Source organism: Oncorhynchus clarkii, chromosome 17 (assembly GCF_045791955.1).
Source record: "Oncorhynchus clarkii lewisi isolate Uvic-CL-2024 chromosome 17, UVic_Ocla_1.0, whole genome shotgun sequence".
NCBI classification, from domain to species: domain Eukaryota; kingdom Metazoa; phylum Chordata; class Actinopteri; order Salmoniformes; family Salmonidae; genus Oncorhynchus; species Oncorhynchus clarkii.
This window is the reverse complement of record NC_092163.1, coordinates 26,242,729-26,357,455: the sequence shown is the minus strand read 5'-3', so window position 1 is coordinate 26,357,455 and position 114,727 is coordinate 26,242,729. Positions and strand designations below refer to the sequence as shown.

Below are 114,727 nucleotides of genomic sequence, written 5' to 3'. Positions count from 1 at the left end.
CATTCTTGGGGTTAGACTCACAGAGAGAGAACTGCTCATTTAAGTAGCTAACTTTGGCCTTCCGGATAGCTTGAGTATTTCTCATTTTTCTGAAAGAGAGCCAGTCAGATTGAGTATGCGTGTGCCGAGCCTGTCGCCAAATGAAATTCTTGAGGTGGAGTAACTCTGCAAGAACACGGTTGAACCAGGGCCTGAACCTGTTTTTAATTCCCATTTTCTTTATGGGGGCGTGTTTGTTAACAATACCTCTGAAAATATATTTTTTTAAATAAGGTTCTTCGACAGAGGGGATCAAGCTGATTCTATACCATTTTACAGAGGCCAGTTCATGAAGGAAGGCTTGCTCATTAAAGTTTTTTAGCAAGCATGGTAATACTCTGAGAAAGATTTAGGGAGTCCCATTGCTTTAGGACTTGGTCAGGTGGTTTAAGCATGTCCCAGTTTAGGTCACCTAGCAGGACAAATTCAGACTTAGTGTAAGGGGCGAGGAGAGCGCTTAGAGCAGGTAGGGTACAGGCCGGTGCTGATGGAGGACGATAGCACCCAGCAACAGAACTATTTGAAAGTGTATTGCTTAAAACCAGCAAATCAAATTGTTTGGGGACAGACTTGGTGGAGATAACCGAGCACTGAAGGTGATCCTTGGTAAAGATTGCCACTCCCCCACCTTTGGAAGATCTGTCTTGCCGAAAAAGGTTATAACCATAAAGGTTAACGTCAGTATTCAAAACACTCTTCCTTAATCACGTCTCAGTAATGAGCAACACATCTGGATTGGAGCTGTGAATCCACACTTTCAGTTGATCCATTTTAGGTAATACGCTTTTAGTGTTAACGTGCAGAAAACCCAGGCTTTTACGAGAGCACAAATCAGTGAAGCAGATATCAGAGCACAAGTCAGAATGGGGGCTAGCAACAGTAGATGGGCCAGGGTGTACATGCACATGTCCAGCTATAATCAACAGTAATACAATCAGGGCACAGCAGAGGACAGAGAGAGCTCTGCAGTGCTGATTTATGACATCTGAATGTGCTTCAGATGGCAACAAGATCAAATTGGACAGCAATTTCATCAGGTAACATGAATACAAAGCCGGCGAGAGGTGGTTAGAATGGAATGGGAGGCCAAAATCTGTGTAACCAATAGAGTTAGAGTCCCGAGTGTGGGAACAAACAGTCTGTCCCACGTTTGGGTATAGAAAGTACGTTGTCAACAAAGCATGCAGGAGTCATGAGGCAAATAGCAAAATACACAAGAAAAAAAAAATGACTTGGGGCTAGCCATTGTAAATTCAGAGTCACTCGCCCCAACAGTGCCTGTGTGCTGGAGGCGAGTGAAAGGGGGTGGTGGGGGTACCTGTACCAGACAGGGGGAGATGACCAGGGCAGACGGTGAACAGATCGCCAGGTGGAATCCAAGCAGCAGTGCAGCAGGCAACAGGAGTAGGTGTCACACCCACTTGGGAGAAGCTTTAATTTCTGGAGGCAGAATTCTTGTATAAAATGCCAGTCTCTGAACAGCAGGAGGGGGCTTCAAGGCCTCGATTTGGGTGGGGTAGCCTGCCATTTGTTGGGCTCAAAGGCTTCGACACCTCTCGCTTCACACGCTAATTGAAGTTGTATCTCTTTGTCCTAGCAAGCTTGGTAGCCTTAGCATTCAGTCCTTATGAAGTAAAATATATCATTGTAATGTATTTTTCTTCTTGGCCTGTAGCAGGTGGTAGTCGGACAGAAAGCTAGCTGGTGCAGATGGGAGCAGGATGAAGAATTCGGTGCAGATCTCAACTGTGAACCATGACAGTGAAGACTAACATTAGAGCTGGTTATTACTGTGAAAAGTATGGAATTAGCTAGGGAAACTGACAGATCAATAACATTATATTAACATAGTTACTAATACAACTCACATTGCACTGAAAAAAACATTAGAATATCAATCTTCAATCCTTTGGTCGATGGTTTCATCATTTGTTTCATTGTTTGATTGAGGCAAAAGTAATAGCTTATGTAAGCCAACTTTTGGCCAGCTCTCTCTAACGGTACATCAACTGGAAAAACGTGACAAAACATGTCCATACAAACAACTGCTGTTAGTAATAATATCTCATATCGCAATCTGACAGATAAGAGGCTAGAGCTGACCTGGCTGTGGTAGTTACTCACTAGTGTAGCTTATTCATTCACCGCAGTCGAGAGGGGATGAAACGTTAGCTAACATTACATGTCAGTTACAATACTAGCTCAGCACAGCAAATAAACACTAATATATATTTTTCACCTGTTAAGGTAAACAGCAGTTACCTTGCCAGCTACATCAGTCAAGTAAAGAGTAGCCAGTTTCTGTTCCTTTCACAACTCGGTGAAAGAGCACAACGCGTACACTGAACTACGCTCAACTCGCCCATGCTGGTCGAGCCAGTCTTCCAGAAGCTTTGTCTTCACACAGCCTGTCAGCCTGCCCTGAGGTGTCCTCATTGTCCTAAATTCAGTTGGATAAACACTCCAAACAGCCTACTTGACTGCTCGGAGGCACCTGCATGGTCCTAAAACACACCAACCCCAGTGAAAGTTGCGTCCCTGACTATGCTCATAGGAAACAATATCCCAGACAAGCCCCCAATTTGTTACACTCCCAAACAAGAAAGCAAAAATGTTTGTGCTCAAAAAGAAGGGTGAACTAACAAAGAGTCACTAACAACCAAAACAAAAAAGGTGGGGTTTCTTTTCAAAGACACTTGAAGGGGGTTTTCACTGAAAGTGGACTAGCAGCAAGAAACTGGGTCTGTAAAAGACACCCACCATGAATGCCCACTAAATTTGCCCCAGAAAAGGCAAACCAAAATAAAAACCCTCACCAACTTATAATATGCAATAAAAAAGTAAGTGGAGCAAACCAAAGAGGAAAAGATAAACGGCTATGTTTTTCACAAACTCAATGCGGAACCACTAAACTGCAGTCAAGCTCTTCCAATATCTCTCATTCCCACTGGAGCAATGGGCCAGCTGCTCTTAAATATCACCTGTGCCAGCATAGGTGAAACTAATGACTGACTAACGATGCGATAGGTGCAACACATCCTGACAAATGAGGAAGATTCCAATCACGGCAAGCCACACCCAAACAGAACCAACCTCGAAATGTAAAACTATAACAAGTTGCACGCGACCTGATCGTAACGTCCGTGGAAAATTTGGTTTCACTTTGGATATCCCATTGGGATTAGTTAGGGACCGTGTGTAAATTACACAATGTACATGGGACAATATGTTAAAATTTCAATAGCTCCAAATTTAAATGACTTAACCTCAAACCAGCTATAAATGGTAGAAATTCAATTACAAATTTTAAAAAATTCAATGAGAAAACTAAAAAGTGTGCAACGTGAAAATATTGTCTCTTTTACATTGTGTAATTTATTGACGGTTCCTCGCTAGCACCGGAGATAGGCTATCCTAAGTCTAACCAATTTTGCAAAGTTGAAGCTAATTGGCTAAATCATTTGGCTAACTCTTTCCACCTGCAAACACATGCGAGACACCCACATCAAGCCAAACCCCGAAACCAACTCATGTTTGAATGCCGCTAGCATTTTTTAATGAACAAAATCTAAAATTAGGCCAAATCAAGAAGTACTGTCACCCTTTAAGGCTAGAGCAGGGGTTAAGGTTAGTGTTAGGGTTTAGGGTAGGGACATACCAAGGATCCCGGATATTACTAGTCGTTGTAGAATTATGAGCTCCGGGTTTCCAACTTGAAAGTACCAGAATCAACCAATAAGAAGCGCTACACAAATAACTTAAGTTCATTTTAACTCGGAGGCTCCGAGTTTCAAATACTGCCCAAATGTTATGACAGCCAAGTTTATCTTCAGAATATGCAAATTATAGTAATAGTCCGTCGGATAGCAGAACAGGTGTTTTTATGTCAATAGTTTTGTTATATTTCAGTCTTCTGTGATGTATATAAAGTGTAATATTGGGATGCAAACTGAAAATTGCCGATCAAAATTGAATACATTTCAACTCTATATCTGGTACAGGTGCCTTATTTTTTTAAGCCTATACCTATGTGTGTGAGGTACTTTGTTTCAAAGTAGATTTGTTTTTCTTCTTGGCTTCTTGGCTGGCTGTGGGTGGGAGTCAGACAGAAAGACAGCTGGTGCAGGCGGCAGCAGGATGAAGAAACCGATCAGTGCAGATCTCTACTGTGCACCATAAAAGTGAAGCCTGTAACATCAGAGCTGTTTATTACTGTGCCTGTGTGAAAAGCATGGAATTAGCTAGGGAAACTGACAGATCAATAACATTATATTGACATAGTTAGTAATACAACTCACATTGCACTGAAAAAACATCAGAATATACATCTTAAATTGTTTGGCCGATAGTTTCATCATTTGATTCAGCTCTAGTTTGATTGAGGCAAAAGTAATAACCCACGGGAGTAAAAGGTTAATAGCTAGGTTTCCATTTAATTTGCTAGATTTTCATGCAACTATTCAAAACCGGGTTTGACTTTGGATAGCCCATCACCCTTAGTTAGGGACCGTCAATAAATGGTACATTTTCCCACTAGATATGTGTTTGACTTGTTGCAGATAAAAGGCTGTGCATGATTAGATTAGATTAGATTCAACTTTATTGTCATTGAACAAGTACAAGTACAGTACAACGAAACACAGTTAGCATCTGACCAGAAGTGCAAATAAAAGAGTGCAAAAAATGTACAAGTGAAACAGTTAAGTACAGTGCAAGTTATTAAGTGGGATGTATAAGTGTGCAATGACGTCAAATGGCAAGTACAAATGGCAAGTCTAAATGTGCAATGAAGGCAATTTAAAGTGCAAGGAGGTATGCACCCGAAATGCAGGGATAGCAGTAATTAGGTTACCGAGGTAGACATGTACATGTACAACTGAATTATGTCCTTAATCAGACTTTGCAAAGCAATGTCAAAGTCCAGTAGTACCGTGAATATGGCATAGAGAGTAGTGCCACAATGCCCCCGATAGGTAGTACTAAATGGTGGGCGGGTGGATATGGCAAGTGCCGTGTCACAGAGTTCAGCAGGGTTACAGTAGCTGGAAATAAACTGTTCTTGAGCCTGCTAGTGTGGGAATGTATAGACCTGTATCGCCTGCCTGATGGTAGGAGGGCAAACAGTTTGTGGCATGGATGTGAAGGGTCCCTGATGATGCCGCGTGCCCTACGCAGACACCGCTTGTGATGAAAGTCGCAAGCGGTGAGTTCTACGATGGAGTTCACGATGGCAGGGAGCTGGGTACCAGTGATGTGCTGGGAGGTTTTCACCACCCGTTGCAGGGCCTTCCGTTCGGCCATGGAGCATCCGCCAAACCACACTGTGGTTCGGTTAGTCAGAATGCTTTCGACCGTGCAGCGGTAAAAGTTCACCAGGATCTTGGGAGATAGGCAGAGGTTGAGGGGTTGAGGGTCCAGGAGAGGTCCTCGGAGATTTAGACACCCAGGAATTTGAAGCTGGGCACATGCTCCACCTAAGTGCCATCAATGAGAACTGGGGCGTGGCTGTAGCTTTCAGACGTCCTGTAATCCACAATGAGCTCCTTGGTTTTCTTTGCATTGAGGGCCAGGTTGTTGTCAGCGCACCATGCAGCCATGTGCTTGACCTCCTCCCTGTAGGATGACTCGTCATTGCCACTGATCAGGCCTACCACCGTGGTGTCGTCTGCGAACTTGAAGATCATGTACCGTGTACATGAACGCAGTCGTGGGTGAAGAGGGAGTACAGGAGGGGACTCAGCACGCAGCCCTGTGGCACACCGTTGTTCAGGTTCAGGGTTGAGGAGGTGAAGTTGTCTAACCTGACAGACTGCGGTCTGCTGGTTAGGAAGTCCAAAGTCCAGTTACAGAGAGAGGGGCTGATCCCTAGGTCACCTTGGCCAGCTGCCCAGTACATGCTCTGAGCACACGACCGGGGACGCCATCAGGACCAGCAGCCTTGCGTGCATTCACTCTGCTCAGTGCAGACAACACATCTGCGATGGATAGTCTGAGGGGGAGGTCGTCTGGGGGGAGCTCAGCTTTGATGGCTGGATCTTTGTTGTCCCTGTCAAAGCGAGCATAGAACCTGTTTAACTCGTCGGTGATGGAGACGTCGCTGGCTGTGGGGGTAGTTTTTTTTGGCCTGTAGTCTGTGATGGCTTGGATGCCCTGCCACATGCGTTGAGGGTCGGAGTTGTTTTTGAAGTGCTCCTCAATCCGCAGTTTGTGGTCATGTTCAGCCATCTTGATTCCCTTTTTTAGGTTGGCCATGGATGATCTGTAGGCTTCTGCATTGCAGGATCTGAAAGCAGCATCGCGTGCCTTTAGCAGTAGTCGAACCTCTCTGTTCATCCAAGGCTTCTGGCTGGGGAAGGTCTTTATTCGTTTATGGCTGGTGACATTGTTGATGCAGATGTAGTCCAGAATGGAAGAAGCATATGTTTCAATGTCCGTATGGGAGTCAAAGGGTGGTCTGAGTGGCAAACAATCTCCAGTCTGTGTGTTGAAACTGGTGCTGTAGTAATGAGTCTGACCCCTCTGACCACACTTTGACTGTCCTCTGATACTGATGGTTTCACGCGTTTAATGAGGGGTAAATACTTGGGGAGTAGGAACAGTGAAAGGTGATCAGACTGTCCCCTGTGGGGGAGGGGAATGGCTTTGTAAGCCTCAGGAATGTTTGTATACACGTGGTCTAGTGTATTGTCTCCTCTAGTGGGACAGGAGTGAGTAAACTAAGAACTAAGTAAATTACTGCTAATTCGCTAAATCTGGGTAGACGCCAAGTCTTGCGTTGTACACGCCTGTACACGCGTTGTACACGCGTCGCCATTTGAGTATGTAGTGCACATAAAAATAACTTTTGTCATAAAATTCCAATGGGTTTCCATTGCATTTTCAACCCTACTGATGGATTTGTCACATGGATTTTGTTTAATATGTTGCGTCATATATAGAATGTGCACACTCTGGTCTTGGCATGTACGCTCTAGCCAACATCTCATAGATACAGTGCAGGTAGGCTACATACAGTACATGATTAAATATTATGGACAAAAGAGCAAGATTATTTTTATCTGTTAAATGGCAACCATGCATCGATCATCATGTCACCAGAGTAAGACCCTCTGTACTTATTGGAAAGGAGCTCATCACCATGCACTTTCACCACCCTGTGAAGTTCATCATAATTTATTTAATCTGTAGCCTAATAAACTGCATGCATTTCTTAGTCGTATTGGGAGGACCAAACAACATACCAAACAACTCTTGTGAGAATGCTATTCATCGACTACAGCTCAGCGTTCAACACCATAGTACCCTCAAAGCTCATCACTAAGCTAAAGATCCTGGGACGAAACACCTCCCTCTGCAACTGGATCCTGGACTTACTGACGGGCCGCCCCCAGGTGGTGAGGGTAGGTAGCAACACATCTGCCACGCTGATCCTCAACACTGGAGCTCCCGCACATTGGCTAACCGGGCTATCTGCATTGTGTCCCACCCACCACCCTCCAACCTCTCTTTTACACTACTGCTACTCTCTGTTCATCATATATGCATAGTCACTTTAACCATATCTACATACTACCTCAATCAGCCTGACTAACCGGTGTCTGTATGTAGCCTCACTACTTTTATAGCCTCGCTACTGTATATAGCCTGTCTTTTTACTGTTGTTTTATTTCTTTACCTACCTATTGTTCACCTAATACCTTTCTTGCACTATTGGTTAGAGCCTGTAAGTAAGCATTTCACTGTAAGGTCTACACCTGTTGTATTCAGCGCACGTGACAAATAAACTTTGATTTGATTTGATTCCGTGACTCCAAGTTGACTTCGAGATGATTATTATATAAATATTTGCGCATAAAGGAGTTTCCGCCACCATTTCGCACATCATACATTTTATTGAAACAAAAAGATACCACCTTGACTAGTGGATTTTATTTTGTCGACATTTGGAAAGTTTTACCGACAAATGTCATGTTTCCATCAGGCCTGTCATGACATTCATTAACCCGAGATGGACTTTACTAGCATAAAAAGTCTGGATGGAAACGTGGTTATTGTAAAAATTGTAATATGTTAATTAATAAGGGTCACAAATGTAAATGACAAAATAAGGTATCACCAACTTTATTATAGTTCATCAGACTTTATATTCCAGCAACAGCAGCCAGTTATCCTTTTATTAAAGGTGAGATACTGTTGAGTTATGCACACAGAGTCGCTGTATGCAATGAATCTAAGTTAAATGAATGGCCAACAGTGTGTGTGTATGTACTGTGTAAGCATGGTGGCCTGGTGGACTCATCTTAGACAAAGAGAATAAAAACAGAAGTTGGCACGGTGTCAAGGTTACTTAATACATGGCGACAACCAACCAAGTCAAGCACCTGCATGAAAGGAATGTGTCCTAGCAGAACCCTACTGAAGCTGAGCAGTCTTATCCCAAATAACACTGCTATAGGGAAACCAGGCACGAGTTGCCTACAGATGTAGGATCTTAAATTGAGCCAGTTTGCTACAGCAGGAAAATGATCCTGCAGCAACAAGAACTGTGAAGTATTATGTGGATTATAATGAATGGACATTTTTGTAGGGTTTGTTACATTTACTCATTAGAGTAAATCAAGTCTGACATTTTTAAGTGGAAATTACAAACTTTAGAAGCCTTTTTAAACCTTAAATACACGACAAGTTTGCATTTCCTGCTAAGCAGGAAAATTCCTGCAACAACAGGATGACCAAATTAAGATATATGCTGCTAGAAGGGTAAGTGTGTCTGGCAATACATTCAGTGCTGTGTCAGCATTTGATGCCTCTACATTACATGCCAACGTTCACATCATAATCCAATAACAAAATCAAATAAACACTTTGCATATAATTTGCATTAAAACAGTTCTGTCACATTGCTCTGTATCTCACTGCAAACAAACTATGGCACCCTGTAGTGGAGTCATCTTGTTACTAAATGTAGTCCCCTAAAGTGACAACAGAATTGAGTGATTCTCAGAAATAAACATTCAGTAGCTAGGAAATGAAACCTAAAAGAGACCGGAACCCACTCTTAAAGCAGTTTAAACGTATGTATCGTAACCTTATTAATTTACTGACGTATACGGCAAACTGAATACTGAACTTTATTGAACTGAAGCCTAAATGCGACTGTGCTCCATTTTATACAGTCACTTGATTGACGTTTCATGCTTGATTGAAGATGGCTGCACAAACTGACAATGGGTGTGACTATATATGATGAATGACCAGGTTATAGTGTTTGCCTATAGAGTGTGCTGAATATTGTATATTATCAGATACCCCTTTTTACACATGGTCCAAGCAAGGGCAACACTTGAATCAATTTAGCTTGGCTCTGCTCCCCTGTTATACAGTACCTTATGCAATAGATGGAGGGATTGTGTAAAGACCTCAAGCTCATTTTTCAAGAGAAAGACATTTTGGCAATATGTGTAACAGGTTTGCTCACAGTACAGATGCAGCATAATCATGACTTCCTATGAGAATTAAGCGTAACTATTGAACTATGTTTTTGGATCGATAAGGGAAATTCATCATTATGATCTATCAGTAGCTTCTTAGGTCTGACACACACAGAGGGCCCGACTTACCAAGCATTTGCACAAGTGCAACATTTTACTGATTATTTTTCCAGACAGAACCAAACACAACGACTTAAATGTAAAATTAAATGTAAAATAAAGGTAAGAGAAGGAGTAGGTTTCCTAAGATAAAGAAGAAATGTTTCAAATGTTTTCATTTTGTTCCCTTGTATGAACTCACAGGTGCAGTCTTAAGAAAGGTGCAAATGTTTAGTAAATCTGACCCTTGACCTTGGGCCTTCAGCTCTACCCGTGTTCAATATCAATATTATTTAAAATAAATAAATTGAGAGATGAGAAACAATCGGTGTAAATTGTTGTTGAATTATTAGCTTGTGAAACCAGTGTATATTGAACAATGCAAGAGACTTTCAGACATCGAGATTTAAAAAAGTAGCATATCTTTCCAACCAAAACCAGACGAGAATCTCTTGACAAAACCGTAGAAAATATCTTCAACCAGAGAGGTCAGCTTGGAGTTCCTTGTTTCTACGGACCTCATCGGCATGGATTTCCTGTGATAGAACAAACTGAAAGTTAGAAAAAAATTGCAATACGATACCGCAGTATAAGTTCATGTAGATATTCCCACTGTTCCCTGTATGTTGTAGCCTCTTACACATAAATTGACTTTGCTTTGTGTTATGATTAGCGGACACAGTTTATCTCTGCTTGTCATGTCATTCAATTGAGAGATAGCCTAGATATATGAGCATAGATAGCTAGAACCATAACCTCCTAGAATTGTTCTTCAGAAGGACAAGACATGGTCCAAGACCTTCCTCTATTCTTCATGTTTCAACCTCAACTGCCATCCAACAAGAGTGAAGAAATCTGATTGTTTCTGCGCTTAGCAATGCTAAATTGTTGGCTTGCCAAGGATGTTACAGAATGGTATCTACTTACAGACTGCCATTCAGGCTAATAAATTAATTATATTGCGTTTCATCCTGTTGTCACACAGGCCAGGTCATCCTCACTCTTCCAGTAGGTATTCACAATGCATATGTCTACGGCCTTGGTCCTCCTTGTTTTAACCATTACAGTAGCCCCCTAAAACCAAAGAGCACCTCCAACCCTGCCTTTGATACTCTACTCGCTACTCGGTACCCACATAATGCTCCACGTCTTTCATTTCTCTAGACTAGGCCATAGCTTCAAATGACAGTCAGTGGGCGATTTACCTTCTCACGGAGCCTCTGCTTGAGCGCATTCAGGTGGGCCTCGCGGTTCTCTTTGTTGACCTCCATCTTGTAGTTGAGTTTCTCCTCTGCCATCTTGCTGAAGTTGTTGTTCTCCTCCAGGGCCTTGTGGAGCACCTCTCGCTCATGCTCCCGCTTCTCAGCCAGCTGCTTCAGGAGCAGGGCCTCCTGAGACTGCAGAGAGAGAAGAGTGAGAGAGATGGTAAAGAGGGATAAACAGAGAGAGGGGAGTGTGGAAGAGGAATAGATGGTGCGAAAGATTGGGGAGAGTGAGAGGAAGCATGATTAGAATTGAGGGGTGAAAAATATATTGCAGACCCATTCTCTGTCATGCTCTCTGTTTACCTTCCTCCTCTCCTCCGCAGCCTCTAGCCTCTTCTGGAGCTCCTCCAGAGAGAGGTCCTTCTTAGGGGGAGAGAACAGCGGCTGGGGCCTGTCAGGAGAGAGGTCAGCGGGGGCCTTCAGGATGACCTCGAAGGCCTGGCCGGATGCCCGCTTGTTTAGGGACTTCACCTCCATGTCTGTGGAGGACAACAGGTATTAGGGCAGTAAGGTTGTGCAGACAGACAGACAGACAGACAGACAGACAGACAGACAGACAGACAGACAGACAGACAGACAGACAGACAGACAGACAGACAGACACAGACAGACAGACAGACAGAGGTAGGATAGACAGACAGACAGAAAGTGTGGCGGAAGAATCAGAATTAGTTAGGTAACATAGATAATTAAGATGTCTTATCTGCATAATATGCTTATGTGATTGAACAGTTGAACTTTTGTAATTAGAATGTATCTCTTCAGACTCTGGTGTTAACAATTGCACTTCCTCCCTCAGCTGGGGCTCAGTCACCTGGGGCCCAGAAATGGAAGAAGTCAGGCTTCTCTATCACATGTCCCTGTTGCTATACATAATATCAGAAAGAGAAGAGGACAGAAGGATACATTGTCTTCATATGTGGATATGTATCTTTACCTATTACAAACCATGTAAAGGGATGGCGTGATTAATAGGGAACCAATTACTTGTCTCCACAATGTCTGTGCCCAGTCACTCCCTCTTTTGGCCTTGGGGGAGATAAGGTCTGAGACAAGATGTGTGCGGTAGTGTCTGGAACCATTGTATGTCATCTCTGATGTTGCACCTATCTTGGGATAGTGTATGACCTAGAGGCTCACTACCCCCAAGAAGGGGTTTTACTTGGGATGGGAGTATCTGGAGTTGACAATTGATTTATGCCATAGAATGAGTTGGTGTTTCAGTGTTATGAAGTACCAGGGACGAGATCAGAGCCTCGTCTTAGGGGCCAAACTCTGAACAATCGGAACTGTCTTCATAGCAAATGCTATCTGGCTGCGGGATACTCCTTTCTCATATATCAACTTTCACCTGGTGACCGATTCCATACATTTGTTGTTTGACTGAGAGGGCGTATCTTTGCCTCCAAAATATATTTGTATTCTTCGTATGTCAGAGCTACTCGACACAACACTTGGGAGTGTTGAGCTGACCAGCCTCATTATTATAGAAGCAATTACTCCATGCTTTCCTTTTGACCTTGTCTGTCCTCAATATTGATTCGAATTTCTACAACAAAAGACAGACAGACAGACAGAGGTAGGATGGACATACAGACAAAGACGGACAGAGATGGGTAGGATGGACAGACAGAAAGATTGATAGACAGACAGAAAGGGGGATGTTAGAGAGAGAGAGAGAGAGAGAGAGAGAGAGAGAGAGAGAGAGAGAGAGAGAGAGAGAGAGAGAGAGAGAGAGAGAGAGAGAGAGAGAGAGAGAGAGAGAGAGAGAGAGAGAGAGAGAGAGAGAAAAAGCAAAGGTGGATGGATAGACAAACCATAGAATTACTTTCGGAGCATAATTATATGATCTCTATGGGACACAGGCAAACGCATAGAGCTCTTCATCACTAACCTCCATATTGGTAGAGGCTGTTGGGATGTGGTTGTGAGTGGAAGCAGGAGCAGATCAGAGACAGCATGGACATCTCTTTGATCTTGTCCGAGTAGGCTGGAAAAGAGTGAGAGGAAAAGACAGAGTGAGAAGAGATATCCACCGTTATCCTTGAATCCACTTTTAAATTGGCATCTGGTATTTATTGTGAATGATACAGCCAATTTGTATTCGCTAAACAGAGCTGATATCATCATATGATTAGATAATGTATGCACGAAAAGGTCTAATTTGAAAAGGTTGAATTCAGGTTGTATTGTATATTGCTCATAACAAATGACTGTATGACAGGACGAATGGCATGAATATTTTGGGGGGTTTAATCACGTCACCAGTAACATTGAGAGAATGATCAATTATTCATATGTAGACATTTATATCTCTGGTTTTCACTTCACCCACTAGGACTGTGCAGTGTGTGTGTATGTGGTGGGTTACATGTCCATACTGTAGCTTATCCACGGGCACTGTACACACCGTACAGTGTGTTGCAGATAAGTGTGTGTCCAAGAGTGTGTGTGTGTATGTGTTAGGGTTCAATATGACGGCATGGCCGGATTAAGCGCAGGGGTTTACCGGGGGTGAAGCCCCTGGGGCCAGGCCCATGGTGGGCCGCAGAGGCAGGAAAAAAAACAAAAAAAAGTTTTTATATACAGTATATATTAATATATGTACATACATATATATTATTCTTCAATGTAGAAAATAGTCAAAAGTTTGGACACACCTACTCATTCAAGGGTTTTTCTTTATTTAGACTATTTCCTACATTGAAGAATAGTGAAGACATCAAAACTATGAAATAACACATATGGAATCATGTAGTAACCAAAAAAGGGTTAAACAAATGTGTTTTGACAAGGTAGGGGTGGTATACAGAAGATAGCCCTATTTGGTAAAAGACCAAGTCCATATTATAGCAGGAACAGTTCAAATAAACCAAGAGAAACGACAGTCCATCATTACTTTAAGATGGAACATTTCAATAACTTTCTTTCTTGTGCAGCCGCAAAAAACGTCAAGCACTGTGGTGAAGCTGGCTCTCATGAGGAACGTCACAGGAAAAGAAGACCCAGAGTTACCTCTGCTGCAGAGGATAAGTTCTTTAGAGTTAAATACACCTCAGATTTCAACCCAAATAAAAGCTTTACAGGGTTCAAGTAACAGACACATCTCAACATCAACTGTTCAGAGGACACTGCTGTGAATCAGGCCTTCATGGTCGAATTTCTGCAAAGGAACCACTACTAAAGGACACCAATAAGAAGAAGAGACTTGCTTGGGCCAAGAACCATGAGAAATGGACATTAGACTGGTGGAAATCTGCCCTTTGGTCTGATTAGTCCAAATTTGAGATTTTTGTTTCCAACCGCCATGCCTTTGTGAGACGCAGGTGAACGGGTGATCTCCTCATGTGCGTGTGGTTACCACCGTGAAGCATGGAGGAACATCAGTGCCCAACCACACTATTGCTCTTGAGGCTGAATGGAAGCAAATCCCGCAGCAATTTCCCAACATCTAGTTATAGCAACAAAGGGGTGACCAACTCCATATTAATGCCCATAATTTTGGAATGAGATGTTTGACGACCAGGTGTCCACATACTTTTGGTCATGTAGTGTAGCAGTAGCGGAGATTGGATGGCGCCGCGGTTGATCAAATTCCGACAAAACTAACTAGTCAAGCCTGCACACTCACTTGTGTTGTTGTAACATCATGGAACAATGTTGCAAATGTCTATTTCCAAGAGCGCATTTGTGGACACAAGGTATCAGCCGTTTTGTTAACAGTGATTAGCTGCAGTTTGTATTATGGGCCTGTGCCAGTGTCACAATGCTAGTTTGGAGATTTGTGAATGTGAGATGGAGATTTCCTTGCGTGTAGCCTACACATGCTAGTCAGCAATGCAATTTATAGAAGTGATGTTTTGTATTGGGGACTTTATGTTCAGTAGGCTAAATATGGTAGGGTTGGCGTTGTGATGACTGGTCTAATGTATGAATGAAGCCAGAGAGTTGATATGTCCGGCTCATGCAGCAATTCACACGTCCATATTTTTATTTTTGCATTAGTGTGGCATAAACATTTTATAATATTGGTCCACAGGATCCGTCATTATTATTCTCAGGAAACAGGAAGGAGCTTGGTCGGGAAGTCCCGGAATACCGGTCACCGGTATTGAACCCTAGCTGACGGTTGAGTAAAAACGGAACTGGTTAATACTGAAAAAAAGATTTTCAACTAAGCCAACAATGAACATAGTGGAAGTTGTTCCTGTTCCAGTTTTAGCCAACTGCCTTTTGTTTCTATGCAAATCATGTTTGGGCAGAAATGAAGGAGTTGTCCGAGGCAGAAACAGGCACAATGGCTAGAAGTTGGATGACATTAAAGTTACAATTGCATGCGGCAAACTTCCTTCCTCTTGACTCCTCGCTGTGCTTTGGCTCATGTAATATTTACGTAGCGTCAGTGATAATGATTTGACACGTCACAGAGCTACAACTTTCATGTTCGGTTGGATTGTGCACTGTGAACCAACACTTGTGAGGAGACAGCTCACAAAAAAATGCTGCGGCAGGGCCTGCACGGCAACACACGTGCCAGTAGCAAGGATGGCTTCAACACGACTGACTTGGCTGAGTTCATCAAGTTCATTCCTCTCTTTAGCAGCATCTTTCAGTGTCACAAGATCTTTGTCAACAGGGGTTTGATCTCCTTCCTAGAAATGACGTTCTGTGTCCTTATAAAATAAAGAGAGATCTTCACTGACGTGTAACGAGGGTCCGTGTGCTGAAACGCCTATGTCGATATTCCATCAAAAAATCAGCCGTTTCCAGCTACAATAGTCATTTACATTCATTAACAGTGCCTACACTGAATTTCTGATCAATTTGATGTTATTTTAATGGACGAAAAATGTGATTTTCTTTCAAAAACAAGGACATTTCTAAGTGACCCTAAACTTTTGAACGGTAGTGTATATACAGTGCCTTGCGAAAGTATTCGGCCCCCTTGAACTTTGCGACCTTTTGCCACATTTCAGGCTTCAAACATAAAGATATAAAACTGTATTTTTTTGTGAAGAATCAACAACAAGTGGGACACAATCATGAAGTGGAACGACATTTATTGGATATTTCAAACTTTTTTAACAAATCAAAAACTGAAAAATGGGGCGTGCAAAATTATTCAGCCCCTTTACTTTCAGTGCAGCAAACTCTCTCCAGAAGTTCAGTGAGGATCTCTGAATGATCCAATGTTGACCTAAATGACTAATGATGATAAATACAATCCACCTGTGTGTAATCAAGTCTCCGTATAAATGCACCTGCACTGTGATAGTCTCAGAGGTCCGTCAAAAGCGCAGAGAGCATCATGAAGAACAAGGAACACACCAGGCAGGTCCGAGATACTGTTGTGAAGAAGTTTAAAGCCGGATTTGGATACAAAAAGATTTCCCAAGCTTTAAACATCCCAAGGAGCACTGTGCAAGCGATAATATTGAAATGGAAGGAGTATCAGACCACTGCAAATCTACCAAGACCTGGCCGTCCCTCTAAACTTTCAGCTCATACAAGGAGAAGACTGATCAGAGATGCAGCCAAGAGGCCCATGATCACTCTGGATGAACTGCAGAGATCTACAGCTGAGGTGGGAGACTCTGTCCATAGGACAACAATCTTGCACAAATCTGGCCTTTATGGAAGAGTGGCAAGAAGAAAGCCATTTCTTAAAGATATCCATAAAAAGTGTTGTTTAAAGTTTGCCACAAGCCACCTGGGAGACACACCAAACATGTGGAAGAAGGTGCTCTGGTCAGATGAAACCAAAATTGAGCTTTTTGGCAACAATGCAAAATGTTATGTTTGGCGTAAAAGCAACACAGCTCATCACCCTGAACACACCATCCCCACTGTCAAACATGGTGGTGGCAGCATCATGGTTTGGGCCTGCTTTTCTTCAGCAGGGACAGGGAAGATGGTTAAAATTGATGGGAAGATGGATGGAGCCAAATACAGGACCATTCTGGAAGAAAACCTGATGGAGTCTGCAAAAGACCTGAGACTGGGACGGAGATTTGTCTTCCAACAAGACAATGATCCAAAACATAAAGCAAAATCTACAATGGAATGGTTCAAAAATAAACATATCCAGGTGTTAGAATGGCCAAGTCAAAGTCCAGACCTGAATCCAATCGAGAATCTGTGGAAAGAACTGAAAACTGCTGTTCACAAATGCTCTCCATCCAACCTCACTGAGCTCGAGCTGTTTTGCAAGGAGGAATGGGAAAAAATGTCAGTCTCTCGATGTGCAAAACTGATAGAGACATACGCCAAGCGACTTACAGCTGTAATCGCAGCAAAAGGTGGCGCTACAAAGTATTAACTTAAGGGGGCTGAATAATTTTGCACGCCCAATTTTTCAGTTTTTGATTTGTTAAAAAAGTTTGAAATATCCAATAAATGTCGTTCCACTTCATGATTGTGTCCCACTTGTTGTTGATTCTTCACAAAAAAATACAGTTTTATATCTTTATGTTTGAAGCCTGAAATGTGGCAAAAGGTCGCAAAGTTCAAAGGGGCCGAATACTTTCGCAAGGCACTGTACTTGATTTAGTTCTGTAGTGATTTTTATGAAATTGCTTCTTTCAATTATTGACAAACGTGCACCTGTTAAGAAACTGACTGTTAAAACAGTTAAGGCTCCATGGATTGATGTGGAATTTAAAAACTCTATGGTTGAAAGAGATGGGGGGGGTGATCTTTGGAGTACTTTAAATGAAATGATAGGCCGAAAGGCAAATTCAACGCCATCTTTCATCGAATCAGATGGCTTATTCATCACAAAAACATTTGATGTTGCTAATTATTTGAATGATTACTTAATCAGCAAAGTGGGCAAACTTAGGCAGGAAATCAAATCAAATCAAAAGTGTCACATGCACCGAATACAACAGATGTAGACCTTACAGTGAAATGCTTACTTACAAGCCCTTAACCAACAATGCAGTTGTAAGAAAATACATGTAGGTCAAAGAGCAGATGCCATACCAGGCAGTGATGTAACCTGTCAGGATGCTCTCGATGGTGCAGCTGTAAAGTCTTTTGAGGATCTGAGGACCCATGCCAAATCTCTTCAGTCTCCTGAGGGGTAATAGGTTTTGTCGTGCCCTCTTTACGACTGTCTTGGTGTGCTTGGGCCATGTTAGTTTGTTGGTGATGTGGACGACAAGGAACTTGAAGCTCTCAACCTGCTCCACGGCAGCCCCGTCGAAGGAAATTGGGGTGTGCTCGGTCCTCCTTTTCCTGTAGTCCACAATCATCTCCTTTGTCTTGATCACGTTAAGGGAGCGGTTGTTGTCCTTGCACCACACGGTCAGGTTTCGGACCTCCTGTTACGCGGGGCGGTGCAGGTGAACCCAAATGGAGACTCAGACGAGGAGACAAGGATAGCTAACCAATGTATTTATTGAAAAGCGGGAGAGGAGATGGGGTGTAGTCCAGGGGGATCTCGGGCGGGTAGTATGGAATCCGGACTAAGGCTGAGGCTGGGGGCAAGAAGATTAGGAACCGGGTAAGCAGGTCTGGAGCGGAATCCAATGAAGTAGTGTGTTAGGATTTGGGTACACTGATCCAAGATCTGGAAATATCTACCCACAGCATGTTCATAAATTCTCCCAGACACTCAAGGTAATTTAATAGATACCAGTGTAATCAGACAATCGCAAACACAGGCACGGTTTCCCTGGCGACACAGTTTGTGGGTCAGACTGAGTGTAGACCCAACCCTTCCCTTCTCTCCACCCACTGCAGCAGGGCTACTCAGTTGAGCAGCTCAGGGACGGAAGGTTTGTTTATTTGTGTGTGTGTTTGCATGTGAGTGCACACTATGTAAAATAATGGCCTGGTGGGCCGATTTTAGACAAAGATTATACATTTAGAAGTTGTCACGATGTCAAAGCGACAACCAACTTAGTCAAGCACCACAATGAAGGGATTGTGTCCTAACGTGCACGCTCTGTGTGTAGTGAAATTAATGGCCTACAGTGTTTGTGTGTGTCTGTGGGTGTCAGTGAGTGTGCTTGCATGTGTGCATGGAGTGGGAGAGACAGAGAGAGGGTGAGAGCTGGTGTGTGTCTGTGTGAGTCGATTGCTCCTAGAAACTGTGTGTTGCCAAGGTGATATCGCTGTCTGCTTGGCAGAGAATGAGTCTTCTATCAGCTAGAGCCAGGGAGCCATGTCTGAAACAGCAGTCATAACCAGAACACCCTGCGGCTATGTTCTACAGTGGAAAGAAAAAGTATGTGAACCCTTTGCAATTACCTGGATTTCTGCATAAATTAGTCAGACTAATGATCTGCTCTTCATCTTAAATCACAACAATAAATGAACACAGTGTGCTTAAACTAAAAACACAAATATTGTATTTTTCTTGTCTATATTGAATACATCACTTAAACATTCCCAGTGTAGGTTGGAAAAAGTATGTGAACCCCAAGGCTAATGCCTTTTCCAAAAGCTAATTGGAGTCAGGAGTCAGCTAACATGGAGTCCAAATCATGGTGGTAAGTCTCCTCCTTATCTCTAAACATTGCATCCTTCTTGCTAAGCAGGGAACTAAGTGATATGAGCCTTCAACGGTCTCTCCCCTTATCCGTACTGTCACATGCAATTGTTTTCCCTGCACTCAGCACATTCCAAGCTTAGTTGTCTTGCTACAGAGAACCATTAACTTCTCACTCCTTTATATAGTATTAGTCTGATCTATAATCTCTTTAATATCTCAATGTTCAAAGTTTACCCCAAATGCAACAAGACAAGATTAGAGATGTTGGTTAGAGCGGCCCTGTCCTATAAAAACACACACAAAATTTGAGTTTAGTATTCACAAGAAGCATTGCCTGATGTGAACCATGCCTTGAACGAAAGAGATATCAGAAGACCTAAGATGAATAATTATTGACTTGCTTTAAGCTGGAAAGGGTTACAAAAGTATCTCTAAAAGTCTTGATGTTCATCAGTCCACAGTAAGACAAATTGTCTATAAATGGAGAAATTTCAGCACTGTTGTTACTCTCCCTAGGAGTGGCCATCCTGCAAAGATGACTGCAAGTGCACAGTGCAGAATGCTCAATGAGGTTAAGAAGAATCCTAGAGTGTCAGCTAAAGACTTACATAAATCTCTGGAACATGCTAACATCTCTGTTGACGAGTCCACGATATGTTAAACACTAAACAAGAATGGTGTTCATGGGAGGACACCACGGAAGAAGCCACTGCTGCCCAAAAAGCACCTAGATGTTCCACAGCGCTTCCGGCAAAATATTCTGTGGACAGATTAAACTACAGTTGAGTTGTTTGGAAGGAGCACACAACACTGTGTGTGGAGAAAAAAAGGCACAGTACACCAACATCAAAAACTTTTCCCAACTGTAAAGTATGGTGGAAGGAGCATCATGGTTTGGGGCTGCTTTGCTGCCTCAGGGTCTGGACAGCTTGCTATTATTGACGGAAAAATGAATTTCCAAGTTTATCAAGACATTTTGCAGGAGAATGTAAGGCTATCTGTCTGCCAATTGAAGCTCAACAGAAGTTAGGGGATGCAACAGGACAATGACCCAAATCAACAACAGAATGGTTTCAACAGAAGAAAATACGCCTTCTGGAGTGGCCCAGTCAGAGTCCTGACCTCAACCTGATTTAAAATGCTGTGGAATGACCTCGAGAGAGGTTCACACCAGACATCTTAAGAATATTGAAGAACTGAAACAGTTTAGCAAAGATGAATCAAATCAAAGTACAGTGCCTTGCGAAAGTATTCGGCCCCCTTGAACTTTGCGACCTTTTGCCACATTTCAGGCTTCAAACATAAAGATATAAAACTGTATTTTTTTGTGAAGAATCAACAACAAGTGGGACACAATCATGAAGTGGAACAACATTTATTGGATATTTCAAACTTTTTTAACAAATCAAAAACTGAAAAATTGGGCGTGCAAAATTATTCAGCCCCCTTAAGTTAATACTTTGTAGCGCCACCTTTTGCTGCGATTACAGCTGTAAGTCGCTTGGGGTATGTCTCTATCAGTTTTGCACATCGAGAGACTGACATTTTTTTCCCATTCCTCCTTGCAAAACAGCTCGAGCTCAGTGAGGTTGGATGGAGAGCATTTGTGAACAGCAGTTTTCAGTTCTTTCCACAGATTCTCGATTGGATTCAGGTCTGGACTTTGACTTGGCCATTCTAACACCTGGATATGTTTATTTTTGAACCATTCCATTGTAGATTTTGCTTTATGTTTTGGATCATTGTCTTGTTGGAAGACAAATCTCCGTCCCAGTCTCAGGTCTTTTGCAGACTCCATCAGGTTTTCTTCCAGAATGGTCCTGTATTTGGCTCCATCCATCTACCCATCAATTTTAACCATCTTCCCTGTCCCTGCTGAAGAAAAGCAGGCCCAAACCATGATGCTGCCACCACCATGTTTGACAGTGGGCATGTTGTGTTCAGGGTGATGAGCTGTGTTGCTTTTACGCCAAACATAACGTTTTGCATTGTTGCCAAAAAGTTCAATTTTGGTTTCATCTGACCAGAGCACCTTCTTCCACGTTTGGTGTGTCTCCCAGGTGGCTTGTGGCAAACTTTAAACAACACTTTTTATGGATATCTTTAAGAAATGGCTTTCTTCTTGCCACTCTTCCATAAACGACTGATTGTTGTCCTATGGACAGAGTCTCCCACATCAGCTGTAGATCTCTGCAGTTCATCCAGAGTGATCATGGGCCTCTTGGCTGCATCTCTGATCAGTCTTCTCCTTGTATGAGCTGAAAGTTTAGAGGGACGGCCAGGTCTTGGTAGATTTGCAGTGGTCTGATACTCCTTCCATTTCAATATTATCGCTTGCACAGTGCTCCTTGGGATGTTTAAAGCTTGGGAAATCTTTTTGTATCCAAATCCGGCTTTAAACTTCTTCACGACAGTATCTCAGACCTGCCTGGTGTGTTCCTTGTTCTTCATGATGCTCTCTGCGCTTTTAACGGACCTCTGAGACTATCACAGTGCAGGTGCATTTATACGGAGACTTGATTACACACAGGTGGATTGTATTTATCATCATTAGTCATTTACGTCAACATTGGATCATTCAGAGATCCTCACTGAACTTCTGGAGAGAGTTTGCTGCACTGAAAGTAAAGGGGCTGAATAATTTTGCACGCCCCATTTTTCAGTTTTTGATTTGTTAAAAAAGTTTGAAATATCCAATAAATGTCGTTCCACTTCATGATTGTGTCCCACTTGTTGTTGATTCTTCACAAAAAAATACAGTTTTATATCTTTATGTTTGAAGCCTGAAATGTGGCAAAAGGTCGCAAAGTTCAAGGGGGCCGAATACTTTCGCAAGGCACTGTATATTTGTCACGTGCGCCAAATACAACAGGTGTAGGTAGACCTTAGAGTGAAATGCTTACTTACAGACTCTAACCAACAGTGCAAAAAAGGTATTAGGTGAGCAAAAGGTAAGTAAAGAAATTAAAACAACAGTAAAAAGACAGTGAAAAATAACAGTAGCGAGACTTTATACAGGCACCGGTTAGTCGGGCTGATTGAGGTAGTATGTACATGTAGATATGTTTAAAGTGACTGCACATATGATAAACAGAGAGTAGCAGTAGCGTAAAAGAGGGGTTGGTGGGTGGTAGGTGGCGGGACACAATGCAGATAGCCCGGTTAGCCAATGTGCGTGCTGGGGCACTGGTTGGTCGGGCCAAATTAAGTAGTATGTACATGAATGTATAGTTAAAGTGACTATGCATATTTGATAAACAGAGAGTAGCAGCAGCGTAAAAGAGGGGTTGGCTGGGGAGGCACACAATGCAAATAGTCCAGGTAGCCATTTGATTACCTGTTCAGGAGTCTTATGGCTTGGGGGTAAAAACTGTTGAGAAGCCTTTTATTCCTAGACTTGGCACTCCGGTACCGCTTGCCATGCGGTAGTTGAGAGAACAGTCTTTGACTGGGGTGGCTGGGGTCTTTGACAATTTTTAGGGCCTTCCTCTGACACGTCCTGGTGTAAAGGTTCTGACATTTAATCCTAGTAAAAATTCCCTGTTTTAGATCAGTTAGGATCAGCACTTTATTTTAAGAATGTGAAATGTCAGAATAACAGTAGAGAGAATGATTTATTTCAGCTTTGATTTCTTTCATCACATTCCCAGTGGGTCAGAAGTGTACATACACTCAATTAGTATTTGGTAGTATTGCCGTTAAATTGTTTAACTTCGGTCAAATGTTTTGGGTAGCATTTCACAAGCTTCCCACAATAAGTTGGGTGAATTTTGGCCCATTCGTCTTGACAGAGCTGGTGTAACTGAGTCAGGTTTGTAGGCCTCCTTGCTTGCACACGCTTTTTTAGTTCTGCCAACACATTTTCTATAGGATTGAGCTCAGGGCTTTGTGATGGCCACTCCAATACCTTGACTCTATTGTCCTTAAGCCATGTTTCCACAACTTTGGAAGTATGCATGGGGTCATTGTCCATTTGGAAGACCCATTTGCAACCAAGCTTTAACTTCCTGACTGATGTCTTGATATGTTGCTTCAATATATCCACAGACATTTCCTGCCTCATGATGCCATCTATTTTGTGAAGTGCACCAATCTCTCCTGCAGCAAAGCACCCCCACGACATGATGCTGCCACCCCCGTGCTTCAAGGATGGGATGGTGTTCTTCGTCTGGCAAGCCTCACGATGGTCATTATGGCCAAACAGTTTTATTTTTGTTTCATCAGACCAGAGGACATTTCTCCAAAAAGTACGATCTTTGTCCCCATGTGCAGTTGCAAACCGTAGTCTGGCTTTTTTATGGCAGATTTGGAGCAGTGGCTTCTTCCTTGCTGAGCGGCCTTTCAGGTTATGTTTATATAGGACTAGTTTTACTGTGGATATACATACTTTTGTACCTGTTTCCTCCAGCATCTTCACAAGGTCCTTTGCTATTGTTCTGGGATTGATTTGCACTTTTCGCACCAAAGTATGTTCATATATAGGAGACAGAACAGCTTCTAAAGCCATCATTTTCTGGAATTTTCCAAGCTGTTTAAAGTCACATTCAAGTTAATGTTTGTAAACTTCTGACCCACTGGAATTGTGATACAGTTAATTCTTTGTGAAATAATCTGTCTGTAAACAATTGTTGGAAAAATTACTTGTGTCATGCACAAAGTAGATGTTCTAACCGACATGCCAAAACTATAGTTTTTTAATAAAAGATTTGTGGGGTGGTTGAAAAACTAGTTTTAATGACTCCAACCTAAGTGTATGTAAACTTCTGACTTCAACTGTATATATACAGGGGGTACTGGTTAGTCAATGTAATTGAGGTAATATGTACCTGTACATGTAGGTAGAATTATTAAAGTTACTATGCATAGATAATAACAGACAGTAGCAGCAGCGTAGAAGAGGAAGTGGGGCAATGCAAATAGTCTGGGTAGCCATTTGACTAGATGTTCAGGAGCCTGTTTAGCTGTTTTAGAAGCCTCTTGGACCTAGACTTGGCGCTCTGGCACCGCTTGCCATGTGGTAGCAGAGAGAACAGTCTATGACTAGGGTGGCTGGAGTCTTTGACCATTTTTAGGGCCTTACTCTGACAATGGCTGTTATAGAGGTCCTGGATGGCAGGAAGCTTGGCTCCGGTGAAGTACTGGGCTGAATGCACCACCCTCTGTAGTGCCTTGCAGTCGGAGGCCGAGCAGTTGCCATACCAGGCAGTGATGCAACCAGTCAGGATGCTCTTGATGGTGCAGCTGTAGAACCTTTTGAGGATCTGATGACCCATGCCAAATCTCTTCAGTCTCCTGAGGGGGAATTGGTTTTGTCTTGCCCTCTTCATGACTGTCTTGGTGTGCTTGGACCATGTTAGCTTGTTGGTGATGTGGACGACAAGGAAATTGAAGCTCTCAACCTGCTCCACTGCAGCCCCGCCGATGAGAATTGGGGCGTGCTCATTCCTCCTTTTCCTGTAGTCCACAATCATCTCCTTTGTCTTGATTACGTTGAGGGAGAGGTTGTTGTCCTTGCACCACACGGTCAGGTCTCTGACCTCCTGTTACACGGGTGGTGAAGGTGAACCCAAATGCAGACTCAGACGAGGAGACAAGAATAGGTAACCAATGTATTTATTGAAAAGCGGAAGAGGGGTGCAGTCTAGGGGAATCTCGGGCGGGTAGTATGGAATCCGGATTTAGGCTGAGATTGGGGTTAAGGAGATTAGGAACTGGGTAAGCAGGTCTGGAGCGGAATCCAATGAAGCAGTAGAGCGGGATCCAGGGCAGAGAAGCAGGACTGAGGACACGAGGGACTGGAGACAGGTACCAGAGTTAGAGCAGACGGGACTGTAGCAGAGAGAAAAAGCAGCGTGAGTCTTGGGAAAACAGGCACAACAGGATAACTACATTTTTGCAGGAACAAACAGCTAGAAATGCAGACTGACTGAGTAGAGGCTGCAATCTGGCAGCGTGGAAGTGGCAGGGCTGAGTATTTGTAGGGTTCTTGATTATGGAACAGGTTCCAGCTGGTGGGAATCTGCTCTGCTTCCAGCACACCTTTCTCCACTCACACAATCACATACACACACAGAGAGAGAAGGAGAGAGAGAGAGCACTGGGGGAGTGGTGGCAGGTTAGGGTGGTCCAGGATGAGAAGTGGAGGGCGTGGCAGGAGCAGATGTAACACCTCTTCCCTATAGGTTGTCTCGTCGTTGTTGGTGAACCTCCTCCCTATAGGCTGTCTCGTCGTTGTTGGTGATCATGCTTAGCACTGTTGTGTCATCTGCAAGTCGTGCCTGGCCGTGCAGTCATGAGTGCACAGGGAGTACAGGAGCGGACTGAGAACGCACCCCTGAGGGGCCCCCATGTTGAGGATCAGTGTGGCGGATGTGTTGTTACCTACCCTTACCACCTGGGGGCGCCCTGTCAGGAAGTCCAGGATCCAGTTGCAGAGGGAGGTGTTTAGTCCCAGGGTCCTTAGCTTAGTGATGAGCTTTGAGGGCACTGTGTTGAATGCTGAGTTGTAGTCAATGAATAGCATTCTCACATAGGTGTTCCTTTTTTCCAGGTGTGAAAGGGCAGTGTGGAGTGCAATAGAGATTGCATCATATGTGGGTCTGTTGGGGCGGTATGCAAATTGGAGTGGGTCTAGGGCTTCAGGGATAATGGTGTTGATATGAGCCATGACCAGCCTTTCAAAGCACTTCATGGCTACAGACGTGAGTGCTACGGGTCGGTAGTCATTTAGGCAGGTTACCTTAGTGTTCTTGGGCACAGGGACTATGGTGGTCTGCTTGAAACATGTTGGTATTACAGACTCAGACAGGGAGAAGTTGAAAATGTGCTCAGAGTACACGTCCTGGTTATCAGTCCTGTTGTTTAAAGGTCTTATTCACATCGGCTGAGGAGAGCGTGATCACACAGTTGTCCGGAACAGCTGATGCATGCATGTTTCAGTGTTACTTGCCTCTAAGCGAACATATACGTTATTTAGCTTGTCTGGTAGGCTCGTGTCACTAGGCAGCTCTCGGCTGTGCTTCCCTTTGTAGTCTGTAATAGTTTGCAAGCCATGCCACATCCAACGAGCGTCGGAGCCAGTGTAGTTCGATTCGATCTTAGTCCCGTATTGACGCTTTGCCTGTTTGATGGTTCGTCAGAGGGCATAGCGGGATTTCTTATAAGCTTCCGGATTAGAGTCCCATTCCTTGAAAGCTGCAGCTCACTCTTTAGCTCAATGCGGATGTTGCCGATAATCCATGGCTTCTGGTTGGGGTATGTACGTACGGTCACTGTGGGGACGACATCATCAATGCACTTATTGATGAAGCCAATGACTGATGTGGTGTATTCCTCAATCTCATCGGAAGAATCACGGAACATATTCCAATCTATGCTAGCAAAACAGTCCTGTAGTTTAGCATCTGCTTCATCTGACCACTTTTTTATTGACTGGTGCTTCCTGCTTTAATTTTTGCTTGTAAGTAGAATATAATTATGGTCAGATTTGCCAAATGGAGGGCGAGGGAGAGCTTTGTATGTGTCTCTGTGTGTGTGTGGAGTAAAGGTGGCCAAGAGTTTTTTTCTCTCTGGTTGCACATTTAACATGCTGATTGAAATTTGGTTAGACGGATTTAAGCTTCCCTGCATTAAAGTCCCCGGCCACTAGGAGCGCCGCCTCTGGGTAAGCGTTTTCCTGTTTGCTTATGGCGGAATACAGCTCATTGAGTGCGGTCGTAGTGCCAGCATCAGTCTGTGGTGGTATGTAGACAGCTACGAAAAATACAGATGAAATCAGTCTAGGTAGATAGTGTGGTCTACAGCTTATCATGAGTTCCTCTACCTCAGGCGAGCAAAACCTCGAGACTTCCTTAGATATCATGCACCAGCTGTTGCTTACAAATATACAGAGATTTTCACCCCTTGTCTTACCAGAAGCTGCTGTTCTATCATGCCGTTAGAGTGTATGTTATTCATGTCGTCATTCAGCCACGACTCGGTGAAACACAAGATATTACATGATACCATGCCAACAAATGCCAACAATTACCAGTGAGCCATTGTACTCATGCATAAAAACAAATAATGACAGAAAAGCATTGTAGGTTTGACATTTGTAAGGAAAAACTATTGTTATCGATCAATAATGACAAACCTCCTGGCATTGACAACTTAAATGGAAAGCTACTAAGGATGGTAGCTGATTCTACAGCCACTCCTATCTGCATATCTTTAATCTGAGCCTAGAGGGAAGTCTTTCTCCTCAGGCCTGGAGGGGAGCCAAAGTCATTCCACTACCCAAGAGTGGTAAAGTGGCCTTTACTGGTTCTAACAGCAGAGCTTTTAGCTTGCTGCCAGCTCTTAGCAAACCGTTGGGAAAAAATGTGTTTGACCAAATACCATGCAATTTCTCTGTAAACAAATTATCAATAGACTTTCAACATTCTTATAGAGAAGGGCACACATGTACTGCACTGACACAAATGACTGATGATTGGTTGAAAGAAATTGATAATAAGAAGATTGTGGGAGCTGTAATGATAGATTTCAGTGCAGCCTTTGATATTATTGACCATAACATGCTGTTGAGAACGTATGTGCTATGGCTTTTCAACCTCTGCCATATCGTGGATTCAGAGCTATCTATCTAATAGAACTGAGAGGATTTTCTTTATTGGAAAATTCTCTAATGTCAAACATGTTAAGTCTGGTGTACCGCACTTAAAAATAAATGTACCATGGGGTTAGATAAAAGATCACTGATGTAGAGGGGGTTTAAGATTGGATTAGCTCATCCCTACTGAAGATCAGCTCTTCAGAGAGATCTACAGTTCACTTCCACAAAAGAAAGGATTGACTGACAGGATAATCTTATGTATGCTACTGATTCTTTACACATTATTTTGACACTGCAGTAACTGTAGAGTTTGTTACGGCGCTTAGCTTTTGATATGACACAACAGGCTGATAATCTACAGCACCATAGCACGTTGAATACTTATTCCATGCTGCATATATACTCAAACAGTAATACCTGCGCTAAGAACAGTTATTCTTTGATGGAAAAGATGTGAAATGAGTATGGATGTTCATCACAAACTGCCTTTTAGCTGGCTGCGTGGCTGATGATGCTGACATGATCCTATAGCTGTCGGTGATCTCTGAACGGTTCTAGAATCAAATAAGCAGGCCTAAAGGGTGGAGCTGTTATACTGTCCTGTATCATATTTTATTCAGTCATATTGTGATACAATATATTGTATAGAATGTATCAAATACTGTAATGTATCATAGGTTTGTCAGAGGTTTAAACCCTTGGTGATTAATATGGAATAAACTGTATGGGACCTATAGCTTCCCGCATTGCAAGTCCAATGAGCCCAAGCCCTTTTTATTGCTTCAGGTCTGCATCATCAAGCAGCCATTTTATCAGCAGTCACACCTTGGTTGTGTCACAAAATGCACCCTATTCCCTATATCGTGCACTTCTTGCGACTAGATCCCTATGGGCCCTGGTCAAAGATCGTTCATTATATAGGGAATAATGTGCCATTTAAGATCGCAGCTCTTGGCACAACTGAGGAAAATCCCTGAGATCTCCAATCAGCAATGGAAATGATCTGATCCCATGAAATAATCCAGTTCTTTAGGAACATGATACACAGCATGGTTGGTCATTTTAGACGGACATAACAAATGCAACCCTCAGATGGTACATATGACCTTTATAAGCATTCAAATGAAACAAATGTGATTCCTAGATTCCTCTTCCATTCATAAATGGACAAATTTGATGTGGCCAGACATTAGGTCAAATAAATGATGCTCTCAGAGATCTATTTTACATGGAAAATAAACCACCTATATGAGCAACACATCTCAGTTCATACCAAAACGCTCCCCACCCAGCAACGCATCTTCAATAACATCTCGATATTCTGTCTAAAATCATACAACAGAAGGATTTCATCTGATAAATACATGTCCACCCCCATTTTATAACAGATAGTTGCTAACAAAATGTTGGATGTTTTACCTGATACGGTGCTGGCCATGGTTGCTGGAGGTGGAGGCGAGAGTAGGATGCTGCCGGATGGAGGAGAGGCAAGAATGTGAGAGAGGAGGAGGAGAGAGATGGCTCTGTGTGTATATCTGTCTCCAAGTGGTGCAATGCACAAGCCTCTCTGCGGTGTTGCGTGGACAATGACCAGCCGGCTCGACTCGATAGGGGCTGCTGCAACCTGCCAGAGACAAGGAGAGGGGGAGGGGTGGAGGGGAGAGAGAGGCCTATTCACTCTCACACACACACACACACACACACACACACACACACACACACACACACACACACACACACACACACACACACACACACACACACACACACACACACACACACACACACACACACACCTCTCTCTCTTTCACACACACAGGCAGGCACACATACTACAGTACCCCTCGCTAAAGCACTAAATAGGTAGCTTTGATATGTTTTATTCTTCAAATGTAACATTATGTAGAACATCTTAGGATCTGATGTGCATCCTCAAAAGAGGATGTGCTAGTAATAGCCTAAACACGTCATAATGCTCAGCGCTGTAAACCAAGCCTCCTCCATGAGCATCCCTTTCTCTGGCTCTCTCACCCCCTGTGAGATTTCAATCGCTTCTCACACCAGCACTTATCTGTCCATCAAACATGTAAACAACTAGCTTACCTGTGCAATAGCAAGCTGCTCTATCCACATTAATTGGTGGAGCTAATTTATGAGCTAAATGTAAAATCCATGTTGATTTCACAAGATAAAAATGTATGAAAGGAACTATATGAACCGTTACTATTTTGGGGTTCGAACCAGTTCAGAACTTTATTATGCAGGAATGGAAGTAAATAAATAGGAGTTTGGATAATAACGATTGGAAAATAATTTTGGTTCCAACCCCTGGTTGTCTCTGCATTCAATAGTTCAATTTCTACATCTACAGTTCCCTGCCACCTTTAATATAACACCTGTGTTATTTAATTGTTGATTTCATTTTCTGTCCATTTTCTATCTAAAAGCGCCTTTTTCAAATTTGGTTCAGAGAGGACTGTACTTACTCCCTTTGTATGATATGCCACAACAGAAGAGAAAATGGAGAGGGGGAGGGCTTAGGTCAATGCTACAAACCCGAGTGGAGAGTCAACCCGACGCGACCCATCCTCATCCTTGGCAACTCCAACATCACCCAACTAGAAATGGTTCGGTCTAGACAGATCCAAACAGAGGCCTATCCCAGCGGTGGCCATTGCCATGTCGCCTGTGTCCTCGGCTGCCTGTTGCCGGACAGTTGCCCCCAGGTGACCAAGGTCATCCTGTCGTTCAGCCTCAAAAATCGTTCAGCCTCAAAGGACCCCTCTCCCCTGATGATGGTATCTTCTCCCTGACACACGTCATGCTGACAGTAAGAGGGTCTGGTCAGGGTAGGGCCTAGAGGTTAGAGGTTATCTGGACGTTAAGAATTTGACATGACTCAGAGATGGCCTCCATCATTCTTAAGTGGAAGAAGTTTGGAACCACCACATCTTTTCCTAGAGCTGGCTGCCCGGCCAAACTGAGCAATCAGGGGAGAAGGGCCTTGGTCAGTGAGACGACCAAGAACCCGATGGTCACTTTGACAGAGCTCCAGAGTTCCTCTGTGGAGATTAGAGAACTTTCCAGAGTGGCCAGACGGAAGCCAATCCTCAGTAAATGGCACATGACAGCACACTTGGAGTTTGCCAAAAGGTACCTAAAGGACTCTCAGAACATGAGAAGCAAGATTCTCTGATCTGATGAAACCAAAATTGAACTCTTTGTCCTCAATACTAAGCATCACTTCTGGAGGAAACCTGGCACCATCCCTACAGTGAAGTATGGTGGTGACAGCATATGTGGGGGGAGGTTTTTCAGGAGCAGGGACTGGGAGACTAGTCAGGGTCGAGGGAAAGATGAACGGAGCAAAGTATAGTGAGATTATTGATGCAAACCTGCTCGAAAATGCTCAGGACCTCAGACTGGGTGAAGGTTCACAATCCAACAAGACAACCTAAAAATAACTGTGCAGCAACGCTCCACATCCAATCTGACAGACCTTGAGAGGATCTGCAGAAAATACTGGGAGAAACTCACCAAAAACAGGTGGCCCAAGCTTGTAGCGTCATACCCAAGAAGACTCAAGGCTGTAATTGCTACCAAAGGTTCTTCAACAAGTACTGAGTAAAGGGGCTGAATACTTATGTAAATGTGATATTTTTATTTTATAAATTAGCAAACATTTCTAAAAAACAGTTTTTGCCATGTCATTATGGGGTATTGTCTGTAGATGGATGAGGGGAATAAATTCATTTTAGAATTAAAATGTTTGTTTTTCAAATTGTAAAATAACAAAATGTGTGAAAAGTCAAGGGGTCTGAATACTTTACGAATGCACTGCATAAGGATGTGCCAGCAGACTCTTGGAACATCTTCATCTGCAGTGTTGTGGAATATTCTAATCAAGTGAGAGCGACTTTGTCATTTCTTCAAATAATCATCTTTATTTAATATCAATTAATTATTGCAATAATGATGCTAGTCAACCCAACAGACGAGTAACCTAACCTTTACCGAATGCAGAGTTCTTTATATACAGTGGGGCAAAAAAGTACTTAGTCAGCCACCAATTGTGCAAGTTCTCCCACTTAAAAAGATGAGAGAGGCCTGTAATTTTCATCATAGGTACAAGGTTCAACTATAACAGACAAAATGAGGGGAAAAAATCCATAAAATCACATTGTAGGATTTTTAATGAATTTATTTGCAAATTATGGTGGAAAATAAGTATTTGGTCACCTACAAACAAGCAAGATTTCTGGCTCTCACAAACCTGTAACTTCTTCTTTAAGAGGCTCCTCTGTCCTCCACTCGTTACCTGTATTAATGGCACCTGTTTGAACTTGTTATCAGTATAAAAGACACCTGTCCACAACCTCAAACAGTCACACTCCAAACTCCACTATTGCCAAGACCAAAGAGCTGCCAAAGGACACCAGAAACAAAATTGTTGACCTGCACCAGGCTGGGAAGACTGAATCTGCAATAGGTAAGCAGCTTGGTTTGAAGAAATCAACTGTGTGAGCAATTATTAGGAAATGGAAGACATACAAGACCACTGATAATCTCCCTCAATCTGGGGCTCCACGCAAGATCTCACCCCGTGGGATCAAAATGATCACAAGAACGGTGAGCAAAAATCCCAGAACCACACCTAGTGAATGACCTGCAGAGAGCTGGGACCAAAGTAACAAAGCCTACCATCAGTAACACACTACGCCGCCAGGGACTCAAATCCTGCAGTGCCAGACGTGTCCCCCTGCTTCAGCCAGTACATGTCCAGGCCCGTCTGAAGTTTGCTAGAGAGAATTTGGATGATCCAGAAGAAGATTGGGAGAATGTCATATGGTCAGATGAAACCAAAATATAACTTTTTGGTAAAAACTCAACTCGTCGTCTTGGAGGATAAAGAATGCTGATTTGCATCCAAAGAACACCATACCTACTGTGAAGCATGGGGGTGGAAACATCATGCTTTGGGGCTGTTTTTCTGCAAAAGGACCAGGACGACTGATCCGTGTAAAGGAAAGAATGAATGGGGCCATGTATCGTGAGATTTTGAGTGTAAACCTCCTTCCATCAGCAAGGGCATTGAATATGAAACGTGGCTGGGTCTTTCAGCATGACAATGATCCGAAACACACCGCCCAGGCAACGAAGGAGTGGCTTCGTAAGAAGCATTTCAAGGTCCTGGAGTGGCCTAGCCAGTCTCCAGATCCCAACACCATAGAAAATCTTTGGAGGGAGTTGAAAGTCCGTGTTGCCCAGCAACAGCCCCAAAACATCGCTGCTCTAGAGGAGATCTGCATGGAGGAATGGGCCAAAATACCAGCAACAGTGTGTGAAAATTTTGTGAAGACTTACAGAAAACGTTTGACCTCTGTCATTGCCAACAAAGGGTATATAACAAAGTATTGAGATAAACTTTTGTTATTGACCAAATCCTTATTTTCCACCATAATTTGCAAATAAATTCATTAGAAATACTACAATGTGATATTCTGGATTTTTTTTCTCTCATTTTGTCTGTCATAGTTGAAGTGTACCTATGATGAAAATTACAGGCCTCTCTCATCTTTTTAAGTGGGAGAACTTGCACAATTGGTGGCTGACTAAATACTTTTTTGCCCCACTGTTGGTGACACTAAGAATGCTTTGTTATGGCTGGTTCTACCCCTCCCTTCCAGACCAGGGGGCATCATAAGCTATTCTGGGTTCATCCGGTCATTATCTGCTCGGGGTTGTTGTCTTAACCCCACCTTAGCTTAGTTTCCCAGATGTCATGATGATTTAGAGACAATAAAGTATTGTTCTAAACTCTTCCAGGCTTCCAGCTCAGCACCCACTGCAGCAACTTGCCCAAGCAAACCCTGACTATTCTACCGATCCTTGACTTTGGTGATGTCATATACAAAATAGCCTCCAACACTCTACTCAGCAAACTGGATGTAGTCTATCACATTGCCATCCGTTTTGTCACCAAAGCCCCATATACTACCCACCACTGCGACCTGTATGCTCTCGTTGGCTGGCCCTCACTACATATTCGAGTCAAACCCACTGGCCCCGGGTCAACTATAAGTCTTTGCTAGGTAAAGCTCTGCCTTATCTCAACTCACTGGTCACCACAGCAACACCCACCCGTAGCACGCGCTCTAGCATGTATATTCACTGGTCATCCCCAAAGCCAACACTTCCTTTGGCCGCCTTTCCTTCCAGTTATCTGCTGCCAATGACTGGAACGAATTGCAAAAATCACTGAAGCTGGAGTCTTATATCTCCCTCACTAAATGTAAGCATCGCCTGTTAGAGCAGCTTGCCGATCTTTGCACCTGTACACAGCCCATCTGTAAATAGCCCACCCAACTACCTCATCCCCATATTGTTATTTATCCTCTTGCTCTTTTGCACCCCAGTATCTCTACTTACACATCATCATCTACACATCTATCACTCCAATGTTGATGCTAAATTGTGATTATTTTGCCTCTATGGCCTATTTATTGCCTTAACTCACTACTCTTCTACATTTGCACACACTGTACATACTGTAGATGTTTGTTTATGTGTAACTCTGTTGTTGTTTTTGTCGCAATGCTTTGCTTTATCTTGGCTAGGTCGCAGTTGTAAATGAGAACTTGTTCTCAACTAGCCTACCTGGTTAAATAAAAGCTAAATAAAAATTACTAATTTTAAAACGTCTATCTCGGTTACACCCACCACATCTTGTCTATGTAATGCAGTCTTTAACTGATTTGTCAGCTCAAGCCATCTCTAGTGACTATATGCCCAGATTAGCTGCAGGGAAGTAGAGTGGAGACCATAAAAACACAGCATTAGCAGAACAGAAATATTTTACTATTACTTAAGTATTAATTGATAACTATTAATATCAAACAAATCAGGTAAATACATCACTTTTCTCTCACAGCAGACAGTCTTTTGCAGCTCTCCATGTATGAGGACAGATATCACAAAGAAACAGGCTTCATTATATGTCAGAGGAATTCAATTCCTATATGTTTATTACCCAATTCAATTAATACACTCAGCCCATTTCTAAGGATTTGTAAGATACTTATTTGCATAAAATGGGCGGAGACCAGTCTCAAAATCAAGCAATAGCGTTTATTCTCGAGAGTACATAACATGATACAATTTACAACAGGTTATAAACTGAAAATGACGTCATTAGGTTTCAAACTGTCCCGTCCCTCCTCCACTCCGGTACAATGGCAGTATAGTTCACAATCCTTCCTACATCGTCCCTCACCGGTTTAGATAATTTACGATAATTTATACATCTATACAGTAACATAATAGTATTCTGATTAGTCAGTCCTGATTGAAATTTATACATAGTCATTATTGATCAAAAATCCCTTAACATTATATTACAATTAGACAACCCTGACTATTATCTCTCTGTCTGTCTTCATAGTTTTACTCTCTAGGGACTAGAACTGGAGAATCTTTTCATAGTTTCCTCCCACAACCTGCTCTAACTTGTACTTATCTACACTACATGACCAAAAGTATCTGGACACCTGTCCGTCAAACACCTCATTCCAAAATCATGGGCATTAATATGGAGTTGGTCTCCATATCTGCTATAACAACCTTTACTCTTCTGTTTCTTTTATCTGTACGACTCGTATGAACGTCACATTTCACTACTGCTAATTTACTGGGTAATAGACACACTTCTAATAATGCTTCTACCTCTATGTCCATTGTGATTGGTGTTGTCGTAGCGGAATCAGAATTCTTTAGGTAACATTTATAAATCAAATGTTTCATTCATTTTATTGCATGCTTATGTGAGATATTTGTCATTAGAATGTCTTCTTTTGGATAATACTGTTGGCCGTTTGCAGTTATCTGTTCTCTGTCAGGGTTCAGTTACTTGGGCCACAGAAAGGGGAGAGGTCAAGCTTGTCTTCACATGTAAACATATATTTTAAACCATGTGAAGGGATGATTGAGGGGGAACCAATTATCTCTTGGCTCCACAATGTCTGTGGCCCAGTCACTGTCTCGCTGTGATCTTCTCCAGGAGGGGGTGCATTTGATATATGCTAGTGGATGAGGTTTTGTTTTTGGTCCTGTGTGGTACCAAGAGCGAGATAAGAGCTTCGTTTAGGAGACCAAACTGAACGATAATTTATAGCTAAATACTGTCTGGTGATGGGATACTCCTGTCTCAAGAAAAATCTTTATTTTTATAATGTTCTTAAGATTTGTTATTTGTCATGTCGACTAGGGGGGTGGATCTTTGCTATAAAGGATCTCAGTTGCCATTATGTTGACACTCTCAGAGAATTAATTTATAGACACTGAATTGATCTGAGAGTCACAGGGTTGTGATGGAGCTCATAATAATTAAAGATGGACTTTATGATAACTCTGACTTGTGTGGTGGTTTGCTCTCATGATTTGGTAAATACAGGAAATTTCCACTACAGTGTTCCTGTCACCTTTAACATGCCCTGTTGTGACCACAATGTACCACCCCAAATGCATAACGAGATTCTGTGTATGTGGTCACACTCTCCCCTTCTTACAACCTACAAGCCTCTGCCAAAGCATATAACTCTGCCTCCTGGGCTGACACAGAAGCTGGCAGCTAGCCAGCCTACACTACTCCCCCGTCGTCACACACAGAATATCCCGTCACCCTCTTCCCTTTTGTGGTCATGTAACTAGAGCAGTCTGTGTACAATACTTGCCAGTTTCCAATTCTGTCTCTTGCTAAACAGGCAGCAGCTTTGGAGTAATATGGTCTGGGTTACATACGTGCGATTCTCCCTTCCCAGGCAACAGCATTAACGGCGCAGGATTCAGACTTTCCCCATTTAACGTTAACTCCCATTTTGTCATCTCGCACTAGTAATACGTTGTGCTTTCGTGCTGTTAACGATGGTTGCTACAGCGTGTGGAACATACAGATCTGCTGTACTTTTTGACCAACTGTGATCGAAGCAGTGCTATGCAAAACCATTTCTATCGCTCGTACTGCCCTCAGACACAGCAGCATTCCTCTCTCATATCGCTCTTTTTCCTCTTTAAGAGAAGGATATAATGATGTGACCTGTTTCACTTTGTAGCCTGGGGCGAACGGTGGAGGAGTGGCATGTACTCCTCCACAGGTACTTTAATACTGTTGAAGCTCAACCATGAGTTGTTTTATTTACTTTTGTCTATCCTCAAGCACTCCCTCTAATTCCTGGTTTCACGTTTGACTCTTTTCTAATGCATTAGCCAATGTCTGCTTCTGTTCATCTAAGCACGCCCTTCGGATATGCCTAGTTTTTTTTATTATGGTTAGGATACCTGAGTATTGTGGTCTGTACCGTTCTTTGATTTCAGTGTTCCAGCTAGCTGATGATTTTCCACTTAGCTATAGTATGTACATTTGGCTAGCTAGCAGCTCATTAGCCTACACACAGTGGCCTGCTGTAGCTAGCTAGTAATACATTGTTTAAAAAAATATATGTTTAAATGTATTTTACTTACTTGAATAGGTTCACGCCCACGAACACGAAGCGGCCAATCTCAAAAAAGTACTGTATGTTAAATGTGATATCATCGAGGCTTTAGACCAGCAATTCTCAACTGCGACCAAATTTGGGTCCTGGGATGTTTTGAATGGGTCGTGGGTTTTTGAGTTAAAAAAAATAAATTTTGTAGATTTTATTTTAGGGGGGACAAACCTGTTAGAAAGTGTGTAGAAATAATAATGAAGCTATTAAAAGCTATTGTCATTTAATCTGAGCAATTTTTTCTTAAATCACAGTATGTTTAATATTTAGCTACTGTATTAGCCGTGCTATTTAGCAGATTTTGTTGTCCCAGACCAGTGAGCTTATTAATATTCTTCATCAAGAATATGGTCAAATTGTTATTATTGACAATGATAACGGTGGGAATCGTGTTCCCTTGTCATATAATTGCTATATGTATGATCAATATAGCATTAAAAACAGTTTTCCAGATTGCATTTTGACCCCCCAAAAAAAATTAGGATTTGAATATTGGGTCGCGACTGAGACAACCTGGTTCAATTTGGGTCCCCAAGGTAAAAACCAGTTGAGAACCACTGCTTTTAGACTGGAGTAACTCCATGATGTCGACGCCCAGAATGACAGAAACAAAACTTAACTCAACAGCAAATGAAATGATCCTCCAGCGATGGGAGGGATTATTGTCTCAAACATCCACAATGAGATACAACTGAAGAAAAAACTGGACTTTTAATTGAGTGGGTAATGTCTGTGGTGTACCGCCTGTTAAAAACTCCTCCTGAAGCTATTGTGGTAAGTTCATATTTTCAAAATGAGTTAATTTACAATGTGTAGCCTACACATGAACATGTTGATATAATAAAACTGTGAATGGGAAGTGTCAGAGGCTCCTGCTACTTCCCCCTCCTAGCTCAAACCAGGAATTACTTAATGGTGCATTGTTTTGTAATGACAACAAATTGACTAATTGTTGCCTGGTGAAAAGTCAGCCAAGTAAGTAGATTAAACAGGCAAAGAAAATGTTTTGATCTTAAATTACATAACAGTAACTTCAGAAATTACTGTTAAAAAAGCACATTATTGGTATTTTGTTGGGACTTAGAGTGACGTGATGGGAAAGTAATTTAACACAGTCTTTTTTTGGTAACAATTTACTTTGATTATATATCCAAAATACATTCATTATATATCTATAAGCATTTCATGAATGTGTTCTAACAGTTCCAAAACGCATTATTAAAGGTTAATTAAATATATCCATAGCATTGTGCCTTCATATAATGCTATGCAAGAGCTCTTTAGATATCTTAATAGATGCATCGTTACCATGAAGGCATCATGTCACCAATATACCGAGGTAACGTGTGTTTTGTAATAGATATTCGGGAGGTAAAATGTGTTTCATATTGGATGTTCAGTGGATATTCGGTTTTCTCTTATCAATAACTATTGAACCAAGCATGCCATAACTATGACCAAGCATGCCATAACTATGAATATGGTATATTCTGAATTGGGGGGTGGATGGAGAGTAATCCACACCATCTAATAAGTAGATGATCCTGATGAAGGCTGTTGTAGCCGTAACAGTGTTTTTTAAATTATTGCCATGTATAAGCCATAAAACAATGAAGGTTTTTGAAATGTTCCACTATATGAGAATGCCTTGATTACTTCTGGAAGGTTGTTTGCACAAAGGCATTGTTTACTATCCAGCATCAACTTATTTTTGTTCAATATTTCGTCACCTGATCAAAGAGTACCATATGGATTAACCATAAACCAAAGAGCCGCTCCTCTCCTGTGGCTCTCTCTGAATCAGGGGAGGATGGAATTTTTTTTTGTAGCTTTATTTATTTGTTGAACTTTCCCCCCAAAATGTTCCATCTTTCAATCTTCAATAAACTCTTACACAAAGTGTGCCATGACTATGAATATGTAATATAATATGTATATCCAGATATTATTGAAGATGTGTTGATGGGTGGGGGGTATTTTGCTATGAACTGAGATGTATTGCACATATAGGTGGTTTATTTTGTATAAAACAATTTTACATGTACAATAGATCTCCAGAGCATATTTTGTTCTGCCTAATGTCTGGCAACATCAAATTTGACCATTTATGAATGGATGAGGATCTAGGTATCGCATTTGTTTAATTTTGAATGCTTATAAAAGGTCATATGTAGAAACTGAGTGTTGCATTTTTTATGTCCGTCTAAAATGACCAACCATGCTGTGTATCATGTTCCGAAAGAACTGGATTACTTCAGAGGATCAGATCGTTTCCATTGCTGATTGGAGATCTCAGGAATTTTCCTCAGTCATGCCAAGAGCTGGGTCTCAATTGACACCTCATTCCTTATATAATGCACTGCGTTAGACCAGGGCCCATAGGGCTCTAGTAGCAAGAAGTGCACAATAAAGGGAACAGGGTTCATTTTGTGAGACAGCCAAGGTGTGACTGATGATCAAATGGCCGCTTGATGATGCAGATCTGAAGCAAAATAAAAGGAAGCTCACATTGGGCTTGCAATGCAGGAAGCTATAGGCCCCATATAGTTTATTCTATAGGAATCACCGGGGGAGTAAACCTCTGACAAAACTATGATACAATATACAGTGGGGCAAAAAAGTATTTAGTCAGCTACCAATTGTGCAAGTTCTCCCACTTAAAAAGATGAGAGAGGCCTGTAATTTTCATCATAGGTACACTTCAATTATGACAGACAAAATGAGAAAAAGTTTTTTTAATGAATTTATTTGCAAATTATGGTGGAAAATAAGTATTTGGTCAATAACAAAAGTTTATCTCAATACTTTGTTATATACCCTTTGTTGGCAATGACAGAGGTCAAATGTTTTCTGTTCGTCTTCACAAGGTTTTCACACACTGTTGCTGGTATTTTGGCCCATTCCTCCGTGCAGATCTCCTCTAGAGCAGTGATGTTTTGGGGCTGTTAATGGGCAACACAGACTTTCAACTCCCTCCAAAGATTTTCTATGGAGTTGAGATCTGGAGACTGGCTAGGCCACTCCAGGACCTTGAAATGCTTCTTACGAAGCCACTCCTTCGTTGCCCGGGCGGTGTGTTTGGGATCATTGTCATGCTGAAAGACCCAGCCACGTTTCATCTTCAATGCCCTTGCTGATGGAAGGAGTTTTCACTCAAAATCTCACGATACATGGCCCCATTCATTCTTTCCTTTACACGGATCAGTCGTCCTGGTCCTAATGCAGAAAAACAGCCACCAAGCATGATGTTTCCGGATTGACTGACCTTTGTGTTTTAAAGTAGTGATGGACTGTCATTTCTCTTTGCTTATTTGAGCTGTTCTTGCCATAATATGGACTCCTCAACTGGCAGCGTAATTAAAACACCAGTCTCAATGTCAACAGTGAAGAGGCGATTCCGAGATGAGTTCCTCTTTCCAGTGTTTGGGATATAAAGAAGGATGTTATCTAACTAAATGACACTACATGTTATAGCTGGGACCCTTTGGATGACATATCAGAGGTAGATTTTCAAAAATAAACAAATATTTAATCGCTATTTGTGAAATTATGAAACCTGTATAAATCGGACAGTGCAGTTAGGTTAACAAGAATTGAAGCTTTCAAGCGATATAAGACACTTGTATGTACCTAAATGTTTAATAGCCATCATTTTTAGGATTATTTATTTGAATTGCGCGCCCTCCAGTTTCAGTGGGACGCCTAGCCCTAATTAACTGCAACTGCTTTTGGGATTGTCATGGCACACTTTGTGTAAAGGCTATTGAAGATTTAAAGTTGGAAGATCATTTTTTTATTGAAATGTTAACAACAAAATAAGTAATGGATTTTTCTCTACCCTCCCCTGATTCAGAATATATAATTTCCATAGACATGATACATTTTGTATAAGAGCTATTGAAAATTAAAAGCCCCCCCAAAACAAAAAACTAAATTTAAACAACAAAAAAGCATTGCATTTTTCTCCAACCACCCCTGAGTCAGAATATACCATCTTCATAGTCTTGACTTGCTTGGTTTGGTTCAATAGCTATTGACGAGAAAAAACCTAATAACCCCTGAATTTCCAATATATATATTTTTTTACCTCAGTCACCATTATGGCTGTTCTCAAAAGTGTGCTTCTGCCATACCAGTGTTGGGGCTCTATTCAATCCATATCGCGGAAGTTCAGCTTTACACCATGATTGAAATTTCAAGGCTATGTTCCCATTTTAGCAGAGACTGCATTCACGGTAAACACTGCATATGTCGGCTCAATCTGACATTACCTTTAGATTTCAATTGCTGAATCTGAAACTCTGACATTTTACAGATTGAGTAGAGCCCCTAGTGAATATGCCAGTATAGCCCACACCACATTTGAATAACGTGTAATTCATTAAAATGTGTAATGAATGCGTTATGGGATATGTAGTGCTTTTGGAAGGTATTCAGACCCCTTCCCTTTTCCACATTTTGTTACATTACAGCCTCATTCTAAAATGTATTAAATTATTTTTTTCCCTCGTCAATCTACACACAATACCCCATAATGACAAAGTGAAAACAAGTTTTAGATGGGAGAACCTTCCAGAAGGACAACCATCTCTGCAGCACCCCACCTATCAGGCCTTTATGATAGAGTGGCCAGACGGAAGACACTCCACAGTGAAAGGCACGAAAGCCTGCTTGGAGTTTGCCAAAAGGCACCTAAAGGACTCCCAGACCATGAGAAACAAGATTCTCTGGTCTGATGACATCAAGATTGAACTCTTTTTCCTGACTACCAAGCGTCACATCTGGAGGAAACCTGGCACCATCCCTATGGTGAAGCATGGTGGTGACAGCATCATGCCGTAGGGATGTTTTTCACCGGAAGGGACTGGAAGACTAGTCAGGATCGAGAGAAAGATGAACGGAGCAAAGTACAGAGAGATCCTTGATGAAAACCTGCTCCAGAGCACTCAGGACCTCAGACTGGGGTGATGGTCCACCTTCCAACAGGACAACGACCCTAAGCACACAGCCAAGACAATACAGGAGTGGCTTCGGGACAAGTCTCTGAATGTCCTTTAGTGGCCCAGCCAGAGCCCGGACTTGAACCTGACCTAACATCTCTGGAAAGATCTCAAAATAGCTGTGTCATGACGGTCCCCTTCCAACCTGAACCAAATCCAACCCAATTGCAGGTGTGCCAAGCTTGTAACATCATACTCAAGAAGACTTGAGGCTGTAATCGCTGCCAAAGGTGCTTCAACAGAGTACTAAGTAAAGGGTCAGAATAAAAAAAAAATGGGTATTGGTGTAGATTAATAATTGAAAAAAATAGAAAAAAAATAATCAATTTTAGAATAAGGCTGTAATGTAGCAAAATGTGGAAAAAGTCAAGGGGTCTGAAAACTTTCCGAATGCACTGTATAGTCAATGTAAATTGTTACCCTTTTTTCTTTAAGTCATGACATCAATGTGTTATGTTTTAAATCCTAAAACAATCTTGCTCCAGTCCAGTGTTGGCTATAATGGTGAATGTACATGTGCAGCACATATTTACATGGTATTTTCATCTCCTCTAGACTCAAGTCAAAGAAGGCCACATTTTATACATAATTCTATGAAGATTCAACAATGCCAGGCAAAGGGACAAATAGGTCCAAACTGGCTGAGCTCTTAGTGGCATACAACTTTAAAGTTGTGTGTTCTGCATGCTCTGTCAAAGAGAACGAAATCACATACAGCCTAAAAGCAGTCGAACACCAATGCAGCAGAGAACTTCTATTGGCTAAAGGCAAAGGTACTAGCAAATGGAGGCCTGTTTCCTGCCGCCCTAAATTTACAAACCCCAGCCAGTATAATGTGTGTTGGTACTTTGTGGAAGGGTCTGGGTGTTCAAAGCACAGGAACCGCTGCACCTTCGCAAGGAGCCTTGAGGAGGCTACCATGTGGAACTTTTTAAAGCACCAGAAGATAGATCACAGCACGTTAATTAGACTGATAACTCAGTCAGAGAGAATCGCTGTCCAACAGCAAAACCCAGCCGAAAAAATTATCACTGAGTTCTCAGGGGAATTTCAAGAGCTCTGTCAAGACTGCTTCTGTGGCACTCCAACAAAAATTACAGGTAAACGGTGGAACAACACTTGCTCAGCGGATACAGCCCATGTCTGGAGCCCAGTCGTGGTTCATCACCTGGCAGAAAATCAGGGGAAGGAAGTCTACAATCAGATCAGGCCTCTTCCTCCAGTCTTCCCTTTCCAGTACTGCAACTATTTCATGCAAGGTATGCCCTGTTGGCACGGCCTCAGCCAGTGCCAATTATTGCACAGCGAGGTGGAATTGGCTGTATGGCGAGCAGAGGCACATGGGGAGTGGAGTCGCCAGGAACTCTTGCAGCTCTCCCAGGAAAGGCAATGGCAGAGGCAACAGTCGGCTCAAGACGTAGTGCCCGCCCCTAACCTGCAGTCGGCGATCTACTGCAAGGCTTGCTTCATAGCCCTCTCTTCGCAGGAGAGCTTTTTCAAACATTGTGCCTCCTTGGGGCACTCCCAGATGATTTCTGGGGACACAACCACGGAGTGGAAACATCGTCCCCCACCTCACAGCCACAAAGCAGAGTTTTGGTTTTGCGACAGGTAAACATGTTTTTGTAAACAAGGAGAGACACCTATGTCTGCGAACACTGCAAAGCCTAAAAGTGCAATCTGTATGAGAGATGCATATGTAAACAGCCCTTACTGTCTATAAGTGATCAATAAGACAATTTCTTTAAAAAAAAAACATGGGGTATACATTTCATTTGTTTAATAACCAAAAGCAGCAAGACATTTTTACAGATTGTGCCTCTAGCGTCTCATTATAGTTTGCACTGCCATTTCGTCTCAGGCCTGACACATGTGAATATGGCACCAACTGCGTGAAAGCTCACTCTGTGGAGGAGCTTGAAGAGTGGCTAATGCGAGCCGAAGAGGACAAGGTGATGAGGCGCAACATAAAGGCTCAAGGCCTCATGTCCTACAGGGAACATCTCTTAGAGGAGTACAGACAGAGCAGCAATGAAGTGCAAATTGTAAGTCATCATAGTTCAGATGAGCAGCACATTCAATCAAATCTGCATTTGAGTAAACCAAGTGAGGCTAATAATAATAAAAGAACAAAGCAGTAGTGTCATTAAAAAATAACATTTTTCAGGAACTACTGCACATAATGATTTTAGCAGTGCGGGTTTCTAAACTCTGAATAGTTACTATTAAACAGATAACTGGTCAAATAGCCAATACTTTACTTAAAGCCAACTGGTATAATGCATTTTATATGATTGTAATACATCGTAAGACATTGTCCTCCTGTGCAATGATTGCTTAGATATTCTACTTGCTACTACTGTACATACAGTGTTATCCAACTTGGTTTACTATAACATTTTAATTGTCCCCAAGCAACAAACTAACTATGACTTCATTTGACAGATTTCAGAACAAGTTGATGACGTGAGTGTCACTTTTGATGGGAATTTGTGTGTGGAGTGTGTGGAGACTGATGCCGAATTAAAATGGAACTTCCAGATCAAAACAGAGGTAACAGCTAGCTAGTGTACTAAGTAGTGTACTCTATATGGCTAAATAACCCATTGGTTTACTTTACCTGTAAGCAGTGTCATAACACTCCTGTGACGATCTGAAGGATCAGGTTACAGTGGGTCCGCTCTACAGCGTGCTCTCTCTGGTAGATGGGGGAGAGCGGGAAGTCTGCTGTTATGACGGTCATAAAATATGCTGCCTCTATGCTCTGTAGTGTTCGGGATTGGACTGTAAATTGTGGAACACAGAGAGACAATTGGACAATCAAAAGTTTGAATAATTAAACAATATTTCTATTTTTGAGAATGTGGGAATGGTCCATGGGTATTTAAAGAACAATCCTGTCAAAGTTGTTTAATTTGGGGCGGCAAGTGACCTAGTGGTTAGAGCGTTGGGCCAGTAACCAAAAGGTTGCTAGATTGAATCCCCAAGCTGACAAGGTTAACATCTGTCATTCTTCCCCTGAACAAGGCAGTTAACCCATTGTTCCTAGGCTGTCATTGTAAATAAGAATTTGTTCTTAACAGACTTGCATAGTTAAATACAAAATGTGGTGACCTTATGAAAGACAGGAGACCCACATTACTGTATCTCTGGTTGTGTACACCTTCAAATTATGGGGTTTAGATCTGATAGTTGTGTAAAATATATGATTAAATATTTAATTATTTGTGAAAAGATTAAATGTGATGTTAGTCTTCTAAATAAGATTATGGATTTTCATATAATGTTTAACTAGTCAGTGGCCACACCCCCGTGAGCCCAGACATCACATTAGGCTTCATAGAACCGCCTCTTCTTCCACAGAGTATAATACCCACTTCCTACAAAATGTACATTAAGTCAGAGAACGTCGAGACAGAGTCCCCACGTTGGAATGGCTACAGTTCTATAGGCCATCAGACCAGAAAATATGGAGCTGACGCTACATGTTAAAATGGTTAAGAACTTCAACTCTATAGGCCCAGGAGACAAGACCGTCGATCACTACAGAATAAGAGCAAATCCTAGACGTAGAATTACTAGTCTGCAGTTGGAAATAATGTAAATCTAGTACGAGAATACCTACAACTGCTGAAGCATCTATCCTATGCAATGACCATCTGTACGCCTGACGTATCCATTACAACATACACTATACAGAGCCACTGAGAATGTGACAACTACGAAAGACATTGTGACTTCTGGGGAAGTTAACCAGAGACTCTCTGATGAACTGACTCTCCAAGAGATGGACCGGCGATTTCAACAGAGAAGACAACAACGACATACGGGCGTAAACATATACTGTACATTGCAACTATTTTCGAATGAGCGGCCGTTCATGTGTACAGGATTAGCATTTCAATTGATATAATTAGCAACTGTGTGTAATGAATCCATTTAGTCTTTCTCACTTTTTATCTGTCCTCACCCCTTTCCATTGTTTACCAAGCCATCATACCTTGCAATGAACTGAGGCCCAAGATTCGAGACAATATCCTGGGGAAGTTTGTGTGGTCAAAAGACATGGGTAATCATGAGGTCTCCATCGCTGAAGACAACTTGGGTAAGGCAATGAAATGGGCTGCCTTGGAGAACCGATCAACGACCACCAGGATAGTGGTAAGCCCTTGGGATGGAGGTAACCCTGTGATAGAATCTGCGGACAGGTGGGACCAGGGCCGGCAGATGTTGGAGCAACCCAGGAGGTCGCTGCCGTGAGGACTTGCTTTGAGCACAGGTGGAATCTCACATCCTCAATCATGTTAGGCCACCAGAATTTCCACCTCAGGAACTCCAGTGTCCGATTAACCCCAGGATGCCCAGTTAATTTAAAGGAGTGTCCACATTGTGAACATTTATGAACATTTGAACATCTTGGCCATGTTCTGTTATAATCTCCACCCGGCACAGCCAGAAGAGGACTGGCCATCCCACATATGCTCTCTCTAATTCTCTCTTTCTTTCTCTCTCTCGGAGGACCTGAGCCCTAGGACCATGCCCCAGGAATACCTGACATGATGACTCCTTGCTGTCCCCAGTCCACCTGACTGTGCTGCTGCTCCAGTTTCAACTGTTCTGCCTTATTATTATTTGACCATGCTGGTCATTTATGAACATTTGAACATCTTGACCATGTTCTGTTATAATCTCCACCCGGCACAGCCAGAAGAGGACTGGCCACCCCACATAGCCTGGTTCCTCTCTAGGTTTCTTCCTAGGTTTTGGCCTTTCTAGGGAGTTTTTCCTAGCCACCGTGCTTCTACACCTGCATTGCTTGCTGTTTGGGGTTTTAGGCTGGGTTTCTGTACAGCACTTTGAGATATCAGCTGATGTACGAAGGGCTATATAAATAAATTTGATTTGAAATTTGATTTGATTGTAGTACTCGGGAACGAGCTGAACGCAGAACGTAAAGTCTGTTGGTGGGTCCCCTGCTGGGGTCAGGTTCTCAGGTCTGGGCTTGTCGAACTGTGTTCTCAATACTCCATATCACAGGAGCCACAATGCTGGAGCTGCGGATGATGGGCTCGGAGTACCTCTCCTTGTTAAAGACATCATGTTGGCGGGACAGGGCATCTGATTTCTGATTCTTGGATCCGGGTGATAGGCTAGTGTGAAAATGAACCTGTTAAAAACAGAGCCCACCTAGCCTGGCATGCTTTCAAACTCTTGGCTTCTTGCAGTTCGTGCAGTTTCTTATCCTCCTCGTTCTGCTGTGAAAGGACTGCCCCTGCTCTGGTGTCCAAGGCGTCTACCTCTACCACAAAGGGACAAGTAGGATCAGGATGAACAAGGATGGGTCCAGAGGTGAAATGTCCCTTGAACTCCGTGAATGCCCTGTCAGCCTCGGGAGTCCAGCAAAAACGGGTCTGGGACTTGCGGGTTAGGACCCTGAGAGGCGCTACCACTGCACCAAAGTTGCGTATAAAACGGCTATAAAAATTGGCAAACCTGAGGAACTGCTGGACCTGCTTGAGTGAGGTGGGGTGGGGCCGGTCGGCAACCGCCTCAACCTTTATGGGTCCATTTGGAAGCCTGTGGTAGAGATAATGTTACCCAGAAAGGAAACTTTGGATACGTGGAACTCACACTTCTCTATCTTGACATATAGTTGGCTCTGCAGGAGGTGTCTCAGGAGTTGGCAGATGTGCAGAATGTGTTCCGGAATGGTTTTGGAGAAGATCAGCATGTCATGGAGGTAAATGAAGACAAACCGATTCAACATATCAGTGTCATCTGGGGAATTAGAGGGCAGAATGAAACCTGCCTCCAGCGACTCCCGGATGTAATAGTCCAAGCCTGCTGCTTCAGGGGCCGAGAGGGAGTACAGACGGCCCCGGGGAGGTGTGGAGCTGTTGGAGTTCTATGGCACAGTCGTATGGACGATGGGGTGGCGGCTTGCCTCGCCGGGGTCAAAGTATTCGGGAGGGAGAGCGGAAAAGTCTTGGTCTTCAGTGGATGCAGGAGGACACGGCAAGGCTCTGGGTGGGCGTCTTAGACATTAAGTCTGGCAGTCTTTACCCCAGTCTAGTAGGTGTCCCATAGACCAGGAGAATAGTAGGTTATGTAGCACTAGTCAGGGGTACACTAGGATAAGGGGGTTCTCGGGAGCAGCGATCAAAATAAAACTAAGTCTCTGAGTGGTTCACCTCAACCTGCGAAAGGGCTTGGTCTGATATTCCACCTGACTGGTGCCAATGACCGGAGCCAATTCTACCTGACCAGAGCCACCTGACCGGAGCCAATCTGCAGAGGGATGGGACACTTCACGCAGGGGATTTGTAACTCTTTGGGGAAGTCCTGATCAATTCAATTATATGCGGCCCCGTAGTCCACGAAGGCTTGAATCTGGTGCTGACAGTTGTCCTAGTGGAGGGTTACGGGTAATGACAGACAGTGACTGGGTAGCAGGGAGGTAACTGCACAGCTCGTCAGGGTCTCCCCTTATCCTGGCAAGCCCTGGCATTTCCTTCAGTTCTGGGCATGTAGCACGGAGATGGCCGAGACCTCTCCAGTCCCATCTTTATGGGCTCCTCAATGCTGAGTTCGGGGGTATTGGGGTGCTCAGGAAACCAGGATACTGGAGTGGTGTCAACATCAAAAAAAATTCTCGGCGGCAGTTGTCCATCCTAATTGCCAGCGTTATCAGGGACTCGAGGTCCTCACACAGTTCCCGAGAGGCCAGTTCATCCTTGATGGAGTTAGACAAATCCTGGTGGAAAGTGGTTTTGTCTCATTCGGATTCGCATTTATCGTCAAGTGATTGAGCATTACACCTAGGCCTGTACTCTGGAGCGGGATCGAATTGGAGGTGGAGGGACCGTCATGGTCTTCGGGCGGTGTGTCACATCATCATCGGACTGAGCTTGATGTCATTGCAAGCAATCTCAACGCTGTGCGTTACAGGGAAGACATCCTCTTCCCTCATGTGGTACCCCCCATGTGGTACCCTCATCCTGACATGACCCTCCAGCATGACAATGCCACCAACCATACTGCTCGTTCTGTGCGTGATTTCCTGCAAGACAGGAATGTCAGTGTTCTGCCATGGCCAGCAAAGAGCCAAGATCTCAATCCCATTGAGCACGTCTGGGACCTGTTGGATCGGAGGGTGAGGGCTAGGACTATTCCCCCCAGACTACTCCCCCCAGAAATGGAACTTGCAGGTGCCTTGATGGAAGAGTGGGGTAACATCTCACAGCAAGAACTGGCAAATCTGGTGCAGTCCATGAGGAGGAGATGCACTGCAGTACTTAATGCAGCTGGTGGTCACACCAGATACTGACTGTTACTTTTGATTTTGACCCCCTTCCCCCCGGTTGTTCATGGACACATCATTAAATTCTGTTAGTCACATGTCTGTGGAACTTGTTAAGTTTTTTATGCCTCAGTTGTTGAATCTTGTTATGTTCATACAAATAATTACACGTTTAGTTTTCTGAAAATAAACGCAGTTGACAGTGAGAGGAGTGAGTTTAAATACAAATAGGCCTAACCTTCTGGTAGATGGAAAGCCTATGCCTACCTGGAAGAAGGATATCATGATTATTTGCATCACTCCAGTGGCCATTTGTTTAGCAAATTCCGTCTCGTGTGCAACAAACACCGCTAGCCAAACAACTGTGCTAGATGCCTGTGCACATCAATTAAAGTCAGGTCAAGCTTTACGGTGAAAGTACCCTAAAAAAATCCACATTTCTTAGATTTTTCCTAGACCTCAAAAGTGGTCTCCTGATGTGGTTTAAGCATTCTTAAGAACTTAGAACATCCAATTTTGTTGTTTTTCTATTACAAAAGTGTGACTTTAGGAGCATATTGGAAAATTGGAAAAATCTGAAACCTGTGCATATCTGAGTTGACAGACTCATTTATCTGTTTCAATAGTAGGCCTATTATTGGCCTACTTTCACCGTAAGCTTGACCTGACTGTGAAAGACCAATATGGGATTTATCATTTTAGGTCATTAAGAGTGTATGTCCCGGTTTCTCACAAATTGTTTTTCACACAGGGAGCCTTTCCTTCAGTGGGACAGGCCGTTTGGTAAATTTTGGGCAAAATTTGAGTATTCCCACTTCTCCAGGCACTATTACACCACTCAATGTGGTTGTTTGAGCGAGAAAGACACAGAGGAGAATCAGTAAAAAAGCACATCCCCTTCAAAATAGCCTTTTGAGTTAGGTGTCAGCCAGAGTAGTGATTGGTTACACTGCCTACTATACCAATTTCTCTGTATAATATAAGCCATAACTTTCAGAGATCCCGCTCTGGAACTTTGGCACGTACAGTATTATATGTTTAAAGGTACAATATGTAAGAATTTTTCATTCAATTCATCGGTCCTTGTCACGGATGGACTAATGCAGCATACGACCACACCGGGTTCCACTCCTATCAGATAAAAACAAGAAGAAGCTAAAAAACATTGCCTGGTCCAACGAATCCCGGTTCCTGTTGCGTCAAACAGAGTCATGATTTGTTGCAAGCAGCAAGAGTCCAGGGCCCCATCCTGCCTGGTGCCAATGGTACAGACGGGTGGCGTAATGATGTGGGGAATGTTTTCCTTGGCACATGTTAGATCCCTTGATACCAATTGAGCAATGTTTCCATGCCCCTAAGAATTCAGGATATTCTGCACACTCCTTCAAAACCTGAGACGTTTGTGGCATTGTGTTGTGTGCCACAACTACACATTTTAGAGTGGCCTTTTATTGTCCCTGGGGGCGGCCCGTCAGGAAGTCCAGGATCCAGTTGCAGAGGGAAGTGTATAGTCACAGGGTCTATGTGATGAGCTTTGTGGGTACTATGGTGTTGAACTCTGAACTGTAGTCAATGAACAGCATTCTCACATAGGTGTTCCTTTTGTCCAGGTGGGAAAGGGCAGTGAGGACACAGATACAGCTCAAGATCAAATTCTATTGTAGAAATACGTTTGTCACTGCTATCAATTCTGCTTCACGAGAGTCCTAACATTCACCTCTGTGACCATCTGATGGCAGAGTCAGGATTTGGTGTAAGCAGCACGAGTCCATGGCCCCATCCTCCCTGGTGTCAATGGTACAGGCTGGTAATGCTGGTCTAATGGCGGGGGAATATTTCCTGGTCCCTTTATTTAACTAGGCAAGTCAGTTAAGAACAAATTCTTATCTTCAATGACGGCCTATGAACAGTGGGTTAACTGCCTTGTTCAGGGGCAGAACGACAGATTTTTACCTTGTCAGCTCGGGGATTCAATCTTGCAACCTTTCGTTTACTAGCCCAACGCTAACTAATAATAATAATGAGGTCCCCCTGGGCACAAATGTCAATGAAATCCGAGATTTCATTGACATTACGTGGAAACAACGTTGATTCAACCAGTATGTGCCCAGTGGGGTGGCTCCAGCTAAGTGTACATTTTGCTGTTTGTGAAGTCTCCACTTTCATTGTTTATTTAATGTCATTGGTCACCTGTGCATTTTGCCTGTGTCTTCACAGAGACTACTTGCACATGTAGCATTACTGAAACAGGAACCTGGAGCCTCTTTCTCCCTGGATGAAAACAGTCCTGAGCCCTGCACTTACACCACTGGTGAACAGTTATGTAACTCAGACATGACCTATGACATCACTGTGTCCTTCAAATCCAACAACCCGGGTCTTTATGAACAGTGGTTGGTGTTTGACTTCGACATGAGGCCAGTCCTCCTACAGAAACTCAAAGTTAAAGTCAGACAGCAGCCATCCCCTAACCTCGAGGAGCCGCCTGAGGATTTTGGGCGCCCATTCCAGAATCTGGAACACTGGCATCGGGGGAACAGGGTCATCGTCCCATGCATGGACAAGACAGAAGTACAGGAAGAGCTTCTGAAGGAGTACAAGCCCCCTCAGATTAGCTTGCAGTATAAACCACTTGATGACAGCAACACGGCCATGAATCACCAGAACTACAAAAAGAAAATGCACAGCTTCCTGTACACAGAGGAGCAGGCAGAAGATCAGATAGTTTCAAGGTAATAACATCATTATTTCCATGGCTTTGTTTTTTAACTAATCATCTCCAACACTATTATAAATACATGTAAATTAAACTACCTGTAAAGTCCAGTTCACATCTAACAGCAGAGACAATGCTAGATGGTTTTAATGCAGTTTTCTGAAGCTCTAGTTAGTAACCGTAAGGTGCTCAAATTTCTCTCAACCAGAGTTTCCGTTAGGAACATGTGTGGTGCTGGACATTTGACCGACAACATTTTAATTGACCAGACATTTGAGAGATTTACCAGACCCATGCATTGGGTGCGTAACCTGATTAGGGTGTCCACCCACGGTGCTCAGAATGACAGCAATCACATTTAGAATTTATATTAACCGAACATGCAAGTCGAGGATAGACCGATGTGCGGCTCTTCTTACCGAATTCTGATGTGCACTTTGAACATGTTAGAATGGCTGTCCACGTTTACTTTTTTCTCAGCCAACAAGATGAGTAACGCACAGCCAAATCACTAGCCTGTGTCAATCTACTATAGTAGAAAAGTTTAGGCTACTTATTCTATTGGTCAGCTTGTCAAGAAAGAAATGGCCTATTCCAAACAGACTTGGACTGTCCCACAAATTCATACAACCAGTAGGCCTAGGCTACAAAAAACAACAACTTTAAAAACAATGAGTGATGCAACAGATCAGAAGATTTAGCTTAAAAGGTTGATAGACGGTTATTTCTTCACATTCTAAGCGCAGCAATGCACACAAGGCAATAGGCTAGGTGCGAATGTTTGCACCATAATGCAATTATGGGGAAAATAGTTGTCAGAAGGGCTCTGCACACAATCTGTTAGAACTGTTGAGAGACTAAATCTAATTGGCTACTTTGATGTAAGGTGAGACATACCTCATAATATGTACATTGAACAAAAATATAAACAAAATGCAGCAGTTTCAAATATTTTACTGAGTTACAGTTCATGTAAGGAAATCAGTCGATTGAAATAAATAAATTAAGCCCCAAGCTATGGATTTCATATGACTGGGAATACAGATGTGCATCTGTTGCTCACAGATACCTTTCAAAAAAGTTGTGGTGTGGATCAGAAAACCATTCAGTATCTGGTGTGACCGACCACCATTTATTTAACCAGATAAGTTAACTGAGAACACATTGTAATTTACAGCAACGACCTGGGGAATAGCTACAGAGGGATGAATGAGCCAATTGTAAGCTGGGGATGATTAGGTGACTGTATGAGGGCATGATTGAGAATTTAGCCAGGACACCAGGGTGTTAACACCCCTAAGATAAGTGCCATGGGATCTTCAGTGACCACAGATAGTCAGTACACCCATTTAACGTCCCAGTAGAAAGACAGCACCCTACACAGAGCAATGTCCCCAGTCATTTCCCTGGGGTATTGGGATATTCTTTTTTGGGAACAGAGGAAAGGGTGTCTCCTACTGGCCATCCAACACCACTTCCAACAGCATCGGAGTATGCAGGTCATAATATAACTGGGACATTTTCAGGAACTGTGTACAGATCCTTGCAACATGGGTTCCTGCATTATCATGCTGGAACATGATGTGATAGCGGCAGATGAATGGCATGACAATGGGCCTCAGGATCTCAAATTACCATCGATAAAATGCAATTGTGTTCATTGTCCGTAGTTTATGCCTGACAATACCATACCAATCCCCCACCGCCACCATTTGGCACTCTGTTTACAATGTTGACATCAGCAAACCAATCTGCCCGGTACAGTTGAAACCGGGATTCATCCATGGAGAGCACACTTCTGCAACATGCCAGTGGCCATCAAAGGTGAGCATTTGCCCACTGAAGTTGGTTTACGACACTGAACTGCAGTCAGGTCAAGACCCTGGTGAGGACAACCAGCACGCAGATGAGCTTCCCGAGATGGTTTCTGATAGTTTTAACATTCAATTTTCTGGCAGCCGCTCTGGTGGACATTCCTGCAGTCAGCATACCAATTGTATGCTCCCGTAAAACTTGAGAAATCTGTTGCATTGTATTGTTTAACAAAACTGCACATTTTAGAGTATTGTCCACGGCACAAGGTGCACCTGTGTAATGATCATGCTGTTTAATCAGCTTCTTGATATGCCACACCCGTCAGGTGGATGGATTATCTTGGCAAAAAAGACATGCTCACTAACAGGAGCATAAACAAATTTGTGCACAATATTTGAGAGAAATAAGCTATTTGTGCATATGGAAAATTTCTAGGATCTTTCATTTCAGCTCATGAAACATGGGATCAGCTCTTTACATGTTGCGTTTATATTTTTGTTCAATATATTACAGCGTTCAGGTTCCAAACAATAAAGTAGGATATATGTTTTCAAAATGAGTACTGCCTTCAGCTCATTGCAAAGTAGTATGTGACGTGCTGATGAAGCATGCCTTCCATTGCTGTTTGATGCTGCGTTCAAAACAACTGGGAATTCGCAAATCTCGACTTCCGACTTCAGTGCATTCAAGGCAACTGGGAAAAAAAACTCTCTCTGACTGGGAAAAATCTATTTGAACGGTCTTCCAACTCGGGAATTCTGGCTTCTTTCTAATGCTCCGACATGAAGATCACTGACGTTATGATTTGACCTCGTATTTTTCCAAGTTCCCAGTGTCAAGCACCATACAAAGCTGCAGTAGCGGCTCTTGCACTATCTGACAGATTTTCCACTCAAAGGCTCTGCATACGCGTGTGAGAAGTAAGATCCAAAATGAACATAAGCTACTGTACACACGGCAATTACATTTTTTCCATTAAATTATGCTAATTAACCTACAGACCGATAAGCATGACCAGTCAAATGTATTTCCATCGACTGGTATTTCCATCAATGAATAGGCTAAAAAGCATGACTTCGCAATGTCGTTTTTTAGTCTCCTCCTAATTTTATTTATCGGCTTTTACATAAAAAAAAAATCAAAATCTGGTTATTACCGGCTAACGGAAACCCTGCTCTCAACTCAGAGTATGCCCTGTCTCCGGTGAGCAAGTGGCTGCTTGTGTTACATGATACTCGCTTGCTACAAAAAGTAGCAAATTTGTTTCAAAGTTTTATCATGTCATTCATTGTAAGTGTCAATGTTACTGTGGAAACAGTCTTGTATTTTTGATCTGTCTAGTTTTATCTCGTCTCTCCTAATGTTAGATGTGAACACGACTTAAGTCTCTTCATTGCCTTTCGGGTTTTAGACTCAATGTTCGAGGGACCATCACCTTGTCTGTGACCCTAGACGACCCTCAGTTCGGAATGAAGATGGCTCCTCTGGGGGAACTATTCTGTGCCGTCTCAGTCCCTTATACTCTAACCCCAGACAGCCCAGAGGGTTGGGTGCTTAGGCGAAGCGTCCAGTCAGCTCTCATAGCACCAGTATCTTTAGATAATCAAAGTCATAAGGTCTACGAAGCCATCATCCTCCGAGATGCCACAAGTGAGAATAAAATGCACTTGCAGCTGTCTAAAAGATGCTGCTCTGATCTGAAGCTCCAAAGAAATGAAACATATGAAATGGAGGTCCAGTTCCACCTGAATCGTCTGAAGTTCTGCGAGATGCACAAAGCCATAGATTTCCTTCCAGACACAGAGAGAGTGTTGCCAGACTTCAGGAACTGCATTGTCCCTGTTAATGAAATTGAATTTCCCAAAGTCAATGCAAAGCAGCATGCAGCCATTGATTTCATCGTAGGGGACTCAGATGGAAGAAGTGTGGCACCACTCCTCATTTATGGACCGTTTGGAACTGGGAAAACCTTCACGCTTGCTGCAGCAGCCAAAGAGCTGGTACGGCAGCCACACACCAGAGTACTGATCTGCACCCTCACCAACAGGTAATGACTCCAGTGTTCTATATAGATTCCCTTACATTGAGTTGAATTTTATAGAACTTGACTACAGTGCATTCGGAAAGTATTCAGACCCCTTTACCTTTTCCACATTTTGTTACGTTACAGCCTTATTCTAAAATGGATTAAATAGTTTTTCCACTCATCAATCTACGCACAATTCCCCATAATAAACAAAGCAAAAATAATATTTTTTTCATATTTAAAAAAAATAATAAAATAATGAAATAGCACAATGAGATAAGTATTCAGACCCTTACTCAGTACTTTGTTGAAGCATCTTTGGCAGCGATTACAGCCTCAAGACTTCTTGGGTATGACGCTACAAGCTTGGCACTACAAGCTTGTGGATTTTCTCCCATTCTTCTCTGCATATCCTCTGAAGCTCTGTCAGGTTGGATGGGGAGTGTTGCTTCACAGCTTTTGTTAGGTCTCTCCAGAGATGTTCGATCGGGTTCAGGTCCGGGCTCTGGCTGGGCCACTCAAGGACATTCAGAGATTGGTCCCGAAGCCACTCCTGCGTTGTCTTGGCTGTATGCTTAGGGTCATTGTCCTGTTGGAAGGTGAACCTTCCTCCCAGTCTGAGGTCCTGAGCACTCTGGTGCAGGTTTTCATCAAGGATCCCTATGTACTTTGCTTCATCTTTCCCTCGATCCTGACGAGTCTCAGTACCTTCCGCTGAAAAACATCCCCACAGCATGATGCTGTCACGACCATGGTGCCTGGATGGTGCCTGGTTTCCTCCAGACGTGACATTCAGGCCAAAGAGTTAGCATTCAGGCCAAAGTTCAATTTTTGTTTCATCAGACCAGAGAATCTTGCTTCTCATGGTCTGAGAGTCCTTTAGGTGCCTTTTTGGCAAACTCCAAGCGGGATGTCATGTGCCTTTTACTGAGGAGTGGCTTCCGTCTGGCCACTCTACCATAAAGGCCTGATTGGTGGAGTGCTGCACAGATGGTTGTCCTTCTGGAACGTTCTCCCATCTCCACAGAGGAACTCTGGAGCTCTGTCAAAGCGACCATCAGACTCTTGGCCACCTCACTGACCAAGGCCCTTCTCCCCTGATTGCTCAGTTTGGCCAGACAGCCAGCTCTAGGAAGAATCTTGATGGTTCCAATCTTCTTCCATTTAAGAATGATGGATGGCATTGTGTTCATGGGGACATTCAATGCTGCAGAAAGTTTTTGGTACCCTTCCCCAGATCTGTGACTCAACACAATCCTGTCTCGGAGCTCTTCTTCAATTCCTTCGACCTCATGGCTTGGTATTTGCTCTGACATGCACTGTCAACTGTACCAGTACCAGTCAAATGTTTGGACACACCTACACATCCAAGGCTTTTCTTTATTTGTACTATTTTCTACATTGTAGAATAACAGTGAAGACATCAAAACTATGAAATAACACGTAGAATGATGTAGTAACCAAAAAAGTGTTAAACAAATTAAAATATATTTTAGATTCTTCAAAATAGCCACCCTTTGCCTTGATGACAGCTTTGCACACTCTTGGCATTCTCTCAACCAGCTTCACGTGAAATGCTTTTCCAACAGTCTTGAAGGAGTTCCCACATATGCTGACCACTTCTTGGCTGCTTGTCCTTCCCTCTCCGGTCCAACTCATCCCAAACCATCTCAATTGAGTTGAGGTCGAGTGATTGTGGAGGCCAGATCATCTGATGCAGCACTCTATCACTCTTCTTCTTGGTCAAATATCCCTTAAATAGCCTGGAGGTGTGTTGGGTCATTGTCCTGATGAAAAACAAATGATAGTCCTACTTAGTGTATACCAGATGAGATGGCGTATCACTGCAGAACGCTGTGGTAGCCATGCTGGTTAAGTGTGCCTTGAATTCTAAGTAAATCACTGAGAGTGTCACCAGCAAAGAACCCCCACAACATCACACCTCCTCCATGCTTCATGGGGGAACCACACATGCAGAGATCATCCGTTCACCTACTCTGCGTCTCACAAAGACATGGCGGTTGGAACCAAAAATCATACATTTTGGACTCATCAGACCAAAGGACAGATTTCCACCGGTCTAATGTCCATTGCTCATGTTTCTTGGCCAAAGCAAGTCTCTTCTTCTAATTGGTGTCCTTTAGTAGTGGTTTCTTTGCAGCAATTCGACCATGAAGGCTTGATTCACACAGTGTTCTCTGAACAGTTGATGTTGAGATGTGTCTGTTACTTGAACTCTGTGAACCATTTATTTAGGCTGTCATTTCTGAGGCTGGTAACTCTAATGAACCTATCTCCTGCAGCAGAGGTAAGTCTGGGTCTTCCTTTCCTGTGATGGTCCTAATGAAAGCCAGTTTCATCATAGAGCTTGATGGTTTTTGCAACTGCAATTCATGTCTTAAAGTAATGATGGACTGCAATTTATCTTTGCTTATTTGAGCTGTTCTTTCCATAATATGGACTTGGTCTTTTACCACAAATTAACTTTAGCAAGAAAAAATTCAAAAAATTAACTTTCAGCAAGGCACACCTGTTCATTGAAATGCATTCCGGGTAACTACCACTTGAAGCTGGTTGAGATAATGCCAAGTGTGCGCAAAGTTGTCATCAAGTCAAAAGGTGGCTACTTTGAAGAATCTCAAATAGAAAATACATTTTGATTTGTTTAACACTTGTTTGCGTACTACATGATTCTGTGTTATTTCGTAGTTTTGATGTCTTCACTATTATTCTACAATGAAGAAAATGGAAAAATAATGAAAAACCCTGGAATGAGTAGGTGGGTCTAAACTTTTGACTTGTTCTGTAGATATGTGTGTGCCTTTCCAAATCATGTCCACTCAATTGAAATTACCACAGGTGGACTCCAACCAAGTTGTAGAAACATCTCAAGGATGATCAATGGAAATAGGATGCACCTGAGCTCAATTTCGAGTCTCATAGCAAAGCGTCTGAATACTTATGTAAATAAGGTATTTCTGGGTTTTTTGTACTTAGAAAATGTGCAGAAACATGTTCAAACCTGTTTTCGCTTTGTCTTTATATTATTTCCATAATAAGCTATTGATTGATGATAGAAATAATTATTTCATCAATGTTAGAATAGTGGCTGTAACGCAACAAAATGTGGAAAAGGGGTCTGAATACTTTCCGAATGCGCTGTGTCTGTTCAGTCATACATTATGCAATTAGTTGACATGCAGTCAATTCAGGAAGTTATTTTAATGTAAAATTCAAGTTAAAAAACATTTCAAATAAATAGCTCAGTTTATTGAGAAGTCATTGAAAATCTATGTATTTTTAATCATTATTCAAGTTTACAGTACTTCTTCAATTTGAATTGACCCCAGCCCTGAGTTGACAGGCAAGCATTGTTACATAATAGTGCTTAAAACTGTTAATAACATATGTGAGATTTTTGTAAACATTAGATTTGCAACAAAATACTTTTATTTGACCTTTGTGTAATGATTAAGATAGCACAGTTAGGTCATAGGGCTATCATGAGTTTGCTCATCAATCATTTGAATTGTGTAAGTCTCATATGGGTTTGACAGTTATACATTAACATTTATAAGTATTATGCCATGTATTAATCCCAATGTTAATACACAGATTTGAATCCAAATGTTAACACACACACACACTTGTAGTTGCAATGTACCTGCTTTTTAATTACTGGTGCAACATACATTTCATGAAAAAGTAGGGAGACCAGTTTTCCATTCGGGTTTTAAGGACAGTCACATTTTAGTGGAACTGTTAAATGGTAAGCATAGTTAACCCCTCTCTTTCTGTGGTCAGCTCTGCAGATTTGTATATCAAAGACCATTTCCATCCATACGTCAACTCTGGACACCCTGAGATGAAGCCACTGAGAATAAAAGCAAATAAACAAGGGGTTCTAGTAAGTTCTACGGATGAGATCACACAGAAGTACTGCCTTCTATCCAAAGACGGTCAGTTTTTTCTACCTCCTACCAAATCTGCTTTGGATCACCACAGAATAGTCATAACAACTACTGCAATGGCAAGACACTTCAATGACCTAAAGCTTTCCGATGGCTACTTCACCCACATCCTGATTGACGAAGCCTCCCAGATGCTCGAATGTGAAGCCCTAATGCCCCTTGGTCTGGCAGGGCCAGTAACTCGGGTGGTTCTAGCTGGAGATCACATGCAGATGGGACCAAAACTATTTTCAACGGACGATGACCAACACTCCAATCACTCTTTGCTGAACCGCCTGTTCCACTTCTATCAAGGCTGTGAAAGTAGTACAGCTTTGAAAAGCAGAATATTTTTTCACGAGAACTATCGCAACACAAAAGAGATAGTAGAATTTGTGTCCACTCACTTCTACGTTGGCAAGTCGGATGCCATCAAGGCTGTTGGTAATGTTCCAGCTCATCCGAACAGCCACCCTTTGAGGTTTCACCATGTCAGAGGAGAATCCCACTTGGACACAGCATCCATGTCATGGTTTAATCTTGACGAGGTTGAATGCGTGGTTGAAATAGTGCAAAATCTGCTCAGAGATTGGCCAATCGCATGGGGGAATCATGATCAAAGCTCAATCTGTGTTCTCTCTGAACGATGCCAGGTGAAACCGTTGTTCCTCATTACATTTTTTAATCAATTACCATGCACAGTTTAATAATTCTAATGCATTTGTTGAGAAAATGAGGAAAAACCTCTCAAGTCAATGTTGTGTTATGTCCATAACTTTTTTGGTTGACATTATTTATGTATTCATAGGTTTCAATGATCAGGAAAGAGCTTCAGAAAAGATTCCTTGGCCGAGTGACTGTGGAGAATATATCAAATGTTCAAGGTATTTATCATGAAAACAACTCAAAGATTTGGTCTGGAATTTATTCCGATCGCGCTTTGTGAACTATGCAGCTTTTAAAGGCAATGTTCTTGCATTCGAGGAGACTTCGTTCACAGTAGCTGCATATGTCGACTCAATCAGAAATTAACACATGATTTGTTAACATAATACATTTTTTTGTAATATTTTAGTTGACTTCATTTATTTTATGTTAACCATATAACACTTTCATTATTTCTTGACAGGCAAACAGTTCAGAGCAATAGTAATGACTGCCGTTCAAACCCGTGACAGCCTTCACGCTCCTGACTCATATTGTGTGGAGTTTTTCAACGATGCTCGCATGCTGAACACAGCCATGACTAGGGCTCAATCCCAGGTTGTTGTGGTTGGAGATGCTGCTGCGCTTTGCTACTTTGGGAAGTGCTCAAGAATCTGGAGAAGCTACATTCACCATTGTATTAGCAAGGGAAGTGCTGAACCGAAACACCTTACCAATGACTTCATTGATGGCGATATCAAGGAAATCTCAAGATTCCAAAGGACAGAATACCTGGATGAGGGCAGCACTCAGTCAGTTATTTTCGATACAGAGAACAACATTGATGCTATTCTCCAAGAACTACAAGAGGAGCAAAACAGGGAACACTACACACTACTGGAACGAAAGAGACTATACAATAGTGCCAAAGTTGAAAGAGATGCCTTGTTGCAGTTGTTGAGAGAGCAGCCCAATGTGTACAAGCGAGGTGAATTGGTCATGGAGAAACATAATGCAGGTTATATCATTCCATTTGACAACCCAACTAACCACATTATCATCAAAGGAAGAGGTAACCTCGGCAAGTCCTTCTGTGGTGATGAAGTGGTGGCCGAAGTAGTTCCTTGTGAGGGTATTCCACAAGGAAAAGTGTTAGGCACCATCAAGGCAGCTGAATCCCATCGTGTGTTTGCTTGTACCCTTGAAGTTGAAGATTACCATAAACCCAAAACGAAGACTGAATATCAATTCCTCAGAAAAATTATGGTACCACTCAACACAAACACCACCAAAATATGTACCTTGGTCAGCAAGAAGAGCCACAATTTAATTCCAATATGGAAGCACAATGATGGAGAATGGGAGATTGTCAGATATCAACAACTTGATGAAGAAATCAAATGCAATCATGTATTTATGGTGGAAGTGTTTTGCTGGAAAACGAAAACAGAAAACAAAGGAAACTATGCCTATCCGTTGGGGAAGGTGATAGACATTCTTTCCATAGGATCATCTTTGGAGGAGGGCTTAAGGATTTTGGATGCAGAATTTAATGTTCAACCGTTGCCTCCCAGCCATGTTTTAGCTGAACCATGTTCCTGGAAAGACACCCAAAATAGTAACAGAAAGGACCTCCAAAAGTTTATTACTTTCACTGTTGACCAAAATAAATCCCTAGACTTGGATGATGCAATCAGTGTCATTGACATGGAAAGCCATTATGAGGTTGGAGTCCACATAGCAGATGTGGCAAGTTTCGTGAATCTTGGCGGTTCGTTGGATGATGCTGCACAAAAACATGGTGCAACATTTTACAGCCCTAGAGAAGAACCAGTTTACATGTTCCCAAAATCAGTTAGCATCTACCACTTCAGTCTTCTGCCTGGTATAGATCGAAAGGTAGTTTCGTTAATGGTAAAAGTGGACAAGGCAACTCACAAAATCACTGAAAAGAAATTCCAGCTTTCGCAAATCAAGTCCGATAGAAAGTTGTCTTATGACGAGGCAGAGGACATCATCAGTAAGCGGTCAGGAAAAGAGGCCAAGTTTGATACTTTAGAAGACTGTGTTTCTGTGGCATATCGTTTTGCCAAAGTCCAAAGGAAGGCCAGGCTTGGCAAGGATTGGAGCTATAGACAATTGGACGATCACCAGAAGCCAGGGAAGAGGAGATCCAGTCAGATGATTGAGGAGCTTAGTGTACTGTTCAACCATTCTGTGTCTGAATTTTTGATCAATGCAAATGAAACCATGTTCTGCACTCCACTCCGATGTCAAGTAAGCCCTGACCCTGAAATGTTAGAAGACTTGAAAGAGCAATACAAAGACATCATACCACTGTCCTTACACCTGAGGCACAACCTTGACCATGACATTCAACTTGACCAGGAGGCCATGGAGAGCAAAAGCTTCTACGCGCTAACATCAATATGGAATGAGATCCTGTCAGCTGCCAAGAAAGAGGAAGTTGACACTGACACAATGATTGATCTGATTGGTACAGATGACATCTACCCCCAGCTCCTTCCAGTGATATATGAGTTTAGGAAGTGTCTTGACGAAGCCTACGTCATCCGTTCCAATTCATCCCAGGAAAAGGTTGGGCACTATTCCTTAAAACTTGAGTCATATACACAAGCATCCTCGCCCATACGTCGCTACATGGATATTATCCTGCAAAGGCTTTTGCATTCAGTCCTGAGCGGCACTCCGGTCCAATATTCTCCACAAGAGATTGACATTCTGTGTCAGAAGATTGAAGACAGCTACAAGAAGGCCAATGAGTATGAAAAGAAGGCTGCGATGATATCTTTCGCCATCAACATGAAGAAACAAAATTTTCTGAAGTTAGCATTTGTTGTTGGTGTAGCAGCAGGAGACAGTTTCAAGCTGTCCTTTCCGTTCGACAGGCACTCTTTTCCAGAGGGTTTGCCTGTTAGGTACAGAGATTTGCAACCGAAGGATCAACCCCTGTACGATTCAAATGAGAACCAAATTACTCTGACATGGAGAAGACGAGTGTACTCAATTGACACTGCCAAAATTCACCAAGAGCTAAAAAAGGTGCAAAATTCAGCTGCCTGCATCAAGCTCCCACAAAAGACTTGGCAAGCCATTGTTAATGCAATGGGCCATGAAAAATGGAACATAGCAAGGTCTCTCATACTGGATGCCACAACAAAGCAAACAGAAAATGTAAAGAGTCTCTCAAAACATGCCAAGGTGGATTTGCTTGAAGCTGGGAATGACTCCCATAGAACTGCACATGGACAAGCTGAAAAAATTGAAATGGAGCACTATGTTGATCTTACCCTACATTTGAAGCCGGGAGACACACTTCAAGTCCAAATGACATCTGAAGGAAAAAAAGGTTATTGGACACCTACTGTTCAGTTGGTGTGCATCAAACCAATATTTGAGTTGTGTGTAAACCATGCCCACAGTCCTATCACATGCTTTTCCAAACATGCAGACTGTCCATCCAAGAGTGAATATAGCAGCGCAAGAGAGTATGTGAAGATCTGGCGACCACTTTGCGAGATGGAGTCTGCAGACAATGCTGTGGATGAAAGTGACAGCATAATAATTGAGGACCTGAAGCTGAACTTGAAGCAAGGGAAAAACAGACTGAAAGGAAGTTTCGAACTTCCACTCAAATACATTAAAGAATGGGCCATTGAATGCAACCTTAGCAAGTGCTTTCTGTGCATCCGAAAAAGGGGATTGAAACTGACTTCAATCCCTGACCAATCAGAGGAAGTAGTCGACCCTAAGAATTACACATGGGTGGCACATGGTGTTACAACCAACTTTGAAGAACCAAAAAACAACCAAAATCAAGCCAGAAAAGTGCACTTCTACATCAACCACTTGCCAATGGATACCATTCCAGAGTGTGTCTACCAGAGAAAGACAACATACACGGTTGAGATAATCCCAAAGCTTCTGACGGACGTGCAAGTATTAAATTAATATGCAAAAAAAGAGATTGAACAATTGTCATTGAACAAATGTATTACCGTAACACTTTATTTTACAATTCCAGTACTTATTTAAGTCTCATTTAAGTCTTCAAAATGGTGCTTCAAATGTAACTACCATTTTTAGTAAATACCTGGTAATTGCTGCAGTCAAATATAAAGTACTACTCACATTTTAAAATAAGATGTATTTTTAAGTGCACTCTTTAAAATAAGATAATTATGTAAAAAAAATCTACTATTTTTATTGGATGGAGATAATGTTCCCATAATTAATTCAGTATACATAATGAATGGTTGTTAACATTTCTACTGTCTAGACGTAAAGAAATGGCTGTGAACAACATTGTGTCTGCAAATGAGCTTGTTCAGAAAATAGCCCTAGGACAACACATTCCAAAAGGAGGTAAAGTAACCCCATTTTACATCTGTGGGAATTTACAACAACCTTGTTTTTAATTAAGCTATACGCTTGAAAGTATTGTTTTGTGGTCTTGCTTGGGATTGTAGCTTCGCAATCTGTTGTACCACCACGGTACCAACTCATGAGGGAAAAGGCACCAGAGGGTCTCCCAGAGCTGAATAAGAGTCAAATTGATGCAGTGGAGAAAGCTCTGAATAACAACTTCACAATCATACAAGGGCCACCTGGTAAGTTAAGAAATACAGTAGTACTACCAGAATACCTGAAGCTGTTTTATTGCCCATTGCTGTGTTTACTGGAGTAAAAAATACACACCTGTTTCATAGGGACTGGAAAGACTGTTTTAGGAGTTTACATTGTGTACTGGTTCCTTGTGATGAACTCCAAAAACCCCAGGATATTTGAAAATCCGAAGGACAAGGACAAGAAAGAAGTTATTCTCTGCTGTGGTCCTTCCAATAAGTCTGTCGATGTGGTTGCTGGCAAGTTACTTCATACTTGAATTGAAATTGTCTCCACAAAATAATGTATAACACAACCACAGCTTAAACATGATCCAAGTTCTGTAGGGAACTTTCTAGGTAACATTCTATTCATTCTGAACATTCTGTAGAGTGCCTGGTGAAGTTTGGAGACAAGTTGAAGCCCCTCAGGGTGTACAGCCGACAACTGGAGATGGCGGAGTACCCTTACCCAGGGAGTGTCCTTCAGCTCTCTCCCAGGTCACTTCGCCATGAGCGGTCCAAGGCAGAACTCCGGTATAAAATATACACACATCACTCTGCAGTTGTGGCCACTTTTTCAGGGAATCTCTGTCTTGTCTTTGATAATCTGATCGTAGGGCTGGCTTTATCATGTCTGACCAGTGTCTCAGCATGTTTTTGTTAGATGGTTCACATTACACAAACTCAACATATCACAGTATTTTACCATATCTGTACCATTTGTAGAGATATTACCTTGCATCATCGCATACGGGAAGAACAAAATCCACATTCCACAGAAATAAAAGAGTTTGACCACAGAATAAAGCTAGCAATAGAATCAAAGGGAGAGGAGTTGACAGCAGAAGAAGTTGAGGAGTAAGTATAGAATTTTCCTGTAATGCAATTTTGATTAAAACATATATATAAACCCACATCTGACTGATGTACATATATAAGTGCGTACATTTTTTGTTTTTCTTCTAGCTACAAATGTCTTCTGAATAAAGCTCGTGTGCATGAGCTGCAGAGGCACGATGTCATTCTGTGCACCTGTACAGCAGCCTCTTCTCCTAACCTCACTAAAACAGTCAGTGCACGCCAGATTCTTATTGATGAATGTGCCATGGCAACAGAACCTCAGGCCCTCATCCCATTGGTCAGCAACAAACCAGAAAAGGTGTGTTGAAATCCATGTATTCATTTACTTTTTGTTATAGAATGATATTTCCATGTATGATGGTTTAAAATCCTTAAGAGTCAATTGATGCACCCATGTGTCAATCTAATAAATAACAAAAAAATCCCCATCAAAATCTGTAAATTTAAGCTAGTGATATCTGAAACTGTCACATCAGCACCAGGAGACATCCCTAAAAGCATGCCCCACGGGACTCTGAAGTTGGTAGCACTGATGTGCCAACTTCTGTCTGTAGTGTCCGAACCGTTTTGGCTACAAATTAATATAAACCAACTGTGGAAGGGGAGACTCTCCATTTTGCTTTACGACCCCTACAAGTGTCAAGGGACTCATCTGTAGGTAACAAATGTAAATGAATGGAAGTATGGAGGTAGTTCTGAGATTTAAATTAGTTTTGTATGTTTGTGATGCTGCCTATTTATGTATTGAATAACCCTTTTGGTTGCAGGTATAACCCTTTTGGGTTCCATGTGCAACCATTTGCACAGAGGGTTCTACATGGAACCCAAACGGGTCCTACTTGGAACCAAAAAGGGTTCTCCTATGGGGACTGCCGAAGAAGCCTTTTTTGGAACCTTTTTTTTCTAAAAGTGTAGTGTTATGAAATGACATTTTAAGAATGTGTTACTGTGAGCATTTCCGTAAAAAATATGTAGATATTTTTTTTTGCATTGGGTTTGGGCATATAAAGACTGCATTGACACAGAATCTGTTAAACTAAACCTTAACAGCAACCCTGTTTTCTCAACTGCATCCCAAGCAGAGGAGGCTGGTGGGAGGAGCTATAGTATGATGGGGTCATTGTAATGTCTGGAATGGATCAGATGGAACGGTATCAAACACATGAAATATGGAAAGCACATGTTTGACTGTATTACATTTATTCCATTCCAGCCATCCTATATGTTTATTAAAGGTCATCACCACATTTGCAAGTGATGCAGATTGATGGCTAAATAACCTCTTTTCACTTCCTAGATTGTGTTGCTCGGTGACCACAAACAGCTACGTCCCATCGTTAAGAATGAACTTCTGAGGAAGTTGGGGATGTCAAAGTCTCTGTTTGAGCGTTACTTTGAGTACCGGTCCCAGACAGTGATGCTGGATACCCAGTACAGAATGGTAAGAGGTCCAGAAATGTTTGGGCTATGAATTTATCACAGCCTAATTCACATCATATAATCTAATTCGACAAATGTTTATAAAACTGTGCCTTTGACTGCACAGATATGTTTTAAGATGCATGTTGATTAATATCAGCATGCGCTGACCAACTGGCAAGTGTCTTCACTGACATGTTCAACCTGTCCCTGACCGAGTCTGTAATACCAACATGTTTCAAGCAGACCACCATAGTCCCTGTGCCCAAGAACACTAAGGCAACCTGCCTAAATGACTGGCTCACAAACACCATTATCCCAGAAACACTAGACCCACTCCAATTTGCATACTTCCCCAACAGATCCACAGATGATGCCATCTCTATTGCACTCCACACTGCCCTTTCCCACCTGGACAAAAGTAACACATACGTGAGAATGCTATTTGTTGACTACAGCTCAGTGTTCAACACCATAGTGCCCTCAAAGCTCAACAATAATCTAAGGACCCTGGGACTAAACTCTGCAACTGGATCCTGGACTTCCTGAAGGGCCGCCCCAGAGTGGTAAGAGTAGGTAACAACACATCCGCCACGCTGATCCTCAACACAGCGGCCCCTCAGGGGTGCGTGCTCAGTCCCCTCCTGTACTCCTTGTTCACCCATGACTGCATGGCCAGGCACGACTCCCACACCATCATTCAGTTTGCCAATGACACAACGGTAGTAGGCCTGACCACCGAAAACGATGAGACAGCCTATAGGGAGGAGGTCAGAGACCTGGCCGCGTGGTGACAGGATAACAACCTCTCCCTCAACGTGATCAAGACAAAGGAGATGATTATGGACTACAGGAAATAGAGGACCGAGCACGCCCCCATTCTCATCGACGGGGCTGTAGTGGAGCAGGTTGAGAGCTTCAAGCTTTTGGTGTGCACATCACCAACAAACTATCATGGTCCAAACACACCAAGATCGTCATGAAGCAGGCACGACAAAGCCTATTCCCCCTCAGGAGGCTGAAAAGAATTGGCATGGGTCCTCAGATCCTCAAAAGTTCTACAGCTGCACCATCAATAGCATCTGGTTGAATCACTGCCTGGTTTGGCAACTGCTCGGCCTCCAACTACAGAGGGTAGTGCGTATGGCCCAGTACATCACTGGGGCCAAGCTTAATTCCATCCAAGACCTCTATACCAGGCGGTGTCAGAGGAAGGCCCTAAAAATTGTCAGACTCCAGTTACCCTAGTCATAGACTATTCTCTCTGCTAACGCACGGAAGCGGTACCGGAGCGCCAAGTGTAGGTCAAAAAGGCTTCTTAACAGCTTCTACTCCCAAGCCATAAGAATCCTGATCAGCTAATCAAATGGCTACCTAGACTATTTACATTGCCCCCACCCCCTCATTTTACGCTGCTGCCCCTCTCTGTTTATTATCTATTCATTGTCACTTTAACACTTTACCTACATGTACATATTACCTCAATTACCTCAACTAACCTGTACCCCCGCACATTTACTCTGTACCGGTACCCCTGTATATAGCCTCGCTAATGTTACTTTACTGCTGCTCTTTAATTAAATATTTTTAAATGTACTTATCTATTTTTTACTTAACACTTAATTTTCTTAAAACTGCATTATTGGTTAAGGGCTTGTAATTAAGCTTTTCACTGTCAGGTCTACACCTGTTGTATTCAGCACATGTGACATCCAATGACAAAGTACATAGTATTATCCATTGTTTAACTTTTTGTAGCATGAAGATATATGCAAGTTCCCATCGGAGGAATATTATGGAGGAAAACTGAAGACTGAAGTGAATCACTCAAGCAGTGTCCTTCAGGCTGACAGCCAACAGAAGCACATTGTTTTCGGGAACGTCATTGGAGAGGAGGTCAGCCTGGTTGTGAGCACAGAAAAGGGAACTGAAAACTCCAAAGCGAATAGGGCGGAGAGAGAGGTAGTGGTAAGGAACCCTTTTTGTTTTGTCTCAAAACATAACTCACACTTCAACACATACGGCTCAAATCTTGCCACTCTACTGGTATAGTCAGGTGAGTCACTTTTCTAAAAGGATGAGGGTATGATTTATGGTTTTCTTTTTGCTCATCACAGATCCGTCTCGTCAAAGCACTGGTAACAGAATCCCAAATAAAACAACAGAATATTGCAATTCTATCACCCTACAACGCCCAGGTGTCTGAATTTAAGAAAGAACTTCATGAACACAAAATGGACAAAATCACTGTCACCACCATCACAAAAAGTCAAGGTGACAATTTTCTCGTTCATACTTTCCCCTCTGTTCTATCTTGGATGTGATGCTATGGTTGTCCCCCGTTGTCCTTTTGTCAACTTTAATCTGATCTCCAATGCAGGATGTGAATGGCGCTACGTCATTCTCTCCACTGTGCGCTCATTACTCAGCAAGGACATCGAGATCGAGCCGGACAGGGCCTGGAGGTCTAAACATGTGGGCTTTGTTGGCGACCCCAACCAGATCAATGTGGGCATCACCAGGGCCAAAGAGGGACTGTGCATTATCGGTGAGCAAGACTTTTCATCCAGGGCTTAGTGTTAAGATCATTAGAGTAAGCCTAATCTAAACTAGTGGCATTTTAAAATGTAATTTCTTCCTTTCTTAAAAGGTAACCAAGAGTTGTTGAGCCGCAGTGGCGCTTGGCGACAGCTCCTCAAACATTATAGAGCAAGGAACTTTGTCACAGAAGCTGACAAGATCTCTGTGCGCAAAGCATCCTGTAAGCACGGTCTACATTGAAAGACATGGTCTCGGCCGCGGATCAGTGCACTATGAATAGCAAAATTAAAATTAGTTTTCAGAGACAAATGTATTATGTGCTTATAATTTCTATATTTCAATGTTGAATATTATTATAATCTGCACTCACTGTCTTTTAAAAACAAAATTTTTTTACCCCTTTTTCATGGTATCCAATTGTTGTAGTATCTTGTCTCATTGCTACAACTCCCGTACGGGCTCGGGAGAGACGAAGGCTGAATGTCATGCGTCCTCCGATACACAACCCAACCAGCCTTACTGCTTCTTAACACAGCACACATCCAACCCGGAAGCCAGCCACACCAATGTGTCAGACCTGGCAACCTTGGCTAGCGCGCACTGCGCCCGGCCCGCCACAGGAGTCACTGGTGCGCGATGAGACAAGGATATCCCTACCGACCAATCCCTCCCTAACCCGGACGACGCTAGGCCAATTGTGCGTCGCCCCATGGACCTCCCGGTCGTGGCCGGTTACGACAGAGCCTGGGCGCGAACCCAGGGACTCTGATGGCACAGCTGGCGCTGCAGTACAGCTCCCTTAACCACTGCGCCACCCGGGAGGCCCTCACTGTCATTTTTAAGTGACCTTTAAATTATCTGTCAATTGTATTAGTGTGTATATTTTGTATTGCTAACTATACTGTTTGTTAATATATACACTGTATACATACAGTTGAAGTCAGAAGTTTACATACACCTACATACAACATTTAAAAACTCAGCTTTTCACAATTTCTGAAATGTAACCATAATAAAAATTCCCTGTCTTAGGGTAGTTAGGATCACCACTTTATTTTAAGAATGTGAAATGTCAGAATAATAGTAGAGACAATGATTTATTTCAGCTTTTATTTCATTCATTTATTCCCAGTGGTTCAGAAGTTTACAGGCACTCAATTAGTATTTGGTAGCATTGCCTTTAAATTGTTTAACTTGGGTCAAATGTTCCTGGTAGCCTTCCACAAGCTTCCCACAATAAGTTGGGTGAATTTTGGCCCATTCCTCCTGACAGAGCTGGTGTAACTGAGTCAGGTTTGTAGGCCTTCTTGCTCGCACACGCTTCTTCAGTTCTGCCCACAAATTGTCTATAGGATTGAAGTCGGGACTTTGTGATGGCCACTCCAATACCTTGACATTGTTGTCCTTAAGCCATTTTGCCACAACTTTGGAAGTATGCTTGGGGTCATTGTTCATTTGGAAGACCCATTTGCAACCAAACTTTAACTTCCTGACTGATGTCTTGAGATGTTTCTTCAATATATCCACATCATTTTCTTTCCTCATGAAGCCATCTATTTTGTGAAGTGCACCAGTCCCTCCTGCAGCAAAGCACCCCCATAACATGATGCTGCCACCCCCGTGCTGCCATCTCCCCCTTTTTCCTCCAAACATAACAATGGTCATTATTTTTGTTTCATCAGACCAGAGGACATTTCTCCAAAAAGTATGATCTTTGCCCCCCATGTGCAGTTTCAAACCGTAGTCTAGCTTTTTTATGGCGATTTAGGAGCAGTGCTAACTTCCTTGCTGAGCAGCCTTTCAGGTTATGTCGATATAGGACTCGTTTTACTGTGGATATAGATACTTTGTACCTGTTTCCTCCAGGATCTTCACAAGGTCCTTTGCTGTTGTTCTGGGATTGATTTGCACTTTCCGCACCAAAAGTACGTTCATCTCTAGGAGACAGAATGCATATGACGGCTGTGTGGTCCCATGTTGTTTATACTTGCGTACTATTGTTTGTACAGATGAACGTGATACCTTCAGGCATTTGGAAATTACTCCCAAGGATGAACCAGACTTGTGGAGGTCTACATTTTTTTTCTGAGGTCTTGGCTGATTTCTTTTGATTTTCCCATGATGTCAAGCAAAGAGGTAGTGAGTTTGAAGGTAGGCCTTGAAAAACATCCACAGGTACACCTCCAATTGACTCAAATGATGGCAATTAGCCTTTCAGAAGCTTCTGAAGCCATGACATCGTTTTATGGAATTTCCCAAGCTGTAAAAGGCACAGTCAACTTAGTGTATGTTAGCTTCTGACCCACTGGAATTGTGATAATTGAATTATAAGTGAAATAATCTGTTTGTAAACAATTGTTGGAAAAATTACTTGTGTCGTGCACAAAGTAGGTGTCGTAACCGACTTGCCAAAACTGTAGTTTGTCATGGTTGAAAAATGAGTTTTAACGACTCCAACCTAAGTGTGTTAACTTCCGACTTCAACTGTATATGCTACCCCGACTTTCTCTGTTAACTATTTCAATCATGTTAAATACACTACATGCTCGTCGAACATCTCATTCCAAGATCATGGGCGTTAATGTGGAGTTGGTCCCCACATTGCTGCTATAACAGCAATGAGACTTGCTTCCATTCAGCCACAAGCATTAATGAGGTCGGGCACTGATGTTGGGCGATTAGGCCTGGCTCGCGGTCGGCGTTCCAATTCATCCCGAAGGTGTTTGATGGGTTGAGGTCTGGGCTCTGAGCAGGCCAGTCAAGTTCTTCCACACCGATCTCGGCAAACCATTCCTATATGGACCTCGATCTGTGCATGGGAGCATTGTCATGCTGAAACAGGAAAGGGCCTTTCCCAAACTTTTGCCACAAAGTCGGAAGCACAGAATCGTCTAGAATGTCATTGCCCCAGACCATAATTCCCCCTCCACCAAACTTTAAAGTTGCAGTATGCATTGAGGCATATAGTGTTCCCCTGGCATCAGCTAAACCCAGATTCGTCCATCGGACTGCCAGATGGTGAAGCGTGATCCATCACTCCAGAGAACACTCCAGAGTCCAATGGTGGCGAGCTTTGCACCACTCCAGCCAACTCTTGGGATTGCGCATGGTGATCTTAGTCTTGTGTACGGCTCCTCGGCCATGGAAAACATTTCATGAAGCTTACGACGAACAGTTATTGTGCTGACGTTGGTTCCAGAGGCAGTTGGGAACTCAGTAATGAGTATAGCAACTGAGGACAGATGAGTTTTTACACGCTACGCAGTTCAGCAGCCCTGTTCTGTGAGTTTCTGTGGCCTACCACTTGGTGGCTGAGCCTTTGTTGCTCCTAGACAGTTGCACTTCACAATAACAGCACTTACAGTTGACTGGGGAAGCTCTAGAAGGGCAGAAATTTGATGAACTGACTTATTGGAAAGGTGGCACCCTATGACGGTGCCACGTTGAACGTCACTGAGTTGTTCAGTTAGGCCATTATATTGCTAATGTTTGTCTATGGAGATTACATGGCCGTGTGTTAAATTGTATTTACCCATCAGAAATGGTTGTGGGTGAAATAGCCAAATCCACTCATTTGAAAGAGTGTCCACTTACTCTTGTCCATGTAGTGTATTAGCTACTATCAGTATCGACCTAAAGCAGGCCTAAATAACCACACATTATCATTGCATTTAATTACACTGTTTCATTTACCTTAATTTGCTTCCTCTGTAAACACCATCACAGCCATGTGGGTGTTCCTGAGGATCATTAGTAACAGTTGATAACATAGAAAACACGGACATGCAAGCTAATTAAATCTATATGGCGCGGAGCGCAGACGAAGCCATAACAGTTTGAAGCTGATAGTTAGTGCAGGCAATAGACGAGAGTATAGCCAACTATTGTACACTATTATAATTCTATGTACAGTAATCTTCTAACATCACCATGAGTTGAAAACTGAGTATGGCAATTTTCCCAATGAATCTGTATTGTATTTTTGATTCATCAATATATTTTGTGTGGTAAGGCTCTCCAAACCTGTTTTTTAATTCATAAATAAAAGATAAATGTTATTTGTCACGCCCTGATCTGTTTCACCTGTCCTTGTGATTGTCTCCACCCCCTCCAGGTGTCACCCATCTTCCCCATTATCCCCTGTGCATTTATACCTATGTTCTCTTTTTGTCGGTTGCCAGTTCATCTTGTTTGTCAAGTCAACCAGCATTTTTGTATCAGCTTCTGCTTTTGTCGTCTCTCTTTCTCATCCTCCTGGTTTTGACCATTGCCTGTTCTGACCCTGAGCCCGCCTGGCCAATCTGCCTATCCCTGATCATGCCTGCCATCCTGTACCTTTGCCCCACCTCTGGATTACCGACCTCTGCCTGACCTGACCCTGAGCCTGCCTACTGTTCTGTAACTTTGCCCCTGTTACTGTAATAAACATTGTTACTTTGACATGGTCTACATCTGGGTATTACCTTTATCCTGATACAATTGCTTCGTAAACAACAGGTGTAGACTAACAGTCAAATGCTTACTTACAGGCCTTTCCCAACAATGTTGAGAAAAAAAAGATATAGTAGAAACATTGAAAAACAATAACACGAGTGTAACGTATATGATGAGGGTCAGAAAGCAAGTGCAGGAGGTGAGTTTAATAATAAACTGAACACTATAACAACCACAAGTAGCGTATAGACATGAAACACACAGTCAATACTGCCTGGGGAATGGAACTAAGGAGGTGACAGATATAGGGGAGGTAATCAATGAAGTGATGGAGTCCAGGTGTGCCTAATGATGAAGCGCAGGTGCGCATGCAGATGAAAATAGCAACGTAATAAGTGGAGGCTCCTCAGAGTTGGAAGGGGAGGACTATCCTCCTCTGTGGCTTTCATAAAAATGGTAAAACATTAAATGTTTGCCTTTTTAGATAAAACTAAACATATTCACTTCACTAAAGAATTTATAAAAACACTGTTTTTCAAATGTATTTTAACATTTTTTTATTTCACCTTTATTTATTAACCAGGTAGGCTAGTTGAGAGCAAGATCTCATTCACAACTGTGACCTGGTCAAGATAAAGCAAAGCAGTGCGAGAGTTACACATGGGATAAACAAATGTTCAGTCAATAACACAATAGAAATTATCAATATACAGTGTGTGTAAATGTAGTAAGATTAGGTAGGTAAGGCAATAAGTAGGTCATAGTTTCGAAATAATTACAATTTAGCAAGTAAACCCTGGAGTGATAGATGTGCAGAAAATGAATGTGCTGGGATGCAAAGATACTGGGGTGCAAAGGAGCAAAACATAAATAACAATATGGGGATGAGGTAGTTGGGTGGGCTATTTACAGATGGGCTGTGTACAGGTGCAAAGATCAGTAAGCTGCTCTAACAGACGATGCTTAAAGTTAGTGAGGGAGATATAAGACTCCAGCTTCAGTGATTTTTGCAATTAGTTCCGGTCATTGGCAGCAGAGAACTGGAAGGAAAGGCGGCCAAAGGAAGAGTTGGCTTTGGGGATGACCAGTGAAATATACCTGCTGGAGCGCGTGCTACAGGTGGGTGCTGCTATGGTGACCAGTGAGCTGAGATAAGCCGGGGTTTTACCTAACAAAGACTTATAGATGCCCTGGAGCCAGTGGGTTTGGCGACGAATGTGAAGCGAGGGCCAGCCAACGAGAGCATACAGGTCGCAGTGGTGAGTAGTATATGGGGCTTTGGTGACAAAACGGATGGCACTGTGATAGACTACATCCAATTTGCTGAGTAGAGTGTTGGAGGCTATTTTGTAAATGACATCGCCAAAGTCAAGGATCAGTAGCATAGTTCATTTTACGAGGGTAAGTTTGGCAGCATGAGTGAAGGATGCTTTGTTGCGAAATAGGAAGCCAGTTCTAGATTACATTTTGGATTGGAGATGCTTAATGTGAGTCTGGAAGGAGGGTTTACAGTCTAACCAGACACCTAGGTATTTGTAGTTGTCCCCATATTCTCAGTCAGAAAGGGTGCGAGCAGCGATAGGTTGAAGAGCATGCATTTAGTTTTACTTGCATTTAAGAGCAGCTGGAGGCCACGGAAGGAGTGTTGTATGGCATTGAAGCTCGTCTGAAGGTTTGTTAACACAGTGTCCAAAGAAGGGTCAGAAGTATACAGAATGGTGTCCTCTGCGTAGAGGTGGATCAGAGAATCACCATCAGCAAGAACGACATCATTGATGTATACAGAGAAAAGAGTCTGCCCAAGAATTGAACCGAGTGGCACCCACATAGAGACTGCCAGAGATCCGGACAACAGGCCCTCCGATTTGACACACTGAACTCTATCTGAGAAGTAGTTGGTGAACCAGGCGAGGCAGTCATTTGAGAAACCAAGGCTGTTGAGTCTGCCGATAAGAATGCGGTGATTGACAGTCGAAAGCCTTGGCCAGGTCGATGAAGACGGCTGCACAGTATTGTCTTTTATCAATGGCGGTTATGATATTGTTTAGGACCTTGAGCGTGGCTGAGGTGCACCCATGACCAACATGGAAACCAGATTGCATAGCGAGAAGGTACGGTGGGATTCGAAATGGTTGGTGATCTGTTGGTTAACTTGGCTTTTGAAAACTTTAGAAAGGCAGGGTAGGATAGATATAAGTCTGTAACAGCTTGGGTCTAGAGTGTCTCCCCCTTTGAAGAGGGGGATGACCGCGGCAGCTTTCCAATCATTAGGGATCTCAGACGATACAAAAGAGAGGTTGAACAGGCTAGTAATAAGGGTTGCAACAATTTCTGTGAAAAAAGAGAGGATTCAGATTGTCTAGGCTAGCTGATTTGTAGCTGTCCAGATTTTGCAGCTCTTTCAGAACATCAGCTTTCTGGATTTGGGTGAAGGAGAAATGGGGGAGGCTTGGGCAAGTTGCTGTGGGGGATGCAGAGCTGTTGACCGGGGTAGGGGTAGCCAGGTGGAAAGCATGGCCAGCCGTATAAAAATGCTTATTGAAATTCTCAATTATCATAGATTTATCGGTGGTGACAGTGCTTTCTATCCTCAGTGCAGTGGGCAGCTGGGAGGAGGTGCTCTTATTCTCAATGGAGTTTACAGTGTTCGCAGAACCTTTTGGAGTTTGTGCTACAGGATGCAAATTTTTGTTTGAAAAAGCTAGCCTTTGCTTTCCTAACTGTCTGTGTGTATTGGTTCCTGACTTCCCTGAAAAGTTGCATATCGCGAGGGCTATTCAATGCTAATGCAGTAGACCACAGGATGTTTTTGTGCTTGTCAAGGGTTGTCAAGTCTGGAGTGAACCAAGGACTATATCAGTTCTTAGTTCTACATTTTTTGAATGGGGCATGCTTATTTAACATGGTGAGGAAAGCACTTTTAAAGAATAGCCAGGCATCCTCTACTGATGGAATGAGGTCAATATCTTTCCAGGATACCCAGGCCAGGTCAATTATAAAGGCCTGCTCGCTGTAGTGTTTTAGGGAGCGTTTGACAGTGATGAGGGGTGGTCGTTTGACTTCGGACCCATTACGGATGCAGGCAATGAGGCAGTGATCGCTGAGATCCTGGTTGAAGACAGCAGAGGTGTTTTTAGAAGGAAGGTTTGTAAGGATGATATCTATGAGGGTACCCTTGTTTACGGGTTTAGGGTTGTACCATGTAGGTTCCATGATGATTTGTGTGAGATTGAGGGCATCTAGCTTAGATTGTAGGATGGCTGGGGTGTTAAGCATATCCCAGTTTAGGTCATCTAACAGTACAAACTCTGAAAATAAATGGGGGGCATTTAATTCACATATGGTGTCCAGAGCACAGCTGGGGGCTGAGGGGGGTCTATAACAAGCGGTAACAGTGAGAGACTTATTTCTGGAAAGGTGGATTTTTAAAAGTAGAAGCTCGAACTGTTTGGGCACAGACCTGGATAGCATAACAGAACTCTGCAGGCTATCTGTGCAGTAGATTGCAACTCCACCCACTTTGGCAGTTCTATCTTGGCGGAAAATGTTGTAGTTGGGGATAGAAATTTCAGAATTTTTGGTGGCCTTCCTAAGCCAGGATTCAGACACGGCTAGCACATCAGGGATGGCAGAGTGCTAAAGTAGTGATTAAAACAAACTTATGGAGGACGCTTCTAATGTTAACATGCAAGAATCCAAGGCTTTTACGGTTACAGAAGTCAACAAATGAAAGTGCCTAAGGAATAAGAGTGGAACTGGGGAGCTACAGGGCCTGGGTTAACCTCTACATCACCAGAGGAACAGAGGAGGAGTAGGATAAGGGTACGGCTAAAGGCTATAAGAACTGGTCGTCTAGTGCATTGGGGACAGAGAATAAAATGAGCAGATTTCTGTGGTAGAATAGATTCAAAGCATAATGTACAGACAAGGGTATGGTAGTTTGCGAGTACAGTGGTAAAGTAAGTAAATCTAGGCGTTGAGTGATGTTGAGAGAGGTTTCGTCTCCGGAGGCACCAGTTATGCCAGGTGAGGTCTCTGCATGTGTGTGGGGTGGGAAAAAAGAGCTATCTAAGGCATTTTGAGTGGGACAGAGGGCACTACAGTGAAAAACAATAAGAGCTAGCCAAGACAGCAGTAGACAAGGTATATTTACATTAGAGAGAGGCATAAAGCAATCACAGGTGTTGATCAGGAGAGCTAAGACAACAACGGGTAAATTGCGATGAATGGACACAGCGGGTCAGTTAGGTACATACAGAACCTGAGTTCGAGGCTGGGGCCGATAGGTAAACAAAATGAGGTACCGTGTTGTTGAAACAGTCCAGGGGCATCAGCTGAGTAGTCGAGTGATCATAGGGTCAAAAGAGCAGCAATAGGTGAGTCATGGTGCCATTCGGTAGTCACTATTATGCTAGGCGAGCAGGGGACACAGCGTTCAGAAAAGCTATCGGGCTGGGGCTAGTAGATGGTTCTTCGGCAACATCATAACAGAAAAGCCTGTTGAGACCACATCGGCAATCACATCGACAGTCCAGTCATGATGGATCGACGGGGCTCCATGTCAACAATAAAGGGTCCAGACCAATTGGAAAAGGAGGTATTGTAGCCCTAGAATTAGCTGGTATATGGGCCTAACTCGAAGCCAGCTCAAGGCTAGCTGGTGCTTGCTTCAGGACAGAGGCGTTAGCTAACAGTAGCCAGCTAGCTAGCTGCGATGATCTGGTGTCATGATCCAGAGCGGCAGGAATTTGGTGATATGGTAGAGAGAAGCAGTCTGATTTGCTCTGGGTAGATATCGCGCTGTGCAGACTGGCAGGTGTTGTCTGAGCTAAGGCGGGCAGATGACTGAGAAAAAGGTGAAGACCGCTAGCCGTGGATAACAAAGACTCGTAGCTAGTTAGCTCCTGATGGAAGTTCCAGTTATAAGGACCACATTGGGTGAGGTGGGTTGCAGGAAAATATATTTAGTTCGTAGATAGAAAGTGAGATCAAGATATATATGACAGACCGGCTATTTACAAGGGATAAGACACGGGATAAGACAAAGACAAATACAAATGCCCTACTGCCACGCCATCTTGGATTTCATTGAAGGTATATAGTAGCCTCAACAGCACTCTGTACGGTAGCACCATGGTGTAGCCGGAGGACAGCTAGCTTCTGTCCTTCTCTGGGTACATTGCCTTCATGGCTCATGGTTCTCACCGCCTTCCATAGACTTACACAGTAATTATGACAACTTCCAGAGGAAGTCCTCCAACCTATCAGAGCTCTTGAAGCATTAACTGACATGTTGATCACCCAATCAAAGGATCAGAGAATTAATCTAGCACAGATAGCATACACTACTGCTAGCTAGCAGTGCAGTGCAGAAAATGTGGTGAGTAGTTAACTCAAAGAGAGAGAAAGACAATAGTAACAACTTTGAACAAATTAATTTCTTCAATTTCTTTCAGTTTCACTTACGTAGCTACCAAATGCAGCTAGCTAGTTTAGCCTACTCAATCAGAGGGATGCTATATTAGCTTGCTGGCTTTGACTATCCAACACAACACTAAAACTCTTCCAAGTCAAGGTAAGCTTTTGTTTTTACGAATTTATTGCCACCGGGGCCCGCAGGTGTAACTGCTTGCTGACTGTACACTGTAATGTTGCTGCATGATTGAATCAAATCAAATCAAATTGTATTGGTCACATACACATGGTTAGAAGATTGGGAGTGTGGCAAAATGCTTGTGCTTGTAGTTCCGACAGTGTAGCAATATCTAACAAGTAAGTAGGCCAATGATTTCAAGAATGTATGTAGACAGTAGCCTCTCTTTGTTAGTGATGGCTGTTTAACAGTTTGATGGCCTTGCGATAGAAGCTATTTTTCAGTCTCTCGGCCCCAGCTTTGATGTACTTGTACTAACCTCCCTTTCTGGATGATAGAGGGGTGAACAGGCAGTGGCTTGGGTAGTTGTTGTCCTTGATGATCTTTTTGGCCTTCCTGTGACTTCTGGTGCTGTCGGTGTCCTGGAGGGCAGGTACTTTACCCCCGGTGATGCGTTGTGCAGACCGCACCACCCTCTGGAGAGCCCTGCGGTTGTAGGCGGTGCAGTTGCTGTACCAGGCGGTGATACAGCCCGACAGGATGCTCTCAATTGTGCATCTGTAAAAGTTTGTGAGGGTTTTGGGTGACAGGTCAAATTTCTTCAGCCTCCTGAGGTTGAAGAGGCGCTGTTGCGCCTTGTTCACCACACTGTCTGTGTGGGTGGACCATTTCAGTTTGTCCGTGATGTGTACACCGTGGAACTTAAAACTTTCCACTTTCTCCACTGCTGTCCCATCCATGTGGATAGGGGGATGCTCCCACTTCTGTTTACTGAAGTCCACAATATTTTTTTTTGTTGACGTTGAGCGAGAGATTGTTTTCCTGACACCACACTCCGAGTGCCCTCACCTCCTCCCTGTAGGCTGTCTCGTCATTGTTGATGATCAAGCCTACTACTGTTGTGTTTTCTGCAAACTTGATGATTGAGTTGGAGGCATGCATGGCCATGCAGTGATGGGTGAACAGGGAGTACAGGAGGGGGATGAGCATGTACCCTTGTGGGACCCTAGTGTTGAGGGTCAACAAAGTAGAGAAATTGTTTCCTAACTTCACCACCTGGGGGGCGGCCCGTCAGGAAGTCCAGAACCCAATTGCACAGGGCGGGGTTGAGACAAAGTGCCTCAAGCTTAATGATGAGCTTGGAGGGTACTATGGTGTTGAATGCTGAGCTGTAGTCAATGAACAGCATTCTTACATAGGTATTCTTCTTGTCAAGATGGGATATGGCAGTGTGCAGTGTGATAGCGGTTGCATCGCCTGTGGGCCTATTGGGGCGGTATGCAAATTGCAGTGGGTCTAAGGTGACAGGTAAGGTGGAGGTTATATGATCCTTGACTACTCTCACAAAGCACTTCATGATGAAAGAAGTGAGTGCTACGGGGCGATAGTCATTCAGTTCAGTTACCTTTGCCTTCTTGGGTACAGGAACAATGGTAGCCATCTTGAAGCATATGGGGACAGCAGACTAGGATAGGCAGAGATTGAGATTCCTTATAAACTCAATCACCGAATCAGCGTATACATCAATATTATTCTCTGAAGCTACCCGGAACATTTCCCAGTCCGCGTGATCAAAACAATCTTGAAGCGTGGATTCCGATTGGTCAGACCAGCGTTGAATAGTCCTTGTCAGAGGTACTGTACATCCTGTTTGAGTCTCCACCTATAGGAGGAGAGAAGCAATGGAGTCGTGGACAGATTTGCCGAAAGGAGGGCGGGGGAGGGCCTTGTATGCATTGCGGAAGTTAGAGTAGCAGTGATCCAGTGTTTTGCCAGCCCGGGTACTACAATCAATATTCTGATTGAATTTAGGTAGCCTTGTTCTCAAATTTGCTTTGTAAAATCCCCAGCTACAATAAATGCAGCCTCAGGATATATGGTTTCCAGTTTGCATAGAGTCCAGTGAAGTTCCTTGAGGGCCGTCGTGGTATCGGCTTGAGGGGGGATATACACGACTGTGACAATAACCGACAAGAATTCTCTTGGGAGATAATACGGTTGGCATTTTATTGTGAGGAATTCTAGGTCAGGAGAACAAAAGGACTTGAGTTCCTGTATGTTGTTACAATTACACCATGAGTCGTTAATCATGAAACATACACCCCCGCCCTTCTTCTTCCCAGAGAGATGTTTATTTCTGTCGGTGCGACGCACAAAGAATCCCGATTGCTGTACCGACTCCGACAGCATAGCCACAGAGAGCCATGTTTCCGTGAAACAGAGTATGCTACAATCCCTGATGTCTCTCTGGAAAACAACCATTGCCCTAATTTCGTCTACCTTGTTATCTAGGGACTGGACGTAAGCGAGTATACTCAGAAGCGGTGGGTGGTGTGCGCGCCTCTGAAGTCTGACCAGAAAGCCGCTTCTACCTCTTCTACCTCTTCTGCCGCAACGTTGTTTTGGGTCAGCCTCTGGAATCAGTTTGAATGCCTTGGGTGTTTTGAACAAAGGATCTGCTTCGGGAATGTCGTATTCCTGGGCGTAGTGCTGGTAAGTTGACGTCGCTCTTATATCCAATAGTTCTTACGGGGCTGTATATAATAACACTTAAGATTTTCAGGGGTGTATTCATTCCACCAATTCTGTTGAAAAACGTTTCTTAAACAGAAGCAAGCGAAATGGGGATAAACATACCTGAATTTGTCCAATAGAAACTTGTTTGCAACTGTTGGACAAATGATTACACCCTAGATCAGCTAGATGCAGGCAAGAGTGTGCAAGGCGGTATTGAATCTGTCACTGTCCAAGTGTCACTGTCTATCGCCTTAGAAATTTCTCTCCACCTGTGTGCACCTACGTTGTAAACTTTCATACATAGGCTAGGTTGTAGCAACCTCATTATGGGTAAAAGGACAATTTTATTATCATGTAGTAGCCTAAACCTATCGCTGTTACATTGAACTGGGTGAATAGAATATGAATGACAGTCATCCAACATGCTGTAATAGAAATAAGGCCATGCTCATGGAAAAACAAACGTCCTCCATCATCTTAAACATCACCGACCGCCACTGATATGTACATATAGGTAGGGATAAAGTGACTAGGCAACGGGATAGATAATAATCAGTCACAACATCGTATGCAATGAGTCAGAAGCGATTAGTGCAAAAAGGGTCGATACAGATATTCCGGGTAGCTTTGGTTAAATATTTAACTAACTATTTAGCCATGTTATAGCTTGGGGGTAGAAGCTGTTCATGGTCCTATTGGTTCCAGACTTGCCATGCGGTAGCCGAGAGAACTGTTTATGACTTGGGTGAATTGACTCTGACAATATTTAGGGCCTTCCTCTAACACGCCTGCTATAGAGGTCCTGGATGGCAGGGAGCTCATCCCAAGTGATGTACTGGGTCATACGCACTACCCTCTGTAGCACCTTGTGGTTGGATGCCAAGCAGTTTCCATACTAAGCGGCGATGCAGCCAGTCAAGATTCTCTCAATGGTGCAGATGTAGAACAGTCTCCTGAGGGGGAAGAGGCATTCTCCTACTCTCTTTGTGACTGTGTTGATGTGTGTGGGCCATGATAGTTCCTTAGTGATGTGGACAAGCTCTTGACCTGTTCCACAACAGTCTGGTCGATGTGGATGGGGGTGTGCTCGGCCCTCTGTTTCCTGTAGTCCATGATCAGCTCCTTTGTCTTGCTGACGTTGAAGTTGCTGTCCTGGCACCACACTGCCAGGTCTCTGACCTCCCCCCTGTAGTCTCATCATTGTCGGTGATCAAGCTTACCACCGGCATGTTGTCTGCAAACTTAATTATGGTATTCGAGTCATGGGCGGCCACGCAGTCGTGGGTGAACAGGGAGTACAGCAGGGGACTAAGCACAGAGGATCAGCATGGCGGTTATGTTGTTGCCTACCCTCACCACCTGGGGGCGGCCCGTCAGAAAGTCCAGGATTGAGTTGCAGAGGGAGGTGTTTAATCCTAGGGTCCTTAGCTTAGTGATGCGCTTGGATGGCACAACGGTGTTGAACGTTGAGCTGTAGTCAATGAACAGCATTCTCACGTAGATGTTCCTTTTGTCCAGGTGGGAAAGGGCAGTGTGGAGTGCAATAGAAATTGCATCATCTGTGGATTTGTTGGGGTGGTCAGATGTAGAACAGTCACAAATTGTCAAAGACTCCATCCACCCTAGTCATAGACTGTTCTCTCTGCTACCACACGGCAAGCTGTACCGGAGCGTCTAGGTCCAAGAGGCTTCTAAACAACTTCTACCCACAAGCCATAAGACTCCTGAACATCTAATAAAATGTATTCCCAGAATATTTGCATTGCCCTCCCCCTTTTACACCACTGCTACTCTCTGTTGTTATCATCTATGCATAGTCACTTTAATAACTAATACCTACATGTACATATTACCTCAATTACCTCGACTAACCTGTGCCCCCGCACATTGGCTCTATACCGGTACCCCCCTGTATGTAGTCTCGCTAGTGTTATTTTACTGCTCCTCTTTATCTACTTGTTACTTTTATTTATTATTCTTATTCATGTTTTTTTTACTGCCTTGTTGGTTAGGGGTCTCATAAGTAAGCATTTCACTGTAAGGTCTACACCTTTTGTATTCGGCGCATGTGACTAATTAAAATGGTATTTGATTAGATTTTTTGTAGTCAGAAATACAACGTTACAAATACACCACCACTTGACTCACTGACAATGATCCATAATGTCTATTTATAATTGTCAATGGTAACCACTGGGAAGGTAACTTTCGTCAGTGGGTACCTACAGTACCAATTAGGCATGTAACAGTGTGCACGTTCAGGGAAGATTCAAGGACATCTCTTATAACGTTATTAAATAACAATATTCAGCTTTTCAGGATCCCCCACATTTCAACGTCTTGAAGAGAATTGGGACACCTCAGGTACATCTAGGAGACATTTCATGAAAACATGATTTTTACGTCAACCACATCACGTTGCTAAAATGTCAGGAAGTACATTGAGAGGCCCACAAAATGCAGTTTCTGGTATCCACTGGGAAGTAACTTTTGTCAGTGTGTACCTGCAGTAGTGATAATGTACATAACATGTGCACGTCCAGGGAAGATCCATGACATTTCAACGTCATGAAAAGCCTTGGGACGTAACTTTTGTCAGCTGACACAACAGCTGCAAGGCACGTTTCACAATGACGTTATCTTGACTTATGTGGGGACTAAAATGACTTTGTGGTCACGTCCTCAAATGTAATTTTCTTAGCTGGGTTACTACGATATCCCGGAATTTACCTGAATTTTAGGGATCTGACATTCACAACATCTACTAGACTCATTGGGAACATTATGTGAAATATTGCCAAAGTGACCAGACATTCAGTACATTTCAGGAACCTTCTGTGAACTTTACAAATACTACTATAATATCATCCAATTTGCCAGATATTCAGAACGTCTAGATTAGTTATTTAGAACGTAGCAAATGTTCCTACACACTTAGAAAGACAACTTTACAAGTGTACCACCACTTGACTTACAGACAACGTTCCAAAATGTATTTATATCATTACGATTGTAACGTTATATGAAGACAAACCATAGCTCTAAATCTAACGTAATGAAATGTTCCAAGGATATCTCCAAAATAACATGATATTCAGAACCTTTCATGGACTACCAAGGAACGTTTTTAATGTTCCCATGATGTCTGTATTGCAACCGGATATTTATAACCTCTATAATACTTATTGGAAACGTTATGAATGTGCCTATAATGTCCCAAACGGGCTATGACATTCAGTACCTCTTGAAGACTTAAAGGGAATGTTACAAATGTCTCAGTTACTTGTTAGCTGGGGTCATACCCAAGAAGACTCGAGGCTGTAATCGCTGCCAAAGGTGCATCAAGAAAGTACTGAGTAAAGGGTCTGATGTAACTTATGTAAATGTTATATTTACATGTTTTATTTGTAATAAATTTGCAAAAACAATCAAGAACCTGTTTTTGCTTTGTTATTATGAGGTATTGTGTGTAGATTGATGAGGGGAAAATACAATTTAGTCGATTTTAGAATAAGGCTGTAACATACATGTAGCAAAATGTGGAAAATGTCAAGGGATCTGAATACACTGTATGCACCTTATTTGTCGGAAGTAAGTTCTACTTCCGGCGCCGACAGAGATGGCCGCCTCGCTTCGCGTTCCTAGGAAACTATGCAGTTTTTTGTTTTTTTACGTGTTATTTCTTACATTAGTACCCCAGGTCATCTTAGGTTTCATTACATACAGTCGAGAAGAACTACTGAATATAAGATCAGCATCAACTCACCATCAGTACGACCAAGAATATGTTTTTCGCGACGCGGATCCTGTGTTCTGCCTTACAAACAGGACAACGGAGTGGATCCTATGCAGCGACCCAAAAAAACGACTCCGAAAGAGAGGGAAACGAGGCGGTCTTCTGGTCAGACTCCGGAGACGGGCACAGCGCACACCACTCCCTAGCATTCTTCTTGCCAATGTCCAGTCTCTTGACAACAAGGTTGATGAAATCCGAGCAAGGGTAGCATTCCAGAGGGACATCAGAGACTGTAACGTTCTTTGCTTCACGGAAACGTGGCTTACTGGAGAGACGCTATCCGAAGCGGTGCAGCCAACAGGTTTCTCCACGCATCGCGCAGACAGGAAAAAACATCTTTCTGGTAAAAAGAGGGGCGGGGGCGTATGCCTTATGACTAACGTGACATGGTGCGATGAAAGAAACATACAGGAACTCAAATCCTTCTGTTCACCTGATTTAGAATTCCTCACAATCAAATGTAGACCGCATTATCTACCAAGAGAATTCTCTTCGATTATAATCACAGCCGTATATATCCCCCCCCAAGCAGACACATCGATGGCTCTGAACGAACTTTATTTAACTCTCTGCAAACTGGAAACAATTTATCCGGAGGCTGCATTCATTGTAGCTGGGGATTTTAACAAGGCTAATCTGAAAACAAGACTCCCCAAATTTTATCAGCATATCGATTGCGCAACCAGGGGAGGAAAGACCTTGGACCATTGTTACTCTAACTTCCGCGACGCATATAAGGCCCTGCCCCGCCCCCCTTTCGGAAAAGCTGACCACGACTCCATTTTGTTGATCCCTGCCTACAGACAGAAACTAAAACAAGAGGCTCCCACGCTGAGGTCTGTCCAACGCTGGTCCGACCAAGCTGACTCCACACTCCAAGACTGCTTCCATCACGTGGACTGGGAGATGTTTCGTATTGCGTCAGATAACAACATTGACGAATACGCTGATTCGGTGTGCGAGTTCATTAGAACGTGCGTTGAAGATGTCGTTCCCATAGCAACGATTAAAACATTCCCTAACCAGAAACCGTGGATTGATGGCAGCATTCGTGTGAAACTGAAAGCGCGAACCACTGCTTTTAATCAGGGCAAGGTGTCTGGTAACATGACCGAATACAAACAGTGCAGCTATTCCCTCCGCAAGGCTATCAAACAAGCTAAGCGCCAGTACAGAGACAAAGTAGAATCTCAATTCAACGGCTCAGACACAAGAGGCATGTGGCAGGGTCTACAGTCAATCACGGACTACAGGAAGAAACCCAGCCCAGTCACGGACCAGGATGTCTTGCTCCCAGGCAGACTAAATAACTTTTTTGCCCGCTTTGAGGACAATACAGTGCCACTGACACGGCCTGCAACGAAAACATGCGGTCTCTCCTTCACTGCAGCCGAGGTGAGTAAGACATTTAAACGTGTTAACCCTCGCAAGGCTGCAGGCCCAGATGGCATCCCCAGCCGCGCCCTCAGAGCATGCGCAGACCAGCTGGCCGGTGTGTTTACGGACATATTCAATCAATCCCTATACCAGTCTGCTGTTCCCACATGCTTCAAGAGGGCCACCATTGTTCCTGTTCCCAAGAAAGCTAAGGTAACTGAGCTAAATGACTACCGCCCCGTAGCACTCACATCCGTCATCATGAAGTGCTTTGAGAGACTAGTCAAGGACCATATCACCTCCACCCTACCTGACACCCTAGACCCACTCCAATTTGCTTACCGCCCAAATAGGTCCACAGACGATGCAATCTCAACCACACTGCACACTGCCCTAACCCATCTGGACAAGAGGAATACCTATGTGAGAATGCTGTTCATCGACTACAGCTCGGCATTCAACACCATAGTACCCTCCAAGCTCGTCATCAAGCTCGAGACCCTGGGTCTCGACCCCGCCCTGTGCAACTGGGTACTGGACTTCCTGACGGGCCGCCCCCAGGTGGTGAGGGTAGGCAACAACATCTCCTCCCCGCTGATCCTCAACACTGGGGCCCCACAAGGTTGCGTTCTGAGCCCTCTCCTGTACTCCCTGTTCACCCACGACTGCGTGGCCACGCACGCCTCCAACTCAATCATCAAGTTTGCGGACGACACAACAGTGGTAGGCTTGATTACCAACAACGATGAGACGGCCTACAGGGAGGAGGTGAGGGCCCTCGGAGTGTGGTGTCAGGAAAACAACCTCACACTCAACGTCAACAAAACTAAGGAGATGATTGTGGACTTCAGGAAACAGCAGAGGGAACACCCCCCTATCCACATCGATGGAACAGTAGTGGAGAGGGTAGCAAGTTTTAAGTTCCTCGGCATACACATCACAGACAAACTGAATTGGTCCACTCACACGGACAGCGTCGTGAAGAAGGCGCAGCAGCGCCTCTTCAACCTCAGGAGGCTGAAGAAATTTGGCTTGTCACCAAAAGCACTCACAAACTTCTACAGATGCACAATCGAGAGCATCCTGGCGGGCTGTATCACCGCCTGGTATGGCAACTGCACCGCCCTCAACCGTAAGGCTCTCCAGAAGGTAGTGAGGTCTGCACAACGCATCACCGGGGGCAAACTACCTGCCCTCCAGGACACCTACACCACCCGATGTCACAGGAAGGCCATAAAGATCATCAAGGACATCAACCACCCGAGCCACTGCCTGTTCACCCCGCTATCATCCAGAAGGCGAGGTCAGTACAGGTGCATCAAAGCTGGGACCGAGAGACTGAAAAACAGCTTCTATCTCAAGGCCATCAGACTGTTAAACAGCCACCACTAACACTGAGTGGCTGCTGCCAACACACTGACACTGACTCAACTCCAGCCACTTTAATAATGGGAATTGATGGGAAATGATGTAAATATATCACTAGCCACTTTAAACAATGCTACCTTATATAAATGTTACTTACCCTACATTATTCATCTCATATGCATACGTATATACTGTACTCTATATCATCGACGGTATCCTTATGTAATACATGTATCACTAGCCACTTTATACTATACTATGCCACTTTGTTTACATACTCATCTCATTTGTACATACTGTACCCGATACCATCTACTGTATCTTGCCTATGCTGCTCTGTACCATCACTCATTCATATATCCTTATGTACATATTCTTTATCCCCTTACACTGTGTACAAGACAGTAGTTTTGGAATTGTTAGTTAGATTACTTGTTATTACTGCATTGTCGGAACTAGAAGCACAAGCATTTCGCTACACTCGCATTAACATCTGCTAACCATGTGTATGTGACAAATAAAATTTGATTTGATTTGATTTGATTTGATTTAAAAGCCTTGGGTGGCGAGTTGATACAATTCCAAGTACGGAAGGTTAAAACCACCCTCAAACTTAGGAAGATGTAAAATGTTCCTTTGATTCTATGAATTCTATTTTCCCATATAAAATCTTATGACCGAGTATACTTTTTTAAAGAATGTCTTTAAATTGGTATTAGCAAAAATAAATTGAAAATCTTTGGGACCATGCCATTCTAAAGAGGTTTATGCTACCTGTAGGATTTATGGGAAGATTATTCCATTTAATTAGATCTGCTTTCATATGGTTGAGTAATGGAATAAAGTTATCTTTATATATATTTGTTGTTCGTTGTCACTTAAGCATCCTAAGTATTTTTTATTTTTTTTGTGGTCCACGTAAAGGATTGCTGTCTCCTGCCAAAGCATGAATTACCCTGTTTAGTCCCTGATAGAAAACAGATTAAAAAACATGATTTGCATACTTTTTCATTAGCTGGCTAGCCAGAACACCAATTCAGGATTTAAAAAATCTGTGCGGGTCTTCATAATGGACACATTCCTGAATTAACTAGTTAGTTTAACTTTGGTTGTTTGTCTAAACAGCTGACGAGATCACTTGCTAGCTATCGCTAGTGTCCAATGTTAGCTAGCTAGCTAGCTAGTTAGTTGGCTGATGTCGAAAACACACATTCAGCGTTGCATGCCCCAATGCAGAGCTGCCAACTCTCACACATTGGTCGCAAGACACATGCATTTGACCCTAATCTCACAGCACATCTCTTGTATCACACGCATTGAAAGGTATTGCTTTTATTTTTCTAATTGGTCCATTGTATAGTCAGCGTGTTAACTTTTCAAATATGCTCCAAATTGATTGCCTGGCGGGTTGCTGGAAACCAGGTGCTGAGGCTGAGGCTGGAGCGAGAGGTGTGGGGACAGGGTAAGCAGGTCCGGAGGGGAATCCAAGGGAGCGTAGAGTGGGGAATCCAGGACAGAGTAGCAGGACTGAGGAGAAGTCAGACTGGAGAAAGGGACCAGAGTCGAAGCGGGCAGAACTGTAGCGGATAGGAAAACAGCATCAGGCAAGGGAAACCAGGCACAAAAGGATCAAACAGCTAGAACCATGGACTGACTGGGCAGAGACTACAATCTGGCAGTGTGGAAGTGGCAAGACTGAGTATTTGTGTGCACACAGCTGGGCTGTGCAGGGATTCAAAAGCTTCCTAAAGCATCTGTCAGCATCTGTCAGGTGAGATCTTATGCCTGCTCACTACATTCCTCTCTCCCACCTAACTCCCACCAGAATGTTGAGACACTGTGGCAGCTCGACACACTCTCATACAGAAATTAGAAGGTGACCCGCTCTAAGCAAAGCTGCAGTGGAGGTGCTAGAGGCCAAGACTCCAGTGGATGGAGTATCCCACTATGCTACTCCACTTCTCCATAAGAAGAACATATCCAGTCTGGAAGCACCTCCCACAGCTGTGATGGCCCTCCTGGGAGCTATAGAGCGTCACCTAATGCACAACCCTGAGCTAGCCACTGTGTACAACGAGGAACTCTACAAGCTATCGAGAGCCGGCTACGCTATGAAAATAACAGGTGATGAGGCCAGCCAATCAGAATCCTGGTACATTTTAAGAACAAATAATTTAGAGCACAGGTTATTGTATGGGACAATACACCATTTTCTATGATAAAGATCATTAGAAAAATTATATTTGAAAACAATCTGAGTAGCAGGTCAGCGTACAGCCTGTCCTTCTCTTTACAAACAGGCAAACTAGCCAGTTTGAGTTATTTAGAGCACAATGCACAATGCTGAGGAGGATGATGAGCTGTTGCCTTGACTGCCTTCAAATAAATACTGTGTTCCTATGAGTGACCTAAGCAAGACAGACAAAATCAATAAAGTGAGCAAAAGCAGCATGCTGTATATGTTACTCGTTTCAGGAAACTAGGCGTATGTCGCGTGTCACTACTTCGAAGGAGAGGCATTTGAACGTAAACATGTATTTAAAAAAAAAATCAAAATACGTTTTATGGTAGAAATGCTTCCTGGAACATGTGTACTTTCATGTGCCTTAATAACAAACTTGCATGCCATTTGTAAAGACAAATAGAATTGTTAAATTATGGGCCTAGTTGGTATAGCCACAGAAAAAGACAGGAACATTCCCGCTACCCATGATTGACTGAAATAATGGATGGGCTGGACATGCCGAGAGGTGAGTTCAGATTGGTCTGCCACGTAGCATGCTTCTCTGAGCTGCTCAGTATGTCTAGCTAGGTAATTCTTTCTAACGCATCTTTTTTTGAAAGATATCACGAAGAACTGCTTAAGTGTTGCTAATGCTCCACACTTTCTGGAGGACCGAGTTTTGAAATCAGTGGAATACCCAGTGTAAGCAGAGTATGATAGCTAAGGAGATGGAGAAAATGTGTCCATTTGATTGCAAATAATGCGGAGGGAGTCGAAAAGAGAACACACAGATTATATCTTCTCTTGATTACATCATCAAACTAAGGGCAACCGTGGCATCAGTTACAGAGAGGAAGAAGCGTTCATCCATGTATAAGATAGTCTAGCTAGCTACATTTTCAGATATTATACGTTTCTAATTTTGTCAGAAAGTCATTTTCATTGCAAGTTAAAGCACACTGTTAGCTAGCTAGCTAACGTTATCTGGCTGGCTCGCTGTATAATCTGTGTAGTAATATTATTTGTATCTCAGAGCCATTTGCATTGCTAGTTATAGCCTAATGTTAGCTAGCTAGTTAACATTGAACCTAACTAGTTGGTTAGCTTTAGTTACAAGCAGATTCATGCAGGGTAGTAATGTTATGAGTTGGAATTGTGGTGCATTGCTTAGCTAGCTACATGTCTAAACAAAAGACTCCACTATGCAAGTAACCATTTCACTGTACCATTTATATCTTCTGAATCCTGTGCATGTGACAAATACACTTTGATTTTAGTTGCTATACTGTGTGTTAACCAGAGACGGTAATTTGAAGAACAACTTGACCTGCACCAAAGTCAAATTTGGATATAACGTTAGGCTAATAAGACAGTGTCCAAGTTCTAAAATTATCTGGTAGAATGCCCTGCTTTTATTTTGTCACACTCACAACCATAAGCAATTTTTTGTAATTAACTCACTGTCACGCCCTGACCTTAGATATCTGTTTTTCTATATATTTTGGTTAGGTCAGGGTGTGACTAGGGTGGGTACTTTTTGTATGTCTAGGGTTTTTTGTATGTCTAGGGGTTTTTGTATGTCTAGAGTTTTGTAGGTATAGGGGCTTATGTATTTCTATGTTGGCCTGATATGGTTCCCAATCAGAGACAGCTGTTTATCGTTGTCTCTGACACATATGTATTTGGGGAGTTTCTCCCATTCTTCTCCGCAGATCCTCTCAAGCTCTGTCAGGTTGGATGGGAATGTCTCTCCATGTTCATGTCTCTCCAGAGATGTAAGATCGAGTTCAAGTCCGGGCTCTAGCTTGGCCACTCAAGGACTTTCAGAGACCTGTCCCAAAGCCACTCCTGTGTACTAAGGGTCGTTGTCCTGTTGGAAGGTGAACATTTGCTCCAGTCTGAGGTCATGTTTCTCTCCACCAGGCATGCTGGGATACCTCTTATGCCACGAGCAACTCAGCCCCCCCCCCCCCCCCCCCCAACCTCCATCCTTTTGGCCCGACTCCATCTGTCAAATGCCTGTGTTTAGAAGAGGTGGAGTGGATTCCTTTGTTCAGCACTGAAGCGTTGAACTGCATGTGCGTGTTATCTGAATTGTTTTGCTCCACAGTTTTGCTCCTCCAGTTTTGTTGAGAGTTGTTCTTGGTGTGCAGTATATTGCAGCCTATACAATTTGATCTTCTCTATACTGTGTCTTGAGTTCGATAATGTGTGGGGAGGTTAAGTCATGGGGAGGTGCTTGTCTTTTTTTGGGTGGTAGCTTATCTCCCCGTGTAAAGTAGTCTCATGACCTTTTTCTTTGCCGCTCTTTTGGCCTGCCTGTCTCTCCTCTCCCATTCTTCCCCTTCTCTATTCACCCGTTGCTCCATCCCCCGCTCTGCTCCCATCACACACACAGGACTGTTACTGCTGCTACATCGGCTTGGTGAAGGAATAGGATTAATCATTCTCCCTTTCCAATAACGACACCATGGGTGTGTGTACATGAGCAAAATTAGCATAGCATGCCCACATGCTGTAGAGTTACTGTTTCCATTTTGCAACCCATTTTATTTATCTTACTAAAGGTATTTGAGGTGATCAAAATTAAACCGAGGTCACTGGGTATATGACTTTGTCATTTCTTTCTTAATTTCTCCCAAGATGCGCATCGGTCTAAGGCACTACATCTTAGTGCTAGAGGCGTCACTACAGACACCCTGTTTCGAATCCAGGCTGTATCACAACCGGCTGTGATTGAGAGTCCCATAGGGCCTAGTTAAATAAAACATGTAATTGACTTGTCAATGGCTCACAATAAAGAGTTGTTTATGTAGAGATAGAGACATTATCATGTAAGTGCCAGCCAGCAAAAACATTTTCTTGATGGTAAATGTCTTATAACAGCCAGAAGCACCCTTTTTTATTTGCTTTGTTCATAACACCGTAAATCCGCCACAGGCGTATCCATATGTAGACAAGAGCGTTGTTATCAGTAGTAAGATGTTGCCTGTGTTCATGTGAAACAAAAGGTGAACAGTTGCATAACAGGATGGTGGGACATGGGAGAGAATCACTGGGCAACCATCTGCCACTGGCAGCCCAACAATGACAAGACGGAATTTCGCTTTGATTCAGATTTCTCTTTTAAATCTATGCCAAACAAAAATCATTGAATTCAAAGTGTGCCAAACCATATAACTCTATGCACGAGGACTACTTTGAACAATTTTCACAGAAGATTTTACAAACTCATTTACTGGAAAAACTGTGCAGATGCAACAACAAAAAATCTCTCTCTGTTTTTTATGCGACAATGTTTTCCAAAAAGATCTAAGTAACTACAATGTTGTTGATCAAACCTCAGTTTTCTATCACAGCCATAAAATCACCATTGGCGTCATCCCTAAGCGAGTTAGGAAGGACGCCTGTATCTTTGTAGTGACTGGGTGTATCGATATACCATCCAAAGTGTAATTAATAACTTCACCATGCTCAAAGAGATATTCAATGTCTACTTTTTATGATTTTTTTTTGACCCATCTACCAATAGGTGTCCTTCTTTGCGAGGCATTGGAAAACCTCCCTGGTCTTTGTTGTTGAATCTGTTCTTGAAATTCCCTTTTCGACTGAGAGTCTTTACAGATAATTGTATGTGTGTGGGCTACAGAGATGGGATAGTCATTCAAAAACACAATCATTGCACACGGTTAGTCTATGCAACTTATTAATTACATTTTACTCAAGCCATTTAGACTTGCCATAATAACAACAACGGGGTTGAATACTTACTGACACAAGACATTTCAGCTTTTCATTTGTTATTCATTCATTCATATATACATTTTTTTATTTTAAATTCAGGCTGAAACATAAAGTGCAACAAGTAGAGGGGTGTGAATAGTTTTTGAAGGTATTGTGTACCTTAATAAAAATTAAAGACGAAGCTTTCATTTGACACCAAATTTGACGTGTTCCTATAAACTTCTGGGGACAATAAAAGGCCACCGCTGACCATGTGTATGGCATCGTATGGGCAAGCAGTTTGCTGATGTCAACTTTGTGAAGAGAGTGATGGCAGTGGAGTTATAGTACGCGCAGGCATAAGCTACGGACAACCAAGACAATTGCATTTTGCATTACCTCATGTTTCAGCATGATAATAAATGGCCCCATGTCACAAGGATCTGTACACAATTCCTGTAAGCTGAAAATGTCCCTGTTCTTCCATGGCCTGCATACTCATCAGACATGTCACCCATTTAGCATGTTTGTAATGCTCTGGATTGACGTGTACGACAGCGTGTTCCAGTCGCCTTTAAAGAGAATCAAGACAACATTCTTCAAGGCCAGAATCAACAGCCTGATCAATTCTATGAGAAGGAACTCTGTCGCGCTGCATGAGGAAAATGGTGTTCACACCAGATACTGACTGATTTTCTGATCCACGCCCCTAACTTTTTATTAACGTATCTGTCACCAGTAGCTGCATATCTGTATTCCCAGTCATGTTAAATCCATGGATTAGGGCCAAATGAATGTATTTAAATTGACAGATTTTCTTATATGAACTATAACTTAGTAAAATCTTTGAAATTGTTGCATGTTGCATTTTATATTTTTGTTCAGTATAGATGGAAATTCCCAGAACCACATCCTTTTTAAGCCGACCAACAGCAAAGGACCATGTTAGGGTGGATTTTAATACATTAGAGTTGGGACAAACTCTCAGAAGTCTAATTCACATACAAGCAACTGTACTCCAACTGTAGAATTTGTCCCAAGTCAGCTGCATATGTACAGTGGTGCAAAAAATTATTTAGTCAGCCACCAATTGTGCAAGTTCTCCCACTTAAAAAGATGAGAGAGGCCTGTAATTTTCATCATAGGTACACTTCAACTATGACAGACAAAATAAGGAAAAAAATCCAGAAAATCATATTGTAGGATTTTTAATGAATTTATTTGCATATTATGGTGGAAAATAAGTTTTTGGTCAATAACAAAAGTTTATCTCAATACTTTGTTATATACCCTTTGTTGGCAATGACAGAGGTCAAACGTTTTCTGTAAGTCTTCACAAGGTTTTCACACACTGTTGCTGGTATTTTGGCCCATTCCTCCATGCAGATCTCCTCTAGAGCAGTGATGTTTTGGGGCTGTTGCTGGGCAACATGAACTTTCAACTCCCTCCAAAGATTTTCTATGGGGTTGAGATCTGGAGACTGGCTAGGCCACTCCAGGACCTTGAAATGCTTCTTACGAAGCCACTCCTTCGTTGCCCGGGCGGTGTGTTTGGGATCATTGTCATGCTGAAAGACCCAGCCACGTTTCATCTTCAATGCCCTTGCTGATGGAAGAAGGTTTTCACTCAAAATCTCACGATACATGGCCCCATTCATTCTTTCCTTTACACGGATCAGTCGTCCTGGTCCCTTTGCAGAAAAACAGCCCCAAAGCATGATGTTTCCACCCCCATGCTTCACAGTAGGTATGGTGTTCTTTGGATGCAACTCAGCATTCTTTGTCCTCCAAACACGACGAGTTGAGTTTTTACCAAAAAGTTATATTTTGGTTTCATCTGACCATATGACATTCTCCCAATCTTCAATCATCCAAATGCTCTCTAGCAAACTTCAGACGGGCCTGGACATGTACTGGCTTAAGCAGGGGGACACGTCTGGCACTGCAGGATTTGAGTCCCTGGCGGCGTAGTGTGTTACTGATGGTAGGCTTTGTTACTTTGGTCCCAGCTCTCTGCAGGTCATTCACTAGGTCCCCCCCGTGTGGTTCTGGGATTTTTGCTCACCGTTCTTGTGATCATTTTGACCCCACGGGGTGAGATCTTGCGTGGAGCCCCAGATCGAGGGAGATTATCAGTGGTCTTGTATGTCTTCCATTTCCTAATAATTGCTCCCACAGTTGATTTCTTCAAACCAAGCTGCTTACCTATTGCAGATTCAGTCTCCCCAGCCTGGTGCAGGTCTACAATTTTGTTTCTGGTGTCCTTTGACAGCTCTTTGGTCTTGGCCATAGTGGAATTTGAAGTGTGACTGTTTGAGGTTGTGGACAGGTGTCTTTTATACTGATAACAAGTTCAAACAGGTGCCATTAATACAGGTAACAAGTGGAGGACAGAGGAGCCTCTTAAAGAAGAAGTTACAGGTCTGTGAGAGCCAGAAATGTTGCTTGTTTGTAGGTGACCAAATACATATTTTCCACCATAATTTGCAAATAAATTCATTTTTTTTCTCATTTTGTCTGTCATAGTTGAAGTGTACCTATGATGAAAATTACAGGCCTCTCTCATCTTTTTAAGTGGGAGAACTTGCACAATTGGTGGCTGACTAAATACTTTTTTGCACCATTGTATATCTATCTACCTTTTGGTCAGTCAGTATGGACCGGTGTGTATTGGATTTCCAGGAACCCCCAAGGTCGCTGTCTGGTTTGGGCCTGGCCTCCGCTGCTGTGTCTGCCTTACCCTGTCAGCGTGATTGATGCCAAGACTGTGATCCAGTACATCCGTCGAACGGTAAAATGTGACTCGATAGAGCTACTGTCACTACAGGGCTAATGGCAGTGTTGTATACTTGAGTCCAGTCTCGAAACCACATTGAGTGTCTCGGTCTCGTGTCGGATACGTTTTTACTCTGACAACTAGGACTCGTAAGTTCTTCCCGAGACCAGCATAGTAAAAAAAAAACTAATCAGCTCCCATTGTCAGCGCATAAAACCGCTTCGTTAGGTCAAAATAGCCACATTCATTTCGTGACACATTCATTTCTTATCGCCTATTGAAACCTGTGCTTCCTACTTCAATGGTAACATTACTGTTCCTTTACTTTCATAAAAAAATATCCTCAAACTTTGTCGCGCTCGTCAGACATCCATTGGTAGGGAAGAATCCGGGAAATTGTGGGAGTGGGAAAATTGTTTGGAAGTTGCACGCTCACTATTAGAAAGTGGAGACCGGGGAAGTTGTAACATATTTAATATTTGTATCTATTAGAGACCTGTTTGGGCAAGTGATCATTTGTACAGTGGCGCTCTGCATGCATTTTCTCACCATTCTGAATGTCTACACAGAACATTTTGAACTATTATTATTGATGGTCCTGACTCTGTCTCGGACCCCTCTCCCCCGTCTTGGTCTTGACTCAGTCTCTCCATCTCGGTGTCTTGACTCAACCCCCCCCACTCCAATCAATCTACGCACATTGCTCCATAAAGACAAAGCAAAAACAGGTTCTTAGAAATGTTGGCAAATTTATTACAAATAATAAACAGAAATACATTATTTACATAAGTATTCAAACCCTTTGCTATGAGACTCCAAAATTGAGCTCAGGTGCATCCTGTTTCCATTGATCATCCTTGAGATGTTTCTACAACTTGATTGGAGTCCACCTGTGGTAAATTCAATTGATTGGACATGATTTGGAAAGGCACACACCTGTCTATATAAGGTCCCACAGTTGACAGTGCATGTCAGAGCAAAAACCAAACCATGAGGTCGAAGGAATTATCTGTTGAGCTCCGAGGCAGGATTGTGTCGAGGCACAGATCTGGGAAAGGGTATCAAAAATGTCTGCAGCATTGAAGGTCCCCAAGAACACAGTAGACTCCATCATTCTTCAATGGAATAATTTCGGAACCACCAAGACTCTTCCTAGAGCTGCTCACCTGGCCAAACTGAGCAATCGGGGAGAAGGGCCTTTGTCAGGGAGGTGACAAAGGACCCGATGGTCCTTCTGACAGAGCTCCAGAGTTCCAGAGATGAGAGAACATTCCAGAAGGACAACCATCTCTGCAGCACTCCACCAATCAGGCCTTTCCTCAGTCCTCAGTAAAAGGCACATGACAGCCTGCTTGGAGTTTGCCAAAACACACCTAAAGGACTCTCAGATCATGTGAAATATGATTCTCTGGTTTGATGAAACCAAAATTGAACTCTTTGACCTGAATGCCAAGCGTCACGTTTGGAGGAAACCTGGCACCATCCCTACAGTGAAGCATGGTGGTGGCAGCATCATGCTGTGGGGATGTTTTTCAGCGGCAGGGATTGGAAGACTAATCAGGGGGAGGGAAAGGTGAACAGAGCAATGTACAGAGAGATCCTTGATGAAAACCTACTCCAGAGTGCTCAGACCTCAGACTGGAGTGAAGGTTCACCTTCCAACAGGACAACGACCCTAAGCACACAGCCAAGGCAACGCAGGAGTGGCTTTGGGACAAGTCTCAATGTCCTTGAGTGGCCCAGCCAGAGCCCGGACTAGAACCAGATCGAACATCTCTGGAAAGAATAGCTGTGCAGCGACGCTCCCTATCCAACCTGACAGAGCTTGAGAGGATCTGAAGAGAGGAATGAGAGAAACTACCCAAATACAGGTGTGCCAAGCTTGTAGGGGCAAACCCAAGAAGTCTCAAGACTCAAGCCTGTCAAAGTACTGAGTAAAGTGTCTGAATAGTTTTGTAAATGTGATATTCCATTTATTTTATTTTTAATACATTTGCAAATAATTCTATAAACATGTTTTTTTTTGCTTTTTCATTATAGGGTATTGTGTGTAGATTGATAAGGGGGGACAATTTAATACATGTAAGAATAAGGCTGTAATGTAACAATGTGGAAAAAGCCTAGGGGTCTGAATACTTTCCGAATGCACTGTAAATTCCAGTGCGAAAGGTGCCCATCTAACAAAATCACATTGTCACAACAAATGTCTTAATATTAAAGGTGTCACATATGACCAAAGTATTTCCTTATTACGACGTTGTAACGAAAGATAAACCAGTTCTATTGCTCCTTCGTGTCATATTAGGTCCAAGTTTCGGTCGGCTGGGGTCTGTGGCTCAGGCCCAGACATTGGCCGCACTTCAGTGGCTGCTGCAGGTGAGTCGGACACGTACATAGCCTCATAATGGACTGCAGCTGGATGGCGAACTGCTGCATTGACTCAGCAGAATTCAACAGATCTAGGCTAAATCATGGTTTTAGAAAAGCCTGGGTTTGTAGACTATTGTCAGATTCGTCGTAATGATGAGACCAAGGCACAGCGTGATATGAATACATTCCTCTTTAATGAAAGAGAACACTGAACAAACTATACAAAACAACAAAATTAACGTGACGCGCTATATATATATATATATATATATATATATATATATATATATGTGCTGACATGCAACTAACCATAGACAATAACCCACAAAAACAAAATTGAAATGGCTTCCTAAATAGGATCCCCAGTCAGAGACAACGATAAACAGCTGTCTCTGATTGGGAACCAATTCAGGCCACCATAGACATATAATAAACCTAGACTAACAAACACCCCTAGATATACAAAAAACCTAGACAGGACCAACAAGCATACCCACCCTCGTCACACCCTGACCTGACCAAAATAATACATAAAACATAGAAAACTAAGGTCAGGGCGTGACACTAGAGTACAATTAATTTATCATAGTGAGTGTGGTTTTTGTTTGACTAAATAAATAAGTTTGCCAGGTTTCGGTGTTTATCAATCTGTTTTTACATACACATATACACTCAATGCCTGGCTTTCAGATTAAGTAAACACACTGTTGAGAGTGTATATTCCCTCTGGGAGCAGCTAGCTGTTGGTCTAACAAGTTCAGCTGGCCTCAGTACGGCCAGTGTGGAAGAGCCGGGTGGCCCTCCATGTTTGTTTACTCCTTGCAGAGGAGGATTTTTCTTTGAAGTATGAAGATCCCCTAGTGGTTTGATGTCTCACGCTGGCTTCCGCTCAACCATTTGTCCTTAAGCCACACCTTTAGGTCATGCAACAGAGAAATCAACCAGCTTAACTAACCGTAGGCTTTTAATAGTGCCATCATTGAGATTAAAAGGTTTACTGTGAGAAAATGTAACGTAGGCCGTGTGAATGTGCTCGCTTGTGGTTTTAGACGGTGTCCTTTGTCTTGGCTCAGAAATCCTCTGATATCTGATGATGCCACCCATAACCTCAGGTTGAAAGGCCTAGCTGTTAGGTTACATCTGCTTTCTTGCACTGTTTTTTCCCCCATCATGCCTCATTTATATTTTGGTCAAATATACTTACTCTTATTGTTTTTTTCCGTCTCTGTAGTTAGCATTTATTTATTTTGTTGCATATATTTTTTGTTCTTTATCTCGTCAGATACTTCTTTCAAACATCCTGGAGCCAATAAATCAGTGAAAGGGACTCTTTACTTTTGGAAGACTTTGAAACGTCTATTGTGACACATGTGAAGAAAAGGGAAGCATTCCACCCAACTGCAGTTCATATACTGCAAATGGAATCTTGTTTACTATACGGTTCTCAACCTACAGCATATTGTTACAGGGAATGTTTTACTTGGCCTGAAATATTTTCGAGAAAGAGAATAATGATGACACGTACTCTATTTGTATTGATATATGTTTTGTTATATCTGCTGCTTTGTAGTAGAGTGTTTGTTTGAATGGAATATGTTTAGGTTGTGGTGTCATGCTCGTTTGCGCAGAACGCCGCAAACGGTTGGCACTGTGTATCCAGACACTTTTGAAAAAAATACACCTTGGGCTCTCGTTGCCCTATTAAGTCTGCATGTTTCACTGACACCCCACCATCTTGCCCCATCTTCAACTGACAAAACAAATTACCCTAGCGCAAGCCCATACAGATTTTCATCCAGTTTTGATAAAACGTGTGCAGATTCTCCATCACTTGAGAAGGCATGGCATAGAATGGTGAGCAAATTGTTGATTTGAAATTCAGTGGACTTAAAATGAACATTTGTACAGATACTCTGTGCAGCCTTGCTCCCCCCAATTGGAAATGATAATGAAATCCAAGAAGCCTACATTTGAGAACATAAACACTTTTTTTTTTATGCCTGCCGTGCCTAAAAGTGGGCTAAGAGATGATCATTTGATTTTTCTTTATTTTGCCACTTTCTTCTTTGAGTAACTTGTCCTTTTTTCAAGATTTTTGTTTGGATTTTTTTTTTAAAGCCAATGGGTGAGATTAGATTGATGCTGAGGAGCGGACATGAAGATATTATGTCATATAAGACTCGCCCAGTAGTATGTCAAAAACCTGTTTAAGGTGAACCGCACTTTTACGTTTCCTAGACACAGATCAAGCATAGTCCATTTCTAAAAAGCATTCTCAATGGAGATTCTCCATTTGAAAGTGCTTTCTAGTCCAGGACTTGGCTAAATCTATGAGAAACCGGACCCTGATTGCTATGAGAGACTGGCCACCGCCCTACTCCACCTCTCCTTTCCTAAGTCAAATATATATGAATTGGTCATAATTTTCTTGTATTTTGTTAACTGTTTTTGCCTTTTTACACTTTACGTAAGAGCAGCATATTTATTCATTTGGTTCTGTTTTAAAGATTCTTCGTTCAAACATTTTTACTGTTCTTTTTTCCTGAATGGTATTATCTTTACGTTTCCCAACTTCCTTGTTGGATCTTACACAATGATCTTCTTGCAATGGTATACATTTGTGGCCAGCGTGAAAAAGGAAATAGCCTAGTTTTATAAGGCATATTGACTGTAGACTACTAATGAAACATCTTGATCACATTTAGAGAAATATAATCTTTGGATATCAGAAGAGATATGATGACAATAAATTCACATAATTTCGTTAGTCCAAAGTTTTTCAATTGAACTATCTAAATTAAGCAAAACCACCATCTCTGATTTATGAAATGTAGACACTCAACCAAAGTTGTTGCTTTGCAAAGCATTACCATTAATTGACATCACTTTTGCTTCTGCATCTCAACATTTTACAGTCACCAAGCAGCTACAAATATATGGACTTATTTCCTATCATCCTTTATGTATAATGCTACCTCATTTTCCTGCACATTTGCAGAGACATTTCTCGATTGAGCCACCATGTAATATTTGTATTTTCAGATTCTTTGGGAAGTACAGATTGTGAATCTCATCGCTATCAGAACTACAGTAAGTGTATGTAAGTTGTGTGTCGGTTCTATTCAACTGTATTTCTTATTTTATTTGTTGCTTAGTTTTCATTTTAGACTCGGGCTTAAAAGGGTAATTTTGTGTTCTTTGATCTAAAAACATTTTAAATGGATACCCGAATAACACAAAGTCTGCATTTGACTAAATATAAACTGGACAGTTATGTGTTTTGTCTGTTTGATCCTGCACCGATTTAGTTTACATTTAGATGAAGCTTACTTTTATAGTAGACAATTCTGTCTTTCTAATACAATGGTCATCAGTCTCTTCAGGTTTATCTGTCGTGCTTTGGTCACCCTCTGCTTGAGAAATATATCTCATATTCAACTACTTGTTTAATTGTTGGTAAATTGTAAGAAGGCGAGGCCTGAGTTTATCGTTTGATCTACCCAATTAATGAAAGGGACCATGAGCCGAAACTATAAGAGAGAACTTTTAGAAATACAGGCTTTCTTTCAGGCCTCTCTCCTCTTTTTTATACTTCTTTAATTCAGGGTATTACAAACTCTTTGAATCCAATCTTTTTACTCAATTGAAAATCTTCCTATAGTGTGACATGGGAAATTCCATGGCAGGTTTGCAGCTTAAAAGATGCCCCCCAGATATCCCAATAGTCTCAGTTGTAAAGGTATTTGGTACAGAAAAACGGACTCTGCTGCTGGGTTTGGTAAATTACAGATCTACCTGACGATGTTCAGTAATGTGTGGTTTGCCGCTGATTAGTGACACACTTTCATCTCATGTTCTAAAGTTGATCAATCATGCAGAGCTGATGCGACCCCATCAGGTCTTTGTGTTTCCATTTGGTGATTCCCACAACACTCTTCTATGCAACCATCCCTCACTCAAACACTGCAACAAAGCAGGTTTAAATTGGTTTGTTTTCTATTTAACTCGCTCTCCGCTTGCCATCGTTCTCTGACGATTTAGAGGAGGAATCTCCATCTTGTTGTGATGTGAAATATGTTTCCTATAGTTTCGATGTTAGCTTCAGTGAAGACTTTTCTTTGGAATCGTGCAGTACATTGTAGATCTTGTCATTTCTTTCAATACATTTAGAAAATAAAAAACTACAGTATGTTCTTTCTTTTACCAATTGTGAGATTTGTCCTTTCCGTAAAGAGAAGTAGAAAGTGTGTAGTCCGCCTGGTGAGACAATGCAATAATCTAGCTCTAAATGTTGTTACCAAAGCACTCTGGCATTGGCTTTTACGACGGTTGGATGCTGCCTTTGCTTGTTTAATCATGCCCAATACACAAAGGATATTGGCTCAACCATTATTGGCTGGGAACAGGCAAGTCTGATAAAAAGAGAACTGTTGATTCTCATGAAATACTGGTTTTGTACATTCTATAATAACCCCCATCACTGCTTTAAAAAAGCCAATGCTATGCTGAAAAACGTATCATTGGCAGGGCGCAGTGGATTTCAAAGGGATGTTAGAAGGGGCCAGTACTTACTGTATGTCAACAAGCCCAGTCGTATTACACTTAATTGGAATCACCTCATAAAAAATCAGATGCTAAAGGACATTAGTAACATGTCAGAACACATCCCAAGTCAAACATCGGACCAGGTGAATTCCTCTCAGGGGTGATTCTGTTTTCATTTGAATAAAGGAGGAGAAACGCGACAGAAAAACATGCAAATAACTGCTGTTTTGTTTCAGGACAAGGAAATCCCTGTCTTACAACGGTCGTACGAACGCCATCCTGTCAACTGGAGAAAAGGTGACATAATGAAGAAAATGTCCATTTGTAAAAACAACACATATGGAGAACAAAAAGAAGTAGTGAACACAATGACAACTTTATACCGGTACTTTGTCGTGAATTAATTTACGACTTGGTAATAGTTTCTGCCTTACTGGCAACACATCAGGTACATGAGTCTGACAGAGCACCTGTCCCTTGGGGTGCCCTGGGGTATGACACCAGTGGCAAAATGACAAAAACAAAGGATTTCTTGCATTGTTCTTTGTGAAACGTCCTTCAAAGTCATTGAGGAGCATAGGTGGTACAGTATATGGTGACTGTGTAGATTTCATAAGCATAATCTCATAGCTATTTATGCCTCTGCACAGGCAACGCTAGTTAGCAACTGGCTCGTAAAACTACTTCTAACTGTACACAAAGGCATAAAAATGGTATCCACGAGTTTGTCTGACTCTGGGGAAGTAGATAAAGGGCCTCCTTCCCAAAATCCCGAAGTATCCCATTAAGATCTCCAACATGTCCTCTAACCGTGTACTAACATGGCCATAAAAGACGAGGTTAAACAGCCCACCATAGCACACAAAGAGATGCTGACCTCGTAAAAATGTACGCACTGCAAGCATTCCTGGGTTCACATGCTGTAGTCATTTGTGTTCAGTACTGGGGGGATATATTTTTCACTTTATCATAAAAAGCCTCATTGGCTCACTTTTGCAAGATTGAACGGTCCATTGACTTGAAGATGCGTAATAAGAAATGTTACTGAATTATTTCCTGGTCTAGAAAAATCTTGACATCAGCACACAATAGGATGGGCACTAGTCCAAATAAAATGATGGACCAATAATTTCTAAAATTGACACATTTTCCCAATTTGTTTCATCCCCCATGCCTGTTAATATATTCTGTGTGAAAATTATTCATAAATAGTTAACTATTAAATAATAATTCACACAGGTTCTATCCCACAGACCCACTTTCCTGAGGAGTTACTGATATAGAGGCTCATCCGTAGCCGATGTGAGACCTTTAAACAGGTTAACATTCACAAGGTCGCAGAGCCAGACAAATTACCAGGACGTCAGAGCATGTGCTGACCAGCTGGCAAGTACATATCTACCTCAGTTACCTCGTACCCCTGCACATCTACTCAGAACTGGTACCCCGTGTACATAACTTGGCTATCATTACGTATTGTGTATTTATTCCACGTGTTATTATTTTTTCTTCTATTATTGAAAAAAAATAGCCTCTGCATTGTTGTGAATTAAGCATTTCACTGTTAATCTACATATGTTGTTTATGAAGCATGTGACAAATTAAATTGGATTTCTTTGAGGCGAGCACTCAAAACCAGGTGTTCAACAGGTGGTGTCGTGTATATCGACTAAGTTGGCCTAAACCTACGCAGCCAGCTAGACAACAACCATACAGTACAGCTAAACATGGGAAACAAATACAAAAAGAGGAAGCTACAGCCAGCCTATGCTGGAGGGGGGGTTAGCTAACAAGGGCGAAGAGTATGGTCACCGTTAGGTATATGCTCTCCCAACATGGGGGAGGGGTAGCATCTGAGGAAAAATAGAGGGTGATTGGAGAAAGGCTGCTGGAGGAGGAGGAGGAGGAGGAGTGTGTGTGTGTGTGTGTGTGTGTGTGTGTGTGTGTGTGTGTGTGTGTGTGTGTGTGTGTGTGTGTGTGTGTGTGTGTGTGTGTGTGTGTGTGTGTGTGTGTGTGTGTGTGTGTGTGTGTGTGTGTGTGTGTGTGTGTGTGTGTGTGCGTGCGTGCGTGTGTGTGTGTGTGTGTGCGTGTGTGTGTGTGTGTACTCAATGAATGGGCAGAGGGAGGCAAGTTTTAAAGTTTATTCGCCCTGTGCACAGGATACCGCAGGTGTAAAACAGTACATTGAAATTCCTACGTTGAGAGTGCTTATCCAACAATGCAGTGATAATAATAATATAGATAATAATAGAAAATAGAACAAAAAATGTTATATTTGTATATGGCATTGCGCATGGTGATCTTAGGCTTGTGTGCGGCTGCACGGCCATGGAAACCCATTTCATGAATCTCCCGGGGAATAATTATTGTTTTAATGTTGTTTCAAGAAGTAGTGAGTGTTGCAATCGAGGACAGACGGTTTTTACTCACTGCGCGCTTCAGCACTCGGCGGTCCTGTTCTGTGAGCTTGTGTAGCCTACCACTTCGCGGCTGAGTCAATGTTGCTCCTAGACGTTTCCAATTCACAATAGCAGCACCTACAATTGACCGGGGCAGCTCCCACAGGGCTGAAATTTGATGAACTGACTTGTTGGAAAGGTGGCATCCCATGATGGTGCCACATTGAAAGTCAACAAGCTTTTCAGTCAGGCTATTCTACTGCCAATCTTTGTTTATGGAGATTACATGGCTGTGTGCTCGATTTTATACACCTGTCAGCAACGGGTGTGTCTGAAATAGCCAAATCCACTAATTTGAAGTGGTGTCCACATGCTTTTGTATATATAGTGTATATACTTGCCAGTGTCAGTATCGTATTCAATATGCAGGGGTACTGGAGTGGTTGAGGTGGGTTTAAACATAAATAGTGACTGGTAGTATGATATACCGTATAAATACTTATTGTAATATACTAATGGTAATACATACATGTAAACAGGTGTAAGAATGACCAGTAGCAGGATAAATACTAATAGTAATGGCAATCAATAATCAATGGACAGCAGCATAATGTAGTAATACATCGGTCCCGCTTTAAACGATGTGGAGCTTATAAAGGATTCATAAAGCCTTCATAAACACTACATGAATGTGTCCCAAATTGAACCTTTATTTTATTTAATAACTAGGCAAGTCAGTTAAGAACAAATTCTTATTTTACAATGAAGGCCTACCCCGGCCAAACCCTCCCCTAACCCAGACAACGCTGTGCCAATTGTGCGCCGCCCTATGGGACTCCCGATCACGGCCGGTTGTGATACAGCCCGAGATCGAACCAGGGTGTGTAGTGTAGCACTAAGATTCAGTGGCTTAGACTGCTGCGCCAGCCCACATCATCTGTAACCATATGTCCTGCTCTATAAAGGATTCATAAATGTGTCATAACTGTGTGACTTAACCACCAATGTCAAATGTGACATAACCCACTATGTCAAATATGACATAAACCTGTGTTTTAAAATGGCTTTATAAAACATTAAAATGAGGTTTCTCAAAGGAGTTATAACCTTGTCACGCATCTTGGTGAGCATTGCAACGCCAGGATAGTGGGTTCTATTCCCAGGACCACCCATACGTAAAAATGTATGCACGCATGACTGTAGATAAAAGCGTTTGCTTAATTGTATATATTATATTTCTCTAAAAGATTTCTAGGATGGCCCAACCTCTCTCCCCTACTGGGTGCATAGCTAGCTATCTGTTAGATTTCTTTTCTCCCTAATTCTGTTTTTTCACAAAATTCTGTTTTTTCAGTTTTGTTTTTACAGGTTTCATATTCCCCTCAATTTTTTCAGATTTTGACCCAGTTTTTTCACACTTTTTAAATCGAAAAAAACCCAAAACATTTGGATGTTCTGTGTTCTGTGTACACACCAATGCTTAAACCACATCAGGGGATGACTTTTAAGTTCTGGGAAAAATCTAAGAAACATTGTTTTTTTGAGAGTAGTTGCCCTTTAATTCAGTGCACTATTAATTCAGTGCACTGTTGATGTGGATTGTGTATGTGTACCATTCAGAAGGTGAATGGGCAAGACAAAAGAGTGAAGTGCCTTTGAACGGGGTATGGTAGTAGGTTCCAGGCGCATCTGTTTGAGTGTGTCAAGAACCTCAATGCTGCTGCGTTTTTCACGCTCAATGGTTTCCTGTGTGTATCAAGAATGGTCCATCACCCAAAAGACATCCAGCCAACTTGACAGAACTGCGGGAAGCTTTGGAGTCAACATTGGCCAGACAGAGTCCATGCCCTGACGAATTGAAGCTGTTCTGAGGGTAAAAAGGGGTGCAAATGTTTTGTATACTCAGTGTATTTTCCTGTGAGTTTACCCATAAAGAACTGAAATCTTGGAATGTGACGTGAATGTTGTATTCAATTGAGAAAACTATTTACTCTTCATGTCTTTCCTAGCACAACACAAGAACAAAAGGTAACAGCGACCCTGCGGGTGTGATCTACCAGCATGTGTTGATATCAAAATGCTCCGATGTTCAGAATATCAAATATTTTACTTCCCCTTTGCTTTTGAGGAATCTCTTTATCGTTGTGTCACTTGATTGAAAGTATATGTGTGTCCCTCAGATGTTGTAACACCAGGATATGGACACAAGCCATTACTTCCTCTCCTATTGCCTATGTCACTTTCAGTTTCCTGTTTCAGCACACAGAGGGGAAGTAGGCTGAAGTTGCCTCTAGACCAGGGATGGGCAACCTTTTGTAGGCCTGTGGATAAATATACAGAAAAATATATATAATCCCAAAGAATATATAAAAAAAAATGTTTGGGGGGACTCAGGTCTGAATTTACTGTTTAGAGTGAGAATAGTAGAATACACAAGGTGCCATTTTGAAATGTGGTTGTGCGTCATCAGTTTTTCTCTTGTTCTGACAGCCACTCAATTAGCCATGTCAGCTAACACATTTTTGATTTGTAGTTAGTCTAGCCAGCTATCTAAACTTGTAGTATTCATTACCAAATATCGACCGGGCACGTTCCCAGGGATCCTGACTTGTGTCAGTATCCTTACAAATATGAAAATCTGCATGACACAGATTTATTTTACTTGGCAAGTCAGTTAAGATCAAATTCTTATTTTCAATGACAGCCTAGAAACAGTGGGTTAACTGCCTTGTTCAGAGGCAGAACAGCAGATTTTTACCTTGTTAGCTCATGGATTCAATCTTGCAACCTTTCGGTTACTAGACCAACGCTCTAACCATTAGGCTACCTGCCACTGGTAAGAAAGAATAAGGTATCTTCTCTCTAACACTTTAAATGTTAGGGGGTGGACCTCATCGGACCCTTCACGAAATCCAGGAATGGCAACAGCTGGTGTCTGACTGTGACTGATCACTTTACCAAGTGGGTGGAGGCAATACCCATTCACTTTTTAAGGATAGGGGGCAGTATTCAGAAGTTTGGATGATTGAGGTGCCCAAAGTAAAATGCCTGTTACTCAGGCCCAGAAGCTAGGATATGCATATTCATGGATAGAATACACTCTAAAGTTTCTAAAACTGTTAAAATAATGTCTGTGAGTATAACAGAACTGATTTGGCAGGCGAAACCCCAAGGACAATCCATCCAGGAAAAAAATGTTTTGAGGTCATTCGACCTTTCTATGGGAAAGCCTAATTATTAGGACCCAGGTTGCAGTTCCTATGGCTTCCACTAGATGTCAACAGTCTTTAGAAATTGTTTGATGTTTTTTTTATTTTTTTATTAAGAAGTATTCGTATTCTTTCTAAGTGTCACTCAAAAGGACTCTAGTATTTTGGTGCGTGTGAATGACTGCGTGCTCCTCATTGTTTGTCTCCAGTATTGAAAACAGTTTATTCTGTCTTCAATTTTATAGATTATTTACATATTAGGGTACCTGAGGTGGGTTTAGAAACGTTGTTTGAAATGTTTGGACCAAGTTTACAGGTTACTTTTTACATTCCTTTGTAGGCATGTTGGGCGAATTGGAACGTGCCAAATAAACAGACATTTTTGGAACTAAACGACCATTCATTGTGTAACTGGGACATTTGGGATTGCAAAAAGATGAAGATCTTCAAAGGTAAGCGATTTATTTTATTGCTATTTCTGACTTTCGTGGTGCATCTGCTAGGTTGGAAAATGTTTGTGACGTGCTCCGGTGAGGGTGCCACTTGGTTATTTATCTTCGGTATTGAATATACTATTTTCTGTCTTAAATTTGATCATTTATTTACGTATTATGGTACCTGAGGATTGATTAGGAACGTTGTTTGACATGTTTGGACCAAGTTTATTGGTAACGTTTGGGATTCATTTTATGTGCATTTTGAACGAGGAGAAACCGGTGTATTATTGAATGAAGCACGCCAAATAAACATACTTTTTTGGGATATAAAAAATGACTTTTTCGAACAAAAGGACCATTTGTTATGTAACAGGGACCCTTGTGATTGCAACCAGATGATGATCTTCAAAGGTAAAGGATTTATATTATCGCTATTTCTGACTTTCCTGATGCATCTGCTTGGTTGGAAAATGTTTTTAATGCTTTTGTATGCGGGGCTCTGTCCTCAGATAATGGTGTGTTTTCGCCGTAAAGCCTTTTTGAAATCTGACAAAGCGGCTGGATTAACAAGAAGTTAAGCTTTTAAATAATGTATGACTCTTGTATTTTCATGAAAGTTTTATATTACAATTTCTGTATTTTGAATTTGGAGCCATGCAATTTCATCGGATGTTGTTGAGGTGGGTCGTTTGAGGCACGCCTAGCCCAAAGAGGTTTTAAGGTCAGTAAATGAAGAGTACATGCTTAACTGTGAATTCCCTTTTGTAACACATTAAAAAGGATGCTTCGAACCAAAAATAGATTTTCGTTTTTTTATGATACCCATCAAGGACAAGACTGGCGAGTCCACCACCAAGGTGATGATAGACATCCTTGAACCCACGGTTCACCCATGATTTACATAGTGTTGTTGTTGATCTATTGCTATTTTTGTATAATGTACTTTCACTGAAACCCTGAGGTGGTGGAAGTTGTCAAACCAGTGTAGGAAAGGATGAAACAGCGTCTGTGCCACCAGTAAGTACAGATAGTAGAATAAATCCCTGGCACAGTCCCCACAGCCGGACAACTTTCTCACAGTTTCTGGAAGGAAATGCTGTAGGAACGCTCAACCGGTGTCGCTCATTCAGCCGACAGAAACTTACAACCGGTTTTCCCCATTAAGCAGCGAGTCGGAGTCAGAGGCCGAGTCTTCTCTGGTCTCTACTCCTCCCGTTACGGGGTCTGAGACGCCGAAGCTTCCCACCATTAGCTCTGACAAATTGAAAACTCTAGTCATTGGCGACTCCATTACCCGCAGTATTAGACTTAAAACGAATCATCCAGCGATCATACACTGTTTACCAGGGGGCAGGGCTACCGACGTTAAGGCTAATCTGAAGATGGTGCTGGCTAAAGCTAAAACTGGCGAGTGTAGAGAGTATAGAGATATTGTTATCCACGTCGGCACCAACGATGTTAGGATGAAACAGTCAGAGATCACCAAGCGCAACATTGCTTCTGCGTGTAAATCAGCTAGAAAGATGTGTCGGCATCGAGTAATTGTCTCTGGCCCCCTCCCAGTTAGGGGGAGTGATGAGCTCTACAGCAGAGTCTCACAACTCAATTGCTGGTTGAAAACTGTTTTCTGCCCCTCCCAAAAGATAGAATTTGTAGATAATTGGCCCTCTTTCTGGGACTCACCCACAAACAGGACCAAGCCTGACCTGCTGAGGAGTGACGGACTCCATCCTAGCTGGAGGGGTGCTCTCATCTTATCTACCAACATAGACAGGGCTCTAACTCCTCTAGCTCCACGATGAAATAGGGTGCAGGCCAGGCAGCAGGCTGTTAGCCAGCCTGCCAGCTTAGTGGAGTCTGCCACTAGCACAGTCAGTGTAGTCAGCTCAGCTATCACCATTGAGACCGTGTCTGTGCCTCGACCTAGGTTGGGCAAAACTAAACATGGCAGTGTTTGCCTTAGCAATCTCACTAGGATAAAGACCACCTCAATTCCTGTCATTTTTGAAAGAGATCATGATACCTCACATCTCAAAATAGGGCTACTTAATGTTAGATCCCTTACTTCAAAGGCAATTATAGTCAATGAACTAATCACCGATCATAATCTTGATGTGATTGGCCTGACTGAAACATGGCTTAAGCCTGATGAATTTATTGTGTTAAATGAGGCCTCACCTCCTGGCTACACTAGTGACCATATCCCCCATGCATCCCGCAAAGGCGGAGGTGTTGCTAACATTTACGATAGCAAATTTCAATTTACAAAAAAAAAAATGACGTTTTCGTCTTTTGAGCTTCTAGTCATGAAATCTATGCAGCCTACTCAATCACTTTTTATAGCTACTGTTTACAGGCCTCCTGGGCCATATACAGCGTTCCTCACTGAGTTCCCTGAATTCCTATCGGACCTTGTAGTCATAGCAGATAATATTCAAATCTTTGGTGACTTTAATATTCACATGGAAAAGTCCACAGACCCACTCCAAAAGGCTTTCGGAGCCATCATCGACTCAGTGGGTTTTGTCCAACATGTCTCTGGACCCACTCACTGTCACAGTCATACTCTGGACCTAGTTTTGTCCCATGGAATAAATGTTGTGGATCTTAATGTTTTTCCTCATAATCCTGGACTATCGGACCACCATTTTATTACCTTTGCAATTGCAACAAATAATCTGCTCAGACCCCAACCAAGGACCATCAAAAGTCGTGCTATAAATTCACAGACAACACAAAGATTCCTTGATGTCCTTCCAGATTCCCTCTGTCTACCCAAGGACGCCAGAGGACAAAAATCAGTTAACCACTTAACTGAGGAACTCAATTTAACCTTGCGCAATACCCTAAATGTAGTTGCACACCTAAAAACTAAAAACATTTCTCATAAGAAACTAGCTCCCTGGTACACAGAAAATACCCAAGCTCTGAAGCAAGCTTCCAGAAAATTGGAACGGAAATGGCGCCACACCAAACTGGAAGTCTTCCGACTAGCTTGGAAAGACAGTACCATGCAGTACCGAAGAGCCCTTACTGCTGCTCGATCATCCTATTTTTCTAACTAAAAGTGAGGAAAATAAGAACAATCCGAAATTCCTTTTTGATACTGTCGCAAAGCTAAGTAAAAAGCAGCATTCCCCAAGAGAGGATGACTTTCACTTTAGCAGTGATAAATTCATGAACTTCTTTGAGGAAAATATTATGATTATTAGAAAGCAAATTACGGACTCCTCTTTAAATCTGCGTATTCCTTCAAAGCTCGGTTGTCCTGAGTCTGCACAACTCTGCCAGGACCTAGGATCAAGAGAGACGCTCAAGTGTTTTAGTACTATATCTCTTGACACAATGATGAAAATAATCATGGCCTCTAAACCTTCAAGCTGCATACTGGACCCTATTCCAACTAAACTACTGAAAGAGCTGCTTCCTGTGCTTGGCCCTCCTATGTTGAACATAATAAACAGCTCTCTATCCACCGGATGTGTACCAAACTCACTAAAAGTGGCAGTAATAAAGCCTCTCTTGA

General features: G+C 42.6%; 2 protein-coding genes across 2 annotated transcripts; one reads left to right on the top strand and one right to left on the bottom strand.

Annotated features, from left to right (window-relative positions):
- Positions 1–8,132: 8,132 nt before the first annotated feature.
- Positions 8,133–37,624, bottom strand: LOC139370647 (stathmin-3-like). The gene is made up of 6 exons (XM_071110245.1): positions 37,507–37,624; positions 29,410–29,614; positions 12,789–12,884; positions 11,198–11,373; positions 10,835–11,026; positions 8,133–10,165 (listed from the first exon to the last, which is right to left on the bottom strand). Exons 2-6 carry the CDS (start codon positions 29,426–29,428, stop codon positions 10,106–10,108), a joined length of 543 nt encoding a protein of 180 aa, XP_070966346.1. The 5' UTR covers positions 29,429–29,614; positions 37,507–37,624; the 3' UTR covers positions 8,133–10,105.
- A 569-nt stretch (positions 37,625–38,193) lies between these two features.
- Positions 38,194–70,794, top strand: LOC139370646 (3'-5' exoribonuclease HELZ2-like). The gene is made up of 20 exons (XM_071110244.1): positions 38,194–38,306; positions 43,088–44,143; positions 44,394–44,577; positions 44,978–45,085; positions 52,050–52,564; positions 55,775–56,410; positions 60,194–60,992; positions 61,148–61,223; positions 61,469–64,940; positions 65,285–65,370; positions 65,475–65,615; positions 65,715–65,870; positions 66,002–66,146; positions 66,339–66,470; positions 66,579–66,771; positions 67,771–67,914; positions 69,651–69,860; positions 70,010–70,166; positions 70,273–70,440; positions 70,543–70,794. Exons 2-20 carry the CDS (start codon positions 43,140–43,142, stop codon positions 70,671–70,673), a joined length of 8,457 nt encoding a protein of 2,818 aa, XP_070966345.1. The 5' UTR covers positions 38,194–38,306; positions 43,088–43,139; the 3' UTR covers positions 70,674–70,794.
- Positions 70,795–114,727: the final 43,933 nt, after the last annotated feature.

What these genes read in the sequence shown, in the direction of transcription:
- LOC139370647 (XM_071110245.1), bottom strand. An exon ending in CAGCCTCTACCAATATGGAG is followed by an intron (nt 11,374 to 12,788) that starts GTTAGTGATGAA and finishes TGTCCTCCACAG; the next exon opens with ACATGGAGGTGAAGTCCCTA. An exon ending in CTGCGGAGGAGAGGAGGAAG is followed by an intron (nt 11,027 to 11,197) that starts GTAAACAGAGAG and finishes CTCTCTCTGCAG; the next exon opens with TCTCAGGAGGCCCTGCTCCT.
- LOC139370646 (XM_071110244.1), top strand. Translation starts at nt 43,140, where the DNA reads ATGCCAGGCAAAGGGACAAATAGGTCCAAACTGGCTGAGCTCTTAGTG. An exon ending in TTCTCTCTGAACGATGCCAG is followed by an intron (nt 60,993 to 61,147) that starts GTGAAACCGTTG and finishes ATGTATTCATAG; the next exon opens with GTTTCAATGATCAGGAAAGA. An exon ending in TGGATACCCAGTACAGAATG is followed by an intron (nt 67,915 to 69,650) that starts GTAAGAGGTCCA and finishes AACTTTTTGTAG; the next exon opens with CATGAAGATATATGCAAGTT.